Source organism: Cibotium barometz, chromosome 9, assembly GCF_041138505.1.
Source record: "Cibotium barometz isolate CiBa-2024 chromosome 9, ASM4113850v1, whole genome shotgun sequence".
Lineage (NCBI taxonomy): Eukaryota > Viridiplantae > Streptophyta > Polypodiopsida > Cyatheales > Cibotiaceae > Cibotium > Cibotium barometz.
In genome coordinates, this window is record NC_141054.1 from 41,035,004 (window position 1) to 41,179,182 (window position 144,179).

The window sequence follows — 144,179 nt, forward strand, 5'->3', positions numbered from 1 at the left end:
TTTTCCCTTTTTCTTTCCATGCAAACACGTGTGCCTAAACACGCAGCGCAATTTAGAGAACCTCAAGAGTGTATGGGCGCCCAAGTCCATGTGGTAGAAGGGGTGGGGCTAGGTACATCAAAGGTACATACTGCCACGACGTTAGTTGGCATGGGATGTGTACGGATAGCAACCAAGGTATGGCAAAGATGTACGGGATAGGCATATGACGATGATGATCATGATGAGATCTCTTCTAGGCGCATACACCAAATATATGTAAATAAATACATATATATTGGCACCAAAACGTTTTTTTTTTCATTTCCATGAAATATATTCTCTGAGATTTTTAAGAATAAGAGTGTTTTTCTAAGGTTTCATTTTAGTATGTAATGTTTATGATTTAAAAAGTTAATGGAATGATGACCCCTATATCGCATACATTCACCCATATGCTTTCTATTTGCATGCATTCACCCGTCTCCTTTCTATTTAAGGTCCACAATTCTTTATAAAAGGCCTCACAAAGGGCTCACTCAAAGAGTAGAGGGAGGGAAAGAGAAAAGGAGGAGAGGGAGGGGGTGGGGGGAACTCATGTTCTAAGGTTGTATTAATTAAATGCCACGTTAGTGGTATTTAATTAATACATATCAAATAATTTATCTGAATATACATATCAAATAATTTGTCTGAATAAATACATTCAAAGCTTTTTGCATTGATTTTTCTTCATGATTTTCCTCTTCACGCTTTGTCCTCCATGCTTTTTTTTGGAACAATAGTTATACATATTTATATAACAAAAGCTACCCTTTACAACAAGTCCTTTTCACTTACTAACACATCCATATAAAGTAGTTACTTTAAAGCCAACAAACCACAACAAAGTTTAAAGAACTTCCTACATTTCACTATTGAGTAATCTGTAGATCAAGTCCCACCTTTCATCCTCCCATAGACAAAGGAATATTGCTCCCATGAAATGTGATACCCTAGTTGCATACATGCAACAATGATCATGGCCTTAGAAGTGTAGCCCTTAGGGGATTGCTTCTCCATACCTCCCCTCTTGTCCAGATTTTGACCACTAGCCTTGTCCCCAAGGGATTCTCAATGAATGCAACAAAAGTATAGACTGCATGCTTCTCTTTCAAGTACTACCTCTTTGTCTTTGGCCCAAATTTAAGTTGCTTTGCTTTCACATCTAGACTTGAGTATCCTTGTTACATGATAGCAATTGTTAGGGTAGCCTAGAATTTACAACAGTCTTCTCAACTGTAGAATAGATCATTTAATCCCAACTTGAAGGGCCTGAATTAATTGTACCACAGCATCCCCATTCAATTTATTAACATGATATACTGATCAACACATATATACACATTTATGCATCAATTCTAACACATCTACCCCAAGAATAGCCTCTCTTAAAAATTATGATGTTTCTAGAGTTCCATATCTCCTACAAACAACAAAATCTGTTTATGTTAAAGACCAAATGAACAGCCCCATTAGCAGAGAGCTGAAAATCTACCTAGGACCCAATTCCGCCAATACCCTTGCACCCCTATGCTACTTGAGAACCATTTCCCAATTCTGCCCCATGCCCCTCTATTAGCTGGACACTCCCAAAAGGCATGCCTCCCATCTTCCAGAGTAGTTATGTATCTAGGATAGCATCTAGAAGTAAAGTTCCTCTACAATAGCTTAAACCCAATAGGGAGGGCCCACATGCACACTCTCCACAAGAATACCTAGGCTTTCACAGGAATACCTACTTCCCGGAATATCTTCCACCTCTTGCCCTCCAAATGCTACAGTTCCACCTCTTCCTCCAAATTACCCTCTAGATTTTATTACAATATTCTACATTCACCTCACTCCTTAGTTCCATATATAAAACCCTGGTTACCCCTTTATCCAATTTGATTCCATTAGACTAAGACCAGTCTTTTACCCAACAAGACTCATCAAATGTTGTAGAAACCCATTCTCTTTGCACTTCTACCAACACCTATCTTACTAGCTTTGGAAGTAGTCTAAACTCTTCTTCCATTCGATCCAGCTCTTTCCATCCCACTAGTGACCAATCCCAACAGTCAGCCAATCTTCTCAGACCTTTATTGTTTAACTTCTTAGCTAAACAGATGTCCTGAAGGGCCAAAGGAGGAGTGAACTTATGAGTCCACCATATCCCCAAGATAAACAAAGAATTTCCTGTGACTTTGGAGTAGCCATCTCAAATCACAAACCCTAACACTCCTTCCTTTTGTCACATAGGAACTTACAAAAAGGAGAGCTTGTAATTCTCAGGTGAGCATAAGATAACAACTTATCTTCCCAACTTGAACCCAGCCATCTACCTTTTATAAGGACATGAGAGTCTTCCACTAGTTCCCTTACCAACTTGGCCCATATCTCCTTTTGATGTAAACACTTGGGAAGGTACAGAGCTATCCTCGCTTTAGCATGAGTGGGTACATATAGGATGCCGATTCCTCCTTCACTCTTGGGTAGACTCAGTTTATCCCAAGCAAGCCAGGCTGCCACTTTCCTACTGCTCCTCCCATTTCTCCACAAAAAGTCTCTTATAGGCCCCATAATCTTCTTCCAACAATGACATTTGCCAAAATCCAAAACAGGGAATATGAACATGATGTAGGCATTTAAGACAACATTACATATAGCCACCTTGTCATGAAAGGGAACCCTAACCCCCTCCCATTTTTTCAACTTCTGGATAAATCTCTCTGGGGCCTAATCAGTAGCTATTTGTTTGACACCTCCACACCAAATGGAACCACCAGGTGTCTTATTATTTGGTCCCTCCTAATTACCTCACACCCCCATCTCTCCAGGTCAAAGTCATTGTCTTCAGTTAGACTCATGACCTTGGACTTATGTATGTTGTATCTAGACTCAGAGGCCTTAGCAAATTTCTGTATAATGGATAAAGCCTGTCTCATATTGTCATTCTCTACCCTCAAAAAAAGCAGTGAGTCATCAACAAAGCATTGGATAACCAATTGCTCACCACTCCTCAGCATTAGTCCAATCACCCTTCCTTTTACACATGCATCCTCAAGGACCACTATGAGGGGATGGGAGGTAAAAGCAAGCCATATATAGGAAGAAGCCGTCGTAGAGCTGGTTTGCACTTGCTTCACTTGTGGGCTACATTTCATGAGTGCATTGGAGATTGTCCCATTAAGTGGACACTCGTTGATATGGTGTTATACTTTTCTTACTGACAAATTTTGGGGCAAACACTTTGGCCCCTCTTAGAGGTGAAGGGAAAACTCTAATTTTTATATGCAGGCATTTGGTATTAGTCGAATTGGTATCGCCTTTTATTCTAATAATATGTAATTGGTGGAATAAGCACCCAAAACTTTTAACTTTAATACCTCAAAAGGTTCCAAATACACAACTAGATAGTGCAACAGGTGTTTCTATAGACCACCTTCTTATCAATGAGCACCCCTATTTTACAACATGGTATTTGTAGTTTAGTATCAAGGAAATGGTGAAGACATCTTAACTTGGGACTAGAAAGATTTACCCAGGAAAGAATAATTATGCATTAAGCATATCTTACTTGGGTACCAAGTAAGATATGGTATTTGTAGTTTAGTATCAAGGAAATGGTGAAGACATCTTAACTTGGGACTAGGAAGATTTACCCAAGAAAGAATAATTATGCATTAAGCATATCTTACTTGGGTACCAAGGCAATTCATTCATACTACAGAATAATTATGCATATAAAATACCTTTTCGCACCAAAATGCCTTTGCCTAAGCTAGGCAAGGATAAATAGTGAGAGTTTTAACCTCAAGTCACACACATAAAGAGACCTTAAAGAAGTAGAAGCAATACAAATAGCATATTATTCTTGTCAAAATAGAGTTCAAATTGGAGAATACACAAGTAACATCAATGAAAGATTATATGATAGTTCTGCATTGAAGTGTGTTTTGCCGAGAAGTTTATGCCATTGTTGGTGGTGTACCTGTGTTCTTTATAGGGGCTGTGTCCTTGCTATAACAAGGGTAACGTATTTGGCCAAGCTATTCGTTGATGCCTAGGAGTATGTATTTTTTGTAAGGGGTAATCTCTTTAGCATCATTAAGCGGAGTATGTATAGAAGGGTCTTGAGAGTGTATAAAGAAAAAAGGTTCCTAGATAAGAGCCTTCACCTTGTTTTCTTCTAATAATTACATTTGTCTTTACAAAGATCACACCTTATCACTTCATTTGCAGAGTTTTTGGATTATTACCTTTGTTTCTACTAGAGATAATTAATAGGTAAGAATTGAGGAAGTAATCTTGTGAGGAAGAAATACATAGGGGAGTTATAACTCCCTACAATTTCGAATCAGAGAATTTATCTCTTTACAAGTACTTTACTTGTTCACTTTCATATTCAAGAAATTTTTAGGCCATGATACCTACTTTGTTGAATTAAGAAGAGAAATTACCCACACCTAAGTTGTGCTCCCAGGTGTTGCTTTGGTTGCTTACACTCTTCATCTGCTCCACAAATCTATCACTCACCACACCATGGTCACATGAGATGGCTCACTTTCCCAGTTTTACTCTCTCTCACACAACTTCAGGGGAATGAAAGGCATGACACACAATGGGATGCTCTCTCAAGCTCTCTACAACACAAGTAAGCCAAGAGCCTTATTTATTATGTGTAAAATTGTGTACATGAAGTGTCAAAGAGCATCCTCTATTATCTGTAAAAGTTTGTACATTAAATGTCCAAGAGCATTATTTATTATGTGTAAAGTGTGTACATGTCTAAAAGTCACTTATATACACAGCCCATGTGTTCACATAGGTTGTTGTACATCCATAGACTCCGTAATTGAATAAGATAGAATCGTGATAATTTTTAATAGTTGTCCAAATAGTAATATTTTGCTTAATTTTGTGACTAAAGTCATGCATGCTCATTATTATAAGTCTAGCAGTAAAATAGCAATCATATGCTATGATTGTTTTATAGCAATCTAATAATAGCATTTTTCCTACTTTGACTTTTATAGCAATCATGCATGCTATTGTTATATAGTAGTAAAAAAGCACATATGCAAACACTATTTATAGCGGGTCTCTTCCCTACTTTTACTTTTATAGCGAGCCTCGTTTGTATCTAGTAGCACTTTACAATATGAAGAAATGAAGCTTTGTTTTGCTCCTCCCACCTTTGCTATCTAGCTAAGGAATCTCCATCGTCTGTCAAAGTTTGAGTTATGGTGGGCAGCTATGATTCTGTCCTTGTTTTCTCTTTGTTGACTGAAAACAAACATAATTAAATTGTCACTGTGTTTTGTCATCAATGAGCTCATGAAGGATCTAAATGAATGCAAATATTCCAATGAGCTTGTGCAAGTCAAACATTCTATGTTGCACTTAAAAGTTCTTTACTATCATGTAATCCTTCCTTGATTTTACTTGTGTATTCTCCTATTTGACAAGAATAATATGCTCTTGGTATAGCTTCTACTTCTTCACAGTCTCTTTATGTGTGTGACTTGAGGTTAAAACTCTCATTGTTTATCCTTGCCTAGATTAGGCAAAGGCATTTTGATATGCGAAAAGGTATTTTGTATGCATAATTTTTCCATAATACCAATGTATAAAAACTAGAGTTTTCCCTTCACCTCTAAGAGGGGCCAAAGTGCTTGCCCCAAAATTTGTTAGTAAAAAAATACAACACCATGTCAACAAGTGTCCACTTGGATTACAAATGATGGTCACTAAAATATGCTAAATTAATTGGGAGGAATCACCTACATTTCTCGGCACATGGATTTTCTTGGTTAAGCCTTGGGGAGCCACTGGGATAGCCAATCGTCTCAATCCAATGTAGGGAGGCCTCGAATGACTACACACTTTTCCACCCTAGAGTAGTCAAAGTTTTGGGTACAAGTTTTTTAGCAACAGTCTTCGCATGCTTTATATGTGAAAGTTTGGAAATCTCTTGGACAAGCTAGCTTATTGAAATAAGTATAAAGTTCAATTCAAACTAACATGGTGGTCATAAGGATGAGCTAGTCTAAACTCCATTTAAACTTTACACCATCATCATCATGTAGCAATCAAATGTCATACAATAGTCTTAGCCATCAATCTAAACTCCATTTAAACTTTACACCATCATCATGTAGCAGTCAAATGCCATACAATGGTCTTAGCTAGTAGGACTGTAAGTAAAGTCCACATGGCTGCTACAAAGTAGTATTAGTCTAAAGTCTTCATTGTGACTACTATATTTAAAAGTCATTCCTAATACATATATCACAATCGTAATAGTCATATTCTTAATATAAAGGTCAAACAGCTATATAGTTGTCTAGATAGCAGTATTTTGCTAAATGTTTTGACTATAGTCATACACGTTCATTATTATGAGTCTAGCAATAAAATAGCAGTCATATGCTATGACTACTTTACAACAATCTAGTAAGCATATGACTGCTTTACAGCAATCTAGTAATAGCCTTTTTCCTTCTTTAACATTTATATTAGTCATGCATTTTATTGTTGTATAGTAGTAAAAAAGCACTTATATGCAAGCTTCGTTTGTATCTAGTAGCACTTTACAATATGAAGAAATGAAGCTTTGTTTTGCTCCTCCTACTTTTTCCTACTTTCATTTAGCAAGCTTCGTTTGTATCTAGTAGCACTTTACAATATGAAAATGAAGCTTTGTTTTGCTCCTCCCACCTTTGCTATCTAGCTAAGCAATCTCCATCTTCTTTCAAAGTTTGAGTTATGGTGATCCACTATCTTTGTTGCTTGAAAACAAACAAAATTAAATTATCATTGCATTTCTTCTCACGAAGGATCTAAATAAATGCAAAGATTCCAATGAGCTTATGAGAGTCAAATGTTCTTTGTTGCACTTGAAAGTCCAATTCTTCTTGATCAAATAGGCAAAATCATGAGACAATCTAGAGACCACAGTCACTTGCTTGACAAAGTACTATAAAGTGTGCATGCATCGACCCCGCCATCATTATTTATACTTGAATCAACCCACTTCTCGGTTGAGCACTTCACATAAAACACATGAGCACTGCTCTTAAATTAAGGACATAACCCCCACAAGGAGCACATGTACACCACCAATGGCAAAAACTTCTCGACCAAACACAGTTAAATGTAGACTTCTTGATTAAATAGCCAAAACCGTGAGACAAACTACAGCCACGGTCACCCAAAGTACTATAAAGTGTGCATGCATTACACCCTCGCCATTGACCGTTCAAGTACATCTCTAGTAGATGATGTCGGGACTGTGGTGGTGGGTGAAATCTTGGATTCCCTTGAATGATGCATGCACAAGTGGTTGCTCTAGCATGCTTTTGGACAACTAAATCTTGTTAGCAAACCAAACCCTCAAACGACAAACCTCGGCATGAAAAAGCCCCTTTTTTTTTCTCTCTTAAGCAAAGTGAAAAAATGTCGACAATCAAGAGAGTCGAAGAAAGTAGCTGAGTTAAAGAAATCTTCTACAATGGAGGAGTACACACATGGGCTACACCCCCTCCGTCCATTGCACATGCGAGCCTCTTGCATATTTTACTAAGGGCCTCATTTTGTTTTTCATATCTTGCACCTCACGGCACGCATGAACACATACACTTGCAACTAACCTTGTCAACAACAAACATCCAGGTATATCTCTCGATGGGGGTACTATGGTGATTGCCCATGGTACAACACATCACCTGGATAACCATCAACCTTGCTGCCAGTACCTCTCCAAAGTGCTTCAAAGAATACAACCTATGCTTCGACTCCAATTCAACATAAACACAACCTTGGCTGACGTATTAACCACAAAGAAGCTCAATCTTTAAGTATCAAGCTATTGGATCCAATTCAACATAAACACAACCTTGGCTGACGTATTAACCACAAAGAAGCCCAATCTTTAAGTATCAAGCTATTGGATCAGGGGTGAATATCCAATCACATCAAGTCAATTGGACCATCAACTACCTATATATAATCACTCAATGGCCATCTTGGCATTCATCCTGCGAATCAAATGGTGCATGCCACTTCTACCATAACTGCTTGAATTTGAAGGACCCAAGCCACTTCCATAATAAATTGAGGCCTTATATGAAGAGCTTTGACATCGCATATACCTTTCATGCCGCCTCGACAAGCTACCCGAAGATTATCACCAACATGCCTTGTAAATCGGTCCCAAATTTGCCACTTTACCTTGCACACCAACTTTATGATGTATCGGGACCCTACACACCTCTTCAAACCGGCATGTCGGCTTCACAACTGAGGATGTGGTTACCATTAAGAAGCAAGGTATGTGTTAACCACTTCGTAGTAGGTTAACATGGTTTTACCTCCCAACCTATCATAGGGCGCTTTTCTATCTTACCTACTCGAATGGGTATTAATCTCTATTTACCTCCATTGAGGCAAAGAGAGCTCTTCCTTCACCTAGCAAAGGAGCATTCTAGTGTGATAACAGAGTGAGGACGTGATGGAGTGAGGTAGTGCACCCCCATCGAGAAGTTACATTATGGCTTAAAGGCATGCCCCATGATGTATGATTCAGCAAGGCTAAGGTAAGCTCTCTTGACTAGAACATGTGAGTATGAGGAGGCGTAATGGTAGCATTAAAGGAGTAGAGAAGCAAGAGCAACAATAGTAGTAGAGAAGCAATTGTATCTTATAAGGAGTAAAGAAGTAAGAGTAGTAGAGAAGGAGAAATTGTAACATTAAAGGACTAAAGAAGCAAGAGCAATAGTAGCAGTAAAGGAGAGGGAGGAGGAGGCTAAGCACTAGTACCACTTACAATAGTAACTCAGGAGGAGGAAGAGTAATGGTATTAACACTAGGACTAACACCAATCCTGACAACAATAGGGTGTGGAGTAATGGGAGGAGGAGTTGTCAAATGATAAGTGGCAACAATAATAGAGGAGGAGGAGCAACAAGGGAAGAGGGGGTAGTACCAAAACAATGGGCAATAGTATTGTTAATGGGCATTTCCTTATAGTCTTTGTATTAAGAACCTCTTGTAGAGAGGATGCTACTTGTGGGATTTCTAGTGGCGTTGTGACACAACGTTGGTGTTGGTTGAATTTTGTGCTGCGTGCTCTCCAATTGCTTTGGCTGATTCATGAAATCCTTGTGTTAAACCATCGTGGGAAAGTGACTTCTTGAGCACCAAGCTGCACCCCAGTGAGAATATTGATTAAAATGTGGCTGCTAATTATGTCCTCCGGTAGATCTCCAAGTATGCTACGGTTGCCACGTTGACTCCACCAAAAATGGCACTCATGTCTAAGGTTCCAATTTATTTTCTTTTCTAAGGTTACTAGTTAACCTTTATAAGTGTAAGAGGTTGTTCCCACTTAGCAGGTACATCCAAGAACTCCTCTTGGCACTTCAGACCTTCCTGGTTCTTTCATGTACCGTCAACCTTCACCATATCCATCCCATCATCCTGGCTATCAAGGTCACTCTCATCATCACTATCTGACTCTAAATCACTCTCATAAGCTTTCTCTAATTCCTCTATGGCTAATTGTAATGTTTCTATCCCCCTTAAACTTGAATAAGACTTACGTCTACCCCTCTCATGATAACCATAAGCATCATCCAATGTGTCGAATAACTTTGACAATTTATCTCTAGCTTTCTCTAATTGTTTAGATGAAGATGGTTTGTGGAAAGATTTAATGATCCATACGACTCCTTTGCTAAATCAACCATACACCAATACTTGCATCCATCTCAATCAAATACGAGCATGTAGATGTGTTATGATTCTTCTCTAAGCAAATTTGACGCCTCTTTTTCTTCTTCTTCTTCCCTATGGCACATGACATTGAGATGCAAGGCTCTAACATCAATACACCACGCTAACAAAAGACCAAGCATGCACATGACAAGGAGAGCTTGGCACTAGGCTAAGATCAATGTCATGTAAAACACTCGGCTGCCCAGACATCTCAATATCGCATCAAGAAATAAAATGATGCGACGTGCTTATACACATCATTAATCAAGAAATAACACTCAATCTCTCGAAGGAAGCTTTAGATAATATTACGACTTTCTAACATTGTATCTCTCCTCTCCCAAAAATGGCCCATGAGAGAATTCTCATTTCCATGCCCAAGCACACAAATCCTCTGGATAGCTTTGCATCAGATAGATTATAAGGTTTGGCAGATGTTCACGATGATAGAGATATCAATGTGCATAGTCAGGATGACAAAGATGCCGATGTGCATAGTTTTGACTCACATGTGTGATGATGCCATATTACCTCATGATTTGGAGAGCATAGCTGATGTGATCGATGGATGCCATGATGATGTGCCACATGCACAAGATGATGTGATACTTGATTCTCCATTGGAGGATACTTCTTAGATTCTAGTTCAGCCATATGTTGTGGATAGAGAGTGTTCTCATGTAGCGACCAGTGCAGACATGAAAATTCTTGATCCAGTTTTCAGTGGTGATGTAGTCGATGATACACTCTCATTGATTCTTGATGATCTAGATGTTATGGGCTACCACACCTCCAAGAGGGAACTTAATGCATTCACCTAAGGGGGAAGAGCAATAGAACACAACTCTCGTAGGGCACTTACCTCCAAGCTCCACCTCCACGCTGTCACCGCTGATAATACAGCATCATACCCTTGTCAAGTGGGCCTTGATTCATGTCGAATTGCAATTGTTCAGCTTCATATCCATCATATGGCTCTTTGGGTTGATCAATCAGGACCACGAAAAATTTTAGGAATCTAACATTGGCCACATGACTGCTATGTCTGGGATATGGTGCCATGCCTGTATCCAAGTGAGCATCTATTTTCTTTGCTCTCGTATGTTTGTAAAGGTTGCTGGCATGAAAATTGGGAAGCTATAACAGACATGCGAGTCGCACTGCTTGGCCTCCTGAAACTCCAGTGGAGTCCATCTTTGCTCTCGTATGTCTGTAGTAAAGGTTTCTGGCATGAAAATTGGGAAGTTGTAACAGACATGCGAGTCACGCTGCTTGGCCTCCTGAAACTCCAGTGGAGTCCATCTTCTCTTTAGTGGCATGTACAATGGGTCAACTCATTGAGATGGTGGTGCACACATATAGACATGGCTGTATTCTAGAATTGTTAAGAAATCCTTTCTCCAGTCCGGCTGTATTCCAAAATCCTCTAACTTAGGATGTGCATCATCTTTGATGATAGTTGCATAGCCCCCCGTCTGTGGATTGGGTGAGCTTTTCTCCACCTGCAAAAGCAATAACTGATCATGAAGGTAACTATTCAGATTTCCAAATGGTTTTTCTCTTTAAAAATAGTAGCTCTTGATTTCCTCTTGAGAGGTAAATGAATCTGGTGGCATCAAAGGTGTAAAGTACACTGGTTAACATGGATTCTAAATGTTTGTAGATATTAGAGTATAGTTTTAGAATTCCGAAAGGGTGATATAAAGAAGACTCACATAAGTTTAAATGCTGGTGAGTATTGTAGACTTCTAGCCACCCATGGCTTATAATCCATTGATAACTTTGTGCTACCACCTTGTAGTTAGCCGCGGTGTCTCGAGAATATCATCTGGAATAAACAGGTCTAATTTTTCGACATTGTTGTCCAAGATTTTAAAGTTTTGTAGTACCCGACACACCAACTACGAAGGTTTAACACAATAGGGTGTAATGGATAAAAGTAGATATCCTGTGGATTAGTTAATACTGTATCTCCTCGCAAAATTCCCATTATGATAGTGGGGTCAGCATCACGCTCAGTATTCTGCTTAATGAGGGTTAGTTCTAGGTCCTTAGACAGATTTATATCGTATTGAAGTAAGGAGAGGGTTAGTGTAGACAAAAAAAGAGTAAGAGTTTGAGGAGAGGCCTGAGGGGTTACTGGCTGACCTATCTCCGAGGCTTGCTCAAGGAGTAGGCTCTTGTCTTTGACTGTGGTCCCGTATTGCCAATTGGCGTTCCAATTCTCATAGACGGTGAGGGAGGATTTTAGAGGGGTGGCCTTTAACACTCTCCTAGATCCCCAGCTCACAAAACACAAGGAGGAGGGAGGCAAGGTGACGGAAAAGGCAAAGGAAAACTCTCTCAAACCTCACACCAAAACACTCAAGGCCCTAGAGGAGCTTCTCCTCAACCCTCTTAGTGACACGCTAAGCCTAGTGGAGAAGAGAGTAGGGGTAAGCCCACACCTTTCCTTGCTCCTCCTTACTTCACATGCACGAGGCACATTAAGACTCTACCCAAAGAGAAACTTTAAGCATGGAATACAAATATTCTATTGAAATGAGAGAAAGAGGAAGAGAGGAAGAGAGAGAGAGACAGAGAGAATAGGCACTTGATGATAGGAAAAAGCCCACAATACAATCTTATTGATATGAAAAGTAGGGATACAAGCATGAGGATTACAAGGCTTGAGTATGGAGAGGATGACTAGAGTGATAGCCTAAGGATGATGGATAGAGATGAAGGGTAATGACTCCTATGGATGGATCTCTATTTTCTCTTGTGTTGGTGCCAAGATTATGACCCTTTTTATAGGCCTCCAAGAGTACAAAGATATTTCATATCATGAGATATTACAGGTTTGGTGTCCTCTTAACCTGCCCATGTGGCATGATATTTTGGATAGATGAGGATATTTTGATAGATGGAGATACTTTGGATATCCAAGGTGAGTTGGGGTTACATGAGCTAAGATATCTCCAAGTAATTCTCCAAAATGAGCCTCTCCAAGGATATGTAGATGGTGTGTAGAGGCTTAGTGAATCCTCATGAATGTTTCTAGAGATGGTGGGTTTATCCACAAAAGAAAGTCTGATACAGATACTAGTGCTCGTAAGTCTCAGTTGAGACGACAGATTCACAATGTGAAGCGGAAAGGAAGGAGTATTCATGATTATGTACAAGAGATTAAGAAGTAAGCAGATGCATTGGCAACTATCAATGCCCCTATGCCTTATGATGATTTGGTAGACATTGCCTCTTGCGTGGTCTTGGCAAAGTGTACAAGTCTTTTGATACATCTATCTCTGTTCGGAGTACAGGTTTACCAGATTTTGATGAGTTGGTTTCACTCTTGCTTGTTGAGGAAATCAAACTCAGTGACCCTTTTCATGATGCATCTACTAGCCATGATGATCATGGCAGGAATCAAGCTTTTTATTCACCCATGGCTCGTGACTGTTACCACCGCAAACAAAATGATTTGAGAGGGGGTAGAGCACAACATGGTGGAAATTATGCAAATAGTGGAAATTTTGGAGCACAACATGGTGAAAATTATGCAAATAGTGAAAATTTTGCATCAAGCAATCATGATGGTAGTGCAAATCACTTGTTTGCCATGAAACATGTCGTAGGGTCTATGATGACACATGGTGACAGTGATGACACTTGGTATATGGACTCTGGAGCATCAAACCAAGCTTTGATATTTTGTTTCTTTATTACAAAAAAGGGAAAGTAGACTTTGCATGCCTTATTCCATAAATGGAAGGTTGGAAATTGTTGACATGAAGTGGAGACCACCTTTGAATATCTCTTTTGGAGCCTTGTATCCTTTGTAGCAAAGTGTGCATCCTCATTTCTTTTCTTTTCTTTTTTGAGTTGGAGAAGCCTTTCCTTACATGCCTTTATTGGTTTACATATTTTTTTCAAAAAGTAGGCCTAGTGTGGGCCTAAGACTAGTGAGGCTACTTTTAGGATTATATATATATATATAATCCAAAGATGGTTTTTACTTTTGTAGGTTGATGATAAATTCTCCAAAAAAGGAAAGGAATTAACAATTACATGGAGGGTGGCATGTGTGGGGTTGTTCATGTGGGAGAGAAGCTTGATGAGGGTTTGGGCGAGCATGTGTGTGCGGGATGGCTCGGGGTGGCCCACGTGGGCTCGGGTGGAGAGGCTATGCATGAGGGTGTGAAGAGGAAGCTTCCACTATGAGGCCTCCTCGAGTGTAGAATGCTTTCTCCTCTCCAGTTTTGTTGGTTCCAATCCTTTCTTCTCTTTGACCTTGTTCTCTTACTCTAGTAGATTTCCTTCTATCTTATGCAGCTTCAAATCTGGTACATTCTTTAAGGTTTCCATAATGTTCTCATACTCTCCCTTGTCCACACTCTTTAGAAGCACTGGTAGTGTCTTGTCATCTTCTACTTTCTTCCTAATGGTTGCAAGTTATTGTTTGATGCTTTTGTATTTGTTCAAGTGTGTGGTTAGAGGTTCACTTTCCTTCATGTCAAGTTTGTAGAATTGCATTAGCAGATTTATCTTTGAATTCTTTGCTTGAGTGCCAAATAATTTGTTAAGTTCATCCCATGCATCTTTAGATTGTTGTATCCTTGCAATGTGGTGAATGATTTCATTATTTAAGTTAAGTGCAGTGAGCCCTAATACTTTCTCATTTCTGTTCTTCCACTCATTCTCCCCATTATCCACTGGACATTCATCTCTTCCCTCAACTAGCCCCCATAGATTCTTTCTCAATCATGAGCAAGTACATGGTCTTTGTTTGCTATGTATGGAATTGCTCCCCGTTAAATTTAGCTATTTCTTGTGTAGTGCTCATGTTTGCTATGTATGGAGTTGCTCCCCGTTAGCTATTTCTTGTGTAGTGCTCATGATGATCTGAAGGGGGTCTTACCTCTTGATCCAATTCAAGACTCAAGGGCAATGTCTACCCTTTTACAACTCCATTTTGGTGTTAAATGATAATTACAACAAATTTACAAGCATGAATACACCAAAAATTACATAAAGCCAACGGTAATTGATTTGTACTGGATGGTTGGGATATCAAACCATCTTCAAATTGCAATCTAAAGTGATAGAGATCTGTATCAGATACCCAATGGTAAGTTTGCTTCCCGTTAGCTATTTCTTGTGTAGTGCTCATATGATGATCTGAAGGGGGTCTTACCTCTTGATCCAATTCAAGACTCAAGGGCAATGTCTACCCTTTTACAACTCCATTTTGGTGTTAAATGATAATTACAAGCATATTTACAAGCATGAATACACCAAAAATTGCATAAAGCCAACGGTAATTGATTTGTACTGGGGATGGTTGGGATATCAAATCAACTTCAAATTGCAATCTAAAGTGATAGAGATCTGTATCAGATACCCAATGGTAAGTTTGAACCATCAATTACACCAGAATACAGTCAATTACACCAGAATGTAGTGATTAGTGCTAATTAAATACTGATTAATGAAATTAAACCCCTATTTTGTGTGTAGAAAATAGAGTGTACGGGGAGGCCAAATCTGGTGCCTTAGAGTTTAAATGAGCTCAAATCCTTTCAAGGGCATCAATAGCAGTTAGTATAGTAGAGGATCAAGCCCAAAAATAAAAGATTTGACCAAACATTGAATGCTTAATCTCTATTTTACCAAAGTCACTTGCAGATTTGATGCAGAGCTTGATTCCACTTCTTATTAAAGAATTTCTGAAATATGAGATCATAGGCTTGTAGAGCACCCTTAAAATCCCTTGGGGCTAAGAGGAATTAACTTGATTCACCTTGTGTGAGTGTAGATCTAGGGTTTTCTCTAGAAAAAAGGCACCGGACGAAATCGCAAAAATCAGCAATTCTAAGCGGCGATTTGACGAGCTGATTCAACGAGCCGAAGCGTGGGGAGTATGGCTAGGTGTGGCTAAAATAATTTTGCCTAATGATGAGGCTGGAGGGAGATCAAGCCCCTCCACCAGCTAGGGGTGCAGAGGATAGTTGAAAGAAAACTTCAAAAATGGGATTAACTTCTAATCATGATTAATAGGGTAATTATGCTTAAAAGTTAGATGAATCCTATCTATGGCTCCGATACTACCAAGTTGATTTTGCAGCAATGTGATGAGCTATGGTGGATCAAATGCAAAGATCAACATGATTAGCAAGTAATTAGAAGGTGATTAAGATGATTAGTGCATAATTAATCTAATAGCTTAATGTAGGCATGAAAACTAAAAAATCAGCAATTTCTCACATTAGGCCAATGCCTCAATTTATAGATTTTACATCCACAAGATGCCAAGCATCTAATCCCACTTATTTCTCCTTGATTTGTGCCACCTCCTGGGGGCACCTTTTCCTAGAATCTTTCCACACCCCTATATTCACTTATGCTACCCTTGATTCTCTCATTTAGTAGATTCTTCTCACCTTCTCACTGCTACCCACTCAACTACAGACTCCCTTTTACAGTCTCTAGCTAAGGGCTTGTTCCCGACCCATTCACTTGCATATTTCAATAGTGGCCTCCTTCCCTTGTTGAAAGATAAGTCCCATCACTTCCATAGAGGAATCCTCCTCACTGGTACCTGATCTTGACTCTGTTTCTGAGTAATCATATGAGCTTTCTTCATCTAAGCTAGTTTCATACCTTAGGTCCACTTTCCTTCCTTTTTTCATGTCGTAGGTGATATTTCTCCTATTGGCACCATTCTGTCCCTCTGGCTTGAGAACTAGTAGACATGTCCCACATTTTTGGTCTGCCCCAATAGCTATGAGCCAAGGCCTACCTAAAATAATGGGATAGCCCTCCCCCTTTGATGACATCACATACATGTCTACCTCTACCTCAACACCACAAACAATTACCTTTACACCCTTGATGACTCCTAGGCACTTGATGCATACATTATTGGCTAGTTTAGCTTTATAGGGAGATGGAGCATTGACTTCTAGCCCTAATCTATGCATGGTTTTCTCTGTCATGACACACATGTGGGCACCCCCATCCACATACACCTTAGGAATCTTATATCCCTTAATCCAAGCATCCAACATCTTCATTAGGATTAGCTTTAATTAACTTGACTGATTTTGTCTGTTTTCTTCTAGTGCTAACTATCTTTAACCATTGCCTTCTCAGATTAGGTGCTATTTGTAAGAGTTATGGCCATGTGATGTTGGGATGTTGAGTGCTCACATCAAAGATAAGATTATAGGGCTCGGAACCTTTACCTAGTACGAAGTCCTCCATATTAATCTTCCTTCTTGGTCTCTGAACTTTCTTGCTTGTTTCTTTAGGGCCCTTGCTTCCCCTCTTCTTGGTGTCTGATTCATCTTTGACCTCTTCTTGAACTCTTGCCCTTTTGATTGGCATGGCATCCATCTCTTCTATCATTTCTTCTCCTTTAAGCAAGTCTCAGAGCTCTAACACATTCATTGTCCTCTCTTCTCCTTTAAGCAAGTCTCAGAGCTCTAACACATTCATTGTCCTCTCTTCTCCTTGTGGTAGAGGTGGAATGTCAGCTAGTTGTTGAGAGTGTGGTTGTCATTGAAGAAGTTGGGATACTTGGGGAGCTTGAGGAGGACCTAGCTGTTGTCGAGGTTGCACGGGCCTTTGTGGTGGATAAATGTCACCTGGGATTCTTCTTGGATATGGGAAATTATACATTCCATGCCCTCTCTCATTGCAATTGTAACAAATATATTCTTGTGCTTGCCTTCTTTGTGCTTGACCTTCCCTAGGTGGCTGTGTCCTAGGTGCTTGGATTAGGTTTAGGGTGAGTTGGTCTAGCTGCTCAGTTAGCTTTTGGAGAAGATCTTGCTGTGTAGTGCCTCCCACTTGTGTAGATGGTGCTCTAGGTAGAGGTGGATCTTGAGACTGACTCTCCCCCATCTCCCCTATTTCTGTTTCTATCTTAAACTTTTGGTTTTGATACCTCAATTTGTGATCTTTACCCCTTGCTACCTCTAGTGCAATCTCAAAAGTTGGAGGGAAAAGACCCGCTATGAACCTATCCCTCTTGAGGAAGTTAGGAGCAACTTCATTCTCCCCTAAGGTAGCAACCCATCTAGCTCATAAATTTTGGAACTTGGCTCCATATGAAGAGAAATCTTGAAGAGAGACTTGCCTATTTTGCAATAATTGTTGCCATATTCCCTCCGGTTTGTCTCCTCTCCCATAATGGTTGATGAAAGCTTGACAGAGAGAATTCCAATCTCGTTTGATGGTGGTGGGTGGAAATGCTCCATATCAAAGTCTTGCCTCCTCCTTTAAAACTAAGGGAAAGGTCCTTAGTTTTACTTTGTCTTGGTCTCGCCCCAAGATAAGGTGCGCCATCTCCAAGTTGTCAAGGAATTTCGATGCATCCTCGCCTGGTTGCCCATTTCAGTAGGAAAAGAGATTGCCATGGTAGTAGATTTCTTAGAAGAAGGATGAAGAGGAGAGATGTGATTAAGAATATATTCAAGGGATTAATTTATAGGAGAATAAATATGCAAACATTAAATGTAATGTTATAATCTAGAATTGGCAAAATAAAAGGATCTGGAGAAGCATTAATTTCTGCCAAGCGCTGTGGGCCAAAAAGTAAGGCTATCCTTTGTTGGAAGAAGATCTTATTGCTAATAAGATATGAATAGAAAGAAGGGGATGAGGTTGGTAGGGTTAATTGGGCCTGACTGGCAAATTGGGATTCATGACTAAATTGCATTTGTGCTAGAGTTGTAAACTAAAGGTACTATGAGAACTCCTCAGTGGGGGCACCACTTTTATGAGGGAGGATTCTAGAGAGGTGTCCTTTAACACTCTCCTAGATCCCCAGTCAATTCATCCATTGAATAGTAGTAATTGCCATATAGACGATCCACGTGCAAATCATCAACACAAATTAACAAAATAACATTTTTATTAGTAAATATTAAAATTTACTTCATTAAAAATGCTAAAATTGCAATAAGAAAGAAAAATCAACAACAATTAATTAGAGATTGCTCTGATACCACTGTTAAAACCCTAAGATCTCTCTAGATAATTGTTATGCATAAACATGCATAAATCACGCATAAACTCAACCACCCCACCACCCCCGAGCCCAAGGGATGCACACATGAAATATAATGAAATACATCATACCTCTACCTTGATGTCCCATACCATGAAGAGGTATAACTCCAATCCAATAGCATGTAGCTATAGTGTGAAATGGTAGGTGAGTAGATATGATCCTCTATACAAGAGAGCATAACATAGCCTTGGACTCACAAGCCCAAGCCTCCAAGCCTTCCTTGAGTGTGTCCCATGCCCCTATTATATAGGAGGGCCCTCAAGTGACTCTTGACTCTCCATTTCCCATGTGTGACCCTTGGATGCCTGACCCTAACCTTAACCCTTAAGGTTAGTTCTAACCCATGCTCCACTAGAGCTTGTTCCCATGCTCCCATGCTCACAAGCCTTATGTGGGTTAGCCTCCTAGTATATGCACACATAATGTGCATATAACATTGACCATTAACCTGTGGATAATAAGGTGATGATTTTCGATGGATTACTAAGAATCCAGCGAGTAAATGATCAATCACCTCATTAATGAAATGTGAGCCACGATCGCTTACTAATTCTAATGGCAGCCGAATCTAGAGATAATTTGCTCTCATATAAGAATTTTGTTGTTGTTCGTGCATCAGCTCGCTTCGAGGCCCAAGCTTCTGCCCATTTGGTGAAATAATATGTGGCCACCACGATCACATATCGGGCTTGTGAGATGGATGTGCCGCTGGACTAATAGGTCTAACAAAATCTATCCCTCATTTTTCGAAGGGTTGTCTTACAATAATAGGGGTGAGCGGCATCTTGTCCCTTTGTTGTGTGGGATAGCGAATCACTGACATTCCTCGCACCTTTTTACAAATTCTATGGCGTCTTCGAACAACGTAGGCCACCATAATCCTGCTTGAAGTACCTTGCGAGCTGTAATCTCTCCAGCAAAATGTCCTCCTGCTATGAATAGCTTCATCCATGATCACATGACGAACTCATCTTCTCTTACACATCTTCTTAGGACATTTTCTTTACCTATCATATATAGTTCTCCCACAATTAATTATAGTGCCTTTTCATGACACTTATTAATGTCATCAATTGGAGGAGCATACTTGTTAATCCAAAATGGGATTAACATACTAAAGGAGTTAGTTCTTGCTAGTATTGATGCATATATGATGAGTCTCTTTGACTCTATTTATGGTGATCCAGTTCTTGCTAGTATTAATGTCATCAATTGGAGGAGCATACTTGTTAATCCAAAATGGGATTAACACACTAAAGGAGTTAGTTCTTGCTAGTATTGATGCATATATGATGAGTCTCTTTGACTCTATTTATGGTGATCCAGTTCTTCATGCAGGTGGAGAGACTCACATTGACTCTACTACACAGAATGTTTGTGATCTAGATTTGGAGGTTCCATCTATTAAGCCTACTATGCATGATGGTGAGATGACCACATTGATGTGATCTTATTTGATGATTCTCTAGGTTCTCATGATATTGATCTTCATGATGATCATGTTGATGGTGTTTTTATAAATCATGCATTGTACATGGATGATGTGCTTACTTGTAATGATTCTTTTTATTATGATGATGATAATGCAGTGATTATGCACTTTTTACTTTCTCTTGATTATCATGGTGATGATGTTGTTTCTCATGATATTATTTTGATGATGTTATGGCAATGTATGATGATATTCATGATATTTTTATGCATGACGAGATCTATGTTGATGGAATTTTCCATGTGATGGAGGGTTTATTCCATTAATTTTTGAGGCATGATAGGGCTGATTTACCTATCCATGTAGAAGTGGGTTTACAAATATTTACAGGAGATATTTCAGCTTTGTTGCCTATGATGAGTAACAAGACGTGGATATTTATGGATATTTTCATTTGCTCTTTTACATGATGGATGTTGAGGCATATGCTTATGGATTATATGTTACAGCAGGAGAGTATTGATTTTTCTATGCTATTGGCATGTGGATATTATACATTTATGGTTTTATGTGTTTATATTCTTTGATGCTAATATGGGGGATATATTTCTTAAGACTCTCCATGTGCCTTGGCAGTTGCATAAGGAGGAAGGAGAAATTTTATTTTATTACTTTGATTGATGACACATGTTATTCATGATGATGTTTATGTGGATCATAGTCAATCATGACGATCATTCTTTTGATGATGATATCTTTTATGATGCTATGTCCGAGTTAGAGTATTATGATGCTCTAGATGATCTTTTAGTGGAGGAGCATACTCTTGCTCTAGTACCTATGGTGGATCATTCCGATATGATGGTATTCTCTTTGAAGGATGATCCGACCATCCATGCTTTCTTGATGTAGTTGTTGTTGAGATTCTATTTGGCATGGTTTATGGTCATGATTTTTCACCATGTGCTTCATCGATATATTTTCTTGATGTTGTGCTATCTCGGGCACATGTTCCAGCTGGAGGTTCGACACATTAATATAAGTACCAGTTTTTGCTGGAGGATCTACACTGACATATCTTTTTGGTAACAGGCTATTTTCAGCCTATGATGCTGATGCTGGTGCTTCATGCAGTTTATCATGTCTTATTCCATGTTCTTGGGATGTGGATGTTATTATTCGTTCATGGTTCTACATATTCATATTGTATGATATAGCATGGTATCATATGTACATGTTATGTGCACAACCTTGGCATGACACTATGATGTTTGTGCGTTTGTACTTCGGATTTGTATCCGACCCACTGGGTGTGCCAAGAGTTGATGGGCATTTCCTTATAGTCTTTGTATTAACCTTAAAATCCAAGTGGGGGATGCTAAGGGATGCAACATGGTATGGGTGCATGTATGGGGATAGGGGTGATCCCAAAGGATATGTGAGTCGGTGCAAGGGGAGAAATGAGGAGGTATGAACACCCATTAAAGCAACCCTTTGCAAGATGTATCAACAATCCAAAGTAATGAAAATATAATTGTTTGAGTCTCTATCCTTCTCTCTCATCATCGTCATCTCTCTTTTTCATCTCTGTTTGATGGCGATGGCTTTCTGCCCATAAACAAGTATATAGGAGGAGGAGGAGGAGCAGTGGCACAAACATGAGCACTAGTAGCAGAGGAGGAGGGTGTGTATTAAAGGAGGAGGAGCAACAACAAAAGTGGATGTGGAGCAAAGGAGGGTGTGGACTAGAGGAGGAGGAAGAGGAGGAGCAACAATAGAGAAGAAGGGTGTGGACAACGTAGGAGAAGGATGTGGAGCAACAAGAGAGGAGGATGGCTTTGTTCAGAATGAGGATGGGTGTTTTGTTTTTAGGCGATTTGTCTCCATTTTCAATGTTGAGGGTTGAAATTATAAACCTTACCTTGGACTTCAAAAATTTCAAAATTGACAAGGTATCTAGCCAGTAAAATACCCATTAAGTGCTAGTAGACTCAAGAGCAAGTCCTGCGTTTGAACCCTATTGATCGTGTGTTAGTGCAATGGTTAGAATGGTTGTGGGTTCGAATCTCCCTTGTGCAAGTGATGGCACTTGTGTTTGGGTGATAACAAGTGTACTTTCTACTTTGAAGCCAATATTTAAAAAAAAAATCATCTTTGAAAAAAAACGTCTCTGTTATAAAGATAACTTATTTGGAAACTTAAAATGAAGGTTTCAAATTTCAGTAGGGCCGACGTGGCAAAAAATAAAAACTCCCACAGTTTTATCTCCATTTGGTCCGATTCTCCGCCCGGTAATGATTTTTTGATTCATTGGGTTGCTTTGATTTCCAGGTATTGGACTGCTTTCCAGTTCCAGGTATTGGGTTGTTTTTTTTTCTTTTGATTTCCGTTGTTTTTTCTGTTTGATTTCCGGTATTGGGTTGCTTTTTCTTGCACCTCTATTTTTGCAGTTCTTCAGCTCATTTGAGCCTTTGTTTTGAAAAAGAAACCAGAAAAATGAGCCTTTTTTTGGACTATGGAAGATCTTTATGGGAAAACAAAGCTTCAAAACTATGCTTTTGTGTTTTGGGAGTCATGTCTACGCTCATCGTCTATGGCGTGATGCAGGTATTATAATACCTTTAATTTTTTCTTTTAAAAGATATCGACATTCAGCTTAGAGTGTTAAATCTGTGCGCTTAAAGTTGAAAGAAAACATAATTTTGGTCTAAGTTTTTTTGAGTTAAGTTTTTAAGGAAAATCTGATGAAAGATTCCGTACAACAGTGTTTTTTTTTGGGGGGGGAGGAAAGATCCTTCTATTAGTTACCAAGAAAAACAACCATAATGGCTAAGTACAAACTCGTCTCCAAATGGGGAGCGAGAGTCCAGAAGCATAAAAGGGGAGAATGCTCTACTCCTCTGGCTGGCTGCTCTAGGAGGAGAAGGCTCTCTCATATAATGGGGGGAGGGGAAACAACCACACAGGTGGTCTATAAATGCCAAGTGGGCTTGCCACCAATGTCAGTGAGAAAGGGACTGTAACGTTAGATCTTCAGGAAGGCCTCCCGGCCCTTTTGCATGTGGTTTGAGCCACCCTAAGCTTCCCCCACTGACCACAGAGGGTATGAATGGTATTGAGCTAGATCCCCGGATGGTCCTATTGGTGGGGTGAGGGTGCCTTTGATGGCTTCGCTACATCAAGCTCTCTAGATGTGCCACTTAACAATACTACTGCAAATCTCCCATCTCTAGCTAGAACTTGGAGTCCAGTGACCTGAAGATGGATTTGGAACTAGCACTATAGAAATATGAAGGTGAGAGGTTTGAAGGGCTAGTCCCCCACCCTCCTCCTTATATGACATGATAGCCATGGCCTCAGTGGCCCAAGCAATTGTATCCCACGTAACAATGTGGGAGGGGGCTTGGTCCATAGTGAAAATGCGTAGGATCCGTTGCCACACTTGATGAGCCTTATGGCAATCCCAAAGACAATGACGTCGGGACTTTTGGGGATGGCCACACCTCGGACATAATGTTGGTCTACCCCCAATGGCCAACCAAGTGCCAACTGCCAAGCTCCAATGTGCCAACTATCACATAAAGAGAGCGATCTTGCGCGGCCAAAAACTATACAACAACCTTTGAGAGAAAGTGCGGCGAGAGGCCCTGGGATTGCCAATGTGTTGTTGTGCTCCTGAAGTGCCCTCAACCTTTGGCATCTGAATCCTATGACGCAGCCATGTAGTGTATGCAAAAAAGGAGGTGCCACGCATCTCCTCACTATCCTCTAGATCATGCCATGTCCACTCTCTCGGGTCCCATTGGAGATTTCGTGAGAGGCTGCCCCTCCCAAATCCACAAATGCCAGTCTCTCTCTGGCCACCTTGGCCGGTGGAGGACAGATGTGCCACTCATGTGCATGGAAACCAATCACCCTCACCCTTTGCAAGGTGCATTCCTTGAAATCCTCCAAGGGAGGGCTTTGCTCTCTCCAATTTGCCATCAGATGTCACGTGCATCCCGCACTTGGATGCCACGTAGACATTTCTGTATAGAAGGTGCAGGACCTGGGATGGTGAACTGGTCCCATGTGAGCCCCCAGTCCGGGACGAGTCAGCCAGGGATCCATCTCAGTCATCCGAGGTCAGGTGTGCATTGTCCTGCACATGAGTCCAAGGTGAGGTGTGCACTGTCCTGCACATGAAACAGTGCCAGTCCGCGCTGTGAGTCTCCCTCTGGAATGATGTCAGCCCTCTGGAATGATGTCAGTTGTTCTGTATGTTTGGTCTGCCACCAGATATCAGACAGCTGTGTAGATGTAGGTATGCAGCAGTTGTGGACACAGGGAAGGCTACGGGCCACCCAAAAATGGGGCCAAGCAACCCCAGGACATGCCCACCAGCCCAAGGAAGGGCTGGGCAGGCTGTCGGCCAGCCCAAGGAGGGGCTGGGCAGGCTGTTGGCCAGCCCAAGAGGGCTTGGCCAGGCTCTTGGGCCAGCCAGTTGGCTAGCCATAGGGCAGCCTAGGACTGCAGGCGGCCAGTGCCCAGGCACTGCCCAGCAGCCTGTGCTGGACTGGACAGCAGCCCACAGGGGCAGCCAGGACAGTCCAGTGTGAAAGCAAGGCATTTTCAGCATTTTATATCATTAAAACCAGTCGTGGAGGTAAAGTGAACCAGCCGACTGCTCCTGATGAGAAGTATAATAGTGGAGGCCATTATCCCAATGATTTATCTCATCATTCACCAACTGCTCAAGCAATCCAAGGGGCCAAGACAGCCAAGGGCTTGCTAACGCAAAGGGGTGAAGGATTCAGGACAAGGGCAGGGTATTCCCAGCCAAGAAAAGGTCCAAGATTGCTGTATTTTCTTTCAGTTTTCTCATCATTCTAATAAAGCAAATACACCATCCGTGGTGGGGGCCCTACAGAGGGTAATTGGGACCCAATACTGTGTCCTCTCCATCTCTCCCTATCTCTCTCTATTTTCTGCACTTATCCTTTCAAGTTTGTGCGTTAATTTCCGTCGCGAAAAGAGTGCTGAATTCTGAGTTTTGAAGTTATCGATCTTTCTCCGAAGCTTCCGGACATTACAGTGGTATCAGAGCCTACTTCAAGTACAAAGATTCAGCAAAGAAAACCAGAAAATTTTTCTCGCTCGTGTGGTTGGTTTTTAGACGCCGGTGGACTACCCCTTTCGGAGTGACTCCTGTCCCTCGAAGGACGATTGGTTTTTAGCCTCCGGAAGCCTCCGGAAGTCTCCCACACAGATAGTGGATGGTCAGATTGCGTTCCGGAAAGGAATTGCATTTTCCTGCTATGGTGAGCTTCGGCGACGAGAGAGACCCAGAACCATGGGACCAGAGTGCACGAGGCAGCCCAGCTAGGGCACCAGGCTTGAGTGTCACAGACATGTTCCAGCAGATGATGCGAGCAATCGCAGAACAGACCGCCAAGTTGGATGAGCAGAAGGCGCGGATCTTGGCTCTGGAGGAGCGTACCCGCCCGCCAGCGTCGCGTTTTCCATCTCCTCCTCCCTCTCCTTCTGTATCCCAGATACCAGATCCTCGTCACAGGGACCCTCTCGCGGGGTCACGGCCGCAACTAAGCTCCTTGCTTGAGTTGCAGATGCGTGCATTGGAGATCCGACAACGAGAAGACAACGCCATGCGACGCGTGGAACACGAGCGTTACCTCAGAGCTTTGGATGCCAGATTGACACCGGCGGCGCTCTCGAATCATTTTCTCGAGAAAATGAATTTCAGTAAGTATAATGGTAAACTCGACCCCACAACTCTTTATTCATGGTTACATCAATTTGAAGCTTACTTTGCCGCAGTGAGGAAAACAGATACTGACAGAGTGATCTTAGCCAGTTGGTACTTGGAAGGTGAGGCCATTCCTTGGTGGACTTAGTGGGCTCATGCCCACACCAGAGCAAGTATGGCAGCTTATGTGTGGGACGAGTTCGTTCGCGACCTTAAGCAGCGGTTCCTACCGCCCCACTACCTTGAGCGACTCGAAGACGAGTTCAGGGGAGCGCGTCAGAACGCGCAACCAGTCCTTCAGTTTGCCAATAAAATTTCGATTTTATGTCTGCAATTAGGCTTATCTGATACGGACAGGAAAGGGCAGTTTTTGTATGGCCTGGACACGCAAATCCAATGGGAGGTGCGTATGTTTAGGCCAGCCACCTTTGAGGACGCACTCTCGCTTGCACAGAGTGCAGAAATGAAACACAATGGTGGCAAGCCCAAGACTTCCCAGCCGGCTTCTCCTAGGGCTAACGCCTCGGGGGGCAAAAGCCAGAACCAGACGGGGTCTTCCCCAGGATAGAGCCCGGGAGCCTCTGGCTCCAAGAACTCGAACAATGCGTCTAAGCTTACTCCAGACCAGAAAGCGGAGGCAGGCAAGACAGGTGGCAAGTTGAGTGCTCAGGAGCTTTCTCAGTACAAGGAGGAGAGTAGATGTTTCTTTTGTCATACAAAAGGACATACTTCTCGGGATTGTTTGAAGAAGCCTCCAAAGGCCGCCGCTGCCTCCACAGCTTCTGTGGTGAGCTCAGCTCCCACACAGACCCCATCGGCTACCCCTAGTTCTTCAAACCCCGGTGCTTCAGTTGGAGCAATTATTAGTCGGGAGCTCGAAGATAAGCAGAAGGGCGCCCATGACCAGGAGTATGAGCGCAACGAATTGCTCAAGTCCTTTGGCTACATAGGTGGCCAGAGAGTCGTCTTGTTTGACAGCGGCGGCAGCACGGAGGATGTGGTCACAGAACAGTGCGCTAGGCGTGCCCGTTTCGAGCTGACTTCGGTGGACAATCAGGTTGAGGGTTTTAGCACAGGTATGACAACGAGCGTCAAGTATGAAGCTCTAGGTGCTAAGTTAGTGATTCAGGGCATAGAGTTTGTGCGTGATTTTATGGTTGCCCCTCTTATAGGAGCAGACATAATTTTGGGTATTCAGTGGTTTCACAAGTTTCTCCCTGATGTCAAGTGGGACAAGCACACGTTCCAGATCAATCGGAATGTGTCAAACGCCCCGGTGACCATTAAGTGTGAGCCAGGAATTCCGAACTTTTCGCTCATAAGCCACTTGCAGGCTAAGCGAGCAATCAGGAAAGGCGCAAAGTGTGCGATGATTTACATCCAGACAGCCCATATAGTGGCCAGTGCTTCCGAGAAGTACTCGGTTCTCCATGAAAAGTTCCAGAAGATTTTTCTTCGGGACAGCCTCCCTCCCCAGCTCCCCCGTCCAGACCGGAGGATCACAGGATTGACCTCCTCCCAGGCTCGGAACCCCCGAGCAAGTTTCCGTATCGCCTTTCCAAGGCTATGGAATCGGAGTTGGACCGCCAACTCCAAGAATTGTTGCAAGCTGGCTTCATCCGCCCTAGCGTGTCGCCATTTGCAGCACCGATCTTGTTTGTCAAGAAGAAAGATGGGTCTTCCCGTTTGTGTGGATTATCGTGCACTCAACAAGCTGACTATCAAGAGCAGATTCCTGATGCCTCGAATCGATTATATTCTCGAGAGGTTGAATGGAGCAAAGGTGTTCTCAAAATTGGATTTAAAGAGTGGGTACCACGAGGTGCGGATTGTGGAGAGAGACATCCCCAAGACAACCTTCCGCACAAAACGGGCCCACTATGAATTTGTAGTCATGCCATTTGGTTTGACGAATGCCCTGGCTACATTTAACCGCATGATTGTGCGTATTTTCCGGGATTTGATTGGAAAGTGTGTGTTCATATTTCTGGACGACATACTCATATTTTCAGCCACAGTTGAGCAGCATGACATTGATGTGGAGAAAATCCTTAAGTTGCTGGAAAGCAACGAGCTCTACGTCAATGAAAAGAAGTCCGAATTTTATCTGTTCCAGGTGCATTACTTCGGATATATAATTAGTGCTGAAGGCATTCGACTTGATCCGGCTAAAGTGGCCGAGATTGTTAACTGGGAAGTATCTCAGACAGCTTATGATATTAGATCATTTGTGGGTATATGCCAGGCATATTCCACCCACATCGACAAGTTTTCTGATCTCTCGGCAGATCTCACCGATCTGCTAAGGGGAGTGAAAACAAGAAGGCAAAAGATTCGAATGACTCCACGAGCGTTGGAGGCATTCCAGAACCTCAAGGTGGCTTTCCCTTGCCTCGTGGGACGAACCATTTCAAGTGATCACCGATGCGAGTAACATCGCAATCGGAGGTGTATTGCAACAGAATGGTCATCCAGTAGCTTACATGTCTCGTAAGTTACTGCCCGCCGAGAAGAACTACTCAGTCTATGATCGTGAACTCCTAGCAGTAATACAGGCCTTGAAACATTGGAAACATTTCCTGTATGGCCGTGACTTCGAGGTTCGCACTGACCATCAGGCATTGCGTTGGATTCAGACGATGCCAAGTGCACAGTGGAGTGATCGACAACACCGCTGGAGTCAGATATTCCAGCAGTTCGGTGGTATGATTGAGTACCTTCCAGGAAAGGCCAATCCAGTGGCCAATGCTTTGAGCAGGAAGGGACAAGTGTCTATGATTCGGACCACTAGACTTGACCTTGTTGGTACAGGACTAGAGGACATGAAGCACACGTACGCGGATTCCGAGGAATTCGGTACTCAGTGGGTACAGGCATTGGATGCCACAGGACCATGCCATTTTCTGATACGCGATGGTTGGCTTTTCTACAAAGGCCGACTATGTGTCATGAAGTCATTCCGGGCAACTCTTCTCCATGATGTCCATGACGCCATTACAGGTGGTCCTCACAAGGGCATGAATTCGACTCTGGAGAAATTAGAACGGCAATACTATTGGCCAAAGATGAGGCGTGATGTGTTTACATATGTACAACGCTGTGACATTTGTCAAAAGGTGAAAGCTCCTCGTGGAAAGAAGATAGGGTTGTTACAGCCCTTGCCAATTCCTAAGGGTCCTTTCCAAGACATTTCGATGGACTTTGTCACAAATCTGCCTCCTAGCCCGAGTAAGCATAATACGCAGTGCTTAACTATTGTTGATAGGTTTAGCAAATTTGTTATGCTTATTCCTTGTTGCAGGGCCAATGTGACCGCTGAGGATGTTGCCCAGTTATTCATTCGGCATTGGTACCCGATTGGCGGGATTCCTAGGACCATAGTGTCAGACCGAGATGCCAAGTTTACCAGTCATTTTTGGAGGGCATTGTTTGATAATTTTGGTACTAAGTTGAATTTTTCCAATGCATTCCACCCACAGACGGATGGCCAGACAGAGATATACAACCAGTTGGCCTTTGATGTGCTGAAGTGTTATGTCCATGATCAGCAAGGTAAGTGGGAATCGTATTTGCCTTTAGTTCAAGCTGTTTTGAATGACTCTTTTTCTTCAGCTATTGGCAGGACTCCATATGAGGCAGCGTTTGGAAGACCTTTCCAATCGTTGTTAACCAGGACTTCGTCTTCAGTACCGGAGGCGAACAGAGTGACGGAGTCTTACCAGGAGATCCTAGAGTCAGTAAAAGCCAGATTGGCTAAAGCGCAAGAGGCCTACACTCGACAGGCCAATAAAGACCGAAGGGATATGAAGTTTTCGAAAGGGGATTGGGTTTATCTTCGGATAATGAAGCAAAGATTAAAGCAGGTGGGCAAGCGATGCCCAAAGTTGTCTTTCAGGAGCTTTGGACCTTTTCCCATCCGGAAAAAGATTAATGAGGTGTCTATGCAATTAAAGCTACCTCCGAGTTGGACTATGCACGATGTATTTCATGTCAGTTGGTTAAAGCCATATGCAGGTCCACCCCCTTAAAGAGGTCAAAGACGAAGCGGAACCAGACATTGTGGATGAAGCAGAAGTAATGGTTCCAGAACAGATCCTTCTGCACCGTTTCAAGCATGGCTCAGGCCGAAGACTACGACAGTTTCTCACAAAGTTTCAGGACCCAGGAACTCATGAAGCGGTATGGCTCGACAAAGAGTTCTTCGAAGACTATCCGGCGTTATTGACGGATTATATGGAGGCTATGCAGCTTCCGTTAAGTTAAGCAGAAGGGGATGTCACGTGCATCCCACACTTGGATGCCACGTAGACATTTCTGTACAGAAGGTGCAGGACCTGGGATGGTGAACTGGTCCCATGTGAGCCCAGTCCGGGATGAGTCAGCCAGGGATCCATCTCAGTCGTCCGAGGTCAGGTGTGCATTGTCCTGCATATGAGTCCAAGGTCAGGTGTGCACTGTCCTGCACATGAAACAGTGCCAGTCCGCGTTGTGAGTCTCCCTCTGGAATGATGTCAGTTGTTCTGTATGTTTGGTCTGCCACCAGATATCAGACAGCTGTGTAGATGTAGGTATGTAGCAGTTGTGGACACAGGGAAGGCTATGGGCCACCCAAAAATGGGGCCAAGCAGCCCCAGGACATGCCCACCAGCCCAAGGAAGGGCTGGGCAGGCTGTCAGCCAGCCCAGGGAGGGGCTGGGCAGGCTGTCGGCCAGCCCAAGAGGGCTTGGCCAAGCAGCCGACTGGCTCTTGGGCCAGCCAGTTGGCTAGCCATAGGGCAGCCTAGGACTGCAGGGGCCAGTGCCCAGGCGCTGCCCAGCAGCCTGCGCTGGACTGGACAGCAGCCCCACAGGGGCAGCCAGGACAGTCCAGTGTGAAAGCAAGGCATTTTCAGCATTTTATATTATTAAAACCAGTCGTGGAGGTAAAGTGAACCAGCCGACTGCTCTTGATGAGAAGTATAAATAGTGGAGGCCATAATCCCAATGATTTATCTCATCATTCACCAAGTGCTCAAGCAATCCAAGGGGCCAAGACAGCCAAGGGCTTGCTAACGCAAAGGGGTGAAGGATTCAGGTCAAGGGCAGGGTATTCCCAGCCAAGAAAAGGTCCAAGATTGCTGTATTTTCTTTCAGTTTTCTCATCATTCTAATAAAGCAAATACACCATCCGTGGTGGGGGCCCTACAGAGGTTAATTGGGACCCAATATTGTGTCCTCTCCATCTCTCACTATCTCTCTCTATTTTCTGCACTTCTCCTTTCAAGTTTGTTTGTTAATTTCCGTCGCGAAAAGAGTGCTGAATTCTGAGTTTTGAAGTTACCGATCTTTCTCCGAGGCTTCCGCATATTACATGAGATCCAATAGAGAAGGAGAGTAAGGCGGAGCTTTATCCGCACCATGAATTACTAGGGGTATATCATGCTGTCAGAATGCACTGCGGAAAATGAGACAACTGCAGTGAGAAAGAAAAGGTAGAAGTGTAGAGAGAGAGAAGCTGTATAAACTGTGCTTTATGCACAAAGATCTGGTGCAATCTAGAAGTGGGGGGCAAGGGTTTGGTGCTGGTCGGCCAGCCCAAAAATAGCTGACAGGCTGCCTACATGTCCACCACTGGGTAAAAGACCAGTCGACGAGCATAGATACAAGTCGGCCAGAACCAGACAGCCCCCACGACCAAAAGTAGGAAAAACAAACATGGAAAAAATGGAGAAAAATTGTGAGAGCTCCTGGTGGGCACACCCACAACAAAGGCCCTCACTCAGTAATATGGTACAGATAGGAGATGATTGCTAACACCCCCTCTCAGCTCCTGGATGTGGAACCAACCCTAGTGAGTTGGAGTGTTGCCAGAGCATCGCCTGAGGTAGAGACCTCGTGAAGACGTTCGTCGCATTGTCCTCCGTGGAACAAAACTCTAGCAAGATGTCATCAACCAAAATCTTCTCACGAACAAAATGACTCTAGATGACCGTGGGTTCCTCCTGTGGAAACCCAATCTCCCCAAGTAACCTCCGCAACACACCACCTCGCAAGCAGCACCACAAGCAGTTCGATACTCTGCCTCTGTAGAAGACAAGCCAATAGTTGGCTTCCTCTTGTTGCTCCAAGAAATAGCTCCTGAGCCAAGGGTAAAACCGTAGCCTGATGTAGATCTTCTCGTGTCTGGATCTCCTCCCCAATCTGAGTCACTCCAACATTGAAGTCTGACTCGTTCCGTCGTTCCCCCTCTAGTGTCATAGAAGAGTGTAACTTGGTTGAACACAATGCTAATCAATACACTTAAATACACTAAGATTTGATGGACACTTGCTCAAATACAAGAAGTAAATTGCTGAATTGACAAGAGACAGACAATGAGCCGGAACGGCCGATCCCTCCCTCGAGTATATTGATCTTGGGAGAATCAAGTACATAGTGTCATGGGCATTTTTGACTAGATCTACGCTCTCAAGTGCCCATGTTCCCTACCATCTGCTCTCTATTGTTCCACCAACACATGGTAGCAACAATCTGCAAGAGAGCACGTAGGACAAGAGAACACTACACAGGGTATGTGATCTTGTAATCTGGTTCCTCCCTCCTGCCACTTGCTTCCGTATTTAAGCATTAAAGCTTACCAATTGTAAGTAGAGTCGATGACAGCGGAAGTCTTCACGATGGAAGTCCTTGGAGTGAAGAGATCTTTGATTTGTCGTAATTCTTCGCGACAAAAGTCTTCAAGAGGATGAAGGGAACCTTGAGAAAGCTTCCCCTATGGTTCAACTTGAGAAAGGAGGACTGAAGTTAGGGTTTTCAGCAAAAAGACCAGAAATTACAGCAATAAAGCATAGTGACATGGGACGGGGGGAACGAACGGACCCTAGGGACGGGGAACGCGTGGGACGGGCGCGGGACGGAGGGACGGGGACGGTTGCCTGACTGCGGGACGGGGACGCCGGGAACGCGTTCCGGGAACGTTCCGGGAACGGCGTTCCCTGTCTGTACGGGGACGGTCAAACTGACCGTTGGCGGCAGTTTTTGACCGTTGGCGGGGCGCCAACGGCTATGTGTCCTATCCGTTTGGTGATGCGCAACTCCTCCAAGGCTCCAAGGCTTCTTCCTTGAGTCTCTCTCTCCCACATGGCTCCCCTCTTCTTCTATATAAGAGACCTCCATGCTCTCCTCAAGCCATCTCCTCTCCAAGCTCTCCCTCTCCAAGACCCAAGACCCAAGGCTCAAGCTCTCCCTCTCCAAGCTCTCCTTCTCCAAGCTCACCCTCTCCAACCTCTCCAAGCTCACCCTCTCCAAGCTCTCCTTCTCCAACATCCAAGCTCTCCCTCTCCAAGCTCACCCTCTCCATTGTCCAAGCTCTCCTTCTCCAACATCTTGTCATGTGCATCACAGATGCCATGGACATTCTCAGGGCTAGATCCAGAAGGGGCAAACAGATAAAGACCATGAACCAGTAGAAGATGGACATGGAGCAGGACTTGGAGCAAAGCATGGATCAGAAGGCTGTCGGTTGCATGGAGGTTGACGTCAGCAGTACCAGAGGGCTGTCGGCTGCAGGACAGAGGGTGCTGGCAGCAGGCGCATCCAGAATACCCAGTCGGCTGCATTTAATAGATTTTATGAATTAGTAACTGGCCGACCAGCAGTCGGCCAGTTTCCCACATACTCCAAGGCCTATATAAAGGCACACTTGCTCTTTGTTTTATTCATTCAACCCACTAGGGGTATGAGTCATTAGGAGTCCTAGTCTAGGGCAGTTTTGGTGTGTTATCACCTTTTCAAGAAGGCAGCCAAGGGCTGCAAAAGATATGTACCTTTTTGTACCATAGTATGTACTGAATTTCCAGCACTTCTCACTCTCTCTCTCTCTACTCTCTCTCTACCTGCGTTTTTGCATCAGATGGTGCGTTTTTGCATCAGAAGGTTTTCAAGAGTGTTTAGGGCTGAAAGAAGACTACCCAGAGCTTCCGCACGTTACATTGGTATCAGAGCATCAGGCTCAGCCAGGCTAAATGCTGATTCAGTCCCAGATGATGGTGTACAGGTCCAAGGTACAGGAAAGTACACGGATTCGAAGCCCAAGGCAAGGACCACAGAAGCGGGAAGAACTCCCAGGAGGTTTGTTGGTGGTGTTCCACAGTGCCAGATGGGGATGGCAGTTCCGTGAGCCAGATAGGTTCTCAGGTAACGGTCCCAAGGGAGGTTGATCCTCCAAGGGTGATGTGAGAGTGCCAGACTCAGTTCCAGGAAAGAAGACCAAGACGGTGTTCAGAGTCAGGGCAGGAATGGATTGTGGACTAGAGGAAGACCAGATGCATAGATCTTCATCAGAGACAGAGTGGTTTGGAGAACAGACCGGATTTTCAGAGAAAAAGGTTTGCCAGGGATGGAAGATGACAGAGGGACTTCGGGACAGGATTGGGATGATGACAGTCATCCAAGAGCAGGTTGGATTCCCGTCATCAAGTTTAGCAGAGGGGGATGTCATGTGCATCACAGATGCCATGGACATTCTCAGGGCTAGATCCAGAAGGGGCAAACAGATAAAGACCATGAACCAGCAGAAGATGGACATGGAGCAGGACTTGGAGCAAAGCATGGATCAGAAGGCTGTCGGCTGCATGGAGGCTGACGTCAGCAGTACCAGAGGGCTGTCGGCTGCAGGACAGAGGGTGCTGGCAGCAGGCGCATCCAGAATACCCAGTCGGCTGCATTTAATAGATTTTATGAATTAGCGACCAGCAGTCGGCCAGTTTCCCACATACTCCAAGGCCTATATAAAGGCACACTTGCTCTTTGTTTTATTCATTCAACCCACTAGGGGTATGAGTCATTAGGAGTCCTAGTCTAGGGCAGTTTTGGTGTGTTATCACCTTTTCAAGAAGGCAGCCAAGGGCTGCAAAAGATATGTACCTTTTTGTACCATAGTATATACTGAATTTCCAGCACTTCTCACTCTCTCTCTCTCTCTACTCTCTCTCTACCTGCGTTTTTGCATCAGATGGTGCGTTTTTGCATCAGAAGGTTTTCAAGAATGTTTAGGGCTGAAAGAAGACTACCCAGAGCTTCCGCACGTTACACATCTCCATCCCGATTCTCCGTCTTGACTCTTTCTCAAGCTCTACCATCCATCTCAAGCTCTACTCTATCACTATGGCATCCTCTTCTCAAACCCCTTCCTCTCCTCAACCCGGGTCCGCCGCCGCCTCCACCACTTCAACACCCGCTCCATCACGAAGGAGGAGGCCCGCCGTACATCGATGGAGTTGGTGGGATGAGGTAGAGTGCTCGCAATACGGTCAAGGGGGTGGTTCAAGACCATGGGTATGTAAGCTTTGCGGCTACAAGCGAACCGGCGGTGCCCACAAAGTGTGTGCTCACTTCTTGCATGAGCCCGGCAACGAAGTGCAATTTTGCAAGGAGGTTTCGGCCGAGAAGAAGAAGGAGCTCCTTGAAAAGCTTGTGGTTTATGAGGCGGCCGAGTTGGCAAAACGCAATCCTCAAGTGGCCGTTGATCCCACATCCTTTGTGAGGACATCAACGCCGCATGTACCTCGTTCATCAAGAGAGGCATCCGCTTCTCGGGGACGCCAAAGTACTCTTGATGAGAATTGGAACCCTCAATTGAAAGAGGAGGTGGACATGGCGGTGGCACGATTCTTCTTTCATGACCACATAGCATTTCGGGCGGCACGGTAAGTCCTTGGCACTATGCTCATGTACTATTCAAAATTCAAATATCATGCTCTAAAGACTAAAACTTAAAAGACTAAATGATGGTAAAAATCTGAATTTTGTTTGTGTTTTGCATATGGTGTTTTGGATAGATCTCCATACTTTCGGGCCATGTGCAAATTGATAGCGGAGTATGGACCCTCTTATGTTCCCCCCTCTTCGGAGACCATCCGCACCTCTCTCCTTGAGAAGGAGAAGGCAAGCGTGGAGGTGGCGGCCAACCACATGAAAGAGCAATGGGCTGAAAATGGTGTTACCCTCGTCGTTGATGGGTGGAGTGACACTAGAAAGCGCTCCATCCATGGAGTTGTTGCCTACTCACGAGGGGAGACATACTTTGTCGACTCCCATGATGCTTCCGGGACGGGGAAGAGTGCCGAGATACTTGCTGCGGAGTGGGCAACAACACTAGTGACGGTGGGGGCGGAGAATGTCATTGCCATATGTGCGGATGGAGAACCAGCAAATAGGGCGGCGGGGACAATTCTCCAAGCAACTTATCCTCGCATCACCGTGTGCTTTTGCATGGCCCATTGCCTCAACAACCTTATCAAAGACATAGGGGCCTTGGATTGGGTTGCACCTGTCATTGAGGGTGCCAACAAAATAGTGACCTTTGTCCTCAACCATCAAAGGGTGCAGCACGAGTTTTCCAAGAAGTCAAGCCTCTCTCTTCTTAAGTATTCCGAGACGAGGTTTGCATTCAACTTTCTCATGCTAGGTCGCTTGTGTACATGTAGCGGGGCATTGAGGGGACTCTTCCTCAGTGATGAGTTTGCACGCACTTCAGAGGCTTCCACGATGGTCAGCAAATTTTGCAGGGAAAGGGCGGATGATGCGGCATGGTGGGAGGAGGCCAAGGCGCTTGTGGAGATGGTGCAACCGATTATTGATCTCCTTAGGGTAGTGGATTCCACTCAACCATGCATTGGCAAAGTGTACGAGGCAATGGATCGCATGACAGAGAAGCTAAAAGCAATGTTCAAAGTCAAGCCTCACTATAAACAGGTCAAATCCCTATGTTTGAAAAGGTGGCAAGCCTACCACTCTCCCCTCCATGCTGCTGCCTACATTGTTGATCCTGAGTTTCAAGGCAAAGGGCAACACAAGGACAAAGAGGTGAGCAAAGGCCTTCGACAAACCTTGGATCGCCTTTACACTAGTGAGGAGGATCGCCGCACAATCAAGGACCAATTGCAGATTTATAGAGAGAAGCGGGGGGCTTTTGGTTTGGCAGATGCACAGGCGGACCGCTTCAAGGTAGGGTCTGCACTTGGTGGAAGGATTATGGTGCGGAAACTCCAAAGTTGCAGGAATTTGCTGTGCGCGTACTCTCACAGGCTTGCAGTAGCAGTTGCCTAGAGCAACTCTGGTCAGTTTATAGCCACATTGCCTCTAAGAAGAGGAACCGCCTTGGTGTACAGCGTGCAAATGATTTGGTATTTGTCAGTGCCAACTTGCGAATGCTTTGCAAGGGCTTGACAAAGAAGGCAGATCCTTTGACTGAATGGGAGCAGGCACAGCAGGACCCACATCTCTCTGATCAGCAGAGGGCCGAGATTTTAGAGGAGCTTGAGGTTGTGCCCGAGGCATTGTCCCCCCCACCTCCCCCTCCCCTCCCACTTGAGGACCAGCCTATGGAGGACTTCATTGAGGAGGTCACGATTGATCTTCACCCTTTTCAGCCTCTTGCCTAGTCTCTTGAGTCTAGAGTCTCGACTCTTGCCCCACTTTTTTGCTAGCAATCTTGTATCTTGGCACTTAGTCATTTTGCCTTGAGTGTACGCCCTCCTTGGGCCTTTCATTATGCCAATTGGCATTTTTGTTTAGATTGTACACTCACTTTTGTTTATCACGCCATCGGCGCCCCATTATAGTTTTTTGCTAATACGACTATGCATTTCTCCTCTTTTGGGTGCAATTTTGTGCTTAATGTCTTGGTTTCTAAGTGTAAATCAAGTGTGTTAAAAAAAATTGCAAAAAAACAATCGTTTTCAGATTGCCGTTTTTTCCACCGTCCTCGGGACGGCCTTTTGCCCTGTCCTCGTCCCGTCCCCCGTTCCCGTTCCCCGTCCCATGTTTCTATGCAATAAAGAGAGCTGTTTTGCTGAATTTCAATCATTGGGAGTGTGTAGGAGAGTGATCAGCATTCGGAAACACTCTTGGAAGCTTGAAAATCACCTTAGCAAGCTTGGAAATGGAGTTGGGAAGGAGAATGTGCAGAAAATGTAGCCCAACAGCCCTCATGAAGGAGGCGCCAATCTCTAGAGAGAGGAGGAGGAGAGAGGTGGTGAGTTGTCCAGTGTAGGTGGTAGGCAAGTGCTTTGTGGAGCAAGCTAGAGTGGACACATGGCTGGTTAGTGTGTGTGAACATCGAGCTGGTCATAATTTATAAGTGAGTTTTGGTCGCCCAAAACTTAATGAAGTGTGTACACACTCACTTATAAATTAGTGCTAACTCGTAAGGCCAAGTTTATGACCAATACTTACCACCTGTCACATGCCACATAACCATGTCAGTAGACAGTTTCACACGCACGGTTCGTGGGCGGGCGTCCCCTTACCCGGAACTACACATTGGTCAAGCAAGCATGAAAACAGCATGCAATTTCAATTGCAAGCAAGCACATAAAGATACTATGCAATGTAGCATTGGTATGGACAATCCCCGTTCATGAGCCTATACCAAAATAGACGTGCTCCAGGCAAGTATATGAGGTACCAGACCGAATGGAACACCAATCCACCAAGCATTTCCGGGCATGTACATGGAGGCACAAGTCTCAACGGAAAGCCAAGTCCACAGTAACACATGAGTGGCATCAATCCCCGTCATATACAACTGCCATGGACACCAGTCCAATACATACATGATAAGAAAACACGGGTGGACCAATTGGGTGGCCAAATGGTGACATCCCCCCCGGTTTCTAAACAGTTGTCCGCGGACCGCAACTGAAAAGCATCCAAATATGTCTGAAGCACATGCGGGCAATCTCTGAAGAACTCTTCATCTACCCATTTAGCATCAATGGGAAGATAGTTCTTAAACTTCACAAGGTAACACCTCACAACTTTGCCTGCAGCAAGCTTGCATTCCTTGTGATACACAATCTGCTCTGGCTGCAAGATCTCCTCAAGCTCATCCACTTCTGGTGGATCCTCAATGACCGTTTCACTGGGCTCCGGCCCTACATACTTGCGAAGGAGACTCACATGAAAAGCATTGTGTATGTGCCAATGACTAGGTAATGCCAATCTGAAAGCCACTTCATTGATCTTCTCGATCACTCGAAAAGGCCCATAGTACTTGGTTGCAAGCTTAGGATATGCACCCTCTTTGCCAGGCCTCTTTGCAAGTCTTGCTTTCTCAAATTTCAGCAATACCCAATCATTCTCTTTAACATCCAATTGCCTTCTATGCTTGTTGGCAGAAAGGATCCATCCTTCTTTTGAACCAAGAGGACGGGTGAACAATATGGGGAAGAGCTTGGCTGAACCAAACCCTTCTCAAGAAGCTCATTCACCTACTTCATGATCTCCTCTTTTTGGGATGCACTTACACGATAGGATGGCCTATTAGGCGGTGAGCTACCCGGCACAAGATCAATGCGATGATCTTCCGGTCGTACGGGTGGCAACTCATTTGGTAACTCATCAGCAAAACAATCATTGTGCTCTTGCAAAAATTTCAGTCTATCATTACTAAGAGTATTTACATGTACATTTTTTTCCTCAACATGATCTCGTACAAAAATCAAGTACGCAAAAACACTCTTTTTCATTACTTTCTTAATTTATACATGAGATACAAGGGGAATGGTATCATCCTCTTCACCAGCATCAATTACATGCTCTCGACCTTTATGCATGAAGGTGATCCTGTTGGTCTTGTAAGCCTTGCACGGATCAATATGTGTATACCAAGGCTTTCCAAGCAATACATCACAGCCATTCAAAGGAGCCACAAGAAAATCCTCATGATCCACATAGCCTTGAATGTGTATGCGCAACTTGCCAAAAATTGGGATGACCTGCACTTCTCTACCAACAAAGGCAGCCCCTACTTCAATTTGAGGACCCATGTCCTCCATTTCAATACCCAAAGCAGCTGCCATCTGTGTGGATATGAAATTTTCAGATGCACAATCATCAAACATGAACAAAGCGAGTTGATCCTTGAGCTGTCCTCAAGCTTTACATACAACCCTGTCTTTGCTATCATGTGAAGTGTTGCCCTGCACATCCGGAACCATATGCACATTAGGCTTTGATGCATTTGCATTATCATGCTTCTTCTTGTTTGGGCATGCATTTGCAATATGCTCGGTGCTACCACAAGTAAAGCATTTCCACTCACTTATATATTGCTTTTTCTGCTCCGGAGTGAGACCATAGTCTCTCAGTTTGAAGGGACGCTTCTTGGTAGTGTTATTTTCAGCCTTTGGACCATTTTTATCTTGGTTTTGGTCCTTTTTAGGTGGATGTCCATCATTTTGCAGGTTTTGGACAGCCCTCTCTTTGCCTTGAAATGAGGATTTAGCCTTATTGGATCGACTCAATTTGAGTTCCAATTGCTCGGTGGCGGTGGCGGCGGCGGCTACGATTAGTTGGTGTAAGATATGACCAGGATACATTGGTAGTCCCGCTTTGTACATGGGTTGCAATCCCGATTGAAACCTTCTCTTCCTTTCCGCCTCGGTGACATGCATAAATGGAGACACCTCCAAAAGCACTTTCCAAAACTTTTGTACATATGCATTTACCGATTCCCCCTCATTTTGCTTCACCTAATCCCACTTCATTGTTATCTCATTCAATGTATTGGGAGGCAAGAATTGAGTATAGAACCTCTCCTTGAACTCTTTCCACCAATGGGCAGCACTGCCTTTCATGATCATGCTTACATGCCGGATCATGGATTTTTGAGTGAAATCCTCATCACTGAAAGCAATATCAAACTGGGCAATAAAAGCAAGTGCCTTTGATGCATCATATTCCCCATGATATGTGTCAAACTTCACAGATTTGTCTTCGGCTTTGAAGTCACGAGACTTTGATGATGCATGTACCTGCATCTCAACATGTTTTCACCCATGTTTGTCCATTGGGATAGCCCCTGTGACTGGCATCATTTTTGGACCAAAAGGTGATGCATAAGGCATAGATACATGTGCCCTGTAAGCATGAGGCATGGCTGGCCCCTCAACATGCATTGATACATTTTCAGCCATAGCTTCTCCCTCACGAGCACACTCGAACGCATGAGTGGCATGAGAGATACGCGGAATACTTGCACCAACAGAAAATTGCAGCCCATGTTGCATGTGGTGTGCATGCACATTTTCAGCCGGCAATGGCATTTAACATACATTTTGACCACTGCCATAAACATTGTATCCTTCACGGGCTACATAAGGTATTCCTGCATGGCGTGAAGTCACTGATTGTTCCTCTCCCATAGCATGGAGATTCATCCTCTTAGACATAAGTTCTTGTTCGGGCACCTGGTGGGGATTCCAAGACATGTGGAATGGTTGCCTTTTTTGCATAGGCATCCTCGGTACGAGCCAAGTATGCATGTGCTGCATCCCTCGGTTGCATGTGCAACTCTTGAGCAATCATTGCCATTGCATGATCCATATAAGATTCAGCTTTCTTGGCCTTCAAACGGTCATGTACCAATGGATCCTTGCGGCGGTAGAGATTCAATTCTTCTTGTTGTGCATGGAGAAGAGCCTGCATACGAGTAAGTTCAGCCCTCAAGACTATGGACTCTTCTTCCTTTGCCACGGGACGGCTGTCTTACATATTCATGTTCCCTATTGTATACCACATGAGTTTGCTCATCCTGTAAAACATTGGAGGCATGTATTTCATTGTCCCTGCCTCTTGTATTAGCATCTCCAACATTCATTGTATGGCTGTCCATAATGTTCTAAGTGTAGAGATAGCTAGTGTTCACGGTGATCGTCTCTCACGATAGAAGTGAAAGAGAACCGTATGCTCTGATACCAATGTAACTTGGTTGAACACAATGCTAATCAATACACTTAAATACACTAAGATTTGATGGACATTTGCTCAAATACAAGAAGTAAATTGCTGAATTGACACGAGACACACAATGAGCTGGAACGGCCACGACCGACCCCTCCCTCAAATAAAGTATATTGATCTTGGGACAATCAAGTACATAGTGTCATGGGCATTTTTGACGAGATTTCCATACCAATGCATATGAATACAGAATTGCAAACAAGTGGTTGTCGTTGTAGACTTGCAATCCACACTACCCTCTCAAGTGCCCATGTTCCCTACCATCTGCTCTCTATTGTTCCACCAACACATGGTAGCAACAATCTGCAAGAGAGCACGTAGGACAAGAGAACACTACACAGGGTATGTGATCTTGTAATCCGGTTCCTCCCTTCTGCTACTTGCTTCCATATTTAAGCATTAAAGCTTACCAATTGCAAGTAGAGTCGATGATAGCGGAAGTCTTCGCGATGGAAGTCCTTAGAGTGAAGAGATCTTTGATTTGTCGTAATTCTTCGCGACAAAAGTCTTCAAGACGATGAAGGGAACCTTGGGAAAGCTTCCCCTATGGTTCAACTTGAGAAAGGATTTCTGAAATTAGGGTTTTCAACAAAAAGACTAGAAATTGCAGCAATAAAGAGAGCTGTTTTGCTGAATTTCAGTCATTGGGAGTGTGTAGGAGAGTGATTAGCATTCGGAAACACTCTTGGAAGCTTGAAAATCACCTTAGCAAGCTTGGAAATGAAGTTGGGAAGGAGAATGTGCAGAAAATGTAGCCCAACAGCCCTCATGAAGGAGGCGCCAATCTCTAGAGAGAGGAGGAGGAGAGAGGTGGTGAGCTGTCCAGTGTAGGTGGCAGGCAGGTGCTTTGTGGAGCAAGCTAGAGTGGACACATTGCTGGTTACTCCCTTTTTACAAAGGGGATAAGGTCTGGGCGGTGGACATTGGGTTATGTCCACCTTGGGACATCAGTGTGTGTGAACATCGAGTTGGTCATAATTTATAAGTGAGTTTTGGTCGCCCAAAACTTAATGAAGTGTGTACACACTCACTTATAAATTAGTGCTAACTCCTAAGGCCAAGTTTATGACCAATACTTACCACCTGTCACATGCCACATAACCATGTCAGCAGACAGTTTCACACGTACGGTTCGCGGGCGGGCGTCCCCTTACTTGGAACTACACATTGGTCAAGCAAGCATGAAAACAGCATGCAATTTCAATTTCAATTGCTGCAAGCAAGCACATAAAGATGCTATGCAATGCAACATTGGTATGGACTATCCCCGTTCATGAGACTATACCAAAATAGACGTGCTCCAGGTAAGTACACGAGGTACCAGACCCAATGAACTATCCCTGTTCATGAGACTATACCAAAATAGACATGCTCCAGGTAAGTACACGAGGTACCAGACCCAATGGAACACCAATCCACCAAGCATTTCCGGGCATGTACATGGAGGCACAAGTACCAACGGAAAGCCAAGTCCACAGTAACACATGAGTGGCATCAATCCCCGGCATATATAACTGCCATGGACACCAGTCCAATGTACATATATGATAAGAAAACATGGGTGGACCAATTGGGTGGCCAAATGGTGACGGAGTCCAAGATCCTTCGTACCTTGCAGATACTGCAAGATCCGCAATCCTATGTCCCAACGAGTCTTCAAAGTTGTTTTGCATGAATGAGCTCAACAGCCCCACTAGAAAGCTCAAGTCCAATCTCGTGTTTAGCAACCAAATCAATGAACCAACAAGCTTCCGATACAAGGAGGCATCAACTTGCTCACAAGGATGAGTAACTGTAGGTTTGGTATTCGGGTCCATCGGTCAGAGTTGCATAGAAACGCGTTTCGTACATGTTTAAAACGTACGAAACGCTTCGAAACGTTTCGTATTGTACGAAACGCGTTTTTTATTCATCATGAATATTTTAATACCCTACAGCCCGTCACATCGAATCGTTTCGTACCTTTTCTGTGCGTGTTTCCCAATGGCGGCCACTTGTCCTTTTTCGCCGTCTTGTGTGCCAGCTTGCCATCAAATCAACGCCCGTGTCAACCCGCCTGCTCCTTGGTGTGCTTGGGCCTTATGGAGGTCTTCTAAAGGGGTAATGTCATGTTTTGCTTTTATGTTGGTTTCCTCTGCACAACTCACAAAGCAGCACATTTTTTTCTCTTCCATCAATATTTATGGCATATCTTCCTCCCCTTGCTCTATTGAGGCCTAAGACTATCTACCTTCTCTTCCCCTTGCTCTATTGTTGGCTAAGATGACACTTAAAATCATGTGTCGCACTTGCAGGGCCAACAATCTGCATTTATCCCCGCCTTGTAGGATGCCTTGAACAGGTGATTCTCTTTGGAACAATGTCACCTTCGAGTCTAGATATGGTGGTTGAGGCTCCGGAAAATGGAAATGCAACTTTTGTGCTGATAAGCACCATGGCAGTGTCACCAAGTTGAAGGCACATTTGTCACAAACAAAGGGTTTTGGCATCGGGCCATGTAAGCATGTGCCACAAGAAATCTATGATAGCCTGAAGGCTTAAAAGGCCATGCAGCTAGGTATCCCCCTCGAGGATATCCCCAATTTGGGAGAGCCTGAAGCACGTCAAAGTGTCTCCAAGAGGACTCGCAGTATCAGAGAGGAAGATACCAGTGGTGAGGTTGCAGGTGGTGTGCAGGTGGTTCTAGCTCGGCACCTCGAGCCAAAAGAACTAGTCTTCCAGTGTGCAAGAAAGGACATGTGCAAGCAGGGATGCAGAAGGCTACCATGAAAGAGGCAACGAGGGAGTTGATGAACTTGGTAAGGTTCTTGATTCTTAAATCTTGTATCTTTGTCTCCTACTCTTTCAAAACCTACATTCAAATGCTACTCTCTTTTTGGCTGTAACTTAACATTCTTTTTTGTACAATGTAGAGACAGATTGCATTGAGAGTTCTCTCCCAGGATTGCAGTTCAGGGTTTTGAGAGAGGAACTGGAGTACATGGGCTCTTTTTCACACGAAAAAGAGAAACAGACTCTCCATTGAAGAGGCTTGTCTTTTGTCATTGCAATCTCTGATTGTTAGAGCAAAAGGGTCATCCCATTGAGCCTCGCCAATCCAGATAAGATTGATATCATCAAGTGCAAGGAGATTCCGGACATTCCTCACGAGGAGAGAGAGATCTATTCTATGCTCTATGAGAAGATCATGGCTCCGGCTCGCACTACACGATCTTCTCGAGAGGCTAGTACTAGTGGTGCACCTACAGCTCCAGAGGACGAGGCATTTGAGGACTCGGCTACCGGCAGTGACCCTGAGAGTGAGGCTACAGAGCAGAAGATGCAGATGAGGATGAGCATGAGGATGCAAATAGCAGCTCGCAGCTGCCAACATCATTTTATTTGGACATGTTATTTAGTTTGAACTTTGGACATGTTATTTATTTTGATCTTGGATTTTGAGTCATGACTCATCACCCACGTGGTGATCCTTTTGATTTCTGTTTAGTCATCACCCACGTGATTTGTGATATCATCATATCTTACATGTATTTTGTTTTTATTGAAACGAATTCAACGTGGTCTCTTATAAGTTATGTCAACAGTTTTTTTTTTGGGTATATTTCAAGTTAAAAATATACATGCTTTTCTATTTTGTATGAAACTTTTTTGTACCCGTTTCTTACCTTTTATGAAACGTTTCAAAACGTATGAAACCCGTTTCATACCTGCCGTTTCAGAAACGCCTGGCAACACTGCCATCGGTGAAGAAACAGGCTTGCAGTTCTCCATCCTAAAGATCTCCAGCAACTCATGAACTTACCGTTGCTGAGAAACAAAGAACCCCCTCTAGGTTTGCCAAATCTCCAATCCCAAAAAGAAATGGAATAAGCCTAAATCGGTCATCTCAAACTCCTTTGACAAGGTAGCCTTCGTCACAGCTATGTGCTCCACATGACCGCCAGTGAGAATAAGATTATCCACATAAAGGATAATCAACATGACCATACCGCGTTCTCGAAAGAGATACAAGTTAGGATCTGGAATTGATCTCTGAAATCCTGTCCCTAGAAAGAAGGAATCAATCTTCTGATGGGAGCCTTCTGTAACCTGTAAACCATCCCCTTTGATCCCGGAACCTCAAAGCCTGGAGGTTGCTCAACATACACCTCCTCTTGCAAGTCACCATTAAGGAACGCATATTTTACATCCATCTGATACACTGATCACCGCCGGTTATCCTCCCTATCGGTGCAAAAGTATCCTCATAGTTGATGCCAGGTCGCTGAGCATAGCCCTTAGCCACAAGTCTGGCCTTGTGCTTATCCTCCGACCCATCAGACGTATACTTGGTCGTATAGACTCACTTGACACCAATGACGAACCGTTATGACGGCCTCGGAACCAACTCCCAAGTGTTATTTGTCTCAATGGCTTCAAGTTCCACTTGCATGGCTTTCCTCCAAGTCTCATGGGAAAGAGCTCCCTTAACGAAAGTGGGCTCTTCGTCTTGAATGATACGAGACATCAAAGCATAATTTACCTGTAAAGGCTTCACTAACTGACGAACGCAAGAACTGGAATGTTCCTGCGCCTGCTGCGGCCAACATTTGGCAAGCCATGCACCATTTGGTCCCGGAAAGCCCGCTGCAACGTATCCACATTCAAGTGGTCATGACGAAACTGCCACAAATCACCTAATTGAGAATTTGTAAGAGAGAGCGTTGAGAGTCTGTAAATCCCATTCTTGATGACTTCTTCCCAAACAACTTGGCTTGTTACTTTGTCCCGAAGAGCAACAAAATGCTCATCAAATTCCACCCGTATGCCAGTCTTGCAAACCTCATGCATTGACAAAAGATGAAAACCAAGGGATGGAACATAAAGAACCTGGGAGGAATGCTTCCCTCCTCTTCCATCGGGAACGATCTCCAACCTGCCCTCACTGTGACTAGGGATAGTGGACTTGTCAGCAATAAGGATGTGACCTGTATGCCTTTGAAGATCTTGTAATAACTCTCGGGAAGGAGTTGTGTGCCTGGAAGCACCACTGTCTAGAATCCAGTCCCGAGTATCCCTAGCGGTGAGTCCAACCGCCTCCTTGCTCGAAGAAGATGAAACTCTGGTGTCCATAATCTCCAAGTGCACAAAAGCTGGAGTCTTCACGGTTACAGCTGAGGAATATGCACCTTTCTCGGTGCTCCGCTGAGGACATTCCCTCCAATAGTGACCTTTCTTGCCACAATGGTCACATGTCCGCTCTGCCTTCAAGGTGTCATGATCCGAGTTGGGCTCGTGCTCAAAAGACTTCGCCTAGGAAGACTTCTCTTTGTGCTTGTTGCGGCCTTTTGACGGCTGGCCGGTCAAGGCCTTAGAACCTCCGCCCTATGGAGGGTTCGTAAAACGCTCTTCCTGGTCCAAAACCATAGGCACAAGCTCCTCCCATGTGATGGTGCTGAGCCTCCCATTGGTGATCAAAGAAGAATAGAAAGCTGAATACTGAGAGGTCAGATGAGACAGCAAAGTGATGGCCATGTCCTCTTAAGATATCTCCTTCCCAGCCTGAAGAACCTCTTGCTGAAGACCCTAGAGTTTGTTGATGTGCTCCCGCATCGTCAAAGACTTTGTAGGATTCATCACTTGCATCTACATTTCCAAGGAAATCCGCTTCATGGGTGATACCCTGTTATACAGAGAAGCCAAGTGTTGCCAAATGCCTCTGGCCAACGTCATGTGTTTGATATGATTAATCACTTGGGGTGTGCAATTAAGGAAGATGAAAGAACGCACACGGGCATTGACACGATCCCATAACTGTGCTTGAGCCTCCTGTTCTTTCCTAGTAGAGGGTAAAAGCTCTCCGTCCTCCTACTTTGGCCGTGGAACACCAACCACAATGAAATCAGCCAAGTCATAAGATTCCAAGACAGACTCCATCATTACCTTCTAGATGCCATAGTTGGTCCCGTCCAACTGTCGATCCACCGAGAATGTGGGGAGAGTGGGGATCTTGATTCTTCACAAGCAAATCTGCCATCTCAAGCAAATCTGCCATCTCAAGCGTTCACAAGGTCTTGTGAAGGGAGGGTGGGTGGGAAAAAAAATGAAGAAGAGGCTCTAAACACTATGCAAGGTGGCTGTCCAAAACTGATGGCTGCTTGCTATCCGTTCTCCAAGTCCCGAACAGCCCAAGAATTCTCCAGTCAGCACCAAAAAAAACATCAAACCCTCAAGCTCTCACTGTCTCCAAGCTTCAAGCCACCTGGGGCTCTGATACAATGTCGGAATGCACAACGGAAAATGAGACAACTGCAGTGAGAAAGAAAACACAGAAGTGTAGAGAGAGAGAAGCTATATAAACTCTGCTATATACGCAAAGATCCGGTACAATCTGGAAGTGGGGGGCAAGGGTGGTATTTATACCACCCCATGGTGCTGGTTTGCCAGCCCAAAAACAGCCGACAGGCTGCCTACATGTCCACGACTGGGTAAAAGACCAGTTGACCAGCACATATGTAGTCGGCTAGGACAAAAATGGAGTCGACGAGCACAGATACAAGTCAGCCAAAACTAGACAGCCCCCACGACCAAAAACAGGAAAAAAACATGGAAAAAATGAGGAGAGAACTCTTGGGTAGGCACGCCCACAACAAAGGCCCTCACTGAGTAATATGGTACAGACAAGAGATGACTGCTAACACATGCTTGGAGATGACTGCTAACACATGCCTGGTGAACAGTCCCAGCCACTGTGGGGGAGGAGGGTTTGCTATTGGGGCCAGCCACTCCGGAGGGATGGAAGAGTTGATGTTGAGGTTGAGTCTGTCCCTACCTTGGGTACTTGTAAGGCCCCTCTCCTGGGCCTCTAGGGGCAGCTGTCTGAATGTAAGCCAATCTCCAAGTGACCTAGTGAGGGCCATGCTCAAAGCTTCCCATGATGCGTGTACGGGCGAGCCCCAAGTGAAGGCCTTGGGCTGTTAGGGTTAGGGTTTGGAGGTGCTGCAAACACAGGCGTGGAGAAGCAGAGAGAGAACACGACTCTTTGTGTGTATTCAGATAATGATGTGAAGTACAATAGCCACATAATAAAGTGACCTAAAAAGATGTGTTCACATGTCCGGCCATAAAATGTGCCGGGTGGACCAAAACACTTATAAACTGCTTATAAGTGAAACTAAGCTAAACTGGGGGAAAAAACCTCCACTAACTGAAGTAAAAAGTGCCCCAGTAATCTTTTGATGATCACTAGCACTCCTCTAGGTGCATACACAGCATAAAACCCAACAAACCCCCCTGGAGTGATATGTGATCACTGTACATCATCCACCAAAAGGAAACAAATTCAAAGCAATGCGGAATGCTTCGAATTTCGGACGTGGTAATGCCTTGGTGAAGATGTCCGCCACATTCTGATCTGTAGGACAGTAGATCAGACTGATATCACCTGCCTGGAGTCTCTCCCCAACAAAATGATAGTGAATCTCAATGTGTTTCGTGCGAGCATGAAACACAGGATTCCGGGCCACAACAATGGCACTCTGACTATCAGTATAGATAGGTGTAGGCTCCTCCACTGAAATATCCATATCAGTCATGAGACGACGCAGCCAAACACACTCAACAGTAGTAGTGTAGGCTGCTCTGTACTCTGCCTCACAAGATGAAGTGGCCACTGTGGTCTGTTTCTTGCTTAGCCAAGAAATGCATGAAGAGCCAAGAAAGAAACAATTTCCACTAGTGGAATGTCTGGTATCAAAATCACCAGCCCAATTTGAATCACTGTAAGCGTATAACTGCATGTCACCCCCCTCAGGATAAAGCAATCCAAGAGACAAGGTACCCTGCAAATACGGGAATACACGCTTCACAGCTTGCCAATGTGACAACCGCGGGCTGTGCATGAATCTGCTCAACTGAGATACGGCATACTGAATATCTGGCCGTGTAGTACACAAGTAAATAAGGCACCCAACAGCCTGGCATATGTAGTGGCATGAAAGGAAATACTGTCATCTTGTAGTGACAGTTTCATCCCAGGCTCCATAGGAGTGCTAATAGGCTTGCAATCCTGAAATTTAAACTTCTCCAGAAGTTTAGCAACATACCGAGATTGTAACAACCCAATGCCTCTGTTATCCTGTACAAACTGTATGCCCAAATAGTAGTGTACAAGCCCCAAATCAGACATGTCAAATGTCTGTTGCAGTATCTCTTTAAAAGCTGCAATTTTGTCATCATTTGATCCCATGAGCAAGAGATCATCTACATAAAGACTGATGACCAGCAGATCTGTCTCTTCTTTCTTTACATACAAGGTGGCTTCTGATGGACTGTTCACAAATCCTTGAGTGAGTAGGAAAGCATCTATCTTTGCATACCAAGCTCGTGGAGCTTGTTTCAAACCATACAAGGCCTTTTTCAGCCTGCATACTTTCCCTTCATGACCATGTTCTGCAAAACCTGTGGGCTGATATACATAAACTTCCTCCTCGAGGTCCCCATGTAGGAAAGCAGTCTTTATGTCCAACTGGTGAACAACCCAACCACGATGTGCAGCCAATGCAATGACACACCTAAGTGTCGACATACGGGATGTAGGAGCAAATGTCTCCTCATAATCAATGCCCTTCTTCTGTGCATAGCCCTTTGCAACTAGACGGGCTTTGTACCTGTCAATGGATCCATCTGCATGTCTTTTCAACTTATAGACCCACTTAGTACTAATTGCTTTCTTGCCTTTGGGCAGATCAACCAAATCCCATGTTTGATTCCTTTTAATAGAATCAAGCTCATCTTGCATGGCTTTGTTCCAATGCACATTGTCTCGTGCATCCACAAATGAATCAAGCTCATCATCATCCTGTAAACTGGCTCCATAACCAGATTCAAATCCATGATGTGTGCATGCTCATTGGTCCGTGTCTCCCTACGAGTACGACCAGCAAGAGGACCCTCTAAATGGCTGGCCTGTAATGTCCTCAAATACCATCTAGGTATGTGTCTGACTGTGGTGCCTGCTGCCCCATATTTGGTTCAGCTTCTGGCTAAATTTGCTGCTGAATTTCTGCACCACCTTCATCATTTGCTGGCTGTCCTGTACCCTCATGAGTTGGATCACCAACTGTGGAATGAAACTCCATAGGTAGTAGACCTTCAAACACATCATTTTCAGCCTGATTTGCATCATAACCAGCCATGGATATTTCTGATTTTTCATCAAAAATCACATCCCGACTAGTGAATATCTTCCTGGATAGTGGGTCATATAACCGGTAGCCCTTGCTCTCACGGCTATACCCAACAAAAATGCATTTTGTGGCTTTATCATCCAACTTCCTCCTCAACTCTTTGGGTATGTGTGCATATGCAAGACACCCAAAGATACGAAAATGTGATACAGAAGGCTTGCGGCCATGCCAAGCCTCAAACGGAGTAATGGAAACCAATGCCTTTGTGGGACATCGATACACATGACAGCTTCCACCCAAAAGATATGTGGTAGCCTCTTTGCCTTTAGCGTACATCTGGCCATCTCCATGAGTGACCGATTCTTCCTTTCTGCAACCCCATTCTGCTGTGGAGTATAAGGAGTAGTATACTGATGTTTTATACCTCTACTCTCAAGAAAGGAATTCAACATGTGTGACATATATTCCCCCCCTCGGTCAGAACGGAGAGTCTTAACCTTGCATCCTGACTCTGTTTCAGCAAGTGCTACAAAGGCCAAAAATGCATCATATACCTGTGATTTCTGTGTCAAAGGATAGACCCAGCATATACGAGAGAAGTCATCAATAAATGTCGCAAAATAGAAGCAACCACCTAATGACTTCGTCTGCATGGGACCACAAAGATCACTGTGTATAAGCTGCAACTTTGCAGTTGCTCGTAGAGCCTGATCACGTGGGAAGGAAAACCTATGCATTTTTTCCAAAATACATCCTTCACAAATGTGATCTGGAGGCTTCTCCATGAGAGGTAGATCTGTAAACATGTTATGTCGCTGCATAAGCATAAGACTACCAAAATTTACATGCCCCATGCGAGCATGCCATAACTCCGCATCAACCATAGCTGGAGTAAGAGTGAATGCATTATAAGCAGACTGATCCACTGGCTGAAATGCATCCAACTGATAAAGTCCATGACATAATGTACCAGTAAGCATCAAGGTCAAAGCATTAGCTTTGTCTCTGACCATGCATTTATCATCATCAAAGTGGACTTGCATACCACAATGTGCTAAAGAAGAAATGGACAACAAATTCTTCTTTATCCCTGGTACATATAAGGCATCTGGAAGGCGGAGAATGGAGCCATCAATGGCTGTGAGCTGAATCTCCCCAATGCCACGAACTGGATATGAAGCATTGTTGGCACACTGAACAGTTTTGCCAACAGGGGCAGGGCCAGCATGACAAAACAAATCCCTACGAGATGTGATATGCTTTGAGGCACCACTATCAAAATACCAAGTACATGCATGCTCTGTCATACCGAGTGCCTGTGAAGACTAAGAGGCATCATAGCTGCATGTATAGAAACAGTAATCCCTGTCCTCAACAAAAGAAGCAGTCTCTGGAGGAGCCTTAGAGGCATCATTTACAGACATCCCAGATTCTTTTGCCTTCTCTTTGGCAATCCTCTTTCTACACTCTGTGATGTAGTGACCTGGCTTCTTACAGTAATGACATTTGCCCTTCTTCTTGGGATGTCCATCACCTTTATTGGTATCCTGAGATGAACCACCATCACCTGAATTCTGATTTGAACTCTTTGGCTGAGTTTTTCCTTTCCCCTTTTGACCTGTAGTAAATGCTTGTTCAGCACTTGTGTTCATATTCATATTCTTCCTCATTTGCTCTTCTTGTAGCAAGAGAGCAACAAGTTCCTGTTACTTAAGGGGTTCAGCAGCATTCCTCATGCTGAGGTTCAAAGAGGTATGAAAAGCCAAGTAAGATCTTGGCAAAGAGTGCAAGATGGTGGACACAAGCTGTGTCTCAGGAATGATCTCATCCACATTGATGAGTTGCTCTTTCAAATCCTGCAGCTTGTTTAAGTGGCTAGACATATCATCTCCTTCATGCATTTTCTGATTTTCCAGCTCTCTTTTCAAAAATGAGATCCGAGCCTCATTACGACTCTTTGTGTGTATTCAGATAATGATGTGAAGTACAATAGCCACATAATAAAGTGACCTAAAAAGATGTGTTCACATGTCCGGACATAAAATGTGCCGGGTGGACCAAAACACTTATAAACTGCTTATAAGCTATACTCGGGGAAAAAACCTCCACTAACTGAAGTAAAAAGTGCCCCAGTAATCTACTGATGATCACTAGCACTCCTCTGGGTGCATACACAGCATAAAACCCAACACCAAGCATGTGACTAGGCAGAGGAACCATGGGATTCTAGATCAAAGGTTGTTGGAGACGCTCCTCGGAGGCTATTGGAGCTGACTGTTGAAGGGCTAGTTTCAGATGATCCCAAGCATGCAAGAGATTGGCTGCAAATCTATCCTCAAATGCTGGGCTAGAGACACGAGCCTCCATCCTCGTGAAAATCCATCTCGTGCTTTGAGGCTAAGGACCTCCTAGAATCAGGTTGCTGGCTGAGATCCTAGCCAGGAGGAAGTCTTTCCAAGGCACACCACCCGGAAGAAGGCCTTGAACAATCAACTTGCCCAAAAGTGCACGGCTTTGAATGGAGGGGTTGCTAATGCCCAGGCCCCCTTTGTGTTGCGGTTGAATGATTACTCTTCAGGCCACCTTGGCCTGGGCAGGCCTCCCGTCTCGCTGCCAGCCCACAGAAAGTTGCGGATCAACCGTTGAACTTGACCAATACAAGACCGGGAGTAAGCCCATCAAGAGATGATGTACCACATGGTGGCAAGAACAATGTGGTTTGCTACCACAACCTGGCCAGCTAAAAAAAGTCTCCAAGAAAAAATAATAATATGCTTTTACATTTGGTTGAGTTGGTTTGTAGCTTTAGAGCATTTTAGAATAACAATGAATCTTATGGATGTGTGTGTGTGTGTGTGTATGTGTTCATGAAGATAAAGGTTGCTCATCAAAACAAATTTTCAAAAGCTTGCATGCTGATAGACAGAGACACAAAATTGTGCGTGTTAAGAAATTTGATGGCACATGGATATCCACAAAAATGGAGCTTGCAACTGAATGTGTCAATCATTATCAACACATATTTGAGAGTTCATTTGTTGTGGATGCTGATGTTCATGATGCTCAAAAAAATTTCTTAAATTGTGTGCATTCTATTGTTGACAATGAATCTGCTTTGAGGTATGGTCTACCTTTCAGTGAGGAAGAGCTGGCACATGCATTTTATGGCATGGGACGTTGGAAGTCACCTGGTTGGGATGGTCTGACGATTGAATTCTTTGTTGCCTTTTGGGATGAGGTTAAACTTCCGATCTTGACCATGAATAATGTTGCAAGGGAGACATGATGTATGCCTACTTCTTGGAAAGAAGGCCTTGTGACTTTGGTACGATGTATTTCTAGATTTAGAGAATATGGTTTTGTTCCTAGAAGACAAATCATGGATAATATTGCTAATGTTAGCAAAAGCTTTCGATATAGTATAATGGGACTACATAGCCAAGGTCATGGTTGCAATAGGCTTTGGTCGCGTAAAATGCAACAAGCTATTTTTTGGTTATATCAGGATAGTGATGCCTAGTGTGTTTTGGGTTGTGATCTCTCATCGAAGTGGACATTGCAAAAATCTGTGCGTCAAGGATGCCCTCTTAGTGCATTACTCTATGCGATTGCCCCACATCCACTTTTGATGTATATGGATGTCTTGACTGCATATGGGCAATTACATGGTTTGCGATTCTTTGTTCATGCCCAAAAAATGATCCAAATGATCTCAAGTGCATCATGAGAACTTTTGAATTATTTGGGAAAGTATCTAGACTTTATATCAACTTTTCTAAGTCTAAACTGCTGCCGTTGACTTCTTGTGATTGGCATACACTGCTATGGCCAAGACAAATTATTCCACCAGATCACCCGGTTAGACATTTGGGATATCCACTGGCATGGTATACGTCTACGCAAGATGCCATCATTGGATATTGAACAAATTGAAGGCCAAGCTAGCATATTGGAAGCTTTCTACAGGGCCTTTACATGTGCGTCTCAGAATTGTTCAATCGATCATTATGGCCTATGTGCAATTTTACTTGCCATTGTTGATTTGGTGTAAAACTGATATTGATAGTTTTATGTTTGATGCCTTGGAATTGTTGTGGAAAACCAAGCAGCATACAAGAGCGTTGCATCTTTGAGACGATCTTTGGTCTGCACACCTAAAATGCATGGCGGATTAAATATACTTGATCTGCATTATCATCTCTTGGCAAGAAAGGCCACCATGATTCCCACTTTTTTTCAACTTCGGCAGCCATGGGCCATAATACTTGTAGACATGTGTGCTTCCATGAAGACTAGAGCTTATGGCAATTGGCACATTTCTCACTGGGAAGCAGTGCTTAGTAAATTTGAAGGAAAAATTCCGGGATGTCCTTATGCATCTTCCCTTCTTCGTGATTGGAAATTAGCTTTGTCTTTTGTTCACTAGCATGGTAGAGATGCACTGACTTGGAATTCTTTTCGATTGGAAAGCATTCATTGGTCTTTGGTGTTTCCTCAACCACTTGTAGTACAGGAACCACGAAAGGCCTGCTTTTTGGCCACGATTGGAATTAACACTATGGCGGCTTTCGTAATAGATGAGGGATTTGTGTTGACTTTCCCACAAGCCTGTCTGAAACATAACTTGGGTCTACATGACAGGGAAGTGTGGAAAATTATTCACTATTGCCGCCTTTTGGACCCATCCCACCCTTGGATGATCAGGACAGACTTTGTGATTGAAAACTTGTTGGTCATACCAGTTCTCTTCAATTGGATGCGCTTTTGGCAAGTAATGTGTACAAATTGTTGCTTCCTTCCTTGTGGATCCAGCCTCATGCCGATACTTCATGGGGATTGCATAAGAATACTAAATGGTGGAAACAAAGGCTTCAACTAATTTGGGGTTGTAAGCTCCTCTCAAACGTCGTCTATTCTTATGGAGATGCCTTGTGGGAATACTTCCAGTTTCCACTTTTCTGGCAAAATGACATATCTCCAGTGATAGATGTTATAGATGTGGACGACATGCAGAGTCGGTTCCACATCTTCTTTGGCATTGCACGGAGTCGAGGAATTTCTTGCAAGCACCGACTCACAATCTCCGAGGATGTTTTCCATCCTTCAAAGGAGGAAAACTCTTCTGGGTTTTTGGTGTTTTGCCATCTTGCGTGGTAGGATTTGACACTTCCATGATTTGGATGAGATATTGGTCACTCTAGACTATTTGGAAGGCTAGGAACCATATTATGTTTCGACAGCCTTCTCTAGATGCTTATGCTTTCCTTCGTGCCAATCTTCGCCAATCCCTACATGACTGTCGACAGCTGGAGGCTATTGACACCCGACAGTTGGAAGCTTTTTCTAATGTTTCTAGCTTTCTTCCTTGGATGGCTTCTCTTTGAAGTACATCCTCCCCATGTATATTGCTTCTTGGTAATAGAACACCGGTTTTTTACTTTAAAAAAAAGTGTGCATGCTAATGATTCGTTTTTTTGATTGCAGGAAAAAATCATGAGGGTTCCGTATGGAGATGGGAAAGAGTATTTTCGATACTCTCTATTTATTGTGCTTTGTAATAGACTATTGACAGTTGCAGTTTCCGCCATCCTTCTCTTGGTAAGGTATTGCTTTCTTACTGCTCATCTTTTATTTGATCCTGGATTGGGGATGTTCATATGGGAAGTGGTCCGCGTTTTTCAAAAATTTTTTTTTTGTGTGTGAGGGCATTCCTACCTGAAAAGGTATGCCCATCTTGATAGGTGCGGGGGGTTTGGCTGACCCTCTCTAGCTGATCCCCTTATCTGGCCTCCAATCAGGAGGGTCTCAGCTAACTGGCTGCATACAGCAATATGCTTTCAGCCCATGCTCTGTCCTGTTTGTTCCTCCTCTGTCTCTGCCTTTCCCTTCTTCTTTCTCTTTGTGACCTAACGGCTCACTAGTAGATGCCAAGTATTGGCGAGTTCATTTAGACAGCACATGTATGTATGTGTGTATACATGCATACAAACTTTTGTATGCATGAATATATATGCATGTATGTATACATCTCACTTAAAACTTCTGTTTTTGTGCACAGTCATAGAAAAGCCATTGCGCCTGTGGCCCCTATGTATAAGTATGGTGCTGTTTCTGTTTCAAACATTCTCACAACAACATGCCAATATGAAGTAAGACAACTCGTCCAAGCCCTTGATAATGACTGATCACCCATGAGTTGCTTCAAGTAACTTTTGTGTCTTCTTCCATGGCATACCATTAGATATGATGCAATAAATGTGTGTCCATGGGCACATGTCACATTGGTTTCTCTCTCATTTGCAGGCTCTGAAGTATGTGAGCTTTCCAGTGCAGACACTCGCAAAATGTGCAAAGATGATACCCGTGATGGTAAGATTGCAGTTGCTGTTTATTCTGGCTAAAGACTACAAGGCCATGAGACTGATGATACTGAACAAATTTTTGTCTTGTAGGTGTGGGGAACGTTGATTATGCATAAAAGGTACACTGGCTGGGATTACCTTCTGGCTATTTCAGTAACAGCAGGATGTGCAGTGTTCATCTTGTATCAGGTACATACTTTTTGTTCCGAGATTAAAAAAACAATCTTTTAGAAAGTGGATTATAGAAACCTAGCAGGTTGATTATCGATGAGCATGATTACCTACCTAAGGAGCAGCAGTTTGGTGTTAAAATCATTGGAAAGAAAGTGAGGCAGTCATAAGTATCATAAGGAGGGGGAGATGGTTTTCTCATGAAAGAGCACAAGGGATATTTGCCTATCTATAGGTTGATGGTTGCTTGTGATTTTTTTTTTTCTGTAAGAAAGAATATTCTAAACCCAAAAGCATGCTGTGAGCAATCTGACCTGATTCTAAGCAGACGAAGAAGCATTCCCTAGACCCCACTTTTGCCTCGTTATGCTACAACTCACACCTCTCCATCCCTCTCCACCTTTGTGAGCATCCTGGAAATGTAGCAAAGAGCAGCAACTTATCAGCAAGAGTCTTTCCTTCAGTTCAGCCAGTGATCATTTTGCAGACGGAGTTCCTGAACGGGGCCCTTGGCAAATCCATGATAGAGTCCTTAGCAGTACTTTCCCAAGCTTGACTTGGTATAGGCAAGGTTGAAGCAAACTTGAAGCCTTGTGCCTATCAAACTTCACTTTCAGGCATGTTAGATATTGTTGTACATGAGCCTCAATGTCTCTATGCATGCCGAGCCAAAAGAAATACCTTTCAATCAGTTGTGTGGTGTAAAATGCTTCTATGGCTTGCATAGGGCATGGTATTGATCCATTGCTTTCTCACTGGTCCCGTGCACACATGGAGTCCAACTGCCAACAACAGATCCGGCACATTCTTAGGTGCCATATTCGGTCTTGTACTCCGTTCACGAGGAGGATGACACATTATGAGTTTTGACACATGATGTCTAATCTGTTATGTACACATGGTCTACATAGTAGTAGGTGCACCCTGTTTTTTTCTTTCAGAAGCTAGTTTTCCTTTTTCATGTTGTCTTGACATCATGCCTCTTCATGGATCATATGTAACAACTTTTAATGGTCACATAGACCCTTTGGGTCTATTGTAGACATTAATAGAATCATTCTTTCTTTTTCTTTTTAAGATTCTTTACCACACACAAGAAGTTTTGTTTCATCAAGTATCCATTCTTGATCACATAAGAGGCAATCTTTTGTCCTGACTTTTATGGCAGTCCATATGCATGTAAAAGCCACTAACTAGGGCTATCTGAGGCTGTGCATCCTGCCTAGTCCTTGGACATTCATAGAGACAATGCACTTGACTAGGAAAGAGTTTGGGCTCTGCGGGAGTTTCCATTGGAATGAGAGGATTTTGCCAGGGGTTTCAAGCTCATCTGTGCATAGGAGAAGGTGCTCAAGGTGGGAGCGGATGCCCTCAGCCAAATATGACCATTGGGCTCGTGTGCTGTCCCGCGCTGCGTGCAGATACACCTCCTTGCGGGTGAAGGTACCTGGAACACCTTACTCAGCGGCAAATTCAATGTGGAAGAAGATGAAGATGTGAGCCTCTTATCGCCTAACTGAGTATGAGCTATGGGTCTCTCGGTAGATGGACCAATTGAGCTCCATTCTTACTATAGGCCAAGCTTTGCTGATCAGGTCTGTGACGCGAATGCCCTCGAGGATCGGTGAGAAGAATATGGCCTGGTTGCTGATCCGTGGCAGTGACTTAGGAGCAGTTAGTTCAGAACTACCCTGAAGGGGAAAGAGAAGATAGCACCCCTACATCATGGTGAATGGGGTGGGTGTGCTGGACGACTACATAGATGCAGAGGGGGGCCGGTGTTTGCGTGAGAAAGCACCTTGGAAATGGGGTGATCCATAAGGGGACCAATGACTTTGTATTTTTATTTTTGTGTGGGGGGTCGTGTGGGGACTTCGGAGGGAGAGAAGAGATAGGCAAAGAAGCTACAATGGTCTCCACCGGGTCGAGTAAGTGCTAAACAGAGCGGCACCTGGCAGAGAGCGGCAGATGACTAGAGGCGATAAGGAGATTAGCAGTGCTGTAAGAAGAAGAGGTGGGCAGAAGGGGAGACAATCACTGCTGAGGGGTTTTGGGTTTTTTGAAAGTGGTGGGGGGGGATGCTACAGCCAATTGGGCAGTCGTACCAACATAAATAGGTACTGTTCCATCACCCAATGCAGTGTACTCTTGATGATGGGTATGCTATGTTTCTGGCCATGTTTGGCATCCATGTCCACATTGGACTGTTGACTCAGCAATATGCTTCTACCCAAGAACAACTTCAGCCAATCAATGAGACTCTCGGGAGATCAAAGGGTAGTTTCAAAGGGGATGTTGCGCTAGATGCTGGTGGTGAGGAGATGGCTACATGGCAAGGGATCCTATAAGGTCTCCATAGACTACGCCTAAGGATCATCTGACCTAGAATGGAAACCCTAACGAGGTTTCATAGACCCGACATCGTATGCATCACATGACCACAATAGATTTGTGGCTAGCGACTCATTCTAGGTTAAGTGCCTTGAACCACCCTCGAGCCTGAGGTCTAAGTGTCGCAAGCGTGCTTGGTACCGATGGCCCCGACCTAGTGTCCCATACCACTAGCATAGTTGCAATGAAACGAGTTTCATTCAGTTTTTTTGAAACGAAACGTTTCATTCGAATGAAACGCATTTCCTTCAGGTTCAAATGTTAGCGGCACGATTCAGGCGTTTTTTTTATCTAGAGAGTTCTTTTTTTCGAAAAACGTCTACTTACACTTGTGAGAAAACCAATGAAGGAGATATTGTGTTGCAAAATTTAGCCCCTTCCAGCTCCTCCTGCACTTCTCAGCTTCTGTGCTTGTCGTTGGTTGTGCTGATTTGTGCCTTTTTTCTTTGATTTTGCAAAAAAAAATATAAATTTTGAAATTTGGGGGTTTTCATGCTAGGGTGCAAATTTTGCCCTACCTTTGTCAAGATGCCTCACACTAGGATGCCATGTGGGCCCATGTCACTCTTGTATCAAGATATGGTGGTTGAGGCACCCAAAAGTGGAAATGTAATTTTTACGGGGTTTGCTCAGGAGGTACCATAATTTGTGTTCAGGCACATTTTTTAGGTTTAACTGGGGAAGGCATTGGTGCATGCAAATTGGTGCCTGCAAACATCAAAGCTACATTGGGAATTCGTCACATATGTGATGTTATGGATGAAAATGGTTATGTTCTCGCTTTCGCACATGCAGTCAGACAGTGCAACTTGGGGATGCATTAGAGGCCAATCTGGTGAATCATTTCAGAAATAATGCAGCCCTTTTAGCCAGTCCCAATGCTTGAGGAAACACAGAGACTTCAAGATTGGTGTTTTGATAGGCAGCTTCCAAGATATACTCCTATACCTTTTGCCAATTTGTTTGCGGCCAAGGCTTATAGGTTACTCTTATCACCTCCATGGATTGAGGATCATGCAAATCGTCTCTGGCACAAGTCAAAATCTCTTGCTTGGTGGAAAACTGCATTGAAAAGAATTTGGAAGAGTGGATTGCCTCTCATGCAACGATTGTTTCTATGGAGATGTCTAGTTGGGGTATTCCCAGTGGGATCTCTTTTGGCTCGAAGGCATATTACTGCTGTTGCTTGTAAGCGGTGTTCCCATCCTATAGAGACAGTGCCTCACCTTCTTTGGTATCGTTCGCACTCTTAGGAGTTTCCTGATGATATGTCCAGACATCTTCAAGCTCATTTTCTGAGGAGGTGTTTTGGTCGAATGTTCTGGCTTTTTTGTTACCTTTTTCCTTCCCTACTAGACTATACAGACTTCCTTGACTGGATTAGACTTTGGGCATTGTGGACTATCCACCATGCTTGGAATCAGTTGCTCTTCTCTGGAGATTTTGTCCGACTGTTCGTTTATTTCCAAAGAGCCCTTCTCCAATCCCTCCAAGATTCTCAAGAAATTGTTGGGCTTTCCTTCCATCAATTAGACATGTTTTCCCATTGTTTCTAAATTGAGTAGTAGCTACCCTGATTTGGGACAGCTATGAATGTATATTTCGTTTTTCCTTAATGAGATAGTGGTGTCACTAAAAAAAGTGTGTGTGTGTGTGTGTGTGTGTGTGTGTGTGTGTGTGTGTGTGTGATCAACAATTTTGCTCGCACAAGTCTGGTTGCACTCTTGGTTCATTACTCGTTGCCCACTTCCTCTTCACCCTTGCTCTGTGTGTGTGTGTGTGTGTGTGTGTGTGTGTGTGTGTGTGAGGGGCAAGAGAGACTGAGTGAGAGTTTGTCATAGTGTCGGTCTCTTTGTTTTCATCATGGGCGATTCTAGAATCAAGTTTACTCTCGTCGTGAAGGAGAACACATGAATAAGCAGCTATGTATAGACAAATCGGTCAACTCAGAAGTGGCTATTTCCCCCGAAGAGCAGTTTGTTTATGATGTGCTTGCTGAAGATTTTGTGGATAACAGAAAGCAATGGAAACATTCGATGCATGAGCATCACTATGACATCCCTGTGCCTTCAATTGCCACCCTTCTCAAGCATTTTTCTGAAAATCCAATGGTGATTTTCTTCCCGGGGAAAATGCCTCAGGCTCAAGAAGTGGCATAGTGGATGAAATCATTCTTGCAAGGGGGTTTTGTTGATGGAGAGTATTGGGCCTCTCGTGGCTTTTTTGAAGTACTTCTCTCAGATAGCATACATCATACTACGCTTTTGGAAATGTCGTCGTTGATGTATGGCACACAGATGGTGCATGTATTGCCTTGGTCACCTAATAAGGACTATCAAAATGTGATTAAGCATAAATGCCGAGTGTGGGTGGAAGTGGTGCACTTCCCGCAAGAATTCAAGACTCATCTCCTAGGCATAGTAGCAGTATCGTTGGGTAAGGTTATATGCCCACCTAGACCCACTGGAAATGGAAATCGTTTTTGTATTTTGTGGGACATTGGTAAACCCACTATCCCGCACATATAGTGGGGTGAGTAGACCTGGAATTGTGCCTTTAGCTATTGGCAGAAAATATTATGGACGTATTTGGGGCGAGTTTGCTGGAGCCTGTTTCCAATGCCGTAATTTTGGGCATGTGGCTTCGCATTGTCCATCTGTAATACACCAACCCCCTCCAGAAGCTGTATCTCCACCTCTGCCAACAGGAAGTTGTGCAACCTGGTTAACCCAAGAGCTGAGGTTGAGATGCTGGAAAAGTTAAAGGGTAAGGCCTCGATGCATAATGGAACTCCGACAAATAATAAAACAACAACTACTCGAAAGAACAAAGTAAAAGGGAAGGTTGACAATGATGGATTTGTGACTCCAAAGAAAATTGGTAAGTAACCACCCCAGTCTACATATCATATCTGGAACTAGACTGAGCCACAATTTGTACGAGGTCAGAATCAAAATCCTTTTACAAATGTGTCTAGAAATTGAGCGGGAGTCTGTAAAGGAGGCACACAAATTGTAGATAAAAATCATGTTATGCGGCATGTATTACAGGATACTGGTGCATGGATGTGAATTAGCTTTCTTTTACTTTTTCTGATAGAGATGTCAATGACTCTAGTAAAGTCTGTGACTTACAATTTTCAGGGCTTCTGTGATCCAAATAAATGGAGTTGCTTTTGGCACTTTGTAAATAGAATGAAGACTGATGTGTTGTGTATCCAAGAACATAATGAGCATGAGTTTGGTGGCAAGTATGGGCACTTTGCTGGTTATGATATACTTTATGTGGGAACCAATAGCTATTCAGGGGTTGCTTTCCTTGTAAGGCATGAGTTGCAGCTTGTGCTTGAACTCAATGATCATCATGGGAGATGAATGGTTATGCAATGTATGTATATCAGTTTACAAGACTCTATGCTTCTCAATTGTCATTTGCGAGACAACTTTTGCCTCCTATCCTTGGCTCACACATGCTTTTGTGTATGGGGATTTCAATAACTCCCCTAGCGATGACAATACTTCCTATGCATCTCATATGTTGGTGAATGAAGACATGAATGACAAAATTTCATCCTTTAGATGGATGCTAGTGATATGTGGTTCGCCAATATAGTACATGTACTTGGATTTACTTTCAAACATAATGCTATCAATCACTATTGGGCACGTCTTGATAGATGGTACATGTTAAATGCTCGGTAGTATGATGCATTCACATGCAAGCTATGGGTGGATTATGTTGCCCAATTGTCTAATCATGTACCTTTATGGATGGGCTTGTATTTTCAAATGCCTGTCCACGAACCTCCATTGCAACATCAACGCCTTTTGATTGTTAACAATGGCTATCTTACACAACATATTTACAGGCAATGGTGAAGGATGCGGTTGACAGAAGATTTGGATGTAACTTGGTATCGCTTTGCTGATCGCATGCAAACTGTCGTTGGAGACTATGGTAGATGGTACATGGGAGAACTAAGGCAAAGGGTGGATGATGCAAAGCAAACAATACAATCATTGACAAAACTTAGCCATTGTCATGCATTACTAGATGGTATTGTGTGAGGCCAAAACTTGTATTACTTTGGATGAGCAAAGAAAGATACGAAAATGGCAAAGTATGGGCACGCTACAAACAAATAATAGACAAAGGTTGCTCTTCCAAAGCCTTCTTCAAAAGTCTAGATGTGAATAGACGAAGGCAAAAGATTGCGCGAACTAGAAAAGCTAATAGTCATTAGACGAGCACAAAAGCTGAGTTGCAGACACGTGTGCAACATTTTGCTCGGATTTTTGAGCATCCTTCACAAATCACAATAGATGTTCAAAATGCAAGGCGGGAATTCTTGGCATGTGTAAACCCTATAGTGACTAATGGGGACGCCATACGTTTTGATGCATTGTTTAGTGAAACTGAATTGGAAGATGCATTCAAAGACATGGGTCACTGGAAATCTCCCGGATGGGACGGCCTAGCATTGGAATTATTCTAGACATTCAGGGAGAATTTGAAGAATCCATTTCTGTATATGATTAATGCTGCATGAGTGAGCGGTGAAATGCTAGCATCGTGAAAAGAAGGGTTGGTTACATTGGCTCCTAAAAAGGAATTGTAATTTGTATGAAACGCTAAATGAATAGCGCCCATGATATATAAGCTAGCCACCAAAATGATAGCCAACCACTTGAAAAGTGTTTTGTATGATGGATTGCATCCTCAACAATACGGATTTGTGTCAAGAAGGCAAATAACAGATAATATTGCTAATGCCTTTATCACTATGGAATATGCCAAATATACAAAACAAGATGTGATAATCATGCAGGTGGATGTGGCGGAGGCATTTGATATAGTGTAATGGGATTACATAGCTGATGTAATGGCTGCTTTGGGATTCGGGACAAAAATGTAGCATGTAATCTATTGGTTGTATAGGGATAGCACTGCCCAATGTATTCCAGGTAAGGATCTCTATGGAAGGACAGTGGTCAGGAAATTCCTCTTGGGAAGATTGGTAAGACAAGGTTTCACTTTGAGTGCATTACTATATGCAATCGCTACACATCCTTTGCTCTTGTACATTGACAAATTGACGTAGACAGGATAGCTTCATGGCCTGCAAAACTGGATGGAACTCACTTTATCGCACATGGCTATGTAGACTGCTCTTTCTTCATGCCTAAAAATGATCCAACTCATCTCACACGCATCATGAGTGTTTTAGAGTTGTTTGGTAATGTTGTGGGACTTTATATAAATTTTGAGGAGTCAAAGTTGATTTCGTTATGTTGTATGGATTGGCACTGACTTCTATGGCTAGGTCAAATAGTTCAATCAAATCAAATGGTGAGGCATCTTGGATACCTAGTGGGATGGGATATAACGGTTGAGAAGGCGGCACAATCGAAACTGTAGAGGCTCAAAGCGAAACTTGCTTAGTGGAAGCTATATACATGGCCCTTGTATGAGAGATTATGCATTGGACAATCAGTGATCATGGCTTATGTTCAATTCCACTTGCCACTGCTTGTTTGGAGAAAGAAATATTTGCACGGTGTCATGTCTGAAGCTTTGGAATTGTTTTGGAAGACCAAGACAAATAAAAAAGCCTTGAGACTGCTGGGACGAAATTGTGTTTGTTCTCGCCGAAGATGCATGGTGGTTTGAATATTCTCAATATTCACATGTTTTAGCTCGAAAAGCTACCATGATTCCAGTGATTTTTTGGCAAGAGTAGCCTCGGGCAATCATACTTGTAGCTGTGTGTACAGGCAAGAAAACTATGGCTTATGGAATCCAGGTGAATTCACATGGGGAAGCGGTGCTAGGCTGTTTTGAGGGCCGCATTGTGGGCTGTCCATATGCTACAAGAGCGGTGCAAGATTGGAAGACTGCACTGAAAGACCTCAAATGGGTGGGACATGATTTTGCAATCGGTAATTCTATGCGATTGGAAAGTCTGCACTGGTCTTGTTTGTTTGCAGAACCACTAGCTATGCAAGAGCCGCATAAAGCATGCTTTTTGGCATCCTTGGGTATACACAGGCTATAGGATGTTGTGGATGATACAAGGAATGTGCTATCCTTTCTGCATGTGTGCAAAGCATCATAATCTCTCGCCTCAATCGGCGAACCTTATTCTCTCAATGGTATGAGGGATACCTTGGGCATAACTTCGGTTTGCATCATAGACCGATTTGGAGGAAGGTTAAAGGGTTATTGCAACCATATAAACCATTGCCTCCACTTGTTGAAAATGACAGGCTGCAGCGAACCGACAATGCTCGGGGATTACATTTGGATAAGATAACTGCAACGAGCATGTAAAACCATTTGCTTCCACCACCTTGGATTCACGGACATGGCAACACTCTATGGGGTATGCAAAAGAGTGAAAGATGGTGGAAAAAACATTCCGGGGTATATGGAAAAGTAAGCTGCCCTTATAGCAAAGATTGTTTCTTTGGCGCTATTTAATGGGTGTCCTCCTTGTTGCGGAGATGCTCGCAAAAAGAGGGATAGCTAGAGCCAACTGCTGCAGATGTGGAGCTCGTTCTAAAACTGTACCACATCTGTAATGGCATGGTTTGGAGACAAGGGAGTTTCTTTGACAATTGGCCGATGATATCACAGGACGCTTTCCAAGCAGGCGATATGGAAAGCAATTCTGGATATTTGGGGCTGGTGTGCCCAACTCTCGTGATTTTGATGTTTTCTTTCTATGGACTAGATTTTGGGCTCTATGGACAATATGGAAGATGAGAAACAATGCTATGTTTGGGCAGACGCCTCTAGAGGCATATGCTTACTTTAAGATGAATTTGTGACAATCCCTCCATGACTGCTTACAGTTGGAGGACATTGCTTTTAGCCAGTTCGAGGTGTTTTTCCACTGCTTCTGAAGTTCTTTGAAGATGTACTTATCTTGAGTCCATCTCCTATATTGTACATAAGTCATTGTTAATAGAAGCATGGTTTTCACGAAAAAAGTGTGTCTGTGTGTGTATACATTCTTATGTAGAGATGTAGGCATGTGCATTGAGGATATTAGTAACAAGGTCATTGTGACACATGTTTTCTTTATGTCATGCACTAAAGGTAAGATATAGTTTTTGTCTAGTTATAAGGGTGAGTTACATACCTGGACATCATAATAGTTTCACATTTTAAACCAAATACTAACGCTTTTTCACTTTTATATCAGGCTGGTAGTGAAGCGTCCCCTTACAAAGCAGGAACAGAGAGCACAGTATGGGGCGTCTTACTGATGATGGGTTATCTTGGGTAATGTTTTACACACATGACAAGAACATATAAGCATTGAGTTAAGAAACAAAAAGAGTCTTGATGGTACAGTGATGTCCCATAAACTATTATGTTTGAAGCATTTCTTTTGAAAATGGTAGGCTTTAGTCCTGTAACTCCACATGTTTGAAGTTTTTTTTAAAACAAAAAAAGTTCCACATCACAGCAAGGCTCTAAACAGACCTAATCCCTGGCCTTAAATTATAATGTACACCTTTAGAGGCTTATGGAATTTCCCCTTTGGCAATTGAAACTTGTTCCAAACCTGTATTTTTCATGTTTCAGAGGGTCGGTACAACCCTGGTCAGTTGTTGCACGCGAGGTCATACATGAGCAAAGCTTCCCAGAAGGTAGGCCAACTACCTACTGCATTTCTAACTACCCTACAGTGAAGCATTGTAGTACTTATAGACCCTAACCTGGCCATGCCATTGAAGTATCTTATCTCTTAGAATTGTCTTTTGCTCCTCTTTAATCTCTTGACCATGATTGATGATATGAAGCCAAAGGGTGACTGTGATAGTTCCCCATTCTGCTTATATTTAATCTCTCTTTGGTGACCAAGCTCCACACCCTGATGGGGTTGTAATGGACACTTCTAGTAGCTAAAGGCTACTATATAAGCACCAAGTGTTCTTGCTTCATGTTTGAGGTGACAAGAGGTAACTCATGTTTTTTTTCCTTCTATAGTTGCAATTCGGTACTACCTGCCTAGAGGCGGTTTGGTCTTCACGCCCGAAGGCGTCACAACTTGTGGTCGCAAAGTGGCCGAAATATCAATGGGGGCCTGTGACTGTAGCATGCAAATGGTTTGATCATGTGAAAAGGACAATGCACAATGCACTGCTGTCCCTGTGTTGTGCCATGTGCATGGATTAGAGCTTCTGTCTGCCGTTCAGCCTCGATCTCTTGCTTATCATCGGAGGCACTAATTCAAAGCAGGCAACAACCGAACGACATTCGAAATCAAGGGTGGAGGGTTAGGGGTGGCTTCTGCGGTGGTCATTCATGGTCACCATGAAACTCGTTTCGGTGGCTTTGAAACTCGTTTCACTTTGAAACTCGTTTCACGTTTCAATATTGAAACGTTTCATGTGCACATTGAAACCATATCGTTTCATGTGGGAAAAAAGGTTGTGATTTTGTATGCTTTTTATCTTTTATAATTCTTTCTCTTTCCTTCTTTCATCCTATTTGTTCTTTTCTCTTCTCTTTTGTATGTCTTCTTTGTTTATTGATGATAAATATGAATAATATCATCTTATAACTATTGGCCAATACCTTCACATTTTATGTATATCATCATTTCGGTTCAACGTTTCACTGTCCATCTACCTGGTGTTGAAACGTTTTGTTCCAAAATAAATCATTTCAGCAGCGTTTCGTTTCAATAGTGAAATGTGTTAAAATATTGCATCTCTCTTTATGCTGTCATGGAGGTCCTGTCGGCATGTTTTCTACAGCCGACTGCTTCATGCACAAGTATATAAGAGTTGCTCTCTTTTATTCATTCAATCATCTACATGCCTTTTAATCTTACCATACACATGCTATTGAAATTCAAGTGACCATACCTTTTATGCCATAATTCTGAGGAAGGTAAGGAGGCTGATCTTTCACCTTGCATGGTTGAAAGTTTTACTATTGATTCACTCAATTTAAAGAATTTTTCATGCTTCTCATCTCTTCCTTCAACCTTGTATCTATGTTGAGGGTCTCTGATCAAACATTGCTAGCCTTTAAATTCCACTTTGAAGCCTTTATCAACCATGGCTCTGACTGAGAGTAAGTTCTTGGTGAGTGAAATCGCCAAGAGAACAACTCCAAGCTTCTTATTTACCCGTGTGTTCAGCTCAAGGAAAAATTCGTGCACATTCTTTCATGGTATCAGAGCTTTGCGGGTTCAGATCACAACACGTTCCCTCGAGTTTGATGATCTATGTACTCTCCTCTTGGAAGAGGAATCCATCCTAGTTTCACAGGGGAAGTTGAAAGTTTCATCGTCTATTGGACCTGATCAGGCACTCGCGACAGTGCAAAAGAAAGTTTGGAGTCGGTGTTACAAGTGTGGGAAGAAAGGCCACCTGTCAAAGGATTGTCAGTCAAAGGACAAAGGCAAAGCCAAGGACAAAGGCAAGTCTTCAAAGAAGGGCAAAGACAAGTCACATGACACTGACACAGTCTCGTCTAGTGATAACCCTAGCTCTCCCAAGGCCTTACAGACTAGAGAGAACATGACTGGAGTCTGGTGTCCTGCTCTGATCCTAAGGGCATCCCTCCGCGTGCTGTCTTCCAGAAACGGCTTGTAGGCGGGAGAGGGAGCTTTCAAAAGCTCTCTTATATTAAATCTGGAGCATGGGACCCGTGTGTCGGAGTTCCAAATATAACGACACGCAAGTTCACTTGATGGTCCGGATAAGTTGCAGGATCAACCAAGTTTCCTTCATGGTTCGTTTGAGTTCCAGTTGGTTAGCAGAGACTATGGATAGGATGTGTTCCATGTTCATTTGTTCGAGGTTATTGGATGTGATGTGTTCATAGTTCTACTTTGAGTTTGGAGCCAAGCAGATTTTCTTTTGCTCTTTATAGTGGCATTATGTTTTCTGAAGACAACAAGTTGACATGTGCATTTTCTGAGGTGTACTCAGTACTGGCCATGCTGAGGTGTCCATGGTCGTACCTTTGTCATCAGTTTTCTTCTGACCTTTTTTGCACACTTCAAGATGCAGAGGGGGTGTTAAAATATTGCATCTCTCTTTATGCTGTCGTGGAGGTCTTGTCGGCCTGTTTTCTACAGTCGATTGCTTCATGCACAAGTATATAAGAGTTGCTCTCTTTTATTCATTCAATCATCTTTCATTGCCCTATTTGCTGGCTCTTGTACTCCGGAACCTCAAGCTAATAAAGCTCTTGTTCTTGCTTGCAATCTTCAGTGGACATCCCTCACTCCGCCAGATCCTGGAGTCCGTAGACCAGCGCAGATTTGGCCAGTTCTTGCTAGAGACACAGCGCCATAGAGAGAGACTGCTACGGACTCATACCATAGGGAGAGGTGGGCGACAGCTCCAGCTCACTAATTTCTTCCAGAGATCTATCCCAGTGCCTACCCTGACACAGGAGGGGGTTACACTTCAGTGCGCTGCGGACCTCCGAGCCAGACGGAGGCCGAGAGCACCAAGCCACCAGAGTCCTAGACTACATCAGAGGGAGATCACAGAGATACGGGCTCGACATCAGCACCATATCCAGGAGCGGCTAGCCCACTTACACTCACACCCGGAGATCATGCTCCGAGGTATTTTTGCCTCGCCATCGCCTATGTATCACACCCCCATTATGGTACTGATTGGAGCTAGACGATATCTGCATTGCATTCTTGCATACCCTGCACATATAGGTTGCATACTGAGCCTCTAGCAGTAGTGCTCCATCCATCACACCCCCCCCCCCCCCCCCTAGCTCAGTACTTTCGTAGTTTATTTCATGTTCATTTTGTCCTTTTTTTTTTGGGCATCCAGAAGACATTGACAGTTGTACATTGATTTGTCTCATAGGTCGAGTTCGGCTTCTAGTAGACGTTAATACAACTTTCTTTCTTCTTTCTTTCTCTCTCTCATGTTTATCTGCTTCCGCTTGTGCACATTCTTTCAAAATGTTTCGTTGTGACCTTGTGGCCATTGTATGTTGGAGGGGTCATCTCTATTGTTCTGGGTGATTCCCCGCTGTTTTTGCACTTTGGAGGACCTCCCCCAGCCTGGAAATTTTTCCATATTTTTTTGGATTTTTTCCACATTTTTGGCACCTTTTTTTTGTCATGTTCCATTTTATGCTCCAGTCGGCTTGCTTTATGCTAGCCAACTGGGCTCTCTAGGTGCTATATAAGCATGGGCTTTGCCCTCAGTTGTATCATCTCATTTCCTGCATATTCTAGGATCTTGGCTGCACCTACGGTGTCCCTCGTGTTGCCTACTCCAGTTTTGTAACCAATAATCTCCTACAACTTGAACCAGCCATACCTCTCTGGATTTTCCAGTATGGATAAAGCTGGCCAAACCTCTAAGGAATTATGGGATGCACTTGCAGCCCGTTTTCAGAGGAACACTTACATTCGCAAGCTTCATTTAAAAGCTCAACTCAATGAGCTCAAGATTACCGAGATGGATGATGTCATGGCCAAAGTGCAAGAACTCAAGAAGATCTGCCAACAACAAGCCAACTTGGGAGTCCAAATTCCCGATGATGACCTTGTCATTGAGTTACTAAGCAAACTTCCTCCATCTTATCAATCCTTTAAGGGTACCATTGCCTTTCGCCCTGTTCTTCCCCCAGTGAATGCGGTGATTGGCATGCTTCAAGACAAGCTAGATCTCATGAAGATCTCTGACTCTTCTCCTACTAAGTTAGCTTTCTCAGCCAAAGGGAAGCCCAAGTGGCAACCCAAAGGAGGTAATAAAAACGGTGGCAAATCCAAGGAGTCTTCTTCTTCAGGCTCCAAGGATAAAGATAAAGGAAAAGAAAAGGAAAAATCTACGGAGAGGAAATGCCACTACTGTGGCAAGGCTAGTCATTTGCAGCCCGATTGCTTCAAGAGCAAGAGAGACGAGGAGAAAAAGTTAAAACAGGACTTCGACGACAAAGAATCCAAACCCAAAGACAAAGATGTGGCCTTTGTTCTAGTGCACCTCATCCATTGAGGCGTGGACTACTACCTCTCTTGAGGACTGGATTGTGGATTTCGGGGCTGCTTCTCACATGACTCACAACAAGGATATCTTGGAGGGCTCTCACTCTGTCCCTATGTAGGTCCGACTTACGAACAATCAACCTGTTGATACACCGATTATGGGTAATATTCCTCTAGTCACTCCCTCAAGGAGGCCCCAGTACCTTGAGAATGTTCTTTATGGTCCAAAGTTATCCAAAAACTTATTTTTTGTCTCCAAGATAGCTCAGAAAGGCTACGGCTTATACTTCGATGATCAGGTTTTGGAGATCATTCATAGAGATTCTCATAGGATTATCGCTCAGGGCATACAAGAGGGCGGTCCCTACAAGATCACCAGTTTTCAGCAAGAACCCAATCTTGATCACTCTCATCTGTTCCAACTTCTAGCCTCTCATCAGGCTCTTCTTACAGAGGAGGATACTACTCTTTGGCATGCTCGCTATGGGCATCTTCCCTTCTCTTCATTGGAGCTTCTTGTCTCTCACCACATGGTGGAAGGCTTGCCTTGATTACCTTGGATATCTGGCATCTTCTTAGCTTGTCTAGAAGGCAAGCAACATCGGGATTCATTTCCACAGGAGGCCTCTTTTAGGGCTTCCACCGTTCTTCAGCTTGTCCATACAGATTTGAGTAGACCTATGACTACGGTCAATCCTGGAGGAGCCAGATATATTTTTCTTATAGGAGGATGATTTTTCCAAGAAGGTTTGGGTCTTTTTCCTGTCCCAAAAATCTCAGACATTTACAAAGTTCAAAGAATGGGTTACTATGGTGGAGGCTGACACTAGCCTCAAAGTTGTCAAAGTGCGCTCCGACAATGGTGGTGAGTTTACTTTTTTAGCATTCGCTGACTTTTGTACTTCCCACAGAACACAGAGACAATTTTCTACTCCCTACACTCCTCAACAGAACAGGGTAGTAGAACATAAGAACAGATCCGTGGTTGAGATGGCTCAATCTCTTCTTTTTCATTCTCAGCTTCCTCAAAAGTTTTGGGCTAAAGTAGTTAACACTGCTGTGTACATTATCAACCGTTCCCCCACAAAGGCGGTCGATGGGAAGATTCCAGAGGAGGCATATTTTGGGAGAAAGCTTCAGTTTCACATTTCCTTGTGTTTGGATGTGATGCTCATGTTCATGTTCCCGATTCTCATCGGACAAAGTTTAATCCCAAATCCGCCAAAATGACCCTCGTCGGCTACTCCAAAGCCATCCGGCTTTGGGATCCCAACAAAGAGAGTTATATTATCTCGAGACGTGCGCTTTGATGAAACCTCAGAGACTTCCAGATCCCTGGAATCACCAACAGCTTCATGAACACCTTCCTTGGTTCCACTTGCAACTGCTCCTCACGGCAGACCAACCACAATCAGAAAACAAATGCACAAACTTAGATCACTTAACCTTGACAATTATGAACAACATAAGCATCCACAAATCTGGAAATGACAATACACAACTTGACACCACCATTGGGGCCGGAAAGGGCTGACCCCCCCTCCCCCCTCAATACAAATTGTATTTCTTGGAATATTTGATGATTACAAGTTTCATAGGCTTATGAGCCAGATTCCTCCATACATGGAGTGAATACAAATGAATCAATTACCATAGATGTTGCCGATTAAGAAACAATTTGTTGATGAAGACCGTGTCACAAGCAGTCTCCCACCTTCACTGGGCTAGGCACCCACACTACATTGGTCTTCCGGGACCGTGCACCAACAGGCACGCCCGTACTAACACCTGGCAGGGTGATTCACTGCAGAGGGAGGAAAACCGAGTATTCCAAATGAAAGCTTTGCTCCTAGATTCCTAGGCCCACTGACCCTCACTGGCTCTCAAAACTTGAGAGCACGGTCAAGGCAAGCACACGGAAAATAGGATCTCACAGACTCCCAGTGAGAGATTGCCGGTCTCTCCGTCACTCTTTTTGATTGCTTAGCATTGTTTGTTGTAGTCCCTCACATACGAGGCCTTCTCCCCTCTTGCTCGAGACTTGTATTCTTGTTTGGTGATCTGAGAGCAGGTCTATACCTGTGTTTCCTCCCCATCTCTCTGTCTCACTCTCTCTCCTGTGTTTCCACTTTCCCTTCTTCCGCTGTGCATTCTATCATGGTATTAGAGCGCCGGTGAAGAACAGTGTTGGATGCTTCCACCTCTCCCTTCTGCGTTTTTTTTTTCTCAGGGTGGTTGTTGGTCACGTGCTTCTTCCAAGCGTTTTCTCCATTGCAGCTATTGGTCATCCTTTACAAGTTTTGACCCCTGAGATTCACCTTTCAGATGTCGGCTGCTCTGTTTTCAGGACAGCAGCACCTTGGAGTACTGCGTTTTTTCTACAAGTGTTTTCTACCGCAGATTGCAGCAGTTCTCAGTTTTCATACCTCCTCCTTATGCTGGCCGCCTGTTCTGTACGGGCCAACAGCAGCATATTTGCTGCGTTTTTTTCTTCTACCGGTTTCTGATGCTGTTTGCTGATCTGAGGACTTGATGGTACCATATCTCTTGTGCTTTTCCAGATTCAGCCCTATCTACTGTCCAGCATACCCCTGCGTTTTCAGATTTGCAGCCATGGTTGCTGCGTTTTTCTGAATTGATTCTGCTGGTAGCTCTACGTTCACCTGGGCTCCTTCTATTGGACCCGAAGGTACCTCCTCTTCAGCGTTTTTCCTCGTATGAGGTGTGGACACTGGCTGGCCTGAATTTTCAGGTTTGCAGCCCTCTGTTGGTGTTGCGTTTTCTTCTCCAGTGGACACAGATCACTTGGAGAGGGGGGTTTGTTTGGATTGTGGCTTTGGAGGCAGTTTGATACTTGAGGAGGATACTGAATTTCTAATTTCAGTCAGCGTTTTGCTGATTTTGGAGCATCTATACCTGTGTTTTGTTCCTAGCCTTCACAGTTACCCGGTTTCTTCATGTTCCTTGCCTTCTGTTGGCGGTGGAGAGCTGTTTTTTTTGCTTGGACAGTAGTGTTTTGGCTGCGTTGTTTGCTTCCCAAAGGAGTTGTCTACACTCAGAGGGGGCCCATCTCCAGCTACTTCACTTGAGGATCTATTTTCGGGAGCTGTTTTGTATCTGTGGAGACCTTTTGTGACAAGAGTTTACAGATTTTGGAGGAGAGTAGTGATCTTTTCAAGAGATAGTGGGCAGAGTTTGTTTTGTCCGAGCCTTTGTTCTTTGCAGTGTTTGCAGAGAAAGGAGGGTGTTTTCCCTGTGAGTTGTGATCCTTTCACATGGATCCCTTGTTTGTTGCTGATTCTTGGGATCTTGTTACCATTGTAGTTTACATTCCTGCTTCCCTTCCTCATTGTGAGGAGTCTTATCTCTGTCTCTCCTTGTGATGCTTTTGAGGATGCCCCTCCCCCTACCAGTTCTGCATTGGGTTTGATGCGGTGTGCAGGTTTGTTGTTTTGGAGACTGGTTTTTTGGACCTAGTGGGATGCTTTGGATCTATGGTTGGTAACCGTGCCTGGGGTACAATGGTACTTCCAGAGTTTTTTGGAATTGGATCAAAATTAGGTTGGGCTTGTATCAATCCGACGACATCTTTTTGCAGAGGGGAATGTGGAGTCCTTTTATCTGGCGATGCCCACCTTAGTGGAGTGTGCTTATGTACAGCATTGGGCAACTCATGGTACGGAGTTTGAGCAGATGGTCCCCATCTTTTCTACAGTCTTTACATCTTGCGATGCCGACCTTTCCAGAGGATGCTTCTTTTCAGCATTTCGCAACTCTTGTTACAGATTTTGAGTAGATAGACTCAGAGGGTTCCAGTGAAGAGCAGCCTACTTCTCCCAGGATTGATTATCTACAGGATCTGATCTTGGTTGGTTTTGAGGTTTTTCATATCTTCTCCAGGCTGGAAACACGACATATGACTTTGGGAAGTGTTCTTACACTTGGGTTTGGCACCATTATTTGGAGCAGCATGTTGCAGCCTACATGGTAGTTTTCTTCTAGAGGAGTGGTGTACCTGGCAGCTTGTTTTGTTGCTTTTGTGGTTGAGTTGCTGTAGAGATTGCTTGTGGTTTGGTACCTGTTTCTGCAGTCTTTCATCTATGGTTGAGGACGGCGTCTCTGGCTTCTTGGAGTTCATTCAACATCCGGTGCTAAGAGGGGGTGTTAGACATCATCATCCCCTTGCTGCTGGCTCCTTTTGTGGTGTCCTATTTTAGCCTTTATTGTTGACCATGTTAGCTAGAGGGGCTGGTCACCCCTCACATCATTTTTCCATATTTTTTCCATTTTATAGTCTTGGACATTTTATCCTAGTCGTGGAGAGCTGGTCAGCTGCCCCTACATGGGCATATATATAGACGGTCCCTCGCTCTCTCTCTTTGATCGCTTAGCATTGTTTGCTGCAGTCCCTCACATACGAGGCCTTCTCCCCTCTTGGTCGGGACTTGTATTCTTGTTTGGTGATATTGAGAGCAGGTCTATACCTGTGTTACTGTCCATGTTATGCTTTATGCTGATGACATCGTCTTGGTATTCTTGTTCCAGACAGCTGGCTGAGGCTCGACACACTGGATCTTGGTATGCACAGATGCTACAGTGGTTCTCACATCATGGGATAGACATTGAGCGGTTGCCACCTTTTCAGTATGATCAGTCTGCTCCACGGGGTTACCTCTCTCTCAATGAGAGGAACAGAGTAATGAGACAAGACATATGGCAGCGCTACATACAGGAGACATGGACAGCACCAGAGAGCCCACTACCACCGAAGATGTTGTATTACAGAGACCACTTTATGAGCATCTCAGGGGATGGGTTTATACAGCGACCGCGGTATATGGATGTATACATGCCACACAGCTCTCGCGTTGCTATTGGACAGCTACGAGTCTCATCACATCAGCTAGAGATAGAGGCTGGGAGAGCGACACGGGTTCCCAGAGCCGAGCGGATATGCAGATTGTGCCGCGAGGAGGTGGAGACTGAGGATCACTTTGTATGTAGATGTAGAGCCCACCAGGGGGTCAGAGATAGATATGCATGATTGTTTGAGTAGCACTCTTCACTACATCAGCTGATGGAGGCCTCGGACCAGCGACAGCTTGGCGGACTACTACTAGAGCTTCATAGTTCTCGAGAGAGACTCCTCCAGACACCCGCTCCCACTAGGGGTGGGAGACAGTCCCAGCTCACAGATTTCTTCCAGAGCCAGTGCCAGCTGATGTACCACGTGGGGTGACCGCACAGAGAGCAGAGGAATTGAGAGCCACGAGGAGACCTAGACAGACTGGACATAGAGCACCCCGACTCCGTCACCGAGAGATAGCAGCTATCCGAATGAGACACCAGATGGAGACACAGGAGAGGCTAGCTCGCTTTCATTCAGACTCAGGGTACATGTTCACGCCATTCACAACCTCAGCATCGGCGATGTATGATATCTTATATCCCTCTTATGGCACTGGATGGAGTTAGACATAGATCTGCATAGCATGCTTGTACTACCCCTTCAGCATATAGAGATGCATCTTGCCTTAGCACTCCATCCACATCCCCACCCCCCCTTATATTGTTTGTATATGGGCTCCACCGATCCATGATGATTCACAGTTGTATCCAGACACATGCACACTTTTTCTTTTCTTTCTTTTCTTCCGATGACCGGAAGAACACAGTTGTATTATTTTTTGTCTCATAGGCCGACTTTGGCCTCTCGTAGACGTTAATATATCTTTCTTTCTTTCTTTCTTTCTTTTCTCTCTCTCTCTCTCTCTCTCTCTCTCTCTCTCTCTCTATTCATATATGAGCATCATGTATATGACGGGCTACTCCAGATGGATCCCCTGTCACCTCTAGACACACTCACCACCCAGCTGTCATCTCTACTACATACGGCCGCCACCCGCAGCTTCCCCCATCACACACACTACACTCACAGATAGATCTGGGAGCATGTCCCAGAATCGGTGGTATGATGATGAGTGCAGAGAGCTATATAGACACCTCCGTGCCCAGAGAGCATTGGGGACCATAACACAGAGATAGGCGAGCCGATAGATGAGGACCCTCGCACACCGTAAGAGAGGTGCATATGAGGAGGCACAATATTGGGATATATACCAGCTACTCATGAGCAGAGATACAGCCACTGCATGGCGTGAATGGAAGAATTAGGGTTTAGGTTAGAGATTCATGTGGGAGACATACACAGAGAGAACAAGGGAGAGAGAGAGAGAGAGAGTTGTGGGGATAAGTCAACTCATGAGGCATGAGTGTGTGACTCCCCTATCACACATGTATATTGCACTCGTACACATAGTGCACTTAGTACATTAAAAGTACTAAGTGTACTATGTACTATAACTTATGGGCTTGTACACACTATAAGGGTGGGCATAGTGCCTTTACCCCAACAACCTCCCACTTAAAGGCAAAGTGCCCTTAAGTAAAGGAAAAGAAAAATCAGCATGTACATGATAATATACAAGGCCATATCAAGGCTGAAACTGGCCTCATCCAATGCCCATCAAGTATCTGCAATGAGCAAATCGCTCCGGAGGCAAACTCTTCGTCAACAGATCAGCCGGGTTGTCATCCGTATGAATCTTAACAAGCTGAATTTGCTTGTTCTCTATTACCTCTCTGATGAAGTGATACTTCACATCCACATGCTTCGTCTTTGCATGAAAGACGGGTTCTTTGCCAACTGGATGGCACTCTAACTGTCACAATGCAACAATGGAATATCCCCTGTATAACCCAAATCAACCACTAACCGAGATAGCCATAATGCCTCCTTGCAAGCCTCTGTGGCTGCAATATACTCGGCCTCTGTAGTAGATAAGGCTGTGCACTTCTGCATCCTGGATATCCATGACACAGCACCTCTTGTGAATGTAAATACATAACCGGTAGTAGACTTCCGGTTATCTGGATGACCGGCATAATCCGAATCCGTGTAACCATGCACTAATGCATCCTGTTTGCCAAAACATATGCACATATCCTGTGTGCCCTTCAAGTATCTCATGACACCTTTCACTGCTTCCCAATGCTTCTTGCCAGGGTTGGCCATGTATCTAGAAACCACTCCCACTGCAAATGCAATGTCCGGCCTAGTAGCAACCATGGCATACATGAGACTGCCACAAGCTGAAGCATACGGAACCTTGGCCATATCAGCCCTGTCTCTATCTGACTGTGGGCTGTCCATAGCACTGAGTTTCACATATGGAGGCAAAGGAGTACTAGTCTTCTTCACCCCGTCCATATTAATCTCTGCAAGACTTTGCCAATGTATTCCTTTTGAGACAAATACAACACATGCTGATTTCTGTCCCGAAGTATCCGCATATCCAAGATGTGATTTGCATCACCCAAATCCTTCATATCAAAGGTTTGATGCAGCCCCTTCTTCAAGGCATCCATCTCTTTACGAGATTTCCCGGCAATCAACATATCATCAACATACAAGATGAGGATCAATAGACTGCCATCCAAAGCTTTCTTGGTGTATAAGCAGTGATCTATGTCACTTCTCCTGAATTTCTGAGATTTCATGAATGTATCAAATTTATGATACCATTCTCTTGGTGCCTGTTTGAGCCCATTAAGACTCTTTTTTAGCTTGCATACAAGCTTCTCCTTTCCACTCACTGCATAACCCTCTGGCTGCTGCATATATATCTCCTCATGGAGATCACCGTGAAGAAAAGCAGTCTTCACATCCATCTGAATCAAGTCCAGATCATCATGTGCAACCAAAGCTAACACAGCTCTTAAGTGTGGTCATTTTGACCACTGGAGAGAAGATCTCATCAAAGTCCAGACCATATTCCCGCTTGAAGCCCTTAGCCACTAACCTGGCTTTGTATCTTGGCTTTGCATCTGGTGCAACTTTGAGCCTGTAAACCCACTTGCATGGCAAAACCTTCTTGCCTGCAGGCAAATGCACCAACTTCCAAGTTCCATTTCCATCTCTGACTACATGGCACGCTCCCATAGAGCCTTGTCTGCCCTCTGTAAAGCCTCCTTATAACATGAGGGCTCCCCACAGTCAGTAAGCATCAAGTAGTCAACCCTTGGAACAGACCTGTCAGGGGCTCTGGAGGGTCTTGTGGACCTCCGTACCCAATGACCATCATTTGCAGGTTGCTGTCCAGTCTGCATATCACCCATTGGTGGCTCCTGTTCCATGCCATAAGGCTGAAAAATCATGCCCGGTATCTCCTCTAACTGTGGTATATCCATAGGGATATCTTCTGCCATCTCTGGCTGTCCATTTGGACCATTTTCAGCACCATTTAAGGGCTGGTTTTCCTGCTGTAATGGCTGATTTACAGCCCTTTGATGTTGTCCATGATGTCCATCATCATCAAAGATGACTCTGCCAGGCTCCTGTTGCCTTGCAGGCTCCTTATACATGCATGTTTCATAAAAAATGACATCATTGCTGCGTATAATCTTTCTATTCACGGGATCCCAAAGTCTATACCCCATTTCACCTCTGTCACCATATCCTAGGAATATGCATTTGTGAGACTTAGGATCAAGTTTGGTGCGCATTTCCCTGCGTATGTGCACGTACGCAACGCAACCAAACACTCTCAAGTGCTTGTATGACGGAGGCTTCCCTGTCCATACTTCCTCTGGCACTTTCCCACCAAGCCTCGTGTTAGGTGACCTATTTATAAGGTGAACGGCTGTCATAACAGCTTCAGCCCAAAAACCATGAGGTAATGCAGCATGTGACAACATAGAACGGACCTTCTCCTGAATGGTCCTGTTCATCCTCTCTGCTGTCCCGTTTTGTGGAGGATCATAAGGAGTAGAGAGCTCCCTCTTGATGCCTTTAGCATCACAAAAGTCCTGAAACTGTTTGGACATATACTCTCCACCATTGTCGGAACGCAAAGCCTTCAGTGTTTTGCCAGTTTGATTCTCAACAAGAGCAACAAACTTCTGAAACACTGAGAATGTATCACTCTTCAAACGAAGAGGATAAACCCACACCTTGCGTGTGGCATCATCTATAAAAGACGCAAAATATTTTGCCCCTCCCAAAGAAAGCTGAGGCATCTCACATACATCTGTATGCACAAGCTCTAACTGAGCATCTTTCTGTCCAAGAGCTTTCTTGTGGGGGCACTGCAGTTGCCTGCCATATATACAATGCTCACAAAACTGAAAACTTGAAAACTTTAGAGAAGGCAAGTAACCCAAACGAGACAATTGCTCCATTCCCTTGACACTCATGTGTCCCAACCGGCTATGCCACATAGAGATTTCCGGCAGCTCGGTTGCATTTACATTAGCTGGGTGACAAACACCTGCATGCATAAAGTAAAGAGTGTCCACCTTAGAGCCTCTGGCAACAACCAGTGAGCCCTTACTAATCTTCCACTTTCCACGACCAAATGTGGTAACATAATCAGCATCATCAAGCTGTCCAGTAGAAAGCAGATTCTTCTTGATCTCAGGCACATGCCTGACATCATGGAGCATAAGCTGTGAGCCATCTGAAAACACAAGCCTCACATCACCTCTGCCAAGAATCTTGCATGCATGGTTATCACCCAAATAAACCACTCCTTCATTGCCAGCAGTATACCTGACAAACAAGTCTCTGCAACCTGTGACATGAAAGGAGGCACCTGAATCAATGATCCATGAGTGCATACCATGATCACCTGTAAGAAGTGAATGGGCATCAAGTGAAGACGTAAATAGGACCTCATCCTCATTGCCACCTGCATGTGACACATTGATTTCTTCAATCTTGACTCCACTTTTGCCCTTTGGCTTTACATCTTTGGCTTCATCTTTCTCTTTGTCTTTGCCTTTTCTCTTTTCCTTTTGATCATTTTTCCATTTGTAGCATTGCTTTTTAATGTGTCCCTTCTTGCCACAATAATGGCATTCCAAATCCTTTTTGGAGCGAGACTTGCTCCTTCCCCTTTCTTGGCTTTTTCCCCTTTGCTGGGATCTCCCACGTGCATTCATTGCATTGGACTTTCCAACAGAGTTGTTTTTCCTGTTCATCTCTTCTTGAAGAAGAGCACCCTCAACATCTACATATGACAGCATAGCATGCGAATTGCTAGTGGCTGTCCTGAATGTGTCCCAACTCTCTGGCAAAGTGCATAACAGAAAAGTGGCTTTGAACTCATCGTCCATTGCCAACTTTTGATTAATGACCTGGCTGACAATACCATTAAACTCATTTAGATGGGCTGTCATAGACGCCCCTTCCTTCATCTGAAGACCTATGAGTTTCTTCAACCAATACACTTTGCTTGAGGCACTTTGTTGGGCATACAAGTCCTGCAATCTCTGCCACATTCCCCAAGCTGTCTTCTCTTCACGAATGCTGAAAAGTAATGAGTCTGACACAGACAACATGATAGTAGATCTTGCCAGCTCATCCATATCTTCCCACTCTTCAGCAGTAAGAGAAGCGGGCATTACACCCCTTTCTTTGATAGGCTTGTGCTGCTTTTTCTGGAGCAACACATTGTAGCACTGGGTTTGCCAAATATCATAATTATGCGAGCCTTCAAGCTTCTTGATGTGAAGCAATGAAGAGCTCTCACCTGTGGTTGCCATAGCAAAATGCAACCTGTCAATGCCTGACTCCCTACAAAATGTGCAAACACTGCACCAAAAGCACACAAAGTGCTCACAGTTTTTCTCCCAAGCTTTATCTCCCACTGCGGAAGCACAAATGCAACTTTTCTCCCACTTTATGTGATGAAATCACCAAAATCTGGTTGCTGCAGATTTTGGACAGCACCTTAAATGTGCTCTGTTGCCCTTCCAAAGTACTGTACAGCAGTACCAAGTGCTCACCAATGATGTACCAAACCTGTACCGGCAAGTACATCAGCTGAAATTGAACCTTTTGGTCACTCAAAACAGTGTACAGCCATGCCAAAACTTGCACAAAGCTGTGCCAAATCTGTACCAGCAGGTACAATAGCAATAAATGCTCTCCTGGCTGTCCAAATGAGTGAAAATCAGACTTTTACAGTCCTGTACACTGCATGCAACAGTTCCGAACAGAAATTGGGCAAAAGCCCCTTGACTGCAAGCTGATTTCTGAGGATTCAAGGCATAAATGTCTTGCCTGCTGCTTTGCCAAGCTCAACAAGCATACGAACTTGAAAAGCCCCTTGATTTAAGATCAATTGCTGATCATACATGGTACATTGACGCACATGAAGGCATCCAGAGTGTTCACGATGCTTCCCCCTGGCCACATATACATCCAATACATGAAACCCTCTTGATTTACAGGCACATTGAGTGCTTGTAAGGAATCAACACATTATCCACAGCATCAAATGCGATTGCCTGCATGCAAATCAACCAAATCGGCACAAAAGCCCCTTGATTTGCACTGCAATTTGCTGCAATTTGCTGCAATTTTGCCCAAATGTGCGATTTCTCACATCATACAGCATGTATGAGTGCTTAATTGCACAATTACATCAAAAGCCCCAAATTTCGACATCCAATTTCCTGCAAATTGATCCTGATTGTGACCAATGTCCTGCAAATTGATCCTGATTGTGACCAATGTCACCCAATTTTGCCAATTTTGCTCAAAATTGAGCAATTCGACACCTGTATCTGCTCAATTGTTGATTGTACTTGCTCAATTGCAAATCCCAAAAAAAAATTGAGGAAAATACCTTGTAATTTTCTGATTTTTCTCCAATTTGCAGGCTGAATTTTGTTGTTGCAGGAAAAAAGGGGGGTTGATGCTGTGCAGAAGGGGGGTGATGAAGCTGCTGTAGCTGTACACCCATGCTGCAGGCTGCCTACGCTTAGCTTCTGGGCTGCATCCAGTATTGGAGGGTAGCGTGTAGGCGGCCTCTCTCACTCCACCAGGCAGCGGTGACGTGTAGGCTGCCTCAGCAGGCAGCGATGGCCGATACACAACTGCAAGCATATACAAGCGCAGCTAATCAAGCTTGGCGCCGGCCTTTCAGAAAGTGAACGCTGGGCGTCCATACTCAGGCGAGCGAACGCAAGGCGCTGGTGGCTTGCGCACAATGGGGAAGGTGACGAGCAGCGCCGTCTTCGCCTGTAGCCTAGTGGTGCTACACACTTCGGCGCTTCGCCTGCTGTGGCGCTGCTTTTACGTGTTTGCCCCACGTGCAGCGTTTGTGCCGCCGCCTTCGCCTAGTGGTGGCGGGTAGTAACGAAGCCCTCCCCCCTTTCCTTGCGTTCGCTCCACGTATTCGCCAAGCCTGCCTGCCAATGAATGCACGGTGTCCAAAATCTGTAGCGCCTGCTGTTGACGGGCAATGGTGTGTCGCCTTCGCCTGCACTTCGCTAATAATTCAACGCCCGCCTGCTGGTCTCGCCTATTGGAGCTGTCGCTATGAGATATTGCTGCTCAGCTGTTGGTCTGCGTTGTAGAAGCACAAGAGAGAACTCAGCGCCTGCACCTTCTTCTCCTCTACAGCAAATTCGACACCACCAGTCTCTACAGCAAATTCGACACCACCAGTTGGAAGTTCAGGCTTTGATACCAGTTGAATGGGAGAATTAGGGTTTAGGTTAGAGATTCATGTGGGAGACATACACAGAGAGAACAAGGGAGAGAGAGAGAGAGAGTTGTGGGGATAAGTCAACTCATGAGGCATGAGTGTGTGACTCCCCTATCACACATGTATATTGCACTCGTACACATAGTGCACTTAGTACATTAAAAGTACTAAGTGTACTATGTACTATAACTTATGGGCTTGTACACACTATAAGGGTGGGCATAGTGCCTTTACCCCAACATGGCGTAGGATGAGAGAGCCTATCTCTGTGTTATGGTCCCCAGTGCTCTCTCGCTCTCGCCAGCCCCTCGCCCCCCTCTGTGCCCCCTCTCGCCAGCCCCTCGCCCCCCTCTGCCCCCCCTCCCGCCAGCAGCCCCCTCTGCCCCAGCCCTCCCTCCCGCTCTCTCTCTCTCTCTCTCTCTCTCTCTCTCTCTCTCTCTCTCTCTCTCTCAGGAGACTCGTTCAGAGCATAGAGGACGGGGCTCAGGAGGAGTGGCAGTATTGTTTAGAGAGGAGCTACAACCACTGATACATATAGTCCGCAGAGATGAGCAGGCTAGGTACATGTGGGTTAGACTGAGGGCAGAGACGGGCAGATATCTCTACATTGCTATATGCTATTTTGCTCCTAGTACATCAGTGTATGCATCACCTAGCGAGCAGTCTCCCTTTTCTATTTTGGATGATGACATTTGGGAGTTCTCCAGGGATGGTGACATCATTCTCCTGGGGGACTTCAATGCCAGGACCGCCCATAACCAGACAGTATTTTATGATACCTCAGAGGAGATGTTGAGGGAGCTTTATGTTAGGGATATGGGCCTATCTAGACTCTCACAGGATGAAGAACATACAGTGTATGGGCGGTATTTGATAGACATGGGGACTGCACATGGATTGGCCATCCTGAATGGCCTACAGAGATTCCCGACATCGGGCGGTTTCACTTGCTTTCCACATAGGCATGGTGCTAGTACAGTGGACTATGTTATGGCTCAGCCCAGTCTCATTCCCTCTTTTCAGGATTTTATGGTAGGCACTAGGCCGGTTGGAATAGCAGTGGATCATGCTATCTTGTCCTTCACTCTCACATTTCAGTTCAGCACCGCTCCATTGGGACAGGTCTCCACACACACTCGTTATACCTTTACGAGGGAGACTGACACCGTGTACACGGATGAGATATACAGACGCTTATGTGCCGAGGAGCCGGGACGGCCATTAGATGAGCTCACTCAGATATTGATAGATACGCTTCATGCTGCAGCATCAGAGGCATATCCCCATAGTCAGCCTACACGGAGACGATCTGGGAACATGCACCAGAACAGTTGGTATGATGAGGAGTGCAGAGAGATGAGGATCAGATTACAGAGAGAGATGCTCATGGGTGTTACCACTCACAGACAGTCACGGATTACCTTCCGGCACCTAGTGCGACGGAAGAAGAGGGCTTATCTTGCTCAGTTAGAGAGGGATTTGTATCAGCTATTTATGAGTCAGGACTCAGGCGAGGCATGGAGACTATTCCATGAGCATTCACCATCACCAGCCATTACCTCCACAGAGATTTGGGGTGAGTATGCAGCATCCCTGTACACAGCAGCAGGACAGCCGCCCCTGCCAGACCCATCGGAGCCATGCCCAGAGACATGTGCTTTCTTTACTGCTGAGATGGTAAGGAAAGCTATTGACAGGATGAGGACTGGGAGAGCATATGATCATGATGGTTTGGTAGCAGAGCACTTTATTCATGCCAGAGATATGCTTGCAGAGCTTATTGCTATGATGTTTAACCGAGCTATGTGTGAGGGTTTTCCTGAGACTTGGAATATGTCCACGATTGTGCCTATCTTCAAGTCAGGGGATCCCATGCTTCCTGGGAATTATCGTACCATCATGATTGGCTAGATTATATGCATCTATTCTTGAGCAGGAGTTGAGTAGATGGGCAAAGAGAGAGGGCATACGTGCATCAGGGCAGGCAGGGTTCAGGAGAGGTTTCTCCACTCTTGACCATATCTTGACACTCAGAGCTATTATTGAGGAGGGCAGATTATATGGCAGGAGGATTTATTGTTGCTTTGTGGATTTCCGCAAAGCTTTTGACACAGTACCGAGAGCCAGACTGATGCGCAGACTACAGGAGATGGGAGTGCCCACAGAGCTGATTTGGGGAATCATGGCTTTATACAGGACAGTTGTGGGACAGGTACGTACTACTCAGGGTATATCTGAGATGGTTCACTCCACTATTGGGGTGAAACAGGGCTGCCCCCTTTCTCCCACCTTATTTGGGATGTACGTGGATGAGGTTTCAGACTATGTAGAGCGGGAGGGTGACAGAGGAGCACAGCTAGCAGGGACATGGATTCCGCTGTTATTGTATGCTGATGATATTGTGCTGATCTCAGATTCTCCAGAGGGGATGCAGCGTCATTTGGATGCATTGCACACATTTGCACAGGACAGTGGATTGTCTGTTAACCTTGGTGAAACCAAGGTGATGGTGTTTAACACCACAGCACAGTGGGTTAGGAGGTCAGTACCCACATTTACATATGGTCAGGAGACAGTGGAGTATACAGATGCATATACTTACCTTGGTGTGGTTTTCAGTGGCCCACTATTTTCCTTGAGGAGAGCAGCGGAGACCAGATTGACCAGAGCTTATGTAGCATTGGGGAGACTAGAGAGGATGTGTTCGCAGGTTCAGTTTCAGGAACCTCGAACAAAGCTCTGGCTCTTTGACACTTTGGTCACTTCAGCCATGCTGTATGAAGTGGAGATATGGGGACCCTCAGTGGATCACCACAGCCGAGCTAGTAGCACTGATGGATGGAGACATATGGAGAGGCCCTTGGTTTCTATGATTTCCCGGATGATTAGGGCCAAGGCCTCCGTACCACATGATATTATCCGTGCAGAGATGGCTGCCCCCCCATTGGTGGTAGAGGCACTCACTCGATCAGTCTCCTTTATACATAGCACTTGGGCCCTCCCTAGAGACAGATATGCTCGCTTAGCCCTGGAGTCTTCACGACAGTTGGCATCACAGGGAGACGGATCATGTTGGTATGCACAGATGACAGCTTGGTTCCAGTTGCATGGCTTTAGTATGGAAAGGCTACCTCCATTTCAGTACTCCCTGGATGCACCCTCCCTCTCTCTCACACGGGCAGAGATTACCAGACTTATGAGGCAGGACTTGATTCAGCTGGACACTAGGAGGACATGGATACAGCCGACACAGGAACTTGGTACGAAGATGGCTTTCTATAGAGATCATCTCCTCCAGCTCACGCAGGATGGGTTTGTGATTAGACCCAGCTACATGGATACTCATCTTTCTCATGGGGTACGATGTGCTATTGGTCAGATGCGCACATCCTCACACCAGCTAGAGATTGAGACTGGCAGATTCAGAGGAGTACCAGCTGAGGCCAGGATTTGTCAGCTGTGCCAGATGGAGCCAGAGACAGAGTTACATTACATATGTCACTGTCCAGTATATTATGAGATACGAGGCCGTTTTCACTGCCTGTTTAGAGAGGGTTTCGGACCACTTTCTAGAGTCATGAGATACCAGGATCAGAGATGCCTCGGATTATACTTGCTGGAGCTTCGTAGACATAGAGAGGGTCTCTTGAGAGGGACGAGATCAGAGAGGGAGAGACACCTACAGAGGCAGATTACAGACTTCTTTCGACCAGAGATTGAGCAGTCAGGCCAGCAGGCATTGCAGCTAGCCCCAGAGTATAGCCGCACTAGAGGTACACTGATTGATCAGGCTATAGAGCTGGGGCGGTCCAGGCGCCCCAAGATGAGAGGCCCATCTCGACACCGGCGGAGACTACATCAGAGGATCAGGACCATACTAGCACGGCATGGGAGACGTCCAGTCAGAGTACTCACCATGGAGGACATTGAGGATATCCGCCATCGACCGATGAGAGACATCTTTGGATAGTGATGCTTACCTTTGTTGCTGGAGTTTTCCTCCCAGATGTTATCCATTAGGAGCTCCTAGTACCGTACTTTTCCTCACAGTTATTTCAGTTTCAGTTAGTTGTTTTTAGCTTTTCTTACACAGACATTGTATCAGATCCACCAATTGTTGTAACCTTTTTGGTCTCATAGGTCATTTTGGCCTTTTGAAGACGTTAATATATCATTTCATTTCATTTCTCTCTCTCTCTCTCTCTCTCTCTCTCTCTCTCTCTCTCTCTCTCTCTCTCTCCCCCGCTGCCTGCCTGCGTCCCCCCCCCTCCCGCTTCGCTCTACGCCCACCCCTCCCACTGCCTGCCTGCGTCCCCCCTCTCTCTCTCTCCCGCTGCCCGCTTCGCTGCCTGCCTGCGTCCCCCCTCTTTCTCTCTCCCGCCGCGCCCACCCCTCCACCTTCGCCCTCCCCCTCCCACTTTGCTTTGCGCCCACCCCTCCCGTTGCCCCCTTCGCTGCCCAGCTCGCGCTGTGCTGGCCTACCCTCCATTGCTTGTGTAGCCCGTCTCTCTCTCCATCACACCTGTTCGCCTGCATTCGCCCCCTCTGTGTGTAGCCCCTCTCTTTCGTCAGGCCTCTCTGTCACTGTTCGCCTGCATTCGCCCCCTTTTGTGTGTAGCCCGTCTCTCTCGTTAGGCCTCTCTGTCACCGATTTGCTTCGCGCCCTTTTCCCCACCCACCCTTGCTCAGGCCCCCAAGGCAGCAACATAATGGGGACTTGAATTTCATCCATTTCTTCTCTTTCTCTCCCACATATTTACCTGCTCCTTTCAAACATTCCCTCCCTCTACAATGGGAGGGTCTACAGATGACAAAATCAGCCAGCTTGATCATATCCTTAGGGATCTTATCAAGGACCAGAAGAAGACATTGGACAGCACCATCACTGCCATCAAGGACTTATTGACGTGCATGGGGAAGCTGGAGGCCGAAGCGGAAATATGGAAGGAAGAGAAGCTTACCATGCAAGAGGAGTGGGAGAAGGAAAAGCTCGCCATGCAAGAGGAAATCATCCTTTTGAAGGGCGAAGTGGCATCCTTACGCGATCGTCCACGGGAGGAAGGAGAGACTCTTGAGGTGGACAAAGAGGCAATCAAAGAAGAGATCACCAAAACCCTCACCCACACAATCGAGGGGAAAATGGAGGCGGCCCGCGAAGGATGGGTAGAAGTGATGAAGAAGAACATCAAAAAGGAGGTGCAAGAAGATGTACAAGTGATGAAGAAGAACATCAAGAAGGAGGTACAAGAAGATGTACACATGATGCAGTCTACTCTTGAAGAAGAGAAGATGCGACGGATCCGGCGCCTCAACATCCGTGTCACAGGGATACCAGAGAGCACTACCTCCACGCCCGAGATTGACGGGCGAAACCTATGTACCAAGCTAGGACTAAAGGAGGATGAGCCGCTCCCATTCACTAGAGTATGGAGGACAACCCCAAAGGACTCCACCAAAGGCAAGGCCTTAGTGCTACAGTTCCCGAACGAGGAGAGTAGGATGAGCTTTATGAGAAGACCGGCTATCTTGAGGAGCTTGCCAGGGGACCCCATCTACTTCGATGATGACCTCACATGGATGCAACTGGAGCATAGAAGATTATGCATGCCGAAGATCAAGGCGGCACGCAAAGAAGGGAAGAAGGCACATTATAGGGATGGTCACATCTACATTGATGGGAAGAGGGTCGAATAGCGCCATTTGGCCTATGAGACACGTAGGAAACAACATGAAGACAAAGAGATACACAGCAATCTGGAACTGTAATGGAGTCCTATGGACACATCCAGGGAGACTTGAGGAGGTGATGGAGGGCCGGGATATCATCTTGATGACAGAGACACATGAGAGCCCGGAGAGGGGCTTACCACGGGTTGAGGGTTATCAGTGGGAGTCAGCTCACCTACAGGGGATGAGACAGGCCACCTCCCGAGGTTCAGGAGGTATTGTAGTGCTTTTCAGACATGGGTTACATGAGCATGTTCGAGTCGTAGCACGAGACTCGGAGGCGAGATACATGTGGATTAGCTTACACCTCTCGGAGACCAGATGGATTTATATCGCCCTTTGCTACTTTCCTCCAAAGGAGTCGCGGTTTGCCACCACCGAGGAGCCGGGTGGAGGAGAGGCTAGTGAGTCTCCATACTTTGTCTTATCTGAGGAGGTCTTACACTATTCGACACTGGGAGAAGTCTTCTTGATGGGGGACTTCAATGCACGGACTCAGAGCAGACTGCGAGATCTATGACTTTGAGGATCCCTTGAGACTAGAGCCGCTAGCTACAGAGGATACATGGACCACTCGGATCTCCGCTGATGGAGGAGCTGACAGCACTGGATATGGGCAACATTTGCTGGAGCTTGGGGCCCGACACCATCTCGTTATTTCAGGTGGGTTGACTTGCTTTCCAGTGGGAGGCGGCAGTAGTATAGTGGATTATGTGATGGGATCCCTGGAGGCAGTAGATATGGTGTCTCACTTCACCGTACTACCATGCCCCATTGGGGCGGATCATACATACCTATCCCTCACTTTCAGGAGCTTACTGGAGACCCACCCACCCATCATACAGCCACCACGCACTATTTTTCACTTCACTCAGGACCTAGCCGAGGTGTACGACTATCATGTTCATGATCAGCTATTTGCCTTAGATCCATTGGCACCCATGGCCATGCTCACCTCCCAGCTCTCACATGTACTGTACTCCGCAGCCGCGCGAGGAGTTTCCCATACCACATACAGACAGGACGGCCACCTACATTTGGGGGCATGCCCCAGATCCGATGGTATGATGATGAGTGCAGAAACCTTTACCGCAGTCTCCGAGTGCAGAGGGCTCGCGGGGAGATCACCCAGAGGCAGGCAGGCAGGAGGATGCATACTCTCACCCGCCGTTAGCGGCGAGCTTATGAGGAGGCTCAGTACTGGGACACATATCACATGCTCATGAGCAGAGATGCTGCTGTTGCTTGGAGGAGACTCAGAGAGCCCCGTCCTCCCACACCTATTGCCGATCCTCAGACCTAGCAGACATATGCAGAGAGACTTTATGATGTGCCTGCACAGCCCCCTATACCACAGCCCACAGAGCCATGCTCCACAGTCTCCATCTTCTTCACCCCACCTATGGTTAGGAGGGCCATATGCCAACTCCAACATGGACGGGTGACAGATCATACAGGATTACAGGGAGAGCATCTCATCTATGCTATTGATACATTGGCACCATTTCTTGCTCATCTCTTCAACAGAGCTCTGTCAGAGGGGTTTCCGGTTGAGTGGACGATGCACACTATTGTGCCGATCCATAAAGCGGGAGATGTACTAGACCCCGGGAACTATAGACCATCATGATTGGCCATATATTGGCCAAACTATACGGGGCAGTTTTGGAGGCAGAGCTGAGCACTCATGCAGAGGTTGGGGGATTGAGAGCAGCAGGCCAGGCAGGCTTCTGTCGAGCCTTCTCGACCATCGACCACATTTTTACATTGAGGTGCCTAATTGATCAGGCCAAGGCACGGAGGCAACGGCTCTATTGTTGCTTTGTGGATTTCCGCAAGGCATTTGATACTGTGCCCAGAGAGCGCCTCTTTCGGCGACTACAGACACTAGGCATACCTTCAGACATGATGTGGGGCATATACAGGCTATATGAGCAGGTCTTTGGGAGAGTCCGATGCCCAGGAGGCTTGTCCAACACAGTTGCTAGCACCATTGGTGTGAAGCAGGGGTGCCCGCTCTCCCCCACGCTCTTTGGGCTCTATATTGATGAGGTGGTCGATTACATCACACAGGGAGGAGGCTCTGGGGTTGAGCTATCAGGTATTACTGTCCATGTTATGCTTTATGCTGATGACATCGTCTTGGTATCCGACACGCAGGTTGGGCTTCAAAGACACCTTGTGGCTCTTAATGACATCTGCGCACAGCAGGGGCTCACAGTGAACCTTGGGAAAACCAAGGTTATGATCTTCCACACTTCACCCGTGCAGTCAGGAGCCACACTACTTTCACATTAGCAGGAGGGCGGGTCGAGGTGGTGAGCTCTTATGTTTACCTTGGCATCACATTTACTAGCTCAGCTGGACGCTTCTCCATGGCTCAGGCAGTCCGAGATAGAGTGACCCGGGGGTATGCAGCTCTTGCTGGCCTTGAGCGTCAGTGTCATCAGGCACATTTTCAGGAACCCCGCACGAAGGGGTGGTTCTTTGATACATTAGTGACACCAGCCTTGATGTATGCAGCAGCGGTTTGGGCACCAGGGCTTGCAGCCTCCACATGGGTACAGCGAGAGACCACAGATCTTGATGCTCTCGAGGATGATACGCAGCAAACCATCCGTCCTGCACGACATTGTTCGAGCTGAGTTTGCTGCACCACCTATGGCACTGGAGGCATTGTTCCAGACGATCTTCTTTATATACAGGATGAGGGAGATGCCACGGAGAGATTATCCCGCCGAGCTTTTGAGGCATCCAGTCAGCTGGCCGAGGCTGGACACACTGGATCTTGGTATGCACAGATGCTACAGTGGTTCTCACATCATGGGATAGACATTGAGCGGTTGCCACCTTTTCAGTATGATCAGTCTGCTCCACGGGGTTACCTCTCTCTCAATGAGAGGAACAGAGTGATGAGACAAGACATATGGCAGCACTACATACAGGAGACATGGACAGCACCAGAGAGCCCACTACCACCGAAGATGCTGTACTACAGAGACCACTTTATGAGCATCTCAGGGGATGGGTTTATACATCGACCGCGGTACATGGATGTATACATGCCACACAGCTCTCGCGTTGCTATTGGACAGCTACAAGTCTCATCACATCAGCTAGAGATAGAGGCTGGGAGAGCTGCACGGGTTCCCAGAGTTGAGCGGATATGCAGATTGTGTCGCGAGGAGGTGGAGACTGAGGATCACTTTGTATGTAGATGTAGAGCCCACCAGGGAGTCAGAGATAGATATGCATGATTGTTTGAGCAGCACTCTTCACTACATCAGTTGATGGAGGCCTCGGACCAGCGACAGCTTGGCGGACTACTACTAGAGCTTCATAGTTCTCGAGAGAGACTCCTCCAGACACCCGCTCCCACTAGGGGTGGGAGAGTCCCAGCTCACAGATTTCTTCCAGAGAGCTATGCCAGTGCCAGCTGATGTACCACGTGGGGTGACCGCACAGAGAGCAGAGGAATTGAGAGCGAGGAGGAGACCTAGACAGACTGGACATAGAGCACCCCGACTCCGTCACCGAGAGATAGCAGCTATCCGAATGAGACACCAGATGGAGACATAGGAGAGGCTAGCTCGCTTTCATTCAGACTCAGGGTACATGTTCACGCCATTCACAGCCTCAGCATCGGCGATGTATGATATCTTAAATCCCTCTTATGGCACTGGATGGAGTTAGACATAGATCTGCATAGCATGCTTGTACTACCCCTTCAGCATATAGAGATGCATCTTGCCTTAGCACTCCATCCACATCCCCACCCCCCCTTATATTGTTTGTATATGGGCTCCACCGATCCATGATGATTCACAGTTGTATCCAGACACATGCACACTTTTTCTTTTCTTTCTTTTCTTCCGATGACCGGAAGAACACAGTTGTATTATTTTTTGTCTCATAGGCCGACTTTGGCCTCTCGTAGACGTCAATATATCTTTCTTTCTTCTCTCTCTCTCTCTCTCTCTCTCTCTCTCTCTCTCTCTCTCTCTTCATATATGAGCATCATGTATATGACGGGCTACTCCAGATGGATCCCCTGTCACCTCTAGACACACTCACCACCCAGCTGTCATCTCTACTACATACGGCCGCCACCCGCAGCTTCCCCCATCACACACATTGCACTCACAGATAGATTTGGGAGCATGTCCCAGAATCGGTGGTATCATGATGAGTGCAGAGAGCTATATAGACACCTCCGTGCCCAGAGAGCACTGGGGACCATAACACAGAGATAGGCGAGCCGATAGATGAGGACCCTCACACACCGTAAGAGGTGTGCATATGAGGAGGCACAATATTGGGATATATACCACCTACTCATGAGCAGAGATGCAGCCACTACATGGCGCAGGATGAGAGAGCCTCGCCCTCGTACCCCGATTGAGGATCCACACACATCATAGTCACAAGGAATGGACATTCTTAGACTTGGGAATGTTGGGGATGGCAGCATCTTCCCGTTCTCATTCCTGTCCCATGTCACTCTATAGTCATAGCAGGGAATGGCCATTCTCAATCTTTTCCGTCCCCGTTCCCCGTTCCCATTTGGCGTCCCATGTGACTATGACACACATGGCATACATATGCAAAAAGCCTCTACCATAGCCCTCAGCACCCGCCCATACCACAGCCACAGGAGTCCCGCCCTACCACCTCTACTTTCTTTACCGCCTCGATGGTAGAGAGAGCTATCCGCCGGTTACAGCATGGGAGATCGACTGACCACACAGGTATACAGAGTGAGCATCTTATTTATGCAACTGACACACTGGGACCCTTTGTTGCTCACCTCTTTAATAGGGCACTAGTGGAGGGCCTACCAGTTGAGTGGACTATGCACACCATCGTGCCTCTCCACAAAGCGGGAGACATGCTAGACCCCAGCAACGACAGGACTATCATGATTGGTCATACATTGGCCAAACTTTATGGTGCAGTGCTCGAGGCAGAGTTGAGATCATATGCAGAGAAGGAGGGACTGCGAGCACCAGGGCAGGTTGGATTCCGACAAGCATTCTCCACTATTGACCATATATTCACTCTAAGATGTGTGATTGACCAGGCTAGGACGCGGGAGAAGAGATTATACTACTGCTTTGTGGATTTCCGCAAAGCATTTGATATTATATGCAGATGATATTATTCTGGTCTCTGAGTCGCAGATGGGACTACAGCACCATCTCCGTGCACTTGACGACTTCTGCACACAGAGGGGGCTTACAGTGAACCTTGGGAAAACCAAGGCCATGATTTTCCACACCTCAGGGCCAGTTCGACGACAGGCCATCTTCACACTAGCAGGAGGACATGTAGAGGTGGTTGACTCATATGTGTAACTGGGGATTACATTTACAACTCCGCCAGGAAGATTTACTATGGCACAGGCAGCCAGGGATAGACTCACACGAGGGTATGTAGCTCTAGCCATGCTAGAGAGAGAGTGTCACCAGGCACACTTCCAAGAGCCCCGCACGAAGGGGTGGTTGTTTGACACACTAGTCACCCCTGCTTTGATGTTTGCTGCAGCAGTATGGGCACGTGGGCTCGCCACCTCCACATGGTCTCAGATAGAGAGGCCACAGATTCTCATGCTCTCACGGATGATCCGCAGCAAACCCTCCGTCCCACATGACATTGTCCGGGCGGAGTTTGCTGCACCTCCTATGTTAGTAGAGGCCCTCTTCCAGACGATCTGCTTCGTACAGAGGATCAGAGATATGCCACCAGATCGACTCTCACATAGAGCTTTTGAGGAGTCTAGGCAGCTCGCAGAGACTGGAGATAGGAGATCATGGTATTCACAGATGATACAGTGGCTCACTCAGCATGGTCTTGACATAGATCACGTGCCACCTTTCCAGTATGATATACATGCACCACACATCCAGCTTTCTCACAGTGAGAGGAACAGAGTCCTTCGGCAGGATTTATGGTAGCGATACACTCAAGAGACTTGGATTACACCCAGTCAGCCTCTACCGCCGAAGATGCTATACTACAGAGATCGGTTTATGCGTATCTCAGCGGATGGATTCATACAGAGACCTGGATACATGGATGTGTACATGCCTCACAGTGCCCGAGTGGCAATTGGCCAGCTCAGAGTGTCACACGAGCTTGAGATTGAAGCAGGTAGGGCAGCACGGATCCCCAGAGCAGAGAGGATATGCAGACTATGCCAGGAGGAGGTTGAGAGTGAGGAACATTATGTATGCAGATGCAGAGCATATAGTGTCATTAGAGAGATACACCACCGTCTTCAGTGGACATCCCTCACTCCGCCAGATCTTGGAGTCCGTTTACCAGCGCAAATTTGGCTAGTTCTTGCTAGAGACACAACGCCACAGAGAGACTTGCTACGGACTCATACCACAGGGAGAGGTGGGCGATAGCTCCAGCTCCAGCTCACTGATTTCTTCCAGAGATCTATCCCAGTGCCTAACCTGACACAGGAGGGGGTTACACTTCAGCACGTTGCGGACCTCCGAGGCAGACGGAGACCGAGAGCACTAGGCTACCAGACTCCCAGACTACATCAGAGGGAGATCACAGAGATACGAGCTCGACATCAGCACCATATCCAGGGGTGGCGAGCTCACTTACACTCACACTCGGAGATCATGCTGCGAGGTATTTTTGCCTCGCCATCGCCTATGTATCACATATTACAGCCCCATTATGGTACTGGCTGGAGCTAGACAGATATGCATTGCATTCTTGTATACCCTACGCATATAGGTTGCATACTGAGCCTCTAGCAATAGTGCTGTATCCATCACCCCCCCCCCCCCCACTAGCTCAGTACTTTCATAGTTTATTTCATGTTCATTTTGTCCTTTTTTTTTCTGGACATCCAGAAGACATTGACAGTTGTACATTGATTTGTCTCATAGGTCGAGTTCGGCCTCTAGTAGACGTTAATACAACTTTCTTTCTTTCTTTCTTTCTCTCTTGTGTTTCCTCTTTCCCTTCTTCCGTTGTTCATTCTATCAGGTACTCTACACACAAATGAAGGAAGAAAAATAATAATCTACTGTATCACTTTGTATGCAGCTCTTACCTTGTGGAAAAGAGAGGATGTCATAACCAATAGTTTCCCTCTCCTCTAAGACAACCTTTAGTTCAGTCCGTCGAATGTGAGATAGAGAAAGATTCAAAAGCTTTCACTGCAGTCCACTGTGTGAGAGAGGAGAGAGTCGGGAGCTTTCAATCCACCGGTGATAGGAGGATCAGGGTTTGCTGTAGTCCGCCTTGAAAGAGAGAGTGAGTCGGGTTCGCTTTAGCACGCCGGGTGAAAGAGAGAGAGAGTCCCGTTTTGCTTTAATACGCCAGGAGAGAGAGAAAGCGAGTTGGTGAAGGCTCTTTCCAACTTTCCTCCATGTCTTCCTCTACGTGGCCCTGTCCAGTCTCCTTGCGTGTATTTAATCTTCATGGCAAGTTTTGTTTACACAAGACTTTCTTCAAATGAACTTTAGGCATCCACATTTATTATTGCCCACTACCCATGGTTTTAATGAATGTGAACTCATAACCTTATAAATACAAAGATTAGTATTAGTTATAAATATAACCTTAGAAAATGGGTTACTTACCACTTGTTCACATGCCACACTAACGCGTTAGCAAACAGGCACACCCACGGTACACTGGGGGCATTCCCCTCCAGTGCCCTGGCACGACATAGCAGGCAGGCACATGAAAACAAGTCGCGTGAAAACAAGTCTGGCATACAAAGATGGATGCACGTGCACATGTAATGAACGAAATCTCCCTTTCATGAAACTTGTACAAGACATTCTAGTCGGGCACGAATTTAGCACGACAGAATGTGAAAATCTTGGCCTTCCTATGGAGTGACAATCCCATAGACAAGACACGGTACAAACACGGGACCTTCCATGGAGTGAATTCCATGGACAAAACACTGTCTTGGCCATACATGGGTGGCATGATATGCAGATGATATTATTCTGGTCTCTGAGTCGCAGATGGGACTACAGCACCATCTCCGTGCACTTGACGACTTCTGCACACAGAGGGGGCTTACAGTGAACCTTGGGAAAACCAAGGCCATGATTTTCCACACCTCAGGGCCAGTTCGACGACAGGCCATCTTCACACTAGCAGGAGGATATGTAGAGGTGGTTGACTCATATGTGTAACTGGGGATTACATTTACAACTCCGCCAGGAAGATTTACTATGGCACAGGCAGCCAGGGATAGACTCACACGAGGGTATGTAGCTCTGGCCATGCTAGAGAGAGAGTGTCACCAGGCACACTTCCAGGAGCCCCGCACGAAGGGGTGGTTGTTTGACACACTAGTCACCCCTGCTTTGATGTATGCTGCAGCAGTATGGGCACGTGGGCTCGCCACCTCCACATGGTCTCAGATAGAGAGGCCTCAGATTCTCATGCTCTCACGGATGATCCGCAGCAAACCCTCCGTCCCACATGACATTGTCCGGGCGGAGTTTGCTGCACCTCCTATGTTAGTAGAGGCCCTCTTCCAGACGATCTGCTTCGTACAGAGGATCAGAGATATGCCACCAGATCGACTCTCACATAGAGCTTCTGTGGAGTCTAGGCAGCTCGCAGAGACTGGAGATAAGAGATCATGGTATTCACAGATGATACAGTGGCTCACTCAGCATGGTCTTGACATAGATCACGTGCCACCTTTCCAGTATGATATACATGCACCACACATCCAGCTTTCTCACAGTGAGAGGAACAGAGTCCTTCGGCAGGATTTATGGTAGCGATACACTCAAGAGACTTGGATTACACCCAGTCAGCCTCTACCGCCGAAGATGCTATACTACAGAGATCAGTTTATGCGTATCTCAGCGGATGGATTCATGCAGAGACCTGGATACATGGATGTGTACATGCCTCACAGTGCCCGAGTGGCGATTGGCCAGCTCAGAGTGTCACACGAGCTTGAGATTGAAGCAGGTAGGGCAGCACGGATCCCCAGAGCAGAGAGGATATGCAGACTATGCCAGGAGGAGGTTGAGAGTGAGGAACATTATGTATGCAGATGCAGAGCATATAGTGTCATTAGAGAGATACACCACCGTCTTCAGTGGACATCCCTCACTCCGCCAGATCTTGGAGTCCGTTTACCAGCGCAAATTTGGCTAGTTCTTGCTAGAGACACAACGCCACAGAGAGACTTGCTACGGACTCATACCACAGGGAGAGGTGGGCGATAGCTCCAGCTCCAGCTCACTGATTTCTTCCAGAGATCTATCCCAGTGCCTAACCTGACACAGGAGGGGGTTACACTTCAGCACGTTGCGGACCTCCGAGGCAGACGGAGACCGAGAGCACTAGGCTACCAGACTCCCAGACTACATCAGAGGGAGATCACAGAGATACGGGCTCGACATCAGCACCATATCCAGGGGTGGCGAGCTCACTTACACTCACACTCGGAGATCATGCTGCGAGGTATTTTTGCCTCGCCATCGCCTATGTATCACATATTACAGCCCCATTATGGTACTGGCTGGAGCTAGACAGATATGCATTGCATTCTTGTATACCCTACGCATATAGGTTGCATACTGAGCCTCTAGCAATAGTGCTGTATCCATCACCCCCCCCCCCACTAGCTCAGTACTTTCATAGTTTATTTCATGTTCATTTTGTCCTTTTTTTTTCTGGACATCCAGAAGACATTGACAGTTGTACATTGATTTGTCTCATAGGTCGAGTTCGGCCTCTAGTAGACGTTAATACAACTTTCTTTCTTTCTTTCTTTCTCTCTTGTGTTTCCTCTTTCCCTTCTTCCGTTGTTCATTCTATCAGGTACTCTACACACAAATGAAGGAAGAAAAATAATAATCTACTGTATCACTTTGTATGCAGCTCTTACCTTGTGGAAAAGAGAGGATGTCATAACCAATAGTTTCCCTCTCCTCTAAGACAACCTTTAGTTCAGTCCGTCGAATGTGAGATAGAGAAAGATTCAAAAGCTTTCACTGCAGTCCACTCTGTGAGAGAGGAGAGAGTCGGGATCTTTCAATCCACCGGTGATAGGAGGATCAGGGTTTGCTGTAGTCCGCCTTGAAAGAGAGAGCGAGTCGGGTTCGCTTTAGCACGCTGGGTGAAAGAGAGAGAGAGTCCCGTTTTGCTTTAATACGCCAGGAGAGAGAGAAAGCGAGTTGGTGAAGGCTCTTTCCAACTTTCCTCCACGTCTTCCTCTACGTGGCCCCGTCCAGTCTCCTTGCGTGTATTTAATCTTCATGGCAAGTTTTGTTTACACAAGACTTTCTTCAAATGAACTTTAGGCATCCACATTTATTATTGCCCACTACCCATGGTTTTAATGAATGTGAACTCATAACCTTATAAATACAAAGATTAGTATTAGTTATAAATATAACCTTAGAAAATGGGTTACTTACCACTTGTTCACATGCCACACTAACGCGTTAGCAAACAGGCACACCCACGGTACACTGGGGGCATTCCCCTCCAGTGCCCTGGCACGACATAGCAGGCAGGCACATGAAAACAAGTCGCGTGAAAACAAGTCTGGCATACAAAGATGGATGCACGTGCACATGTAATGAACGAAATCTCCCTTTCATGAAACTTGTACAAGACATTCTAGTCGGGCACGAATTTAGCATGACAGAATGTGAAAATCTTGGCCTTCCTATGGAGTGACAATCCCATAGACAAGACACGGTACAAACACGGGACCTTCCATGGAGTGAATTCCATGGACAAAACACTGTCTTGGCCATACATGGGTGGCATGATACAAGCTCCCATCCATATGACATGATCTTGGTCACATACGAGTGGCACAAAACTGGCTCCTGTCCATGTGACAAAATAATTGGCCCTTTCACATGAGACACCGGCTTGGCCTCATGTGAACATGGCACAAGTCTGGCGGCTCTATGGAGTGACAATCCCATAGAAGTGCTACCAAAAATTGAGATGGATCAAATGGGCAGCTAAATGGTGACATCTGCCCAGGCTTCTAAATAGTTGATCTCAACTGAAAAGCCTCAAGATAGGCTTGCAAAAGTTGTGGGTAATCAACAAAGTAATCCTCAACTACCCACTTTGCATCAATGGGTAAATAATTTTTGAACTTCACAAGGTATCTCCTAGATAGTTTTCCAGCTGGTAGCCTTCTCTCCTTGTGAAACACAATTTGCTCTGGTTGGAGGATCTCCTCAAGCTGGCGGATCTTCTTTGACAGGCTCCTCTGGATCTGGCTACACAAACTTCCACAAAAGACTCACATGAAAGGCATTGTTTATCTTCCAATGACTGGGTGGAGCAAGCCTGTAAGCCACTTCATTGATCTTCTCAATCACCTTGAAGGGTCCATAATACCAAGTACAAAGCTTAGGGTATGATCCCTCTCGTCCTCGCCTCTTCCGAAGCCTAGCTTTCTCAAATTTCAGCAATACCCAATCACCTTCCTTGACTTGCATGTCCCTTCTATGCTTGTTGGCAGCCCTCTAGGCTCTTATGCTTGTCTTGAGACCTTGCAACCGCACTTGAGTAAAGGCTACATCCAAATCACGCACATACTCATCAGCTGTAAAAATTTCATCCGTTGTGCAAAGGATGGGTGGCAAGATCACTCTGCCATAAATAATCTGAGACGGGGCCTTTCCCGTGGAGGCATGCACCGTGTTATTGTAGGCAAACTCTGCAAGTGGAAGATACTTCTCCCATGCACTCTTTTGATCTGCCACATAACACTTTAACAAATCCAACACAGTTGAATTTGCAGCCTCACTTTGACCATCTGTTTGCGGGTGCTAGGCCGATGAGAAGTCAAGCTTAGTGTCCATGTTGTCAAATAGAGAGAGCCCTTCAAAAGAGGCTCGTTGTCATGGGATCTCTATCCCCAACGATGGACTTTGGCATACCACGATGCTTAAATATCCGAGCAAGAAAAAGCTTCACCATATGATCGGCTTTAATGATTTTCTTGACTGGCAAGAAGTGAGCTTGCTTGCTAAACTTGTCCACAATGGTCCAGTTAGCATCATTCCCTTGCGGGGATCTAGGCAAGTCAATAATGAAGTCCATAGTAATACTTTCCCATGGCTGCAAGGGAATAGGCAAAGGCTGAAGCAAACTTGGAGGCTTTTGCCTATCAAAGTTCACTTTTTGGCAAGTAATACATGCGCGTATATAAGCCTCAATGTCTTTACCATGCTTGGCCAAAAGAAATATCTCTCTATCATGCATGTCATAGGTAGAATACCTCTATGACCAGCATAAGGTGGAGCATGACATTTTTCCATAATCTTTGGACACATATCTTTCACCACCATAAACAGTTATCCTTCATGAGATAACCCTCTTTGATCACATAAGAGACGTGTGTGACCAGCCATCAAATTAGTCCAAATATGGCAAAAATCAGCATCCAAATGGTACAAGTCGCCATGTGAGGCCACGGAAATGGCAGCCACATATGGCCTCCTGAACAAGGCATCTGCCACTACATTCTTTTTTCCCAGAGTGTGTACAATCTGAAAATGGAATATAGAAAGGAAATTTGCCATTCTCATTTGCTTCTTCCAAAGCTTTGTTTGAGATAGAAAGTACCTCAAGCTTTGGTGATTGTTTTTGACTATAAATTCAGTCCCAAGAAGATAATGCTTCCATATTTTCAAGGCATGAATTACAGTTAAGAGCTCTTTTTCATAAATGTCCATATGGATCTCTGCAGCATGCAATCTATGGCTCTCATAGGCCACTGCATGACCCTCTTGATTGAGGACAGCCCCTATGCAATTCCCACAAGCATCACATTCCACCGTGAATGGCTTTGGCAAGTATGGAATGATCAATACAAGCCCACATGGCACATATGATAGCGTTCTTGAGATGGTAGAAGACATCCTGCTCATCCTGGGTCCATTTAAAAGTGGCTTTCTTCTTTGTAAGCCGACTAGGCAGTTTAGCCCGCCGTGAGAATATTCAGCAGCCGATTGGGGATCCGACTGGGGATTTAGGCCAGCTGACTGGCATTTGTTAGTCGTTTGAGTCTTTTATGCAGGCAGACAGAGGCTAGAAGCAACCGACTTGCAGCCTGAAGACATGTAAAAGCAAACGCTTCAGTCCAAAACAATTCATTCAGGTATTCAGCAAAGTACACACAGTTTGCAGCATCTAGTCGACTCCAGATTAAGTAAGGAAGCTCCTCTTCACATTCAGCCAGCATATGTGTAGTCCTACAGCTATCTGGACTTGCATCAGTGGCCAAGGAGAGTCTTAAGCAGAGCCTGAGACTAGGTGGATACTCAGCCGACGTACGGTCTTCCTCATCCTTACATTGGGCATTCATATCACTTGTACTCAGCATTGTACAGCATTTCTCCAAAGAATAATTAAGCAAATACTCATGCTTGCAGAGGGGGGGGGGGGGGGGGGGGGCTTCAGTGGGTATTGGGACCCAATACTGTGTCGTCTTCTACATTCTTATTCTCTTCTCTCTACTCTCTAAAGTTGATGCTAGAGATTCTCACCACATAAAGGTATAAAGAAGGCCCTGTTGTGCATTATCATGATCAAGCTCAGTGCATGTAACACCCTCCTTGGCCTTCCCCTTAGGTGTCTTCTTAGGCTTTGCCTCTGCGTTTTTCTTGTCACTTGAGTTGCTCGGAGACTCCTTCGTACTATCCTTATTGTCTTTGTTGTTCTGTGCTCCCTTACGCAGATGGGATGATGTTGCCACCAAGTAACAACTTCCTGAGTGAGATGTGGAGGCGCTCAATAAGGCAACATTGAAGAATAGATTTCCCATGCCCAAAATAGAGTACATCCTCAAACGACTCAATGGTGCAATGATTTTCTCTAAGATTGATCTTAAGAGTGGTTACCATCAGGTTCGGATCTTAGAGGCCGACACTCCAAAAACAGCCGTTAGGACCGAGCGTGGCCACTACGAATTTGTGGTGATGCTTTTTGGTGTCACCAATGCACCAGCGATGTTCAATAAAATGATGTCTTGGGTTTTTCGGATCTCATTGGCAAATGCGTCTTCATCTTCTTAGATGACATTCTTATCTTCTCAGGTATTGCAGAGCAGCATGAGCCCGATGCGCACAGGTTTTGCAACTCTTGCAAGAGAATGAGTTGTTTATCAATGCCAAGAAGAGTGAGTTTGGAGTACGGGAAATCCGTTACCTGGGATACATCATCAGTTCTTCAGGTATTAGCCTCGACCCTGAAAAGGTATAGGCCATTCTCAGCTGGGATGTTCCCACTATAGCCCAAGAAATCTGCTCATTTGTGGGTCTTTGTTAGGCCTACAACACCGACATGAATAAGTTTTTTGACCTTGCAGCACCTCTTATTGACTTGCTCAAGGGCGTGAAGACTCGTCGCTAGAAAGTGTCTGTCACGAGCAAGGCTCTAGAGGCATTCCAGGCAATGAAGAAAGTTGCCTCTGAGTCTCTAGTTCTAAAGTTGGCGTCATGGGATGATCCTTTTGAGGTGATTACCGATGCCAGTAACCTTGCCATTAGAGCTGTTTTGCAGCAAGATGGAAGGCCAGTGGCTTAATATAGCGGCAAATTCAATAATGCCGAGAAGAATTATTCGGTGTATGACAAAGAGCTCTTGGGGGTGATGACTACTCTTAAGCATTGGAAGCACTTCCTTTACGGGAAGGACTTTACAGTTAAGACAGATCACCAGGTACTTAAATGGTTGCAAACCATGTCTAGTGCCAAATGGAGTGACAGGTAGTCTAGGTGGAGTCAATTGTTCCAACAATTTGGGGGAATGATTGAATACGTCCTGGGCAAAAATAACCTTGTTGTCGATGCTCTTAGTCGAAAGGGCACTATTTAGACATTGCAGGAGTCCACCGTGCTAGAAATTCAAGGTAAAGACTTAGACAATATGAAGGCACAATATCCGGATTCGGAAGAGTTCGGGACTCAATATTAGTTGGCCCTCAGTTCAGAACCAAGCCACTACAGTATACGGGATGGTTGGTTGTTTTTTAAGAACCGTCTTTGTGTACTCAAAGAAAAGCGTCAAGTCCTTCTCCACAATGTCCATGATTCTCTTGTTGGGAGTCGTAGGAGTATCAACAATACCTTGGAGAGGTTAGAGAGGTCATTCTATTGGTCTAAGATGCGATAGGATGTCTACCAACATGTCCAATCATGCCAGATATGTTAAAAAGTGAAAGTTCCTCGTACCAAACATGCAGGGTTGCTTCAGCCTTTGCCTATTCCTGAGGGACCCTTCAGGACATCGGTATGGACTTTGTAGGCCCTCTTCTCGCCTCAGCTGGATCTAGAAACACAATGTATGTGTTGACAGATTCAGTAAGTTTTGCATGCTCATTCCATGCAAGTAGACAGCCACAACCAAGGACATAGCTCGCTTGTTCATTCGGTTTGGGTACCCCATTGGTGGTTTGCCACGGACTATCACATCAAATAGAGATCCAAATTTACGTCCCATTTTTGGAGAGCATTGTTTGACAATTTGCAGTTTGGCTAGATGAAGAGTTCTTTCAAAGGAGTACCCCTAGTTTTTTGGCGGACTACTTGGAAGCCTTGAACTTGCCGTCAAGTTAAGTAGGAGGGAATGTCACGTGCACCCTGCACTGGGGTACACAGTGACACACTGGCATGATCATCCGTGCAGCATTTGTACAGAAGTAGAACCTTTTTAGGGATATTTGTCGTACGCCGTGACCCCATTGTGAGCCCTCAGTCCAGTGACAGTAAGGCACGAGCTACGTAGGTTAGTCTCTGAGCTTTAGAGGTCAGTCAGATGTCAATGCCCTTAACCCACTTGGAGAAAACATCATTCAGAAGCATTTAGGTGTCTGCCATAGCCTAAGTTGCTTGTTAAGCATTTGTAGGACATTATCACATAGAAGGGGCTAGCCCTAAGGCCAGCCCCAAGGCAGACCAGCATGGGCTAGCCTTGCAAAGGGCAACCATGCCCTTGTCAAGCATGTCGGCCAAGCCCCTTGGTGGCTTATGTGGCCAGTCAGCCAGCAGCCAATCAAGCCTACAGCCCGACCAGCATAAGGTGGGCAGCGGACTGGGCAGTTTAGCCCGTCGTGAGAATATTCAGCAGCCGACTGGGGATTTAGACCAGCCGACTGTCATTTGTTAGTCGTTCGAATCTTTTATGCAGGCCGACAGAGGCTAGAAGCAGCCGACTTGCAGCCTGAAGACATAAAAGCAAACGCTTCAGTCCCAAACAATTCATTCAGGTATTCAGCAAAGTACACACAGTTTGCAGCATCTAGTCGACTCCAGATTAAGGAAGGAAGCTCCTCTTCACATTCAGCCAGCATATGTGCAGTCCTACAGCTATCTGGACTTGCATCAGTGGCCAAGGAGAGTCTTCAACAAAGCCTCAGACTAGGTGGATACTCAGCCGACGTACGGTCTTCCTTGTCCTTGCATTGGGCATTCATATCACTTGTACTCAGCATTGTACAACATTTCTCCAAAGAATAATATAAGCAAATACTCCTGCTTGCAGGGGGGGCCCTTTAGTGGGTATTGGGACCCAATATTGTGTCGTCTTCTACATTCTTATTCTCTTCTCTCTCTCTCTCTCTCTCTCTACTCTCTAAAGTTGATGCTAGAGATTCTCACCACATAAAGGTATCAAGAAGGATGTGTTGTGCGTTATCACAATCAAGCTCAGTGCATGTAACACCCTCCTTGGCCTTCCCCTTAGGCGTCTTCTTAGGCTTTGCCTCTGTGTTTTTCTTCTCGCTTGAGTTGCTACTCCTTCTTACTATCCTTATTGTCTTTGCTGTTATGTGCTCCCTTAACCCGGATGGGATGATGTTGCCACCAAGTAACAACTTCCTGAGTGATATGTGGAGCCGCTAGATGGACTTTGTCTTGAGAATCTGCAATCTTAGGCAACAAATTGATGGATAAGTTGAGTGATTGCAGAATGATCACACTTACCATCATACTTACTAAAATTTGGTCGAGCATGGACGACGGTGGTGGAGGAATTGGGATTAGGTGCTAGTTTGGGAAGTGCTGCTATCAAACTGGCCTGTAAGGTTGCCGATGTTGGAGTTGCATAACTTCCCAATCGAGCTTGTGTTGATGCTCCAAGGCTGCAAGTTCGGCCTGGTACGGGTCTCCTTTTGTATAGCTTCCTTGGTCTTTCGTTCCTTAGCAAGTTCCCGGCGTCTCTACTGCTCCATTAGAAGAAGCATGTGTTCAAATTCTGTGGGACCTTGCTCTTTTCTTTTGCATGTTGTTGAAGTTGGAACTTTAGTAGCCTATTTTTCTCCATCAGCTCTTGAAGGAAATCTTTAGTGCTTTGCGGAAAGTTTCTTCTTTTGTGGTGTCTTCTTGGATACTTTCTTCTACAGTAGTGTGCTCGTGGACACTTTCTTTTGTGGTGGTGGTGTCTTCTTTGAAGCCTCTTTCTTCTTCTCTTGACATGATGGACGGCTGGGTGGGTTTTCCGGACCTTTGTTTTACCATCCGTGGAATGCTCTCACGGTAGGTAGCCAAGTTGGGTCACAACCAGAAGCTCTTATACCAAACCGGTACGATCATGTAACGCACAGCAAGGCCTTCTTTATAGCTTTATGTTAGTGTGCATGAAGCAATCCACTTTAATCTTTATTACAGGAGAGAGAGCTGTAGCGAGAGAATATGTAGAGTCGACACAAGATTGGGTCCCAGTCTACCCACTCAAGGGTCCCCTCCCGTAAGCATGAGTATTGCTTTGGAGAACTTTACAAGGAAGAAAACTTACTGATGACGGTTGACTGAGGATTGTCATCAAGTGGACTGATGATAACTTTGAAGCCACTATGCACACCCAGATCTGCTGAGGGAGATGCAAGATTGAAGGCTGCATGTTGAAGAAGACTTCGGGATGACTTGGACTGAAGCACAATGAAGTGCTTGGCTGTAGATATCTATGCACAAGTCAAAGACTCAAGCACACGTGTCTCTGCTTTGTTTACTGCTGAAGATATGAGCTAATGAGATGATTTTAGGCAAGGGATGATGCTGTCGGCCTGTTTTAATATGCTCACGACATATTAAATGCTGCGCTTTTTCATGTGTGTGGCTGGGCTGCAATTACTGCTGGCTGACTGAGTCTATGCCCTCTTAGAGCTGGCAGACTGGGGTCTAAGGCCATGGTTGGCCCCTTTGGTGGTCCACAGGCTGCCCGTGTGCAAGGCTTGCCATGGCTGGCCTAAAGCCCTTGAATGCCCATGTTATCTAATGCTTCTACATGATTGTCATTGACTCCTATGCTAGGATGACCTACATGCTTTGTTTTCCAAGTGGGTTAAATGACAGACGTTGACACCTAAGGCTTGGAAAGACTTACATAGCTCGTGCCTGACTTGTCCCTGGACTAGGGCTCACAATGGGGTCACAATGTACGACAATAGTTCTAAAAAGGTTCTAATTCTGTACTAGTATAACACTGATGATGAGCTAGTGTGTCACACAACACCTCCAACGAGAATTTAAGCAACCCATGTTCTTATGATATATGGCATACTACCTAGAAGTTTTTCAATAAGATGTTTATAATAGAGGAATGGAGGAGCAATGGCAACGTGGGCATTTTTGATGGATTAAAGAATAGCTAGGATTTTTCTTTGTCCTTTGTAGGTCAGGCTACCAGCCTCGCCTCCTTGAATATCTGCCTCTTTGGTCACCCCCTGCAAGTGTAAATTTGCCCATGTTGCCCATTGTGCCTACCTGGGCAACTGGGCTGCACCGACCAGTGTGGTCAGGTGTCGCTTTGGTAGTCTATACCCACCTGCACACTATAGATCTGCCCATGCTGCACATTATTTCTGAATCAAATGCATTATTTGCCACCTTCAAGCTTATCATCCACCTGTTTCCTAGTAACCCTTCCCAGCTCAATTGTATATAACTGCTATTTCCCACGCGTTGCACAAATGTGCATAACAAAAAAAAGTTTCTACTGCCCTGGCTATTGATGTACACTTATGCCACATGAATTGATGGATTTGAGAATGCAATCAGAAGGTAATTTTGTAATGAAGACGAAAGGGATTGCAAGCTACTTTTTTTTTTCCGAGAAAAGATCCTTTCATTAGTTATATAAAAACGCCCGTAGGGCTACAAAAGATCCTCTCCTGCTCACAAGAAAAACAGAGCAGTGAACAAAGCAAGGCAGCCCGGGAGACTCTCCCTAGGTGCTGAAAAGTGCAAGCATCAGTACAAAGAAATTGCAAGCTACTTATATTTAACATTCTGTTTTCCAGGTTTGATGGTTTTACAAGCACGTTCCAGGACAAGCTTTTCAAGGGCTATAGGATGGATATTTACAATCAAGTGTTTTATGTAACTTTGTGCTCCTCCTTCCTCAGCTTAAGTGGTGATATTCCCAACCTTCCTAGACTAAGGGAAGCAGACATGTATCGCATGGGTGGGGGCTTGGACGGGCAAGATAGCACCCCCCCCCCCCCCCCCCCCCCCCCCCTCCTCTTACATGGCAGTTAATATTATGAATTTTCTGAGATATTTTTGTGGATTCTGTAGGACTGTTGGTTCAGGGACACTGGTTTCTTGCTATAGACTTCATCCACCGACATCCTGACTGTCTTATTGATATCCTGCTTTTGTCTATGGTATGTAGCTGTTTGGATTCTAATTTTGCCCTGTAAAACTATTCAGTATTCGGAAAACACTCATGCTTTTTATGTAACATACACATGTGCATGTGATGCTCATGCATGCATTTATGCACACTTGCACATGGGCATGTGTTATGTAATGCATGCACACATTATGTAGTGCCCATGCATTATGTTACATGTAATGTGCAAACGCATGCAACTGTATGATGTGCACTCTGATTTTTTTGTAATGACATACAACTGTGCTCTTGCTGTCCCCACAATGTGCACACATGCTCAAGCATGCACATATAGTTACAGTATGATTGTTTTTCTCTGAAAATGAGTTCAATGCACTGTGCTCTATATTATATAGAGTGCATGTAGGCCTTCATAGTGATGTTCATGTAGATGATGATTTCTGTTCAAACAAGTTAAAGTTGTGTGTGTGTGTGTGTGCATGTGTATTAGGGCCGTTTTTTTTTTTTTTTTTGGGGGGGGGGGGGGTGGGGGTGGTGCACGTATGTGTTGTGCATGTCAGGAATTACTGGGTGGTTTCTTACATCCTAAGATTTGGATATTGCAGGTTGCCACTACCAGCCAATTTTTTATTTCCTACACAATACGTACCTTTGGTGCCTTAATATTCTCTACAATTATGACCACGAGGCAGGTAAAGTAAACAAACAGTGGTATAGAATCCAATTTGCATCAAAGCTTAAACAATAGATTCCTTTTGCTTGACTGCTAGTTTTTAAATGCAGCTTGCAAGTATCCTGCTGTCATGTCTATGGTTTGCTCATCCTTTGAGTTGGCAACAAATGCTTGGAGGGGTAAGATCATTTCTTTTCTGTGGTGTCCAGTCAAGTGGCCTTCCTTGTTAGAAGGGTTCTCTGTCTCAATGGTGTGAATCATGATGAAGAGGACTGTAATTCTGATCCTCAAGTCCAATACTTGCATGCTTGAGTCTCTCTCTTTCTCATTCACACACACACACACACACGTGTGTATACACGTACGTACCTACCTACATATTTGTGTGCGTGTGCGTGTGCATGCATATGAGAGAGAGAGAGAGAGAGAGAGAGAGATTAATGTCTGCAAAAGGCCAAAATGACCTGTTAGACCAAATACATAACATAATGACCATGTTGGTCTTGAGCTAAATCTGTGGTCTAGCAAAAGAAAGCATGCTAGTAGATCTGCAATGCCAAGCATCAAGTTAAATCACTTCCGGATTTGGTTTTTGTTTTGGTTTTGGTTTGGATTATGTAAGTACTCAATGAGAGCTCTACTCTCATAATAGACTGGAGAGAGAAAGAGAGATATATTGAAAGTCTTCGAAAGACCCAAATGGTCTATGATATATTTTAAGTCCCTGAAAGACCGTAAGGGTCTATGAAACCAAACAAAATGTCAAAATTGTACCATGAGGTAACATGGTCATGCAAAGGGGAAAAAAACAACCATCCACATGCACAATGATGATGATAGCAGTATCTCTAGATACATGGGAAAAAATACATTGCCATGTCACTACAATACATAGAAGAGAGAGGGAGGTATGCATTCTTTTCATGTGCTTCAAGTGAATAAAAAGGCTTCTCAGCTGGTTGGTTGTCTTGAAATTGCAGCTTTGTAATTTGTATTATAAAGTTTGGCATTTTGTCCTTCACATGCAGTTGGTGGTATTCTGCTCACTTTACTTCAAATCTTTCTTCAACTCAAAGTCCAAAAGGTCCATCAATGCACGGAATATAAAGCTGGCAGTAGATGCTGAAAAGATGGAAGAAGATGCAGCCATCAACAATGGGCTGAACCCCCAAAAAGACATGGTTGGCTCAAACGGCATACCGACAACAAGCTTGAGTTGAATGTGTGATTTGTGACGACATAATCACGTTGCCATCTTTGCAAGGTTTGAGTCTGCAAAAGACTGGTGCTGGGTAAGCACAAACGTACATCCTTGCCCAATGCAACCCTCAAAGCCAATATTGGTATAGTGATGGATTGATAGAGATGGGCAGTTTAGCATACATTTTTTCATTGGTTCCTTGCTTTGAGAGGCTGAAGCAGCACAAAAAAAAATGTGAGCATTGCCCTTCAAGATTGAATGAATGTTCTAAAGGTGATTTTGTATGATCCATTACCCGAATCCCATATATCTTGATTCAATCAATAGAGTTCATGTACAAGTGAGTCTAGACAATCTTGTATCCTCTGTAAACTATATCGCTTACTTGCGACGTTGCATTTAATTGCTTAAAAAAAATTCAATGTGTATTTTTTTTTCAAAATATAGATGTATACTGAAGGTCAATTCAAAGCTACAGAACAAAAAACAGAGTATGATTTTTGTGGGCGACAAAAAGGATCTGAAACTAAACATCACCTTGAGCTAGCTACTAGCATTAGTTCCAAACCACAGAAGACAGCTGGCCAAGCTGTTGAAACATGAAAAAGTAGGACAAGACAGTGTCGTTCATATTATGCAGTCAGTGGAATGTCAGAGAATATGATAGTGGCCAGAGGTGGACAATGTAGTTCCACAAGTGAGTTAACAATCTGAGGTCAGGAGGTATGGTGAATTTTAAGTGAACATCATCTTAGAGAATACAGCTAGATTGTTTGGCATAAGGAGTTGGCAACCAGCACCATTCAATCCGCATGGCGAAGCAGAGGATAGTGAGGCCTCTTGGAATTCTCAGGAGTGTGCGATGCTGATAGTTTACAGTAACATTTGTGGTATGATGGTGGATGGAGTCCATACTAGGCTCCTATCCTATCCTCAATCTTTAAGAAAGAATATATCTTAACTCCCTTAAATCTTTCATTTCAGACTTTACCTTCAATTGTTGATTTACTTGTGCAACCTCATCACCACTGACTCTAGTCATAATCAAATTATACACATAAGCCACAATGTGAGTATATAACTTGTCTTTCACATATTTACACGATGGTCCACAACAGCAATGCTAAAGAGACAAGATAGTGACTAATCTTGTTTGTCCATGCACACGGTTATTGCTTTAATCCGTATAAAGTCTTTCAATTTGTAAACATAATCTAGGTCTTTTGGATGTTCATAACTTGGTAGTTGTACCATCATTAGACTTATTTTGGACTCAATTTTGGGTTCTCTAAGAAATGCCAACTCAGTTTAGAGAGAGCGAATCCAAGAACTCTAAAAATTAAGGTGAAATTTAATTTAATGTATTTTCTCTCCATTTTCTTAAGATATAAAAGGTAGTTTTCTATTCTTAGATCACATATAAACTTATAAAATATTGACAACTCTCGAAGTTTTCAATTCTTTTTTTTGTTCATGTATGTGAAGAATAAGAGACATTAATGATTTGGTCAAATTTTTATGGCTCCTATCTTAAAATCTCTCAAAAAATGAACTACGTATATTTCAAAAGTAGTTTGATCCGCACGATTTTGCATTTTGCTATTTTGGTGCCTTTTCATTTTTTGTTACTTGGTTCGATATAGAGCAAGCTGCCTTTCCATTTGGTGCTACTAGGAGATCTAGAGCAAGAAGGTGCTTAAAGAAGATCAAGAGGATGACAGAGGATCATGAGCAAGGAGGTTCACAGAGAAGATCAAGAGCATGGAGGAGTAGAGACAAGAGGGACACTTACCACCTGCACATCGAGCTCGAATGCGAATATGAATCCTCGAGTAAGAGAAATAAATCCACTACACTGTCTACTGCTTCCAAAGATATGTTAAGGATACAGGTGCATAAAAATTTAAACTTATGGAATGATGGAAGGCATTATCCGAAAGACCCCTTTAAAAACTCCACACCTTCATTTAGGAATACGATAGCTTTGCTTAACTTTCTTGGAGATAGCTACAATGGGCTCTTCATTTAGAAGCACCAAGCAATGTTTTTATGTTAAAAAGAGATTTGTTTGAGAAGGAGAACATTCAATTAAGGCAGACCATGGAGCAATGTGTGCGGAAGTTAATAAGCAATAAGAAAACCATTTTAGGGCTTGAAAAACAAAGAGACAAGTAGAGAGAGAGTAAGGCCTCCTTAGGTCTGCGTAGGTGACAAAAAAACTTAGAGATATTCAGGAGATGAAGCTAGGAAGTGGTGGCATTTAAAAAAGAATACATGCAATCAAGTAAGCTCTTTTTTATATATTGATTGGTAATTGTTAGTGTAATAAGTTTATGAACTTTAATTGATTTCTCTTTTCTATATATTGATTGATAGTTGTTACTATAAAAATTTGATGAACTTTAATTAGTATTGCAAATAATCATGTATATCAATTTTTGCATTTCAATTTGATTTAGATCACTATTGCACCCTGAAAAGAATCAATGATAGAACCTTCTGGTGCACATTTAAATCTTCTTTTGGATCGCCAACATGTAGAAGAATTTATCAAAGAGAATCAACTCAATCCAAAGGACATCCAAGCAATACTTGATGAGGCGAGTATATCACACAAAGGATACTCAGTCATCTATAAGACTTTGTAGGAAAAAATTAAACATTCTCATATGAAGGCATCATTTTACTGCCAAATTCTTCTTCAGTAATTAGGATGTGTAAACAAGTAAGTGAAGAGGTGTTGCAGGCATTGGGAACTCCATTTTATATTGAAGACATGTATGCTTCAATAGATACAATAATATTTTCTACGACTTGGAGACCCTATAATCTTATGTTGTTCACCTGTTTGAAGTTACTTCTTAAGTGTTGGGGTGTCCTCAAATTTGTGATAAAGCTTGATGAGTGTGAAAGAGTGCAGGAGAAAAAGTTAGAAAGGGTTTCCATCACATTGATGAACATGGCAGTTGATCCATCTATTAAGAAAGATGATCCCAGATGGTTTAGTGTTCAATCCGAAAACAATATATTCTCTTTGGAATCCTTTGAGGTAAAATTTATTAGAGATTAGTTTGTGTAAATGAATTAGCGAATGCAAGCACTGCGTGTGGCATACTCATGTTTTTTTTATGTTGCAAGTGGACTCAGAGGATTTCGATATTCTGCATTGGGTCTTTCATAAGACATCTATACTCGAGATCATCAGCAGCGCAGCGAGTAGAGAAATGACAAAATCTTGAATGTGGAAGGCTTGGGACAATATAAGGTGGACTGACATATGGGAGGTGATCTCAAAACTTTGAAATGTATGTACAATATATCAAAGGGTGCCAATTCAAAAAGTCCTTGCCTATATTGTGTGTGTAGTGCAAAAGTTTTAGACAACCAGATAAGCACTTGAAAGACCCAAACTTTCAGCAAATTCTTGATATTCGATCGTTTCGAGAGTCCACATTTGTACAATGCATGGTCTCTATAGAATCATTAAAATACTCTTGTTTTTGTACATACGTTTTGCATGGACCTTACAACCCAATACATCAAAGGTTAAATCAATCAAAGCATTAGAGAAAGTTCTATTTGACATTGGTTTGCATGGTGGACATGTAAAGATTGAACAAGATGAAAAAAATTCTAAGGTTTGGAAGGATGTACCTAAGAAACCTTCCATTGGAGGTGTTAAAGCAAGAAGGCTTCTATCTCCACAAACACTAGAGGATAACCTCCCATTGGAGGTGTTAAAGCATGGTCGTAGAAGAAGAAGACACCGATTATTTCAAACCATAAAATACCCATGATGGAAGTGTGTTCACAATGCAGTAGTAGACCATGAAGACAATGATCAAGCAAAGCCAACATGTGGAGATGTTTAGACATTATGTTTAAGTTTTGTGACAAATGAAGAAGGACCATGAGACCTTTCAAATAGCGCTAAACGAGTTTAAGACATCCATCATGGACGGATCAACACATCACCCACTACATGGTATCAGATTGATTATGCATTGAACTTGTTTTTAAAATGTATGTCGAGCAATATGCTGAGTTATACATCTTTTTAATTTTGTAGCACATTATCTGCAAAATCATAGTCCTTGGTTTGTAAAGCAGTACGGTAGTTTATCAATATGGTCAACCCAAGGAATGGATAAAACACATTATCAAGTACACTCTGGGTATTTCAAGCATACAAGACATGGTGGGGAAGAGAAAAGGCTAATGGTTTAGAGGAACTAATCAGTGTACAACACTGACCCAAAAAGAAGCAGTTCAAAGCATCCGAAATTAGTCAAGAAGTGAGACCATTGAATAAAGAAAGAAAGAAAGACATATGGAGGAGATCCAATGCAAGTCTTAAGCATGAAGAATGGCGAGGCGCAAGACAAAGACATGGAAAGATTTGGATACCAATAGATTCTTGATTGACATTTCAGCTTCATAAGTGATTACATGACAGAGTACATCAGTACATCCCGCATGTCAATCCATATGCAGTATAGGCTAGGTAATATTTGCTTCTAAGTGCATACACTTCGGGGCCTTGCTCGAAGATCTGCACCGCTAACCATTTTTCCAAAAGCATCACTTTGTCTGCATTCCACTTGATTGGATGTCCCCCAAGGTATCTAGATAATGTTTTGATGGCAAACAAAGGGAATTCTACATTGTCCTTTGATAATTTTTTGTGGAAGATAATACCCTATGAAAATCTTAATCGGTTGATGTATTCTCCTAGCCATGAGTCCTTTCCAAGCCCTCTCGCTCATTTGCTAGTAGCACACCCAAGAACATCATCCTCAAACACCACCAACTATAAAAGGATGTTGCACGCAACATGCCACATAAGCCAACAAAACAAATGCATTGAGGAATACAACACGATTAATGATTATTACTCTAAACATATCTTTTGATTTTCATCATTTACAAGTAATTCATATGTCCATATGTTGATCATTGCATTGGTCTCCTAGACAAACAAGGACTCCCCTTCCCTTCCCATATGAGAAATATTTAGTCTTTGCTGAATAGCTTGAAATTTTGAAAATAAAAGAGAGAGAATATAGAGAGGATGCCACACTAGGGGTTGGATAGCCTTGGGCAGCTTGAAATTTTGAAAATAAAAGAGAGAGAATATAGAGAGGATGCCACACTAGGGGTTGGATAGCCTTGGGCTGACCCCCCCACCTGAGTTATATTAGATAAAATCCCTTGGAGGATTCTTGAGTACAAGTTCAAAGAGCTAGAGAGCTCTCTTGTCTTTTTACATATCTCAACAATGAGAGAATAGCTGAATTTATAGTTCTTGCCCAAAAGCACTTGAGAAAAACTCATTGTCCTTGACATTTAAATCTAGCAACATATATTTATCTAAATTTGAATCAACAAAATCTTCATCTTCCTCTAGATTCTGTGCAATAATAGCAACACAATGTTCCTCCCTTATGTTAGATAGTTATTGAATATCTGTAGTTAAAATATATTCAAGACTAACAATATGAAATGTAGGGAGGAGTGGTGTTAGATCCGCTATCTCAGATGCCTGCTCACCACCTGTGACCAACGGAACTTCTCAGGGCGTCAATATCCAACTGTCCACTTAACTCCCTCTCTGTAGCCAAGTTGATCTCCTTCACAATCTCTTAAAGTTCATCCTCTTCTCTTGTAGGTCCTTTCTCTCTTATATTTTCTTTTGTTTTTCCATCACCTTCTTCATTGGCAACTTGGTTATCCTCAGGCAGCATATGGAGGTAGTTGATCTCCTTCACAATCTCTTAAAGTTCATCCTCTTCTCTTGTAGGTCCTTTCTCTCTTATATTTTCTTTTGTTTTTCCATCACCTTCTTCATTGGCAACTTGGTCATCCTCAGGCAGCATATGGAGGTAGCAAATAAAGACGTAGTTGTAGTTGTAGTTGTAGTTGACCAAACAACATTTGCTTTTGAAAAGAGGGCACTTACTATCTTTCTTCTTCTTATCCTCTGGCACCTTTAAGATATCCATGTTTAACTTTTGTCTTTCAGATGTTAAGTACAAAATATCATTAACATGCACGTATTGAACATTATTAAACATGAGAGCATCATTAGAAGTGACCTCCTAACAATGCTAGAGTTGGTCTTCAACATACAAACGGGTTAGATAGGATCAGTTATTCAATGGAGAAATTACAATTAAACATCTGTGAAATCTCAGGATGTCGGTGATGCTGGTGAAATGTGTAGAGAAAGTTGAATATTTTCTCGTCTTGGGTTTCCACAATAGGGGAATCTGGCTCGATCTCAATCTTTGGCATATACATCTGCAAGCCAAGGGAGCTATGACTACGAGTAGGAACAGGCATGTAATAGATCACTACAACACAATATGATTCCTTGGTGGGAGTCTGAGTTCTCATATCGCATTGTAGTGATACTTCCATATAAATACATCTCCAGTATGATAATAGGCTTCAAACATGTGAGGAACACCGTTTACCTAACCCAAAAAATAAAACATCACAATGCAATATGGGTCAAAGTTCATCTATGAGACAATATATCGTGTTGTGGTGATTTACATGTAGACATTTAACGAAAAAATATCAACATAACGCGATATGGGTTTGGAGTAATTCTGATAAGAACAAATATCGCATTATCGTGATTTCCAAATGGAATAATGTCTATCACAAGAATATGCTTCAATATGAGAGGGGAACCATTTAAAAACCTAAAATAACAAAACATCATCACAACGCGATAAGGAGTCAACTTTGGAAAATGAGACCCCATATCACGTTGTGTTGATTTGTATTGGTCTTTGCGTAAGGCATAAATGACATACCTCGAAATGAAATTGGTTATGGTAATGATTTGTAGAAGGAAACGGATTAGAGCCGATAGTTGAATGACAAAATGAATTGCACAAGAACGCACAAGTGAATGTGTGGCCCCTTTATAATGATGACCTTGACACGTGGCATTCATGCATTGGCAATCGACACACGTTCTTATTTGAATGTGTGGATCCCACGTCTATTTAATGTATACACTTATGGATGCCAAGTGTCAAGCATGCATTGGTTGTAATCATGATGGGTCACATCTATTTAATGTCTGCACGTGTTCTCAGTTAATGTTCTCTCTTTGATCCTCTATTTTTTAACTATCCTTTCCTCCTGTCCTCATGTCCTCCTCAACTCTAAAACAACGCCATCCCCTTATTTGCATGCATCATTTTGAGGTGAGTTCTATCTGATTATTTGATACTTCATCTTGATGGGGTTATCACTACAACGTGAGAAGAGCCTTGCAAACTCTTGTGAAGGCCCTTCTCGCGTTGTTGTGATCCTTTCACAAGTCAAGACAACGCGAATAGGTTCTCATGTTTTCGATGGTGCAGCCTCTTTGCATTGTAGTGATTCATACCTTAATTGTATATGCACAAATCAATACAACATGATGAGGGTGCTATGATTCCATTGGATTTTTCTCCTCATGTTGTACTAATTGATACCTTAACGGTATATGCACTAATCAATACAACGCGATGAGGGCGCTTTGATTCCATTAGGGTTGGCTCCTCGCGTTGTTGTAATTCATGCCATAATGGTAAAGGCATAAATCAATACAACGCGATGGAGGTGCTATGATTCCATTGGAGTTGTCTCCTTGTGTAGTATTGGTTAATACCTTAACTGTATATGCACCAATCAATACAATGAGATGGGGGTGCTTTGATTCCATTAGAGTTGGCTCCTCACGTTATACTAATTCATGCCTTAATGGTAAAGGTGTAAATCAATACAACACTCAACATCTTGTATAACTGTCTCATGTATGCATACATAATGCATAACACCAAAACCATCATAAGTAACTATCTGTACTAGATATCTCACTCTTGATGACCTCCTTGGTTCATGCATAGACCCTGACTTCCTTACACTATGTGTGTAGATAGACGGTATTCCAAATTCTTCATCTAGGTCGTCTTGATCTAACCCATGAGATATGTCACCAATGTTTACACTTTCACTTATCACATCATGTATATTTCCATGCTAATCATCAACCTTATCTTTTCCTTTCCTTGAGGCATGCACATTTCTCTCTTTACCACCACTACTAATTCCCTTTCCACTTGGCACAACACATGGTCTAGTTTGTTGTAATCTACCTATCCATGGTGAAGTCAACCCACCTGATGAATCCTGTGATCTTGACATAGTACCTATACTCTATGTAGCTTTTTGACCACCTACACCATCATCCAAAAATTAGTCCTCAAATCATCATGCTTTGATGCATACCAATCACTCATTTCATCAAAGACAACATCCTTGCTTATCAACAATTTCTTTGTGAGTTGATTATAACACATGTAGCCTTTTCGATCAAATGTATCCAATGAATACACACTTTTTTGTCTTAGGGTCAAGCTTTGACCTCTTTTCATTAAGAGCATGTACATGAGCCACACATCCCAAAAATTTCAAGTGACTTACGGTTGATATCCCATGAAACTCTCCTTAGGAGTTAAACTGTATACTATTGTGGGTGTTATAATAATCAAGTACATTGCTGTTTGCATGGTCTTTTCCTAATAAAGATGAGACACATTCCTTTCATTTAGCATGGCTCTTGCAACGGCTTCTCAAGGGTACGACCGTAGCTTCTGACAGTTTTTTTTTGGGGCACCCTGCAAACAAGTTTTGTACCCTTGGGCTATGTAGCCAGCACCCCATTGCGGGTTTTGTACTGATTGCGTGCCTAGTTGGCCAAAGTGAGAAGACAGTTCCAATTTTGTGGTGGGGAGGTTGTTATATCCTTTGTTGGAAGTGAGGGAGCAACTAAGGGTGGAGAGGCCAAGGGTTGAGTGGGAGTACAACAAGGTAGCCGAATAATGAGTGGTGGGGGAGTAGCCGAAGTCAAGGGTATATCACAATTAGGGACCATGGGATTTGGTTGGAGCAGTAAGGGTGCTTCATGAAGTTTTTATTTCCCTTTGTTCTGTAGTAGTGGCGGAGGCCACTTTGGGCTTCCATTGGAATGTTGGTAACTGCGAAAGGACAAGAGTAGGAAGGGGGTACCTTGGAAGTTTGGGGACCCAAATTTGGCGATTGCCTTGATAGTAGTTTTGAGCTTGAAGCAAAAGCTTAGGGACCCACCACTACTTTGTCGTTGGGCAAGGATTAGGATGTAGGCAAGGGTGGTTTAGCCTTAGGGTGCGTTTGGGCCTATGATTGTCATGCACCCTATGGGCTTGTGGTTGCCGAATGGTTGCCTTCGAGAGGGACGAGGAGTTGGTTTTGCCGGTATGTGAGTGTGGAGGTGGATCCTCAAGGGATCCACAATGTAGTGGCACCTTCATAATACCCTTGGGCCATGATGAGAAGCTTTTTAGGTATCCACTGGCGAGAGTGTGTGCCCTGTGTGCGTTGGTTAGATTTGTGAGTAGGGTTAGTGTTGTTAGTGGGGTTCATCTTACGAGGGGGATCAGCAAACGGTGGTGGTGGCAGTTGGGATGTTGGGAAATGGGCTGCTCTGCAGAGTTGGGTAGTGGTGAGGATATGTGAGGCAACTGAGTGTTCAGAGTGGGAAGAGGACTCTTTTTAAGAGGAATGAATCGATGTTGGTCGGAGGACAGAATAATAGTGGTGAGGTGAGGAGGGGAGTTATCATCTTTGAATGAGTGATCGGAGGGCACGAGTTCTTCTTCCGTTATTAGGATTGTAACTTGGCCGGAGGAGGCCAGTAGGGTGGCAGTCCTTGCGTCCTAGTTGATGTTGCAGTGGTTGTGCCCCATCCATCATCATCCAAGAAGAATTTCCTCATGCATAGTTCCTACAGGCATCACATAAAACTTCCAAGGGAATATTTCCAATGTGGAATAAGGTTGTGATTGTGCCTAAACATTGAACTACTTTTGCGAGGCCACTGTTGTGACCGTTGGCTAGGGTCTCTTTTAATGGGGGCTTCTCGAGGGAGAGCCATGTGTCATAGGACATTAAGTTGTGAGATTAGCCCCTATATTGATAAGAGCTAATTTTTGGGTGAAGCTTGTCGGGGTAGTCATTCCTAACCACAACTAAGCAGGTTTCACTTCCTAGTCTTCTTCTTCTTTAAGGTCTACTACTTGGGCCATGTTGACCACAATGTTTTTTCCCTGAAGTTTGGCTTGGCGTTCTTTAGTTTCTCATTGGGTAGTTCTTTCATCTGTGCATATGCTATGTTTTTCATTGTTTCTTGTCATGGATGGGGACTCGGTGTGCGAGTGGTCCATAGTAGCATTTCAGTTTGCTACCTTGAAATATCCTGCCATCTCAAAGTTGTCGAATGTTTTGATGCGCACTCTGACTTGCAGGGTTATCCAAGAAGGTGCTGAGGGCATCGTTAGCCCAAAAGGCATGACACGGTATGTATAAGTTCCCCATTCAGTAGCCTATTTTGTGTTGATCTTTTGGATCGATCAGTACTGATTGTATCTAGAGAATCTATCCACAGGAACCTATAGGCTTCCTTTCCTGCAACTCTTTCGAGCATGAAGGGTAAGGAATAGTGATCCCGTATAATGGTGGCATTGACCTTTTTTTTGAGGTCCATGCACACTCGCACCTTTCCATTCTTCTTAGGCACTATCTCTACTATGGGTGAGACCCATTCCGTGTGCTCAATTTCATAGGTGAATCCGACGTCTATGAGTCAATAAATTTCTTCTCGAACCATCCTGGAGTACTTTGGAATCATGGGGTAAGCTCTTTGCTTGACCGGTCTCACTCCATCAACCATAGAAATGGTATGTTTGACCACTTCGGGAGGTACACCCTCTAGGCGAAGCAATCCTAGAATTCAGTGAGGAGAGCGACGAGTTATGTTTCTTCCTCCCTCAATCGAGAGGTCATCCCTAATGTAAATAGGCCTCACGTCTTCGCTTGGGTCTGCCAGGTTAACTTCCTTCACCTTGGCTGGACCGTCATACGAGGACCTTTAGGCCGAGTCACCTCAATCGAGAGGTCATCCCTAATGTAAATAGGCCTCACGTCTTCGCTTGGGTCTGCCAGATTAACTTCCTTCACCTTGGCTGGACCGTCATACGAGGACCTTTAGGCCGAGTCATATTGTACAAATCGATCAGCCATCTTAAAGGTTTTGAAGTGTTTGGGGAGTTGTTTAGTCTCCTCCACTTTAGCGCTTTCCTCTTCTATCAAATTTTTGGCCTCTTTCTCTACAAGCGCTAACTTCTTATTACGTGCTTTGCATGCAACAAAGAGCGGCAAAGAGCTATACCAGGTTTCCCAAATGGGGGTATCTGTCACGGTGGGTGCTGCTGCTTGTGTTGGCCTATTAAGTGCTTTTTCTTGGAACTCTCTGTTATACACCCCTGAGCTTCCTCGGTAGGTAAGCCGTTGGAGGCTCATCCTCTAGTTGAGCTTGAGAGTCCTGGACCAACTCTTGGGCTGCCGTTAGCCTCTCCTTTTCCTCTATGGGATTAGGGTATTCAGCTAACTTTCTAGGAAGCTAGATAGGGTCAATTAGCTCCATGTCATAGTGGGTAGTTGAAGGTAACAGTTGTTCCTCTTCAGATGAAGAGGTTGACGAATGGGTGGTCGTGCCATCTTCCAAACTACTTTTAATGACTACCCAGCTATCTCCTCTTCAGATGAAGAGGTTGACGAATGGGTGGTCGTGCCATCTTCCAAACTACTTTTAATGACTACCCAGCTATCTCCTTTTCCAAATTTTGTGGTCTTCTTTCTCGAGTGTCTAGTCGCACATGTTTGTTTCAGGACACATTCTTCTGAGATAAAACTATTGCGTGTCCCTGATTTTGCAAGGTCGATGCCTCTACTACTGGAACGTGAGCTACGTCCCTTTGTTTGTTATGTAAACTGGTCATTGCATTGAGAGGGACCGTGTGGATGAAGCCATCTCTTACACTTAGCAAGTTAATGTTAGTGATGGGATTAGCTTCATGAGATTTTCATGCTGTGTCTACTCTCAATGGCGGCGCGGATAGTCCTTATACATGCGGTCGATTCCGCACCCAATGCATAAAGGGGTTAGTGTGGAAGCACCTACGGAAGTACTTGCCATCCCTTTTTTGATTCGACACTCAGCTACTCGGTGAGGTCTTATGCAATTGTAACATTGCATAGGTGGTCATTTAGCTACAGTGTTCATGTCCTATCCTCGTGGAGTTGGGGTGCCTAGTATACAGGGTACATCTAGTCATCATCCATCACATAGTTGCTTAAAATTTGGGAGGGTGGATTGTTTGGTTCAACAGGCTCGTAAGTGGGTCCTTCAGCAACTTCCCCCTCATCCTCCTCTTTGAAAATTTTCATCAAGGTTACCTAACAAACAGGGGTGACCCGTAGTAATGGGAGTTGAGGTGGAAGCACAGTGGGCGTTAAGGGCATCTCTCGTACCCTAAGGATTCCTCTTTGGTCCACTTCTTGGCCTCATTGAGGTGCATTATGAAGTGCAAGTGCCATCAAGGCCAGTAGGGTTTGCTGGTAGGACTTGAGGCAGGGCTTGAGCAGCCCTTTGTTGATAGCAATTTGTAATTTCATTGACTGCCCCATCTTTGGAGCAGTATGTGAAATAGAGGGTGGGATGGGGTTGCAGATGTAGACACTCCATATGCTATTATGGTTAGCTTGACAAATCGGGCACCACACTAGCTCCCTCTTGGGATAGGGATGGGGTTGATCAACTCGATCCCAACCTTGATCGGTTCTCAAGTGTTGGGTCATTTGCTGCATTAATACAGCGGCCAACTGTTTGACTTGTTGTCCCGAGGTGGATTCCTTGCTTTTTCCCTCATATTTGGTGCTGGTTGTTTTGAAGGAGGCCTTTCATGTGCCCTCGTGAAGTTCTGGGGAACGCATTCCCATGAAGTTATCCTCGAAGTCCATAGCACTCCTAGAGCATTTCTCAAAGGAGGTATGGGCCAGGGCATACAAAGAATTATGTAAGGATACATCATCTAGGCCTTCGAGAAATCTCCCAATTAGCCTTTCGTTGTGTCTCTGTCGTTGTGTCTCTGGCACTACAATGGGAGTGGAGATACCTTACCCTATTGATGTAATCCCGTATGGTTTTGCCATCCTTTTTTTTTAAACATTGTGTAATTGCTCAACGGGACTCCATCGGGCTCCTTGACGGGACATTCAATTTTAAAGGCCTCTTTCAAGGCTTTAAATGTGGCCTTATCTTTTGTCTTCAGGGATCTAAACCATTGGCCAGCTTTGCCATCCAAGGTGAGGCCAAAGGCACTCACCTTGACTTGATAGTCCACATACATGGCCAAATGCTTTGCAGATCTGATTAAACATGTCTAAGTGTGTTATGGAGTCTCCAGTTCCATTGAACTTAGTGATCAGCTTAGAGATGTTTATGGGTTTGTTTCGCTCCTATCTAGGCCCTTGTGCAAGCTGAGCTAGTGTTGGGGGCGTGACGCCAGCACAGCTACCCCCTCCCTATTTCCACAGCTATCCTTAACATTTTAGGGGTTAGCCTTGCCATGGCTGGAGCGGGTGCTGGTTGGGGAATAATAGGTGGGGAAGCTAGGCCGGGTGGATAATAGACCATTGGAGGTCCTTGTCTCAAGGAAGTACTGGGATGTGCTTCATATGGCCCTATATGGTCCTTGTCTCAAGGAAGTACTGGGATGTGCTTCATATGGCCCTATATGGTATCCTAGGTATGCCCCCGCCGATGTGGGCAGTATTGGTACATTGCTGTCCCAGGCTGATATGATGGGGCCAAGTAGGCCCTCTCTCTCTGTGGTGATAGGACATCTCTGGCCCCTAGAGAGCTGGTTCTTGTCCTAGGTTTAGCAGCACTGGTCTCTAGACTTGGTATGAATCAGCCATTCTTGTGGTAGGCATGACTCCCTAGACTACTGGATGAGTCTAGGTTGGGTTACTTTCACTTTGCCCTATCTCGATTCTTTGATCTAGAGGTGGCGTGAGCTCTCTTTCGGGTTGGTTTTCCATGCCTCTATCCCTAGGATGTGGATTTTTTGACTGTGCATAGAGGCGACATGAGCTCTCTTTCGGGTTGATTTTCCATGCCTCTATCCCTAGGATGTGGATTTCCCAAGATAAAGCTTTGGAGTCTCAAAGCAAGGCATCTTTGTGAATGGATAGGGGATGTTGGGTATTGCTTTAGGACAAGTGATCTGTCCATGCACTGAGCCGCTGGTCTTCCTATCTCTAGGTCAGGAGTAATGCATTTTGTGTGCTAGGATGCTCCTCACTCTCACTGATGCTATTAAAGACTAATATCGTTTGGCTCCAAGCTGTGTTGACCGATGGGTTTGATGTTATGAGCAACGGAGTGTCAAGTTGAATAGAGCATTATTTCGCACCAATTTTCCTAAGCATGTGCATGAATGTGTGGAATAGTAATGATGGACCCCCCTGTGGGACAGTATCTCTGTCTAATTTTTTTTGTGGGAAGGTACAGCCGTACGCTTTCAAGAAGGTACAGGCATAAGCTCATATGAGGACATGGGTGTACACTTCTCGACAAGGGAATGGAATGGGTGTGGTAGGACAAAGACACGGGCGTATGCTTCCAGGATGAAGACACGAGTGTAGGCTTCTAGGAAGACACGAGCATGGCTACGGGAATGGTACGGACGTGCGCTTGTGGAAAATGAGGAAACATGCGTATGCACTGAGGATGAGTACACAAACATGTCTTGAGGAAAATTAATAGGCATGTGCTTGTAGAAAAGGAAGACGTGGCCGTGGAGAGGCATAAGGAATGGGCGTGGCTTTAAGGATAGAATGGGCGTATGCTTCTGATGGTACGGCCATACGCTCATCAGTTTTGAGAGATCTTTAATTGTGCAAGTGTTGACAGGTACCCACTGAAATTCCTTGTCAGTTGTTCACAATTTGTACCCCTTGTTTAATGCCCTTTATGCCTAATTAATACAACTTATTTCTTTTTAAATGCCCTCTGCTCAATTTAATGTAGCAAATTCTACAAGATATTCTCTGATGAATGGAATGGGTGTGGCAAAGAAGATATGGCCATGGCATTGAGAAGGGCACAGACATACACTTCTCAAAAAATAGTCCATAGTGAAAAATTCACCTCTTCTCCTCCTCAGATTTTTTATGATTTGACCTCTTCTTTTATGTTTTTTTTAAGTTTTTCTTTTTGTAGGAGGCTAGAGCTAGTCTCTAGCTACCCAATGATGCCTAGAATGCCTAAGAAAACCTAATTACCTAAGATTAATTTAGAGGATTAAGCTAATTGTGCACAACTTAATAAATGTTGAACAAAACCAAAAATTGCATGAATCTCAAGAGCAAGGTTTAAGCACCTACTTGTGTCTCCCACATCTGATGAAGACTTCAATGCTCTGTTGCTATATATATAGGCAGTGATGTGTGTGAACACACTTAGGACTGTCGGGGCACTTTTTCCCTCTTTAGGAGGTTTTTTCCCCCGGCTTGTATATACGCCCATTCTTCTAGGGCTAACTTATCTTTTGTACATTGACACAATCTATTACATTGTGTGTTGTGTGCATTCTTGCTTTGGACGTGGTTGTTTGAAGTCAAAATCGACCATTTTGGCCTCCGACCAGCAACCTCAAAATTCAACTTGGAAATCAAGGCAAAAAACAGCCCAAAAACCATGAAAAATCACAAAAATAGCATGAAAACAATGACGAGCTATATTTGGGCTACTTTTTGAAGGTCTAAACGACAAAATCACATATGACTCAAGAAAACAAAGTTGTAGTACTCCAAAAATACTACAACTCTCTCATACACAGTTTTTCAAAATTCCTTTCCTAAAAAACGTGTTATGAAACAGGGAAAAATTTCTTGAAATTTTTTCCCGTCTTGAGACAGTGATGGAAAATAGGTTTTAGGACCTCCTCTTCCATTTGGGAAGCTACTAGCATACACTTTTTCCATTTGGGAAGCTACTAGCATACACTTTTTCCAGAAAATTATCTCTAAGAGGTCGTTCCCGTGCGTATACCGCCTAAGCTAATTAGGGCGAACAGACACCCGTTTGACCCAACGAAGAGAACGCCAAGCCTCTTGAGGTTGTAAATGGGCCGTGGAAGAATATAAAAAGCAAAAAAAAAAAGATATGTTTGCTCATTAAGGAGCTTTTAGGCACTCCAACATGGCCACGATAGAGGGATTGCCAGGGATCACACAAGGACTGAACCCAATGGCTGACATCTTTGAGCCATTAAGATCTATGCCGTAAATGCATCTCCCGATATCATTGGCTATGCCTATAACAAGCGTGTCATCGGGTTTTACATCCCCTATCACTTCGATCCCACCAAGCTTTGGTTCCTTACCTAACATTCCCTTAAATTCTATAAGTACCAACCCTTTCCTGGATGCCCACACCCTAGACATATTGACTAGCCTTGGAAGGGGGGTAGCCCAAGGACTCAGTGAGTCTCTCCCAACAAGAGCACTCACATACGGCCTTAGTGACTCATACAGAAATACGACCGTACAAATTTTCATCACATTGATGCCTCTGCGATCAAGACCAACTTCAAATCCTTGAAATTAGCCTTTATACCTGGCTTTTCCAGACAAGGTGATCGATGGAGTACAGTAACACGACTCTATTTAATTGAGCGTCAACCAAATGAATCCATTAAAGATTTTATCCTTCGGATAAAACTCTTGGACTCACGTTGTGAGTCATGGAAAAAATTAAACGATGTTCATATTATGAATTGAAACTAACCTGCATTTTATTATACGCAAAATCTCTGCTGGTTTACCAGTTAAGTATTCGCCTTGTGTAATTTTATTACTTGTATAAAATAGAATTGTTATTTGTCGATTCATTTTCTTCTAACTAATATTTTATAGTCCAACCTAAGTACGTTTGTCCATTTTTTTCTAACTAATATTTTATAGTCCAACCTAAGTACGTTTCTCCATTTTTCATAATTTTAATCCTAAGTAAGTTTCTCCATTTTCCATAATTTTAATCATCATCAGCAAATTAAAACGTCACATATGCTTGCGATATTTGTGTCTTTTTAATGATTTATTTTATAGCAAAGCTATCCGACACTTGTAAGTAAGTTGCTACCCTCTACAACTTAGTAAATAATTCCTCCAATATTTCTCTATAAGCTTCATCTTTCAAATAGTGATTCGAACCCTTTCCAAGTAAGCTTCTCATTACTATCCTTGTAACAGTGATCATGCTTCAAATATAATCTTGTTGTATTTAACAAGTATAATATTTTTAATTCAATTGTTAAAGAAGTTCATAGTTATATCGACTAATTTTTGAGGTATGGCCGTGAATACAGATTACTAGTTTCATATGAATTCCATCATTCGACAAACTCATATCCTTTTTCATATCTGACTCTTGAGGAGGTAACATATTTATTTCATTTGATTATTCCTGCAATAAATTTTATTTAAGACTTTTTGAAGGAGAGTTTTTATGCATCAAAAGTAGAACTTCTTGAAGGAACTGGCCCTTCCATCTTGAACTACATATACTTTATGAAATTTTCACTATGTATTAGTCTTGTGGTATGGGACACGAGATTAATCTTATGTGAAGGATTCCGATGCATACTTATCTCTAGATTTGTGTTGAATAATTTCTAGTGCTATGGGACACTAGAATTTATTACACATAGAAGTCCTTGATACAATTTTTTTGTGTTATAATCAGAGAATATACTTGAATTTATATATTATACGACAATTGATTTCCTTTGCTCACAATAAGCAATAAGCAAACACGCAACTAAGGATAGTTGCTTATCTAAGTAGGAGAAATGTTACATAATGTCCACCCTTTAGTTGTATGGGGACTCCCGAATAGTAGTGTACCATCCTAATGAATTGGTATCATGGGTGACCACATTAAATACTGATTACCTAGTGTTATTAGCATAGCTTGAGACCATGCTTGATGGGTATAAGTTGTTGAGGTGTAACAAGTAGTGCCATGCTTGACATTTGTACTGTGGTCAAAGTGAAACAAGTGGACTATGCTAGACAACTGCACACAATCAAAGCGTAACAAGTGGTTTATGCAATTGATGAGCCATGCTAATTGAAAGTGTAACAAGTGGCAATACACTCTATTCTAGATACTCTCATCATAGTGAAACAAATGGTAAGTGTATGTTGTGTTTGTGCCTATCAATGTTTCATATTGTAGAGAAGGAAAATTAATTGGAACAACTAATATGTTTATGTTTGAGAGATAGATGATGAGCAGTGCATGTGTTGCACATAAGGGATCTTGTCTATATCATATTATTTCATATGATGAGTCACCAATTTAGGTGTCAAACGAGTTTTATTGTTGTAGTCCATATTCGCTTGAGCCTTTGAGCCATGCTTGGTCAATGAGATTCTGAGTCTATTTGTGGTATTCCATGTCCATAAGAACCTTTGAGCCATTCCTAATCATCCTCTGAGCCATGTTCCGACCTCTGAGTTTACCTTGCAGGTTATGACGTCGATAGCAATGAGCATGATGTTGTTGTTGTAACATTTTCTTCTACACAACTGAGGACAGTTGTTGCCTTAAATGGGAGGATTGTTATAGGTATATATTTTATCATATTTTTGATGCATAATAATCGTAGAAAAATATGCTTGATTTAATGTGTGTAGAAATCAGCTTAATAAATAGAATGTGCGAATGTGCACAAGGTTATTATATGAGTTATTTTTGTTGGCCACGTGCCAAATGTTTGTACAAATTATTTATGCATGCTTGTGCATGGCGTTGCTATATTCCTAGCACATATGCTAGAAGAGTTTTGATTATTTACAGTGTGTGTGAACAAGCTCTAGTGTTTGAGCTATTTTTGTAAAAGTGGAAAAGAAAGCCCAATTTTGTACACAAAACTATTAATAGCTCCTTGGGCTATATATTGAATACAGTTCTAAAAATTACTCATGTCATGGAAGTGGAGCTACACACATGAGAGGGGGTTATCTTTTGAACTTGGTCTTGTATAAAATTTAAGGCTATTTATTCTTGTATATGAATATCTTCTGTTGCTTTTCCTATTGCTTAGCTTGCTTCTAATCTTACATTGCATTTTCAAAAATACCTTTTAGGTGTTCTCGGCACATCACAAGAAGACCTATTTTTTGAACTTGTTGTATGTGCTTTTGTTTACCCAAGGTTACAGGACCACCTATAAACAACAACAAGTTAACACCATCACAATGGGCATGTGCATTGGCCATGAGTGAAGACTATCCATCTACAACGAGCTAAGAGCATGCAGCAGCAGTCACCAAAGGATGTACACACACAATGGGTATCCCTTAAAAGATCGCCCTCAAGAATGTGTTGTTTGCCCAAGTGGGAATTAATAACGCTTTCCAATCATTGTAATTCTCATGTGATAGCACTTAATAAAGTACTTAAGGGATGAAAGAGCCAGCATCCACCTAATGTGTGTGCTTAGATTAGCCTAGATATGGTTAGGCAATAAGTCGGGCAACCAACTAGTTATTAGGTGTAGACACCTAAGCTTATAACTTTGTTTTATATAAGATAATTTCTCTAATGAGAAAGGGAGAATCCCCTTGAGTGTTGAATGAGAGTGTGCTCTTGCTTCCTTGTGCCCAAGTTCTCTTACCCTCTTGCCTCTTTGTATACACGCCTCGTCCGAACCCCCACTTCGACTATTTAACATTTTTTGAAGAGGTGTCTTAAGGGGTCTAATAATTTATTGGCACTAGATTCTCGAGCCATTATGAAGCCTCCTAGAACCTCACAGAAACACATATTTGGATTCACGAAGGCCATCTCACCTTAGCATAAAGGTTCTCACTCGCAATCCTTAACTCTTAAGGTTGGCTCCTCGATTTCCCACTAGCATTCCATTTTATGTTCCACAACCTTGTTCATAGAAAAGCAAAAAGAGAAAATTAATACAGTGGAGCAAGCACTCCTCATTACCCAAGCCAACCGTACCCAGTTGGAGACATAGAGCAACACTGGTATTGTACTCAATGAGACGCACTCCTCATTAATGCAGTGCAGCAAAGCAAACCCTCCTCATTGCCTAAGAAAACCATACCCAGCTGGGGACACAAAGGAACACTTATATTGCACTCAATGACTAGCTACATGTACAAGCTCTAGAGGTAGACTCCAGCTAGATCTCATGCACACGTGCACGGAGGTTGAGGTGGCCAAAGCAGCCATGGCACAGACTTAGGAAGGGCTTACAAGGGCTACTGCCTTGCTACATGAGGCCAAAACCCTAGCACACAACAGGCTCAAGCTTATGGATGAGTTCCAAAATAGACTTTCTGGAGCAGTGGAGGGAATTCAAGAGAGCCAAAGATATGACCATTGCCCAACTGGGGGCCAAAACCCTAGCATACAATAGGCTCAATCTCATGGATTAGTTCCAAAATAGATTTTCTGAGTAGTGCAGGGAATTCAAGAGATCTGTAGTACCAAGGATATAACCATTGCCCAACTGGAAAGCAGCAAAGCTAATGGAGGCAAAAGCCAAGTCACATGGAGTAGGAGTAGGTCATGTATAAAGCCAAGAAGAAGGTTGATCTCCTAATGGATGCAACCACCACCAACATAGCAGACCTCGTACCATGCTACATGGGGCCAAAATTGTTAGAAATATAATCCCAACTTGTCCCTTAGCCATGAATCAAATATTAGCCTAAGCTACAGTCAAAGTGTGTAGCGTCACTCCACATGTCCATCCACATGTCAAGGGGAATCCCTAGCCTCAAGGGGTCATGGAGAAATCAGTGGAAAGAATCTGTATGCACTTTTTTAGTGATGTTAGCAATGCACCTTCTCAAAGGCTATAAAAGCCCATGTAACTAGTTCATTTCAATCTAATGCACTCAAGTTGTTTTCCCTATTATGAATGGTTCTTTGGTCTTTTCACCATGATTACAACAAAAACCCTAGCGCACAACAGGCTCAAGCTCATGGATGAGGTCCAAAACAAACTTTCTGAGAAACACACATAATTCAAGAGAGTTGTGGAAACCAAAGATATGACCATTGCCCAACTATAGCAATAAAGCTAATGAAGGCAAAATCTAGGCCAAAACCTGCCTGAAGCCAAAAAGAAGGTTAATATCCTAGTGGATGTAGCCACCAATATAGTAGACCTTTCCATCCCTCCATAGCCACCCTATGGTCACCTCAAGCTGTAGCACCACAGCCTGTAGCTCAACCTTCTTTACCATAATATCTATATAGATGAGGACATCCCCACACCAGCTTTCAATAACATCCTTTCCAAAGTGCCATGGGCTCCCAACATCCTCTTCGACTGAGGTTTTGAGAGATTGTTTTAATCTTGTAAGGGAATTATCGAATTCCTTATGTGCTTTCTCAAGCCTATAGTTCGTACAACTTGTTTCAAATTTCTCTTTTGTAGAGAGTATGTCTTCCTCTTGAAAGGGAAAGTGGTACTCCTCTAGGCTTTGTATCTTAGTTGCTCTTTTAGGATTGGCATTATGAGGTTCAATCACAACCGGTGACCCTGTAAGACATTCAACCAAGCTAAGCATGCTCTCCTGCGCTTGCTTTTTGCGTTCCGCATATGTCATGTGATCATCATTATCCATTTGGGGTGGTTGGGTGGGTTCTAGTTTCTTGCTTGGTCTATGTAGTGCAATGAGCAAAGAGCAAGAACTTGTTTCATTCTCGCTTAGTGATGTACTAGAACTTGTTTCATTCTCTAACTTTCTTTGGTTTGTTAGTTTTTCATTATGTTTACCCATGCGACGAGATCGAATTTTCTTTTGGGTTTTTGCATCCTCTGTTGCATATATGGGTGTTAAGATTTGTGTGGTGGTCTTTGATGTGGATGCTTCTGCATCCTGTAATGCTTTTGGCTCTTTCGTGTTTATGTCCTCTTTTGGGTTTATGTCTTGTATAGACTCCTTTTCCCTGTCTTTCAATTTGACCTTGGTTTTTTGTCCTTTGTTTTTCTTGGTTTTAGAAGGTTTTGTTTTCTCTTTTAGGTTCTGTTTTAAAACATGTTCTTCTACCCATGTTGAGGTATTGTCTTTTATGTTCTTTTTGACTATTTGTCATGCCTTGGCTTGTAAGTGTGTAAGCACATTCAAGGGCACCGTGGATAATTGCAGGTTTTGTACACTTAAGATGTTAAGAGTTGTATTTTGTGAGACAAGTTGCATTGAAGCAACTCGTCTTGGGCAATCTTGGAGCATGTGATCAATGCCACATCGTTCACACATTGGTTGCAAGGTGTCAGTGACTATGGGCATGGAAGTATTCCAAACTGTGCAGTCTGCCACCTTGTGAGGTCCACGATAATAGAAACACTGAAGTGTCCGATTAATTGCTTCTTGAGCAGTTTCTACCCTTTAGACTATTTCTCTTTGGTGCACGGGAGATGGAGGTTTTGAGTCCATTGTGGATGAAGCGGGATACTTTTTACTATCATGGTCAAAGGTTTTACAATATATGCAGTATAGAAGAACAGGTGCCTTATATGCACAATGAGGATTAGGATGGTCGTATTGATTGCATTCAACACAAGGCATTTTGTGCCTCACTACTATTAGAGGCATTAAGGATGTCTGGTTTTGAAGGTTTTTATCCTGTCTTATAGATGTCTGCTGTAATGTTTTAAGCAAGGTTGCATAAAATTTTGGGAATGTCAATTCCGAGATCGATCTTTCTTTTCCCATTACTTCACTTGGTTTAGATGAGGAACACCTCGTAGCATGATCATCTTCTAGCATGTTGTCATCCGAACGTATTGCTTCTTTACAACATTGATTGAATGTTTCCGGATTGGTTACAATGATCAAGTTGTGTAAGCTGTTATTCTTCAAGCCCTTCATGAAACATCTCCTCAATTGAACATCGTTTAATTTTTCCCATGACTCACAACATCAGTCCGAAGGATAAAGTCTCTAATGGATTCATTTGGTTGACGCTCAATTGAACAGAGTTCTGTTATTGCACTCCATCTATCACCTTGTCTGGAAAGGTCATGTATAAAGGCTGATTTCAAGGTTTTGAAGTTGGTCTTGATCCGCCGGCATCAATGCAATGAACCATCGACTAGATTTTTCCTCTAAGCATAAGTTCAACGCATGTACCTTAGTGGGGCAGTTGGGATTTCCAAAGGCTTCACATCTCTGTCCAAACATTTGAATGAATTGAACAGGGTCGATTGTTTCGTTATATTTGCCCATAATTTTAGAAATTTATACGGTCATATTTCTGTATGAATCATTGAGGCTGTATGTGAGTGCTCTTGTTGGAACAGAGTTCTGTTATTGCACTCCATCTATCACCTTGTCTGGAAAGGCCATGTATAAAGGCTGATTTCAAGGTTTTGAAGTTGGTCTTGATCCGCCGGCATCAATGCAATGAACCATCGACTAGATTTTTCCTCTAAGCATAAGTTCAACGCATTTACCTTAGTGGGGCAGTTGGGATTTCCAAAGGCTTCACATCTCTGTCCAAACATTTGAATGAATTGAACAGGGTCGATTGTTTCGTTATATTTGCCCATAATTTTAGAAATTTGTACGGTCATATTTCTGTATGAATCATTGAGGCTGTATGTGAGTGCTCTTGTTGGAAGAGACTCAGTGAGTTCTTGGACCACCCCCCTTCCTAGACTAGTAAGTATGTCCAAGGTGTGGGCATCCAGGAAAGGGTTGATACTTATAGGATTTGTGGGAATGTTAGGCAAGGGGCCAAAGCCCGGTGAAACCAAAGTGAGAGGGGGTGTAAAACCCGATGACACGCTTGTTATAGGCATGGCCAACGGCATTGGGAGGTGAATTTGCGGCATAGATCTCAATGGCTCGAAGCCATTGGGTTGAGTCCTTGCGTGATTCCTGGCAATCCCTCTATCGTGGCCATGTCAGAGTGCCTAAATGCTTCTTAATGAGCAATCATAGTTTTTTTTTTGCTTTTTATACTTTCCTAGAGCCCGTTACAACCTCAAAAGGCTTAGCGTACTCTTCGTTGGATCAAACGGGTGTCCATTTGCCTTAATTAGCTTAGGTTCTATACGCACATGAACCTCTTAGAGATATTTTTCTGGAAAAAGCTTATGCTAGAAACTTCTGAAATGGAAGAGGGGGTCCTAAAACCTATTTTCCATCACTGTCTCAAGACGGAAAAAAATTTCAAATTTTTTTCCCTATTTCGCACCACGTTTTTGAGGGTGTTCTAAAAAGAATTTTGAAAAACTTTGTATCAGGAGTTGTAGTGTTTTTGGAGTACTACAACTTTGTTTCCTTGAGTCATCCATGATTTTGTTATTTAGACCCTCAAAAAGTAGTCCGAATATGGCTTGTCCTCGTTTTCGCGATGTTTTTTAAAATGATTTCTTGGTTTTTGGGTTGTTTTTTGCCTTGATTTTTGGGTCGAATTTTGAGGCTGCTGGTCGGAGGCCAAAATGATCGATTTTGACTTCGGACGACCAAGTCTAAAGTTGAAGAGCTCGATGTCAGCTTTTCGATGAGCCCTAGAGAGTGCCTTCATCGGATATATAGTTTAGAAGATACGGGCCTCCAAAAAGGGGTGTTTTTTTTTCCACGTGAAACTGGTGTTTCACGCCGTGAAACGGTTCACGTCGGACTTCACAAAAAATTAATTTTGATTTTTTTAGTTTTTTTATTGTATGAACTAGTGTTTCACGCGTGAACCAGACTTCACGTGGAAATTTAAATTTTAAAATTTCTTTTTTTCACGTCGGATTTTCGTTCACGTCATTTTTTCGTTCATGTCAGATTTTCGTTCACGCCAAATTTCCGCTCACGTCATTTTTTCGTTCACGTCGGATTTTTGTTCACGTCGTTTTTTCGTTCACGTGAACCGCACTTCACGTGTGGAAATTAAATTTTGATTTTTTTTTCGAGTCTAGTGGGAAATACGAATTTTTCTTTTGGGGGGGAATATTTTTTTAACTTAAAATGAAAGGGATATATGGTCATTTTCCCAAAAAGGTAAGTGGAATCAAAAAAATCAACCCTTTAATGACACACCTTACAACCCTTTAATGACACACCTTACAACCCTTTAATGACACATCTTACACCCTTCATAAATGACGCCCAAAATGGACAAATTGACAACTCATGAGCATCTTCTCATTAGCCTTAATGAGTTATGTAAAAAAGTGATTAAAGATTAATCTTTTAACTAATCTTTTTCTCTTTTACACTAATCAAGGACTCTAATTAACCACTAATCCCTAATTAATTCACACAATTAAGCACACCATTGGATAGTGCAAGGAAAGACTAATCTTTGTGCATCAACCATTGTGTAAATTAATCTAAATTAAGAGAGTAATTAGACTCTTAATTATAGTCTCTTCTTTAAGAAGGTAAAATTAAGCAAAGAGAGTCAATTTTCTCCAATTGATCAAAAAATTAATGTGATTAGGTGTTTTGATGCATCTAGATGCTCTCAAAACACTCAAAACCACCATTTCGACTATTCATATGATCAATTTAGACCCCAATTAACACATTTTCTAAACTTTTATCCTCTTGAACAAGATTAATCACCCTTAATGACAAAAATTAGTCTGTTAAGAGAAATTAGTCAAATTCAAGAATTTTTTAATGGTTTTAAATTTTTTTGAAAGATTAAGCTACTCCTAATACTTGCTAACATTCTAATCCAAACAATTTCAAGAAAAAACACACAATTAAACTAGAATTAATGATCTTAGATCTATGTTTAAACTAAAGAGAGCTAACATTCACTAAAAATTACATTCTATTGCATTGTTTGATGTAATGGATGCAAACTAAGCCTAATACAACTATGTGTAAGTCCTAAGAACATGAAAAACCACCAAAACAATAACAAAAATAACAAATTAATTTAAAAATTAAACAAAAAGCATTCTTTTCAAAAACAAAAAAGAGAGCTATTCTACACCAAATCTCACACAAATCACCACCAAATCTCACACAAATCACCATCAAATCCACATCTTTTTCATGGGAAACCGCTAATCAAGATAATGGGCAATGGGTTATGCGTAGATTAGAGGCAAAACGATGGAAAAAGTCGAGGGATGGCTCCCCGGTAGGGGCGCCAGAAATGTTATGGCTCACCTTAACCATCCAAAAAGAGCTTACCTGGTGAACCGCAACTATTGTGAGGATCTTTCCAATGGCCAAGCTTATAACCCTTGAGGTCTCCAAGCTCTACAACTCCTTGAGAAGCAATTCCACCGTGTCTCCCGCGAGCGTTGTCACATTGCCGCATTGCACTACGGGTCCTCGTCCCTCCTCTCACATCACTTCACTCACACACACTCAATACTAGCATGCATTAGGAAGAAAGTAGCAAGAGCAAGACTCCATTGCACAATGGGAGAGTATGTTGTATTATGAGAGAAATTCACTTATATACATGGCCATAAGTGTTCACACTTACTTAAACTGTGGCCGACTGGGCACTTTAGGCTCATAAGAGGCCTAATGCTATTACAATGACTACTCTCATAATATATCCATGAAGTACATCACTTAGGACTTTATCCTAGCTTGCTACCACACGCTCTTGAAGCGAAAATTGCCATAAATACTCTGTCACACCATTACGGGCGCTCGTCCAAGTTGTAGCTTTGGACACTATTGCTTCATATCTTGAATGTATGACCCTTTGGTGTATCTACCATGACTCCTTGATGTAAGATAATGGCGGTAGCTCTTGTTAATCCTAGAATTGGATTAACATTGAGTGAGGAGAAATTTGCCAAAGCCATCAAGCTGTTTAAAAAAAATAAATGGAAACAATACAATTCAAGTTGGTTTCCTTATGCCTGATGAAGAACTACACTTAGTGAGTAGGGAGCAACATAGGAGTCGATGTTGCACGTTCTTGGAGGAGGATCAACAGATTTTGTGAACCTATCTGTGATTGAGGTGAATTTATTAGTTTTTATGTTTTTTATATTGATTGTATGTGTGTACATTTTGATTGATTGCCTTATGTGTGTTTTCTATATGGATATTGATTGATTTGTTGAGATTCAAGCTCGATGTCAGCTTATGCTAGTTGCACTGTATGCTGGCATGTTAGGTAGTAACATGTGTGAGACATAAATGACCGTGTCCAGCTAGTCTAGTGTGTGGACATTAGCTAGGGTTAGCACTGTGTGGACACAACACATGTAGTGTGTTGTAGATTATGGATTATGGCTTTTTATGTATTGTGTGAGAAGGGAGATGGCTTCCCTCTATGGTTAGGGTTTGCATAATACATTAGGGTTTGCTCATGTGTGTGTGTGTCTCCTCTCCTCTACCTATTTTTCATCATGGTATTAAAGCCTGGTGCTCTCTATTAGGGTTTATGAGTGAGTGAGAGAAGAGGGAGAAGAACTTGTGAAAAGCTGTGAAGCTTGCCATTGATGCTGTGAAGCTTGGAGCACACCGATTTCCATCAAATCTAAGAGCTTGGCCTACCGGGTAAGGACTACTAAACATCCTTGAGCGGATTGCAGGTGCAAAAAACACAAACAACACCAGATTTGAGCAAAGAAAAATTCTGTTTTGCAAGCTCTCCATTGAAGCTTGAGTGTGGTGAATGTATGAGGTAAATAGTTGCAAATTCTGTTTTGCAAGCTCTCCATTGAAGCTTGAGTGTGGTGAATGTAAATAGTTGCAAATCTGACAAAGAATCATGTATCTAGCAAATGGGAATGTATTGGCAACTCATGTGCAAGCCCTACATTGAATTTGGAGCAAAGTTGATGCATATTAGTGAGTGGAAATTCACTGAATGTATTGGCAACTCATGTGCAAGCCCTACATTGAATTTGGAGCAAAGTTGATGCATATTAGTGAGTGGAAATTCACTGGTTTGAAGCCCTCACAAAAACAGAGAAAAAGGGTCCATTGTGGATGAAATTGAAGTCGGTTTTTTGCAAAAATCACTACATTGATGGATTGTGTACATGCCTAGGAGTGTTGGGCATCTTCTTATACCTTCAATTGCTATTATATACTTGTCAAATCACCCTTACAGTAGGCGGCACAAATAGTAGGGAAGAAACAGAGCAGATTTCTCATATTTTTGAAAAGTGGAGGTCAAATGCTACCTTGGTGATTGATTAAACCCAAAATTTGTTTAGCAATTTTGTGATACACTTAGTTGAGAAGGTTTCTTTGTGGTTGGTTGGAAAAATTATGCATTTTGGAGCTGATTATGAGCTGATTAAACATGTTGTCTACAGTGATTAGTGAAACAAAGGATGATTAATCGTCTAATTACTCTCTCAACTTAAATAATTGGTCTAATTCCTTTTACAAGGAGTTAGTAGATATCATTGCTAAGCTAATGAATGCCTAGTCTCTCAATTTGGACAAGAATCAAAGGAATTAGAGCACTTTTACCTACTGGTCTTTTCTAGTTTATTGGTTTTTCTCAAAATAGAGAAGGGGATTTGATAAATTTGGTATGTACGCACCTTGGTTGGTGTTGATATGCAACATTGAGCTTGTTTAGGTGTCAATGCAAGTTATCCACACTTGATTGAACCACTACATTCCAATTTGAAGACTTGGAAAGCGTGCCAAAATAGGGTACCTTAGACTGCGTATGCCAGTTCAATTTGGATGCAATCAGTTTGATTTTCTACATCAACAATGAAGTTCGTTGAGTACTTTGGAGTATCTGGAATACTTATTAGAGTGTGGTTGAGCTGAGGAGGGCTCATTTATAGATTTGGACATGTGTGGAAGGTGCATTTGCATTGAGAAAATATGTCAAACAACCCAGTATAGATTGTGGGTGAGAAGTTGGATAGAAAGAACTTCCAGGCATGGAAGTACAGAATTAAAAGCTTTCTGAAAGGAAAAGGGTTTTGGAACCTTGTTACAGGTGCGGAGCTAGAGCCGGAACTACCGCGACAACCTGCTTAACAAAACAGGTTGTAGCTCATAAAGCAATGGTCAGGAGAGAGCATACAAAGTTTTGCATTACTTGTCTATATGTATCTTCAATGCTATACTCATACATATACATGATGCTGAGAATCCCAAGGATGCATGGGATACATTGGTAAAGCTATTTGATTACAGACACTAGTGCTCGTAAGTCTTAGTTGAGACAACAGATTCATAATGTGAAACGGAAAGGAAGGAGCATCCATGATTATGTACAAGAGATAAAGAAGTATGCAGATGCATTGGCAACTATCAATGCCCCCATGCCTGTGCTGATGATGATTTGGTAGACATTACCTTGCGTGGTCTTGGCAAGGAGTACAAGTCTTACATCTATTTCTATTTGGAGTATAGGTTTACCAGATTTTGATGAGTTGGTTTCTCTCTTGCTTGTTGAGGAAATCAAACTCAGTGACTCTTTTTCATGATGCATCTACTAGCCCATGATGATAATGGCAGGAATCGGGTTTTCTATTCACAAAGGGGATTTAGAGGCAGGGGGAGATTTGCATCACGTGGTTGTGGTAATGGTCATGGATGGCAGGATAGGTCACGACAACAGAATTTTCAGCCTACATATGGTGCTAGAGGTGGTCATGGATATACACCTCAGAGAGGCAGAGGTAATCCTCGTGGAAGAGGACGTTGGCAAGGCCAACAAACATCTATGCAAAATGTGGAATGCCATTACTGTGGGAAATTTGATCATATGGCACGTGATTGTTTCCACAAACAAAATGATTTGAGAGGGGGTAGAGCACAACATGGTGGACATTATGCACAACATGGTGGAAATTATGCAAATGGTGAAAATTTTGCATCAAGCAGTAATGATGGCAGTGCAAATCACTTGTTTGCCACCATGAAACATGTTGTGGGATCTATGATGACAAATGGTGAAAGTGATGACACTTGGTATATGGACTCTGGAGCATCAAACCATATGACTTGTCATGGTGAATGGTTTGAACATATGAAGCCTATGGATGTGAAAGGCTATGTGGAGACAGGAGATGATACCCAGCATGCTATCACACATGTTGGAAGCGTACCATTGGTGATGCACAATGGTGAAACAAAGTCTATGGTAGATGTCTTGTATGTGCCTTATATTATAAAAAGTTTGGCCTCAATTGGTCGAATGGTGGAACAGCGTTTACAGGTTCATTTCAAAACGAGCATGGTTGCTTCATTGAGGATTTCAAAAATGGATGTAGAGTCATGCCAAAGACAAGAAAGAAGGTAGGTTATTTAAGTTGGATGCTGGGATTCCAAAGTTGAAATCAGCCATGTTCTCTAAAAGTCAAAATGTGGTACATGACATTGACATGTGGCATAAAAGGATTGGACATGTGAACATACAAAGGTTGAAGAACATGCAGGGCAAGAGGCATTGTAAGTGGGATGCCTAGATTTAAGTATGATGGGAATATGCATGTCTGTGATGCTTGCTAGTTTGGAAAGCAAGCAAGGTTGCCATTTCCTAAAGAAGGCAACATGAGTAGCAGGCCACTTGAGATAGTTCATAGTGATGTATGGGGTCCTACACAAAACTCATCCATTAAAGGCAGCTTGTATTATGTGACATTCATTGATGATTTCAACAAAATGACTTGGATTTACTTTCTCAAAGAGAAAAGTGAAGTGTTGGGAAAGTTTATGGACTTCAAAGCTTTTGCAGAGAAGCAATATGGCTCTTGGATAAAATGTTTGAGGAGGACAGATGGAGGTGGTGAATACACCTCACATGCTTTTGAGAATTTCTTGAGAAAGCATGGCATAAAAAGACAGTTAACTTGCAGGTACACACCTCAGCAAAATGGTGTTGCTGAGAGAAAGAATAGAGTCATTTGTGATGTGGCCAGGGCGATGCTCAATGAAAAGAGCATGCTAGACTATTATTGGGCAAAAGCGTGTGCCACACTGGTGTATGTACTTAATAAGACACCCACAATAGCCATACATGGAAGTATGCCAGAGATGCGGCTTACAAGTTTTAGGTCAGACATTGGACACCTCAAAGTGTTTGGTTGCATAGCTTATGTGCATGTGCCTGATGAGAGAAGGAGGAAGTTGGATCCTAGGGTAGAAAAGTGCATTTTTGTTGGGTATGCACAGGATCGCAAGGCATATAAAGGTTACAATCAAAAAACTAGGCAAGTGGTTATCTCATGAGATGTGGTGTTTGAACTTGCTAGTTGGTACAAGGCAAAGGATGAGGGTGTCATTGATTCCATTGATGCTGATGTGCATGTGAACTTGCCACAAGCAAGTTCTATTTCTATGTCTGGGCCAGCAGAGTCTGAGAGTAGCACTATACTTCCATGGTCAAGACGCTTGAGACATGAGAGTGTGAGCACTAGGAGTAGTGCTGTGGATAAAGGGAAAAAGAATGTTGAAGGAATTGGCATTACAGGTTATGAGTCGTCAAGTTCAGAAAGTTTGGATGAGGAACTTGGCATACCAATTTAGAGCAGTCATTGCTATGGCTGCAACAAATGGTTGGAAAATGCATTAAATGGATGTGAAAAATGCAATTCTAAATGGTGATTACAAGAGGAAGTTTATATGGCACAGCCAGAAGGATATGTACACCCGAGGTATCCCACTCATGTATGCAGATTAAAGAAAGAATTATATGGTTTGAAGCAAGCACCTCGTTCTTGGAGTGATAAGATAAGTCGATATCTTATTTCCCTTGGATTTCAGGCAGATTCTATGTGAAGAAGGCAGATCATGGGATTGTCTTACTTGTCATCTATGTGGATGACTTGATTGTCACAGGAGATCATGCTACAAATGTTATGCATGTCAAGAAGCCATTGAGTTGGCAGTTTGATATGAAAGACTTGGGTGAATTGAGATATTTTCTTGGGATTGAAGTGACCAAAGACCATACAGGTACATGGTTAGTGCAACGTCAATATGCATTGGATATGTTGGCAAAATATGGGATGATAGGGTGTAAGCCAATGAGTACACCTTTGGAGTAGAATGTGAAGTTGCGGGCTGATTTTGGTGAAGAGTTGGATGATCCATCTATGTATAGAAAGATGGTTGTTGGTAGTCTTATTTACATGACTATCACATGACCGGATCTCAGTTATGCTGTGGGGCTTGTAAAGCCAATTTATGCAAAGCCCTAGAAAACCTCATTTGGATGCAGTGAGACGCATTATGTGCTATGTAAAGACCACTGCACATTATGGTATTCTTTATGAGCATGGTAAAGGCTTGGATGTACACGACTACACAGACGCAGAATGGGCAGGTAGCTCGTATGATAGGAGGTCTACTAGTGGTTATGCCTTTACATTTGGAAGTGCAGTGGTGAGTTGGAGTAGCAAGGAGCAACCTACTGTTGCTTTATCTAGTACAGAGGCTGAATATAGGGGTGGAGCCATTGCTACATGTGAAGGAGTATGGTTAAAGAGTTTCTTGGTGGGGCTGATTTGGGTGAGCCTATTGATGGCAAGGTTGTCATTCATTGTGACAACATGAGCAGCATACAGTTGGCCCAATTTTTCATGCACGGACCAAACACATAGAGGTCCACTATCATTTTGT

The 144,179-nt window shown here is 43.7% G+C and overlaps 2 protein-coding genes across 7 annotated transcripts; both read left to right on the forward strand.

Moving 5' to 3' along the window:
- Positions 1 to 22,476: 22,476 nt before the first annotated feature.
- Positions 22,477 to 112,003, forward strand: LOC147635588 (UDP-galactose/UDP-glucose transporter 5B-like). Of its 6 annotated transcripts, none has more exons than XM_086802954.1 (12): positions 22,494 to 22,626; positions 22,756 to 22,877; positions 56,453 to 56,571; positions 57,027 to 57,117; positions 57,272 to 57,337; positions 57,421 to 57,519; positions 67,100 to 67,179; positions 67,486 to 67,550; positions 109,734 to 109,822; positions 110,397 to 110,483; positions 110,575 to 110,643; positions 111,493 to 112,003. In XM_086802954.1, exons 2-12 carry the CDS (start codon positions 22,767 to 22,769, stop codon positions 111,682 to 111,684), a joined length of 1,068 nt encoding a protein of 355 aa, XP_086659080.1. In that variant the 5' UTR covers positions 22,494 to 22,626; positions 22,756 to 22,766; the 3' UTR covers positions 111,685 to 112,003. The 6 variants fall into 6 exon arrangements, with proteins under 6 accessions (XP_086659081.1, XP_086659080.1, XP_086659076.1 ...); XM_086802950.1 differs by lacking the exon at positions 67,486 to 67,550 and adding an exon at positions 109,457 to 109,569; XM_086802952.1 differs by lacking the exon at positions 67,486 to 67,550 and adding an exon at positions 109,457 to 109,569 and having other exon boundaries at positions 22,763 to 22,877.
- On the forward strand, positions 36,267 to 37,283 carry LOC147635589 (uncharacterized). The gene has a single exon (XM_086803244.1). The coding sequence runs from the start codon at positions 36,267 to 36,269 to the stop codon at positions 37,101 to 37,103; it is 837 nt and encodes a 278-aa protein (XP_086659370.1). The 3' UTR covers positions 37,104 to 37,283.
- Positions 112,004 to 144,179: the final 32,176 nt, after the last annotated feature.

Excerpts from the sequence above, each read along its gene's own strand:
- LOC147635588 (XM_086802950.1), top strand. The coding sequence starts at position 22,767 with ATGAGCCTTTTTTTGGACTATGGAAGATCTTTATGGGAAAACAAAGCT. Across the intron at positions 57,118-57,271 it reads CAACAACATGCCAATATGAA|GCTCTGAAGTATGTGAGCTT; the intron begins GTAAGACAACTC and ends TCTCATTTGCAG. Across the intron at positions 110,484-110,574 it reads CAATTATGACCACGAGGCAG|CTTGCAAGTATCCTGCTGTC; the intron begins GTAAAGTAAACA and ends TTTTAAATGCAG.
- LOC147635589 (XM_086803244.1), top strand. The coding sequence starts at position 36,267 with ATGGCCCATTGCCTCAACAACCTTATCAAAGACATAGGGGCCTTGGAT.